This window comes from Sitophilus oryzae, unplaced genomic scaffold (assembly GCF_002938485.1).
Source record: "Sitophilus oryzae breed Bouriz unplaced genomic scaffold, Soryzae_2.0 scaffold_577_pilon_pilon, whole genome shotgun sequence".
Taxonomy (NCBI): domain Eukaryota; kingdom Metazoa; phylum Arthropoda; class Insecta; order Coleoptera; family Curculionidae; genus Sitophilus; species Sitophilus oryzae.
Genome location: NW_022147170.1, coordinates 546,753 through 673,780, shown reverse-complemented (window position 1 = coordinate 673,780; position 127,028 = coordinate 546,753). Strand labels below are relative to the sequence as shown.

The following is a 127,028-nucleotide window of genomic DNA, read 5'->3' as shown; positions in this document are numbered from 1 at the left end:
AGGGTGTTTCAAAAAGAATGTGCCATCTTTCTTTGGGAGATTCCTGTCGGAAAAATAAGATTTTTAAATATAGGTCCGATTTTGCTTTGTTTGGAGTCTACAGGGGGTTAAAGTCTTTTTTTTTTTCGATTTACTTATTATAATTCTCTTCAAAGGGTTTTTAGCGACTCGAATGTAATTCTGAAGGTAAAAGTTATTATAAGTGCTGCATATGGGTTTTCACGGGAATATTTTTCTTAAAAAAACATGTGCGCCACTGACTTCTTTCTCTTGTTAAGCCAGTTCTACACGATGCGTTCAACGTTGGTTCCAACTAGGGTTCAGAATCGGGAATTGGTTGGTTGATATGTTTGCTGTAATTTTTAAGCTACCTATGTGTTTTCTTTTTCTTTTCGTTTGTGTTCTTGTGTTCATTATTTGTGTTCATGTTTACTTTCTTATGACTTAATAATTTGATATTATTTTCACTTGAAACTCAATTTTTTATCGGTTTTACTTTTGAGAACCATCCCTTGCTTGCTAATTGACAAACAACACAATCATTGAACAAAATATTTTAGTACGGTTCCGGAAACTCTAACTAATACTATCAAATATTAGGATCCAGATCTTTTTGGCCATCATAAAACCGCGCCTCGGTTTCAATAATTAAAAATTATATTTTTGTTACGTGAGAAAGTTCTTTGATACTTTCTAGCAGTCGAAATCAAACTCTTCTAAATAAGTAATGCTATTTCTTATTATTCTTGCTTCTTTTCTCTTCTGAAGTTCCTATAATATTTATTATGTTATTTTTTAATACATATTTGCATTTTTAATTCAATTTTTTAGGTCTTTTGTCTCAAATTCAGTTAAGTTGGTTTATGCTGTTTGATGTAAAATTTAAGTTACCTATACTTTTTGCTTTACTTGTGCTTGCTATACTTTTTGTGCTTTACATGTTACTTAATAATTTTTTAATAATTTCATTAATTTTAATTTTTATTTAATAATTTGATGTTATTTTCATTAAATCTCTCAATTTTGAGCCGAAGGCTCCAACCCTGAACTGTAATCTTTGTTGGTTCCAACGTTGTAACCAATTTTTTTTACAATTCGCACAGGTTTCGACAATATTTCAATTGAAAAGTGTGTCTCCTACACGATGTGGCAAATATTCATGTGTCCAACGTTGGAATGTGTTTGCCTCATCGTTTGGGACCGGATTTAGCAAAATTGTGTAGACAGTTTAATGCAGTTAAATAACATTTTCGTACTTTTATGCTTAGGCGTAAAAGTGTTTTATTCATATGCCTAAGCGTTAAAATGACTTTTGTATATTGCCAATCAATGTTGTCAAATTTATCATTTCAGTCAAATAACTATCTACTCAATATATTTATTTTTTGTCAATACATAGTGATACATGTATTGACTAATTCCATTCTAAATATCTTGACAACGGTTGCTCGAAATTATTTTTACCAAGAGAGATTTTTTACGTAAAAAATACGAAAATGTATATTTTTTCACTCAGTAGTTCTATACAGGTACGGACAAAAAGTTATTACTCTTCAAAACAATTCAAACATATAGTAGGCGGCTCCCCCTATAAATAATAATCATGACATCAATTTTCATCCAAATATTGACGTTACTTCGCAAATTAATAGGAAGATATATCTCTAAATAAAAATGAAACTTCTACACCCTGTGTCTCGAAATCTAAGTATTTTAGGACACATTTAAAACATACATAAGAACTTTTTTACGTATTTTTATCTGCAGAATGTGATGTCGAAGTTTCCGAAATACAGTTCGGACCACCCTTTATATTTAAATGTAGATTTTATTGCCTTAAATAAAGATCTTTAATTTAAAAAAATTAAAGTCCTATTTTTTTAACATTTATCACAATAATTATACATTTATACTTTAAATTAGAATCACCCTGTAGTATAAATTATAATTTTAATTTTTATTTCTATTTTTTGTTCATTTGCGCTCTAAACATTAATAATTTAAATACAGTGGTAGATGTTTTGCTAGCATCTTCTCATATGTCGTCAATAAATTATAAAATGGCGACCAACCCCTCCTCCACCTCCATCACCTCCACCCTCCACTGATGCAGAATCGGCCATCTACCTCTACTATGCTAAAATTTAAAAAGTGGCTTCTATGCTTAATTTAATCACTAGATACCATGCCAGAAGTAAATATCAGTCATAAAAAAGGGTCCTCCTAAAAAAACTTGCGGGATTTCATATCTCGACCAGACTAATAATATACAAACCTAATTAGTATCTCTGTTTGTATGTTTTTCCATTTCTATATTATTGTTTTTCCATTTCTATGTGATTTCATGTTTTTCCATTTCTATGTGATTGTGCAGTTTTAAATCTAATTATTACTTGCCCCCCCCCCTCTCTAAATGGTCTTTTTAAACAAAATGTTGGCAGCCAGGGGCGCAGCTAGACATTTTTTTTTGAGGTTCAAGTTAACGTCTCCTTTCTGCTGCGGTGTCCCAATATTCCGTGGACATAGAACTACACGTATTTTTGGAATCAAAATAAGTTAATTGGACACAATATACCTCTATACAAAGTGCTTCGCTTGTCCGCTAGAAAGCATCAAACTTTAAAAAATAAACTCATTTTTTCAGATATTTTAAGAGCCGTTATTCCGACTCGAATGAGATTTTAGGTGTCTATGTTTTGCTAAGTGCTTTAACATTTTACTTTCACTAAAATCAAGAAAAAGTACGGGAAGAGTGAAAACTACCCCATCCCTACATAAATTTTAGTATAAATATTTTCAACTTCACCGACGGCAGATTTTCTTTTCCTAAAATGCTCCCTCTACTATTTACAACATTTTTGTCTGTTGTTGAAAAACGCTACATCGCATAGTTTTGTGTATGTAAAAATTTTTTGGAGATATCCGATCTCATCCGGCCTTGAACCGGCGTGAATGAGCAGTGTGTATCAATAGATTTTACACTTTTCCCTTTTGGACAACAGCACGATGCAAAGTTTCGAACCGGTCACCCGTCCATCCACTAGCATCGCCTTACGTCGCTTAACTTCGGTGTTCTAATGGGAACCGGTGTTTCGTCGTAGCTGGGCCGTTGCCAGTAGCTAGACATATACTTTTAAGGGGGCTGAAGTCTTTTGGGGGGGCTTAAGTCACTATAAGATAAGATTCATGTGAGGTTAAAACCAATTTTATACGACACGCACTGGTCATCTGGGGGGGCTAAGCCCCCCCTGACCACCCCATAGTTGCGCCTCTGTTGGCAGCCTTGTGGTTTATTCAATATCAAAATGACATTATACAGGTTTCAAGCCTTGAAAAAATATTTTTTTTCCTCAAAAAGTATGCACGGTAGCGTTTTTTACAATAGGCAAAAAATGTATATACTAGAGGAACCATTTTAAGAAAACAAAATCGGCCGTCGGTAGAGTTGGAAAATATTTATACTAAAATTTATGTAGGGGTGGGGGTAGTTTTCTCGTACTTTTTCTTTATTTCTCTGAAAGTTAATTGTTAGAGCACTTAGCAAAACATAGATACCCAAAATATTATTTAAATCGGAATAGCGGTTCTTAAAATATCTGAAAAATTGTGTTTATTTTTTTAAAGTTTGATGCCTTCTAGCGGATAAACGAAGCACTTTTGTATAGAGGTATATTGTGTCCAATGAACTTGTTTTGATTCCAAAAATACGTAGCAGTTCTATGTCCACAGAATATTGGGACACCCTGAATATTTCATATTTTAAATTAAATTGGCATTTAAATTATTTTCAATCATGTATGATTGACAATATATGCATGCATAAAAATTAATTGTTTCATTGTGTGATAATATTTCCAGTAATTTATAATATATTTATAATAAAATGCTTCTGTGTGCGGCGAAAACTATGGAAAATCATAGTTTTACTGTTAAACGCTGGTTTTACAGTATAAATTATGATAACTAGTCGCGAAGATCACGTCTTATTATCTTTATGTTTGTGAGAATAGACTTCAAAGTAATTTATATTAGGTTTGTTCCAACATAGCAGAGTTAGTTTTTGGTACGGTTAAGCTTATGCGCAGTAGAGAAAATGCGTTTCATCAACGAGAGACTCGTTTATAGTCTATTTCATAAAGCTTGATAGCATAGCGAGAAGAGCTGATGGGGTTCAAATCAAAGGATTTGTAGCTTGAAATAACACAACGTTTAAGATAAAAGATGTGCGAGAACTTATGAATATGTCGATAACACAAATCTCTGCCGGAAATTGGACAAATGCCATAAACCACGTCATAAAAGAGGAGCAAGAAATGTGGGATCTTGACAATCTCTTGGGGGAGATATTAGAATATCTGCTTATTTCACTTGGAAGTTTTGACGACTCTGACTTCACTGAGGATGATTTATAATTACATATTTTGTATTTTAATTATTGTAAATACTTAACATTGTTAACAATGTTGTAACCTATTACATACATTTAACAATAAAAACTTTAGATTTCTTCACTAATATGTACGATAATTGAGTGTACTCGTATAATCTATAATGATACTGAAAATTCCAGTAACATGTAAATAGATATTTGTATTGCCATTATCATATTATTTTACGTTGTGTAACAAAATATTATATACTTTTAACAAGCTCCTGTATTAAATTTTAAAACCCTAACGCCCCACACTGGTGCTGTCAGGACCTTCTCAGATAGCTCTTTTAATAATCGATATCTTTATGTCCAAGCCAATGTTCTAATAGATGATATATACACCTATGGAGAGAGTACAAAAATATAAATATCTAGGCAGTTTGTTGACCGAAAACTTGGATCAATCAGTAGAAATAAAAGCTCGAATAGAAATAGCCAGAGCATCCTTTGTAAAACTCAAAAAGTGTCTCTACAGTGGAGACATCAACTTAAAGCTTAGATTAAGAATGCTAAGGGGTTACATATTGGCAACTCTACTCTGTGGTTCAGAGGCCTGGACACTTAAAAAGGCCGAAATGGAGAAGCTTGAGGCATTCGAAAGATGGTGTTATCGGCGTATGCTGAGAATTGCATAGACTGACAAGGTTACAAATGTAGAACTGCGACGCAGAATTCGGAAGGACGAAGAGGTGATTAACACCCTTAAGAAGAGAAAACTTGAGTACTTTGGACACATAATGAGAGGAACTAAATATGCCCTGCTGCAGAACATAATAGAAGGAAAGATAAAGGGCAGAAGGAGCCAAGGAAGAAGAAGAACATCATGGCTCAAGAATTTGAGAGATTGGTTTGGAATGACTTCAAACCAGTTATTCAGAGCAGCTGTTAACAAAATCAGAATTGCCATGATGATTTCCAACCTCCATTAGGAGATGGAACCCGAAGAAGAATGATCTTTATTGCCTATACTTGGGACATGAAATACGTATAAGCCGCGATAACCAAACTTGCGAGCTTAACAGACGAATAGGACTGACTTGGGCCGCCTATGGACGATTGAAATACATTTTCAAAGGGGCACTGCCGATATGTTTGAAGAGGAAAGTATTCAATCAATGCGTACTACCAGTTCTAACGTATGGTGCGGAGACGCTAACATTAACCAAGAAAACTGTAAGTAAAATCAGAATAACGCAAAGAGCAATGGAAAGATCAATGTTGTGGCAATCTCTGAGAGATAAAGTACAGAATATCGAACAAAGTTCGAGACAGAACAAAAGTCATGCATATCACCGAGAAAATAACTACTTTGAAATGGAATTGGGCAGGTACATTGCAAGGCTAAACGATCACCGATGGACTAAGAAAATGATAGAATGGAGACCAAGACACGATGCATTCAGGAGCCGAGGCCGTCCTCCAACCAGATGGCATGACGAATTAAGGCATATACACAGTAACTGGATGCAAATGGCTCAGGATAGGGAGTTATGGTAGCAAACGAGGGAGGCATACGTCCAGCAGTAGACTTTAGTGGCTGGTTGATGATGATGATGATCTTTATTGCTCTATTGTTATACGACAATTTTTATTGTCCTATTTTTAACGTACCGCATGTGTTCATCTACAAACGTTTTAAAGCTGACTGAATTTCATTGCAAATATACCCTTAAAATGAAATTGGTCTCATTTTTTAGTATGTCACACTGTACAGGAGAAAACGGCTTTTGCATTTTTAATGAGATTATTGTTCTATCAGGCTTTTAGAAATATAGTATAAATATTTAGGATTATTTTACCATAGATGCCATAAATTAGTATATTTTTTAATACAATTTTGATAAATTATGAATGATTTTAATAATAACAGCCCCGTGATATTAAAAGAAATTCTTGGGGTATTAATATCCTATGGGAAAGAAATCACATTTTTATCGTATTTGTTAATGATTATTTGCTTTTACATATAATGAACTTTGCCATTGAGATTATTTAGTTTGTTGTTTGTTAAGAATAAATTAATTCGATAAAGAATTGTTGACCACACATAATTCTTTAAGAAACAAAATGTACAATAATAAACTCGTATATGTACTCATGTTGCTTTATTTTAACTATGTATCATTACTAAGAACTTTCTTTTTATGGTGGATTCATTTTTAGGGTTCCGTACCTAAAAAAAAAAACGGAACGTTTATGGTGCGTCCAGACCTATCGAGACGAGAGTGAGACGAGCGCGAGACATTCCAAATTTGATAAGTGCGGACGGGTCTCGCGAGAGCCTCGCTGCTATCCGTCCTCTGTCGGTTTTGCGACGGCCGATCAAAGAAAGCTCGCGGAACAGTCTGGACGTGTTTTTGGTTGGCTCGCTCGACTGCGAGATATTAGCTCTGATTTATGAATTTCGACTATTTAAAATTAAATAATCTCAAATTTTTTAAACGGTACACCGGATGTATTATCATTTTTTCTGATAGAATTTACAAATTTTGGTCACTGATAAATTTTACCGTACCGAAAGCTAAGATTTCTTTAAACAGATTGAATTATTACAATATCTATTAATTTTAGATGTAGGTATATAATCATATGCAAAATAAGTTACCGATATATTACGATGTCTTAAGCGGGACTTAAGCTGAACATCAATAAGACTAAAATCATGTGCACTCCCCCGGAAGATCACAACAATGCTATAAAAATCGGAGATGAACTGTTGGAATATGTAGCGGAATTCAATTACCTCGGCAGTTTGATTTCGGAAAAGGCCAATATCGACTCTGAAATTCAGCACAGAATTAGCAGCGCCTCAAGAGCATTCTGGAAATTAAAAGACAGGGTTTTCTACAATCATGACTTGAGCACAAAAACGAAACTTGCGGTGTACCGAGCGAAAATAATTCCCACCATGTTATATGGAAGCGAAACCTGGGTGCCGTACCGCCGACACATGAACGCATTAAACAAGTTGCAACAGAGACATCTTAAGATAAGACAACTCTTAAGAATAAAATGGTTCCATCATGTCTCAAACGTATCGGTCCTTGAAAAAGCTAACTGCGAGAGTATTGAAGTCATGATTACAAAGTCCCGCTTAAGATGGGCTGGTCACGTTTGCAGAATGCAAGAAAACCGCATACCTAAATCTCTGCTTTACGGTGAGCTTGTAGACGGTAAGAGGAGGCCGGGTGGACAACTCAAAAGGTTCAAGGATATTTTCCACGAACTTAAAGGGAATTAACAAGCAGAATGAGTGGGAAGAGGCAGCTCACAATAGAACGGAATGGAGAAGAATTGTAAAGTCAGTTAAGAGCGACAACCAAAAAGTAAAGAGGCAACAAGGCAATGAGATTTTTGAATGTCTGGAGTGCGGTAGACAGATAACATCACGTATTGGGCTTTTCAGTCCCAGAAAAGCTCATGAAAGAAAACGCCTTGCGTGACCATCTTCTGATGCGTGTCAAATACTCGTCAGCGAGTAATGGCGGTAATTAAATCATTAAAAAAAATCATGGCATACATGCATGCCGATTGGTGGAATGTTTTATTTATTTATTTTAAAAGCCGTATACAAAAGGGCAGAGAAAAAGATTGTGGCTAAATCAGCGACAGACAGTTATCAAAAGCGCGATATTACTCTAGCGCTTTCAGGGAACGCTCGCCGCCTCATCCATTTATGTATACATAAATCATGTATACGATTATATTATATACATATATTTTTTATTATTTTAAAAACAGATACCATACATTTACTATTTTGCCTCGCTATTTCTATCTGACTCATCGTACTGCAGATACTCGCTCTCCCAAACGAGTCTTCCTCTGAGTCGATATCTGCACCGCAGACATTTTGTACACTTACATGCGGCGAGTTTCTTGAAAACTCTTATGCAGGATGAGTCTTAAATAAGTGCAAATACTTTTAGGGGTGACATATTTCGATCCCAGGAATTATTTTTGCAAAAAAAGATGTTGAAAATCGTACATTTAAAAAAAAATCTGTTAATTATAGAAAACATTTTAGAACTGCATGTTCACCGAAAATTTACCCACGGTATAATTATTTCTTAACCTACCATGCTTATGGCTTTACTCTATATTTACGACACTAAAAGAATGGATGCCTATCAGCAAAGACAGAAAAAAACAGATGGCTCATAAAATTATTTAAAAAAAAATTCTTTTTAAATTTTCAACCTTGTGTAACTCGGTTATTTTGGACTTATTTGGATAACGGTAAAGAGAAAATATGATTCTTTTATCGAGATCTACCAGCTCTGAAAATATTTGCAGACTCACTCATAATATAGTCACCCCACTCACACATATATTCAAGACTCACTCTGTAGAGAGTAATATCGCACTTTTCATAACTGTCTACCACTGATTGAGCCAAGATTTTTTGTCTGTCCTTTTGCTTACGACTTTTTGAATAAATAAACATGACATTCCACCAATCAATATGCATGTATGCGATGATTTTTTGACAAAATTTTATGCCTCTTTCGTGTTACCTGCCGGCATTTTAGCCACGAGAAAAATGTCAGCCAGCAATATTCCACGATTCTTAATAATAAATAAAAGCTATTTGGCGTGTACCTTATAATATTTTAGTGTCAAAATTTCACCCTTTCGATTGGCCGCCCCCGCTTTAAGCCCCGGAATCATTCTAGCAGACATGAGTATTTCATAATGACTACACAAAAGGATACTTCACAAGAAAATTTAGCCATGTAACGATTATAAGGTTTTTTTTGTGTAGCCAGCTCTAACGTCTACTAATGATGTGGCAAAATTTTATATCCTCAAACTAAGTCAAAATATTCTGAATAAATTAAATCATTACACATGGCATATATAACTGGATAAATAAAACAATTCTCAAAAAACATTGTATCTAGTCTAAATAAAGTAACATTTATACATGCGAAAAACAAAGTTATCATAGACAACTTTAGTCTAAATATCAGCATAATCTAAAAACAAAAATGTGTTATTATTCCTGAATTTTTGATGAAATTGCATATTAAAACCTTTTTTAATTTCGAGCCACATAAAAAAAACAGCACACAAATTTGGTGTTTACGCAAATTAAGTAATTTATCTTTGTTGCATAATTAAAAATGTATATTATCAAATTATGTTCCATTTCTTTTTATGAGAATTGCAAAGATAGTGTCATTATTCATAGAATCATTAAATAAAATAAATAATTTATATTTATATCTATACTAATATATAAAATCCTTTAGTGATTGACATACTGATTAATCACGATCCTGCTTAAAGCATTCAACCTAAGAAGCTCAATTTTGGCATACAGGTTGATTCTAGGGTGTAGAGGTTCGAAAAGAAGGGATTTTTCGAAATTCCAGTTCGGAGAGGGTGAAACCACCCCTCAAATATTACAATATTTTTTATTTAAAAAACGGTAAAGTTTCCGAGAAAACGCTTAAACACGTATATTTTATTTTGTTTTTTTACATATTTTAAGATTTTTTAAAAATGTATACAGGGTGTTTTGAAAAATCTGGTCATTGATTAATCACGATCCTGCTTAAAGCGCTTGACGTAAAAAGCTGATTTTTGGAAAACAGATTGACTTTAGGGTGTAGAGGTTCGATAAGAAGGGATTTTTCGAAACTCGAATTCTAAGAGGGTGAAACTATCCCTCAAATATTAAAATATTTTTATTTAAAAACCGGTGAGTTTTTCGGAGAAACTCTTAAACATCTATATTTTATTTTGTTGTTTTACATATTTTAGATTTTTTAAAAATTTATACAGGGTGTTTCATAAAATATGACCATTGAGTAACCACGATTCTGTTTAAACTGCTTGACGTTTAAAGCTGATTTTTGTGAAACGGATTGACTGTGGGGTGTAGAGGTTCGATAAGGAGGGGTTTCTCGAATCTTAAATTCCAAGAGGTTGAAAACGCCCCTCAAATATTACAATATTTGTTACTTAAAAAACGGTTAGTCTTTCGGGAAACGCTTGGACAAGCATTTTTTTTAGATATTTATAAATTTTTAAAAAAATCATAGGGTGTTCCAAAAAGTTGGGTAATTTCTTAACCACGATTCTGCTTAAACTGCTTGAAGTAAAAAGCTTATTTTTGGCAAACGGATTTTTCGAAAGTCAAATTCCAACGAGATGAAACTACCCCTCAAATATTACCAAGTTATATAATAATATCGCCATATTGTTTTTTCTCATACTGACATAAATGTGAGAAAATTTTATCCAGTTTGTATGTTAATGGAAATTCTTGCTTTGCTTTATCATCGCCATTACAAATAATTAATTCGTTGCGAACGAAGCCGCTGGTACACGCTAGTTCAGTATAAAGTCGTTTTAAATTGTATAAATAACTAGATTGTTATTTAACCATTAACTACTGACTACTTTCTATAACATGCATTTATGCTGACCTGGAGTCTCGCAGACTCCCTTATACAAAATGTATTTTAAGCAAAAAAATGTTTCTGTGGATTTTATATTTTTTAATGTAAAGTAACAATTCGTTTTTACTTTTTGAGGCATTGTTATACAGAGTGCCCCGATATTCCGTGGACATAGAACTACTACGTATTTTTGGAATCAAAAGTTCATTAGACACAATTTACCTCTATACAAAATGCTTTGTTTGTCCGTTAGCGGGCATGAAACTTTAAAAAAGGAACACATTTTTAGCCGACCATACCGATAGGTATGGTAGGCTATTAAGATCGGCAAAATTTTTTTTTTTTAATATCAATCAAAATGAGTTATTTGGGTCATAAATAACCTAAATACAAAATATGTTTGTGGTGTCTGTCTGTCCGTCTGTCCATCTGTCTCTCCGTCTGTCTGTCCGTCTGTAACACGATAACTGAAAAATCGCTAAACCGATTTTAACCAAATTTGGCACAAAAATACTGTGGCATCCGAGAATCGGGCCATTAGTTTTTGGTGGGGGTGGGGGTTGGTAAAGAGGTATGGGAGGGATTAAAAATTTTGAAAATCGTAACTCCAAAATTACAGTAGCTAGCAAAACGCGGTTTTCAATTTAAGATTAGGAATAATATTTGCAACAAAATTTGTAATAATAAATAAATAATAAACATCAAAATCAGTCAAAGTCGCAGTTTTTGAGATAAAAAAAAATATCAAGTGGGCGGCTATACGTGCCTCCCGGCGCAAATTTTTTCAATGACGGGAAGGGATATACTTTCCGAAACGTTAAGCATTTTCTTGTCCGTTAGGCGACTAAAAATACCGCCGACGCTCTCCGGGAAGCCATCAAAGAATCACTTCCACCGATAACTTCAGTCTCAATTTTGGAAGCTGAACAAGGCTGGACACAATTAAGGGATGCGATTCATAAAACTAGCGAAGTAGTACTGGGAAAGTCCAACAAAAAAAACAATCAGACTGGTTTAACGAAAATCAACCTCATATTCAGGCCTTGTTGGAACAAAAGCATAGAGCACATCAAGCAGTCACTGCAAATCCACACAATCCAAGGCTGGTGGACAACTTTAAAGCAGCCAACAACACGCTTCGAAGAAATCTGCGCCAATTAAAGGATGATTGGTGGACAAAAAAAGCTAATCAGATTCAAGAGTACGCCACGCATCACGATTATTGTAAATTCTTCGAGGCTGTAAAAGAAGTATACGGCCCAGCCAAGGAAGTAAGCTGCCCAATCATGGCACAAAATGGCGAACTGCTAAAAGAGGAAGAGCAAATTAGAAACCGCTGGAAAGAGCATTACAGCTAAATCATATCCTTAACCAAGAAAACAACCCCAATATGGAAGAACTAAACGCAATACCTCAGTATAACTGCCTCGATGTATATACCCCAATAACAGAACAGGAAATAATGGCATCCATAAAACAACTTAAAAACAACAAATCAGCTGGCTGTGACGCGATCCCGGCGGAAATCTACATGTGTGCAAGTAAAGAACTTATTGGTGATCTTAAGGCTCTCTTCGATGTCATATGGGAAAGCGGAGAGGTACATCAGGACTTCTGCAACGCGAATATAGTGTTTATATTTAAGAACAAAGGAAGTGCATCAGACTGCGGAAATTACCGGGGAATTTCACTATTGGATATCGGAGGAAAAATTCTTGCAAAAATTATGTCAAATCGCCTGCACCCACATATAGAAAAAATCCTTCCAGAATCGCAAACGGGTTTTCGCACCAACCGTGGCACCGTATTTTCCATCCGCCAACTACAAGAAAAAGTAAAAGAGCAGCAGTCTAAACTTTATGTTGCATTCATCGATCTAACGAAAGCCTTCGACACTGTGAACAGAGATGCATTTTGGGCAATTATGAAAAAGTTCGGTGTACCCAACCAAATTCTTACAGTGTGTAAAAGCCTCCATAATAACAACCAGTCAAGAGTGTCACATCATGGATCACTGAGCGATCCCTTCCTGACAAATACAGGTGTTAGGCAGGGATGTGTCTTAGCGCCTCTCCTATTCAACATATTCATGGCAGCGCTCTCCATTATAGTGGACAGCAAACTGCAGGAGAGAGGATTGGGCATTAGATACAGATATGACGGCAGTCTGTTCAACATAAAAAGACTCAGGGCAAAAACCCGTACAAAATTCATCACAGAACTCCAATACGCTGATGACTGCGCTCTAGTTGCAAGCACGGTACAACAATTACAAGAAATGTTAAACACATATACCTGGGCATACGAGGCTTTGGGCCTTAAGCTAAACATCGACAAAACTAAAATCATGTGCACTCCCCCGGAAGATCACAACAATGCTATAAAAATCGTAGAAGAACTATTGGAATATGTGCCGGAAATCAATTACCTTGGCAGTTTGATTTCGGAAAAGGCCAATATCGACTGTGAAATTCAGCACAGGATTAGCAGCGCCTCAAGAGCATTCTAGAAATTAAAAGACAGGGTTTTCTACAATCACGACTTGAGTACAAAAACGAAACTTGCAGTGCAATTATAATCCCCACCATGTTATATGGGAGCGAAACTTGGTGGCCGTACCGCCGACACATGAACGCATTAAACAAGTTGCAACAGAGACACCTTAGACAACTCTTAAGAATCCGCTGGTTCCATCATGTCTCAAACGTATCGGTCCTTGAAAAAGCTAACTGCGAGAGTATTGAAGTCATGGTCACAAAATCCCGCTTAAGATGGGCTGGTCACGTATGCAGAATGCAAGAAAACCGCATACCAAAATATCGGCTTTACGGTGAGCTTGTAGACGGTAAGAGGAGGCCGGGTGGAAAACTGAAAAGGTACAAGGACATTTTCCACGAAAACGTTAAGGGGATTAACATGCAGAATGAGTGGGAAAAAGCTGCTCACAATAGAACTCAATGGAGAAGAGTTGTAAACTCAGATAACAGCGACAACCAAAAAGTGAAGAGGCAACCAAACAATGATATTTTTGAATGTCCGGAGTGCGGTAGGCAGATAACATCACGTATCGGGCTTTTCAGTCACAGAAAAGCTCATGAAAGAAAACGCCTTGCGTGACCATCTTCTTTATGTGTGTCGAATACTCGTCAGCGAGTAACGGCTGTATGTATGTATGTATGTATATATGCATTAAACAAGTTGCAACAGAGACACCTTAGACAACTCTTAAGAATCCGGTGGTTCCATCATGTCTCAAATGTATCGGTCCTTGAAAAAGCTAACTGCGAGAGTATTGAAGTCATGGTTACAAAATCCCGCTTAAGATGGGCTGGCCACGTATGCAGAATGCAACAAAACCGCATACCAAAATCTCTGCTTTACGGTGAGCTTGTAGACGGTAAGAGGAGGCCGGGTGGACAACTCAAAAGGTACAAGGACATTTTTCACGAAAACTTAAAGGGGATTAACATGCAGAATCATTGGGAAGAAGCAGTTCACAATAGAACTCAATGGAGAAGAATTGTAAACTCAGTTAACAGCGACAACCAAAAAGTAAAGAGGCAACAAAGCAATGAGATTTTTGAATGTCCGGAGAGCGGTAGGCAAATAATATCACTTATCGGGCTTTTCAGTCACAGAAAAGCTCATGAAAGAAAACGCCTTGCGTGACCATCTTTTGATGCGTATCGAATACTCGTCAGCGAGTAATGGCAGTATGTAGGTATGTATGTATGTCAGTTAGGTAAGTTTGTTTAATAGTAAATCACTGCTGACAAATTGGATGTAGTTAATCCAACGGAGATCAACCAAAACCAACCATAACAAAAAATTAATATTTTATTTTGTAAATTTTATTAAAGTTGCGAAATATCCATAGGGTTTTTATGAAGAGATGAATCCGCCACAGAGGTTATTTACAGAGGTTACATTATTTACAAGTAATCTATTAGGAAATTTGTATTTGTGTGACACAGATAGGCAAAATGATGCCCGAAAGTGATAATAACACGATCTATTTTCACATTGGCACACTTGCACACTTAAAAAAGTTACAAATAAAGCAGAAGCAAGATAAATGAGACTAAGGTGAAGACGAGTGACCAAAGTCACTACTGATTACATTACTGCCTTTCTTTAAAACCTTCGAAATTTTAAAATTAATACCTAAAGCAAACATTATATATTATGTAGTTGTAAATAAAAAAAATGTATTATATTTTTAAAAAGCGTTTATCGACATAATGAACAATCGTTTGTGTCATAAAATATACTCAGATACTGGACATTCTTAATGATAAATAGAAGAATATGTTCTTTGACCTAAAGAAAGTAAACAGTATTAAACTGGTAAATAGATTTAATGGACTTATTTATTAGAAATGTATAAGCGCTCATCACCTTGACTAGTAACAATAAGGATCGGAAAAGTTTCAAATTCAAAGAATGACCAAGCCTTATGCGTTTCATTTAATTTAAATAAACAATTTAAAATTAAATAAATTTAATGAACTAATTAAATAAGTTTATTTGTAGATATTCTTTATAAATATTTGGAAACCATTGAATAAAAAAAATAATGGTCAGGTATTCACAACAGGAATTGACATCACATCCAAAATCCAAGCAGGCATTACAGAAAGAGAGATATATCCTCTATTATAGATCCGGGATAGCACCGGTGTCAGGGGTGCAACTTTGTTCAAGTTAGCAACCGATCGTTTAGAAGCGATGTCGAAATCAGATCGATACTATGTTCATTGCAAAACTATTGTCGCTCAAATGCTGCGAAATATGATATCACTATCACACTGTTGCACACGTGTGCGACACGGTCTAGGCTATGTCTAGGCAGTCGCCTCGCCACAAAGCGAGAAATCAGAATATCGCTACGAATCGATGTTGCTACTGAACATAGTGCCTCAAACTACAAATTACTTTACTATCGCTTTGAAACATGAACAAAGTTGCACCCCAGTTAAAGAGGTCCAGAAAATGGAGACGGATCCTCCAGTGTCCATCTCAAGGGTCAATTATCCTCGACTGTGAAGGGCTTGGAGGGCTAATCCCCAACCGTGGAAGGGTGTATACTAGGGTTTCCGGAACTGGAGCTTTTTTTCGGAACCGGGAATTTCGGTACCGCGCCTCTTAGAAACCGGGATTTCCCGGTTTTTTTGGTACTTTCGGTACTGACTAATTTTTGTTCAATGGTAGTGCAGTTCACCAATCAGAATTATTTTGAATCATTTATTTTGTAACACCCTGTACAATCGAATCAAATTTTGAATCATAACCAATCCGAATATTCTCTGTATAGGGTGGTGACAATTTCGATGCTCAACATTGCCATCTCAGAAGCTGCCAGAGATACGAGGTTAAATGGGACAAAAGTTGCGTAATTAGAAGTCTGACAAACACCTATGCAGAAATCACCGGTATCTTGTTAGTTTCAGATTTATGCCAAAAAAATGAAAATAATACGACGTTTATTTTAAATGACAATATCTTCAGAACTATTGTATGTATTGCAATGTAAATTGGTAGTTTTATATGTTTATTCTTGGCCAATTAAATGCGGTTTTCAGAAAATTTCTAAGCCTTCTAGATTTCGCATAACAACAGTCAAGTTTTTGTTTTTTTTATGGCCCCTATTTTGAATTTTTATCATATTAGATAGAACAAAAAATAATCTATACGGTGGTATCTATTTTTATTCATTATTGTAAATTCACAAAAAAAATTGATTTTTTAAAAATTCGCTCAAAATATGAAGTCTGCCTTGGAAATCCAATTGACACTTTATATGACAGCAAGTTAATTTTTGTTTACTCTATTAAGTGTCAAATCTGGATACAAAAAATTATAGTAGATTGTGTTAAGTGTATTAACAGTCAACAATATAAATAATAATATACCAAATACCCTGTGAATGCGATAAATTTTACATTGGTGAAACATCTAGACCCTTAAATGTTAAAATTAAAGAATATAAAGATTATTTAAGAAAGGGAGATTTTCACAAATCTAAGATTTGTCAGCATTCATGGGACACAGGGCACAGAATAAATTTTAATAACGCCAAAATTATAATGAAAGAAGCGATAGCCTCTAAAAGAAAAATAAAAGAGGCTTTTTTAATTCAATCTAATAAAAATAAATGTATTGCTCATGCATCTGTAGATGTTAGTAATGTATGGCAATCGCTTCTTTGATTTTAAAGAACATAACATATATAAGCATAACATACGTAAAATTTAAAAATAATCATACAGAAAGTTTGGGCTTTTTGGTTTTACCTTATTAAGTAATTGTTATCAGGTAGTAATTGTTAATTTTGAAGTTTAACTTAATATAATGTCATTTTAACAGAACGTCAACGATTTCTTATAGACGTATCTGTTTTAAAAAGTAAAGTGTTCTCGAATAGTTCAATTTATTAGTATTTTAATAAAACACGCTTTTAGATGTATCAAAAAACTTTTAATAGAGTAACTTTAACTCTACATATATGTTTCGGCTTGTTAGGCCTTTTTCAAGAATTTTTTAAGAACTGTTCACAGTTAAAGTTACTCTTATTAAAAGTTTTTTGATACATCTAAAAGCGTGTTTTATTAAAATACTAATATTTCAACGATGTTTCACAAGGAACCAACCACAGCTTCAGTATAGTTCAATTTAAATATTTTAAATAGTTTTTTTCTTGATTCTTTATATTTTTTTTGCTTCCGACGACGGAAAGAGAAATCTTTCCGAAACGTTAAGCATTTTTTTCTTTGTTAGGCAAATTTTTATTACTGTAAACACAACTTCTAACAAGCAGCGTCCGTTTAGGTTTAACGCCAGAAGTATTTACAAAAAATAACTATTTTATTTTGTAGATTTTTCTTGCAGTGCAGTGGCGAAATACCTATAAAGGATTTTTTTGGATAGTCAACAATATGTTCACAAGTGAGGATGAACACGAGATATGTATGATATTTACTTAAAAAATAATAGAAATTCCGATATGGCATGCGCAAGTTATAGAATATTGTATCCTGAAAGGACACAGCCTCATCGTACTATTTTGTCAATGATTTCAAGACATTTTGCAGTTGCTGGGAGCTTTAAAAACAAGAGGGCAGTATTTTAAAAGGCTCAGATTGAAATTAGTCCGGAAACTTTTAGCCGTAAAATAAGTCGCGAGTGTTGTATAAGTGATTCTTATGTAGGGAAAATTATAAAAAAACACAAATATCACAACTTTATCAAACCAAACCAAACCAAACCAAACCAAACCAAATCTAAAAGGATAAAAATTCAAAATGGCGGCCATAACAAAACAAAAACTTCATTGTTGTTGTGCGAAATCTAGAAGGCTGAGAAATTTTCTGAAAACGGCATTTATTGTAGGGAAAATTATAAAAAAATATTACTATATATAATAATTACTATTATGTAGGGAAAATTATAAAAAAACACAAATATCACAACTTTATCAAACCAAACCAAACCAAACCAAATCTAAAAGAATAAAAATTCAAAATGGCGGCCATAACAAAACAAAAACTTCACTGTTGTTGTGCGAAATCTAGAAGGCTGAGAAATTTTCTGAAAACGGCATTTAATTGGCCGAGGTCAAAAATAAAAAAACTACCAACTTACGTTGCAATAGATACAATAATTCTGAAGATATTGTCATTTAAAATAAACGTTTTTTTTTTCATTTTTTTGGCATAAATCCGAAACTAATCAGGATACCGGGGTTTTCTTGATAGGTGTTTGTCAAACTTTTAATTGCGCAATTTTTTCCCATTTAACCGAATTCGTATCTCTTGTAGTTTCTGAGATGGCAATGTTGAGCATCGAAATTGTCACCACCCTGTATAACTCATATTTTCTTAATACTTCTACAAATTTCATCACTAAGAAATTACAGATAAAAATATAGGCATTTTGAAATATTCTGTATATTTAAAAAATATTATAATATTATTAATTAATATTATTTTTATGTGAAAAATTAATTTAACTGAACTTATAACACTAGACATATTTTTTATATAAATTGGTTGTACTTGTTACTAGAGTATTTTAATTACAAAATATATTTTTTGCAACGTTTCAAAACATAGCACAATTAATATGAGGACTTGCAGCTTACAAAAAATATATTAATTGTTTAGTTTTAATATTCAACTTAGTTGGGGTGAAACATTTTTTTTTTATTTTTAGCATAATGAGTAGAATAAGTAATTTTGTCTTTTGGTCTACTGTAATAGTATTATTGGTAAGTAATGCAATAAAAATCTATAACTAATTTTGTGTTTTTTAATTTTTTGAATCAATGCAAAAAAAAATTATTATGTTTTTATTAGACAGGGGTCCAAAACACCTCCATATAAAGATGTCTGTTTGAAATTTTTACTCCATATTGAAAATGTCAAAGATTAAAGTTGAATAAAACTACATTCATTTAATATAAAGTACGGGCTGCCCCCTTAAAATAGTGGAGAAAAATTAAACATCTTGTTTTTACTCACTCTGTACAATACCTATACCGGGTGCGTCTCAAAAGTGACTCACCCCTGTAATTTTTTTATTTTTTCAGTTAAAAAAACGAGATTTGGTATGGTAGTATATGACATAAATTAGGACTGATTGACGGGTATATAATTGTTTTCGTTCACTTCCTGTTTCACTGGAAATGACTACAACTTTTGATTTTTAAATGGCATTCTCGGTATTTTTTTACTTTATTAACTTATTATTAATTAATATATAATAATATTAACTTTACTTATAAAATGTTTTTTCCAAATATGTTAATGAGCCACCCTCGTTCCATTTGAAAATATTGAGATAACTGGCCAGGACAAGACATTAAAAACATTAGACGATCAAGTCTATTTTTCCAAGGCTCCTTGATTAAGAATTGGTGTTTTTAACATAGCCATGGCACTCTAGTTTGAATTTTAAAATACCATTTTATATTAAGTGAGAATGTTAAAAATTGACATATTCAGAATGTCATTTTCTATCGAATAAAATAAAAAAATACCGAGAGTGTCATTTAAAAATCAATAGTTGTAGTCATTTTCGGTAAAACTTTGAAATTGAAATTTAAAATACGATTTTTTGAAGCGAAAATGACAAAAGTTGACATAATTAGTCGATAGAAAATGACATTCTGAATAGATTGATTTATTTCTATCGAATAAAGTATAAATATACCAAGAGTGCCATTTAAAAATCAAAAGTTGTAGTGATTTCCGGTGAAACAGGAAGTGACCGAAAACAATTGAATACGTCAGTCAATACTAATTTAAGTCATATACTAACACACCAAGTCTCGTTTTTTTATATGAAAAAATAAAAAAGTTATAGGGGTGGGCCACTTTTGAGGCGCACCCGGTATACTATGGAATATAGCGAATAAGTATAGTTTTGAAAAGAAACAGTTATAATATACCACAACGTACAAAAAGAGAAAATTGGCATTTTTTAACTTTAAAATCTACAGATTTAAGCAAATATAGTTTAGTTATCTTTTAATAAACTTTTTTACTTTTTAATATTTCGTTAGTTTTAATTTTTTTAATTCATAATGATATAAATTCTGTATTATATTCATATTTCCAAGAGTTTACATGTTTCTGTCTAAATTACATGGTTAGTTTCCATTGTACAAGTTGGTAAATAAACTAAAGCAATAAATATTATCTAAATTCCACTATATTAAGATGACCTCAGAAATCATTATCTGATAATGGACTGAAATATCTGTTGTCAAAATAATATCCTCCATTGCACGTTTACCAAACAAACAGATGCATTAGATAAATGCCAATTTTGTTTAATCTCGTTGCATTTTTTATACACCTAAACTGCACGGTATAGTATACCGGGTGTTTTTCAAAAGTGGCTCATCTCTATAACTTTTTTATTTTTTAGATAAAAAAAAACGAGATTGGTATGTTAGTAAAGGACATAAAATCAGGATTGATTGACATTTTCAATTACTTTCGGTCACTTCTTGTTTCACTGGAAATTACTACTATTTGTGATTTTTAAATGGGACAGGTATTTTTTTACTTTATTTTATAAAGAATGACGTATCACATGTCAATTTTGACATTTAAAAAAAAATCGATAGTGATAGATATTAAATATAACGATAATTTCACTCGAAATGCCAAGTAAAAATTGATTTTTGCCATTTGAAAAAATGTTTGGTTTGGATGATTAAAAATACAATTTGGTTATCTTTTAAGCGGCCAGGAAAAGACACGAAAAACATTAAACGATCAAGTCTATTTTTTAAAGGCTCCTTAATTAAAAATAAGTAGTTCTAATGCAGCATGGCACTTTAGATTGAAAATTAAAATACTATTTATTTTAAATGAAAATATCAAAAGTTGACATGTGATATGTCGTTCTATTCAGAATGTAATTTTCTATCAAATAAAGTAAAAAATACTGAGGGTATCATTTCAAAATCAAAAATTATAGTTATTTCCGGTAAAACAGGAAGTGACCAAAAATACTTGAATACGTCAATCAATTCCGACTTATATTCTACACTAACACACTAAATTTCTTTTTTTATCTGAAAATATAAAAAAATATAGGGGTGAGCCACGTTTAAAAATCATCCGGTATAGGGTGCCCTAAAAAAGGGTACAAAAAAAGTTCGGTTTCAAATTTTCTATTTCAGATAGTAGCACATATTTTAAAGATAATAATAGTATATAAAATATTTTTAAAATACTTTTATAAATTTACTGGGTGATTCAAATATATTTTTCCTCTAAAACTGTAGTTTTTGCAATGAAAAAATATATGTATTTTATTCAGGAGATTGTGAATATATTCACTAGGTATAGTATAATATGGCATTATGATAATTTTGGAATGGAAATTGAGTGGCAAATCCACTGGGCTAAAAATTATATAGTATTCCGTTTAAAAATGTACAACTTTAGTGTGAAAATATGTTTGAATCAGTCTGAATATTATCAGATTAATATTCAGGCTCTATTTTATAATATACAGGGTGGTCCGAACTGTATTCCGGAAACTTCGGCAGCATATATTTTACTGATAAAAATAAATAAAAAAGTTCATATAAATGTATGTCCTAAAATGCTTAGTTTCGGAGATACAGGGTGTAGAAGTTTCATTTTTATTTCGATTTTTTCCAAATATAGTAAAAAAAAAGTAACGTCAATATTTGGATGAAGATTGGTGTCTGGAAGTTTTTTGACATGAGAAATTTGATTTTGATATCAACATGACTCCTATTTGTAGGGGGCGCCACCTACATGTGTTTCAACTATTTTGAAGAGTAATAACTTTTTGTCCGTACCTGTATAAAACTACCGAGTAAAAAAATATAGATTTTCGTGATTTTCTACGTAAAAAATGTCTCTTGGTAAAAAACCCCAACGAGCAACCGTTCACAAGATATTTACAATGGAAATAGTCACTACATGTCATTATTGACTAAAAATAAACATGTTGAGTAGATAGTTATTTGACTGAAATGAGAAGTTTGGGAACTTTTTATTTTTTTCTTCGAAAAATTTTTCTTTCTCTAAATTTTTCTTCGAAAAAATGATGATAAAACAGTTTCTGTTGAACTTTTGGCATAAAAACATTTCAAATTTATAATTTTAGTCTAATAACTATTTAGGGTGGCTGCAACGACGTCCCTTAATCTTGCTGTTAAAAAATAACAGCTAGTTTTTACATTTAAAAACCAATTGTTATGTTTTAACAGCAGGATTACGGGAGGTCGTTGCAGCCACCCTTAGTCGACATGTTTAATTTATTATGTCAATTATGACAGGTATTGCTAATTTCTATTCCAAATATCTCGAGAACTCCTAACGATTTTCACCAAGAGACCTTTTTTACGTGAAAAAGTCGTAAATGTATATTTTTTAACTACCTAGTTTTATACAGGTGCGGACGAAAAGTTATTACTTTTCAAACCAGTTAAAAATGCGTAGGTGGCCTCTCTACAAGTATGAGCCATATTGACATCGAAATCAAATTTCTCATGTCAAAAAACTCCCAGACACCAATTTTCATCCAAATATAGATGTTACTTCAGAAATTATTTGGAAAAAATACACCCGTATCTCCGAAACTAAGCATTTTAGGACATACATTTAGAAGAACTTTTTTACTTATTTATATCTGCTTATTTTTATCTGCAGAATATATTGGCAAAGTTTCCGGAATACAGTTCGGACCACCCTGTATATCAGCCTAATATTTTCAACGTGCGTTACCATTACCCCCACATTATGTAAAAAATGAAAATTACAAACCAAAATCCTAATATAGAACTTTTTCGGAAGCCTGGGTCACCTTGTATCATATAAAATTAAAAAAAATACAAGACCGCAAGATCGGAAGAGTTTTGTATGCTTGGTCTTACGGATATCTTTTACTGGTCGGTCTTGTTCTTGTTGTTCAAATACAAAAAGAGAAAATTGGCATTTTTTTAACTTTAAAATCTACCAATTTCAGGAAAAATAGTTTAGATATGGTTTAATAAACCATTTTCTTTTTTAATATTTTGTTATAGTTTCAATTTTTTTTAATTCATAATAATATCAATTCTATATTATTTTTTTTGTTTGTGGTCAAGACCTACACTAAAACAAGTTTTTTGTTCAACACTGTTCCTCGTGCTAATAAACCACCCTGTATATTAACCTATTTTTTTCATCAATTTTTAGTCGTTGTCATTCGTATCGTGTGACATTGCCACCAACTCCATAACCAGAAAATCCAATAGTCTCCCAAAAAGCAATCCAGTAGCAATCATAGATTCTCTAAGAAGACAGATCGAATACAAAGAGAAGGAACTACAAAGAGCAGAAAAAGCGAATAAGAATTTCGAGAAAATGATGGAACTGGTTAATATTCTTGGACAAGTCGACACATTTTTGACCGATCGTACACGAGCTATCATTAAGAAATTGGCCGTTTTGACAGAAGATGGAAACGATATTATCGTTGCTAAAACAACTAATAAAATATAAGAATAAGTAGTGTTAATTTTTTTATAAATAAACTTTTGTAAATATTGGAACTATTTTTTGTTACTTTGAAATAATTCATAATATACCGGGCCCTATAACTTTTTTATTTTTTCAGATAAAACAACGAGATTTGGTACGTTAGAATATGACATAAATTGGGATTGATTGTCATATTCAATTGTTTTCTATCACTTCCGGTTTCGTCGGAAAAACAGTTCAAAATTTGAATAGGATTTCCTATCTTTCTAACGATGATGCACTACCCGGTATATTAAACTTTAAAATACATAAACAATATTAAAGTGTTCATTTTCTTCGTGCCAGTTGGTGTATTTAACAAAAATTAAATAAAACTATTTTAATCTAACATAATTTATTTAAATAGAAAATAATAAAGACATTCTGTTCATTTTCATCCATCCTATATCCTTTATGCATCGTCTCCATAATTGTTATATTCCCACAGTCTATTATGAACGTTGTCGTCAAGATTTCTATCAGTCTTTATATCTGTAGAAAACGGTCTTCCACTTGTAGCAGCTGCAGTATAAGGTTGGTCAACATCGATAATAGCATCTATTTGGGAATCTCTGATAACTAATTGGCCATTTGGAGATGATCCTGCTACATAGTCTTCAGCAGTTTGCACTCCTGCATCCCATGCTCTTGCAAGGCTAGTCTAAAAACATGGGTTCCAAACTCCATATCAATTAAATAAAAACGTTTTTTTAACAGTTTACAGTCTTTTGTCTTTCAGTGTGAGAGTCAAATTTGAAACACCCGTTAATGATTGAACAAATTAAATACCTTGTTTGATCCTAAGTACACTTCATCTCCAGTTATCACGCTGTCAATAACCAGAAAACCATATGATCTATCAGGCGGAGTACTAGGTGCAAATATAATAGCAGTATTTTTTCCTCGTTTGCCAACAACTTTTACAGTGCACATGTTGAACACTGCAGATGCTGCCCCGAATATGAAATCAGTGTCGCCTTCAATGTAGCACATGTGGACGTGTACTCTTTCTTCTGTTTTATTGTTGGCTCCGACGAAAAGAGTGTCTTGGCCGCCTAAAAAGTTGCTACTCATTAGATGGACCTACAAAAAGAGTGTTCTTTAAAAAATAGCCAATTTGGCTACTAAAAATTATTCTCTAGATTAGATTTTATGAGGTATCATGCCTCCAGAAGGAGATAATTTAAAAATATATATAAATATATATATATATATATATATATATATATATATATATATATATATATATATATATATATATATATATATATATATATATATATATATATATATATATATATATATATATATATATATATATATATATATATATATATATATATATATATATATATATATATATATATATATTTATATCACTGATGTCACTAAAATACCTAGTTTTTCGTACAAGAAACTTTCATACCCCTTTCTACTCCCATAAACCTGGATTTCCTAAAATTACTTTGTTTAACAAAGTAATTTTATGAATGTAACCATTTCCAATTATGGTGTAGCCTCGATCACATATTTAGATACAAGCTTATTAATGCGGGCCCAAGTTATCCCTGCTAATTTCCTAATATCTCAGGTTTCATCTTCTAGGTGTCTTAATTCCTCGTGGATACCATGCTGTAATTTTTGTGGTCCATCTGTTGTCCGTCCTTTTTGCCAGGTGTCCTGTCCATTGCCACTTGATGGATTTGATTCTGTGGATAACGTCTATTACCTATGTTTTTTTTGTCCACTCTATTCTTTTATGATCTTTTTTGGTTATTCCCAGCATATTTCGTTCCATGGTGCGTTGTGCGATCTGCATTTTACTTATAATGTCCGTTTTAAGTATCCAGAGTTTCGCATGCATAGGTCATTATTGGAAGTCAAGGTTCGGAAGTAGTTAATTAAGACGTAATTTACCTGACTAACTACGTGTAGTTTTTCTTCAAAAACTATGTCTTTTCCCGTTCGTTAACTACATGAAAACTACGCTAATAAACTACCTATTGATATTATGAATAATTTTACTTTATATGAAGAGTCTAAATAATATGATGTAAATGGTTATATTTAAAGCCATATTTCTTCTGTTTTCTTAAATACATTGTGTTTTCTAAAGCTTTAACTTATTATAACCTCACCTCATACCTTTGACATTTGAAAGTTACATACATATGTTACATAAACTACACCCTCTACATAAACTACATTAACTACATGTAATGTAGTTTATGTAATTTTTAAAAGTAACATGTAGTTTTCCGAACCCTGCTGGAAGTACACATTGGTCGAATGTTTTCTTCTTTAGATAGAGTGGCATTCTAGATCTGAATATGATTGTGTTTCTTCCATAAGTACTCAATTCTAATTTAATTCTTCTGTTGCTTTCAAGTAGTAGAGATCCCGAGCTGTGTATTAGTTGTCCCAAATATATATATATATATATATATATATATATATATATATATATATATATATATATATATATATATATATATATATATATATATATATATATATATATATATATATATATATATATATATATATATATATATATATATATATATATAATATATATATATATATATATTCTTCTACTATTTCCAGTGTTGTGTTATTTATTAGAATGTATTTTCTGTCTTCTAGTTCGTTATACATTACTTTAGTTTTTGCTAAGTTTATTTTGAGACCTACTTTATTGCTGGCTGTATTTATTGGCAATTAAGATTATGTCATCAGCGAATATTAGATGGTTAAGATATTCCCCATCTACATTTAATTCTTTACTGGTCCAGTCCAGTTGACAGAAGACTTCTTCTAGTGTTGCTATAAATATCTTTGAGGATATCGCGTCTCCTTATCGCTATTTGGGAACTCTGGGGTTGTTTTATATATCATTACTCTTGCTTTGGCTTGGTTTGGGTATGATAGAAAAAAACAGCGTCCAGTTGGCTTGGAAATGAATATCGACGAAATTTTCCATATAACTTCACATATAAAATGACAGCGATCCTCATTTCATAGCCATCGCTGACCCCGTTTTTTTTTTTATTATATTGCATATATTGTCGATATAACCAAGTGTTGTAACGGTTAATATTTTCAACACTGTAATAAACAATGAACGTCATTATACTCACTTTATCTGCATCAATTTTAACAGCAACTGCTTGAGCATCGGTAGCACCGTTCTCAACAGTTATCCTCATCAGCTGAAATTGATCGCTACGTACTACAAATACCGCAGAGCAATTTGTACCAATGTATCCATTTTTGTGACCGCATTCACGGTATATATCCCAAGCTGGATCGCCCTCCTGGTAACGTGCACCTTCTGGATTAACCAAGTTCATGTAATCTAATATATGTGTATTAGCACTGATATTTTGAATGATATGTACGTCACTGGCAGAATCTCCACCGTAGATTGTTAAGGGGACATCGCCAGCTATATAAACAGTTTCTCTAAAAAAATTATAATAAAAGTATGGAATACAGTATGATCGAAAAAATTCGTTCTCCAGAATTTTGGCAAGGTCAATTTCTAGACATAATTTATTAAAAATTTAAACTAATTATAGAAAAATTAAAAAAATAGAACCTATCCAGACACAGAAATCTATTTCTACAAAATTATTTTTTCTTGAAATTTAAACTACAATTTGAAAATCATTTTTACTCAATATAAAAATAAATTAAAACCTTCTTGAGGCTCACTGGCAGTAAGCGCCATTAAAAAATAAAAAAGTACGGGCTAAGTAATGATATATAGGTCAAGCCCTATATATCACTCGACAAAAGTGTAATCGATTATCATTCCACAGCCGTTTTTGACGTCGTTTTTTCGATTGTATGGTATTAGACGACGATCAACACATTATACCATGGTCTAGTAAAAGGTGCGAGTATTTTTAGCCAATCATTGCACACGAATGTTACCATTCATTCTAAAGAAGATCAGTGTGTACTACCAGTTATGACCTCTGCACCTAGATACTTTTTTCTGTCTAGATACATCTAGAATACTAAAACCGACGGCCATAAGAAAACTGGAGGACACACAACGCTCGATGGAATGAAATAAAATTGCTGGGCATAACAAAATAGATCATAAGAATAGAATGGATACGACAAAAGGCCCAAGTAATAGATATCATTCACGGAATCATATCCCTCAACTGGCAATGTGCAGAAGAACACTTGTTAAAAAGGACGGGCACAGATGGACTACAAAAATAACAGCATGGTACCCAGGAGGAATTAAGAGGTCTAGAAGAAGACCAAACCTAAGATGGGACCATGATATTAGGATATTAGAAGGGATACACTATCCCCTATCCCCAACATTATTTAAAATTTATATTGCCAAGGTCTTACATCTATGGAAAAGAAAATGTAACGGAATGGGTATAGAACTAAATGACATATGCTTATACACCTTGCATTGCAGACGACCAGGCAATGCAGACGACCAGGCCATAATTGCAAACGACAAAGATGACATGGAATATATGGTGTGGAAAATAATTGAAGAATATGCTAAATGGGAGTCTCGCAGTAAATACAGAAAAAACGAAATACCTTCCATTTGGAGCCAATACAGAAAATCTTATTTTGGACAATAATATGGAAATTAGGGTATGTGAAGATTACAGATACCTGGGTTCGATATTTACAGGACGATAGAGAAATAAACAACAGAGCAATACAGGCACGAACAGTTATCAGATGCATAAATGGCATTCTATGAAGCACTGAAATTACAAAGAACAGGAAATATAATATATACGAGACACTAGTTAAAAGCATATTACACTATGGATGTGAAACATGGCGACTCACTGAAAGGAATAAAATAAAAATTAGAGACAACAGAAATGGACGACATTAGAAGAGCAATGAGAATTTCACGGAGGGATAAAATCAGAAATGAAGACATTAGACAACAGATGGGAATAGAGGGAACAATAGTAAATGATATAGAACAAAAACACTTAATATGGTACGGCCACGTTCAGAGAATGCACAATGAAAGAATTCCAAAACAAGTAATTCATTGGATACCTGGTAAACGAAAGAGAGGACGTCCCAAGAAACCATGGATGGAAGGAATAAGAAGGTCGATGAGCGAGAAAAATCTGACCGAAGATCAATGGGAAAATCGCACAGGGTGGAAGTTAGGCATCGGACAACGTCGTAGGACGTTCTGACCCGAATTTATAATATATAGAAGGGATAACTTGGACCCGCATAGACAACAATAGGCCCAATTACAAGGAGATTATCTAAATATATAAGGGAGCAAAATAAAATATCCACCACAACATACCAAAACAATTTACTTTAGCACTAGAAGCACATTTTGCTGTCATCAGGGAGACTACACCATGACTGGAAATAACTATTATGAAATTACGACTATTTCTTTTATATGTTTTGATATAGGTCAATCATTGAATAAAAACGTATATCACACTACTAAAACTGAGGCTACAAAAAGGAAAAGTACTAAAAATACTACAATTTTAATGTTTTACTCACGTATAAACTCCAGCTTCAATTTTAATATATTTTCGCGTGGACGAATTTCCAGCTTTGATAGCAGCATTAACACTTTCCTGTATAGATTCTCCAGCTTTTACGATATAGTCTGGTTCATCTGGAATAATTATTTCTTCTGGTTCCCAATCTCCAAAATAGTTTTCTTCCTGATATTTCGATGCCTCATCATCAGACAAAATCGGTCGTGTCTCAGTGCCTGGGTAGTTTTGGTGAGAAGATATGGCCAGATGTAAAGTCACCACTAAAGCTACTAATGTTAAATGGTAGTTTGAAATACTAAAAATGAAAATTTTAATTTAAAAACTTTAACAATAAAAAGTATATTAATATGGTATAAAACTTGCTGAATTATATAAAAAAATGTTAATTAATTTTAATGGATTAATTTGAATCATACAACAAATGTATGTATGCAATCTAAGTATACATACCTTCCCATTTTTACAAAATAAATAAGAGTTATGGAACAGGTAGGTACATTTATAATATTAATATTGGTTATATTCCTGTTTATACCTATTAGGTTCAAATGTTATACTGAATAGTTACGGAGTTATCAATAATATGTTCCTTATTAAAAACACTTACCTTATATCTAAAATCAGACATTTTTTAGTTTTGAAATGATAACGTATTAAAAACACTACTAAGGAATATTTTGATAACAACTAGCAATTTAAGAATAACATCTGATTAAATTATTTGAATGTATTTTGATAAATGAGCAATGAATAGATAAAAATTAAATATATCATACAGGTAAAATAATGAAACTGCTGCCTAACCACCCCTTATTCAAAAGCAGCTGGCCATCTTCGAATGATTTTGTTTGTATATTTTCATTCAAAATATCTGGCATTTAATTATGAATAGGCTGTAGCCTAACAATATAAAAAGCCATAAAACGATGGATGGCCAACAAATCTCTAGAATGAATCTCTAGAAAATCTCTAGAAATTCATCAGAGGCGAAAAAGTTTATTGTAGAACATTTGCCAAAATTCATGGCAGACCTGAGAAGCAAATAAAGACAGACAGACAAAGGTGTAGTGAGTCTACTGACAGGGCATTGTAAGGTTAATCTAAAGCTAATGGGATTGACGCGGGTCCTGTCAATCAGAAGGAGAAACGACAGAACACAATTTTATGATGCGACAGCCTGACAAATGTGCGGTTCTTTGTACTAGGCAGTGATAGACCAGTGAAGAAAAGCTATATGGAGGGTTCAGTCTTCAAGTTTATAGCCTCTTTTGAAAAGGATAGGACTGGAGATGTAACCTAAGGATCAGAAGAGGACCACACGACCACACGCGAAAAATCGAATATCATATTAATTCAACTAGAGCCAGAAACAATTAACAAAAATCTGAAATTTCAATTTTGCCGCCATGTTTCCGCAAATGAGAAAGATAAGTTCAACTACTTAACGGATGATCAATGGTATCATTGACACGCAACTTTTAATCCTAGTTTGAGACCCTGTATCACTAACCGAATTCTAGATCATAATGGTAAGAGTGTTAAATAGCAAATATTTTAACGTTTGAGGTAGTACACAAGGTGGTCCGAATTGTATTCGGGAAGCTTCAGCAGCATATTCTGTAAATAAAAATCAGTAAAAAAGTTCTTATAAATTTATGTTGGAAAATGCTTCGTTTCGGAAATACAGGGTGTAGAAGTTTTACTTTTATTTAACTTTTTTCTAAATAATTTCTGAACTATACTCGATATTTCGATAAAACTTGGTGTTTGGGTGTTTTTTCATATGAGAAATTTGGTTTCGATGTGTCAATATAGACTCCTATTTGTAGGGGGCGCGGGCGTTACCTACAGATGTTTTAACTGTTTTGAGAGTAATAAATTTTCGTCTCTACCTCTATAAAAATACTGAGTGAAATACTATACATTTTCGTAATCTTTTACGTAAAAAAGATCTCTTTGTAAAAATCGCTACGGGCAACCATTCCAAAGAAATTTAAAATGGAAATAGTCAATACATGTTTGACAAAAAATAAACATGTTAAGTAGATACCGTATGATCGAAAAAAAAACGGCGTCCAGTTGGCTGGGAAATGACGATCGATGATATTTCCCATATAAATTTACATATAAAATGACAGCGATCTTCATTTCATAGCCATATTTGACGCCGTTTTTTCTCGATCATACGGTATTTATTTGACTGAAATGATAAATTTGGGAACTTTGTATTTTTTTAAATTAATCATAAATTTTTCTTCGAAAAAATATGATAAACAGTTTCTGTTGAACTTTAGGCAAAAACATTTCAAATTTATTATTTCAGTCTAATAGGTAACTATTTAGTCAACATGTTTAATTTATGTCAATGATCAATGATCACAGGCATTAACTATTTCGATTCCAAATATCTCGAGAACTAGCTATTTCTACCAAAGACCTTTTTTACGTAAAAAAACATCGTAAATGTATATTTTTTTACCAAGTAGTTTTACACAGGTACGGATGAAAAGATATTACTCTTGAATAAGTGAAAACATATGTAGGTTACGCTCTTTACAAGTAGGAGTTATACTGACATCAAAATCAAATTCACGAAATCAAAGAACTCCAAACGCGAATTTTCATCCAAATATTGACGACATTTCATAAATTATTTGGAAAAAATCGAAATCAAAATGAAACTTCTACATCCTATAACTCAAAAAGTAACCATTTTAGGACATGTATTTATACGAACTTTTTTACTTATTTTTGTCTGTAGAATATACTGCCATGTAAGTTTCCCGAATACAGTTCGGACTACCCTGTATATTCCATGTGTATACAGGGTTGCTCACCACATACGACACAGAGTATTGTAGCTAAATGATTAGATTTTTGCAAATTGTAAGTTTTGGGTTTGTCGAAGGACTATTAAAGGCACAATTTAAAAATATTTTTACAAGATACAGAGTGTCTTAAATAAATATAAAATATCAAAGTTGTATTTTTTTAAATAGAACACCCTGTATATTTTATGAGAATCAGATGCCTAATTTAATTGTCTATCAAATTGTATTAAACCATTTTTTACCTATCTCTTTTAAGTTTTTTTAGAAAATACATTTTCTTTTAATTTAGACCTCAATTATCAATATACCCATGGAATATTGACATTTTAGATTACTTTTAAAGATGTAACAAATTTTTTAAGAGTACATATGCTAATATTGTCTATATAGTTCGTTTATTTCATTAAAAAATAAAAAAAATTGTTTAAATATTTGGTAATGAGGACTAATTAATATGATTCCAGTATTCAAACTACATTAATTGACTGTTTGCGTTGATTAATAATAATTGCTCCAAATACTAAAAAACTGAATTTTGTATGTGTTTAGACAGTGTGGTAAAAAGTAACACCTTAAAAATTTTATTTCATTTGTTGATGAATGTTTATTTATATTGACGTTCATTTTCATAACTTATTATTATATTGATTTCTGATTCAAATCAACATTTATTTAGAATAATTTATTGACTAACACAATTAAGTATGTAATTAATTAATATTTGTGCGGAAATTATGATGATATATTTAATTAATGATATACCTACTCTTTTATAATGATTTATATAGATTTTTTCGTATACAAATGGCCTAGTAATATTATCGTTTTTAGCACCTATACATTTTGTACATTTGTTGCTTTGAAAACAATCTAAAATGTCAATATTCCATGAGTATATTGATAAATGAGGTCTAAATTATAAGGAAATGCATTTCCTACGAAAATTTGAAGGGATAGGTAAAAAATAGCATGATACAATTTGATAGACAATTAAATTGTGCATCTGATTTTCCTAAAATATACAGGGTGTTCCATTTAAATTAAACAAGTTATTGCCGTTAAAAGCAAGCATTTATTGAAAATAAATTTTAGACACTCTGTATCAGGTAGTATTATTTTTATTATTGCAACACGATAACTGATCAATAATTAAACTTCAGTAGATATTTGGTATTAAAAACTTTGATACCCTTGGAGCAATGAAGTCTTAAAATTTTTACCGCAATTTCACAAAATTTAATATATTTCAAAAACGGTAAGGTTTAAGTGTGACAAACTTGAATCAAATTTATCTTTATTTTAATCGTAGAAACTAAAAATGTAATAATATACAGGGTGTTCTATTTAAAAAAATACAACTTTGATATTTTTTATTTATTTGGGACACTCTGTATCTTGTAAAAGCATTTTTAAATTGCAGCTCGAATTGTCCTTCAACGTACCCAAAACTTACAATTTGTAAAAATCTAATCGTTTAGCTAAAATACTCCGTGTCGTATGTGGTGAACAATTTCTGGGTGGGAATACCATCGATAACAAGATGAAATGCTTTAAAAAAAAGTGTATTATTAAATATTTTATGTTTATTTTCCATTATGGCAAGTATTCATAACAAAAAACTCTTTGGCATAGTTATTCAAGCATTATCTCCATAATTTTTATATTCCCAGAATCTGTTGTGCGTGTTGTCATCCAGATCTCTATCTTCCTTAAGATCAGTTGAGAATAGTCTGCCGCTGGTAGAAGTTGGAGCATAGGGTTGTTCTACGTTGGTGATAGCATCAATTTGAGAAGCCTTTATTACTAGTTGACCATTTGGGGAAACACCTGGAACGTAGTCGTCGGATTTTTCGATGCCAGAATCCCATGCCCTTCCAAGATAAACCTTGAAAGAAAAAAAGAGAAATATGAGTGAATCTACTCTATTTTTTATGTACAGAGTGGTCAAAATTGATCTGTTGTAATAGAGAAAACCTACTTTCTAGACTTAAAAATGTTTTAACAGAATTGCATTATTCCGCAAAATTAATGTTATGGAGAATTTTCGAAATAGGCGAAAATTTAAAAAGACCCTGTATCTCGGTTCAAAATGAATGGTATAGACAAGCAGTTTATGCTATTAAGGACCGTTTATACTCTCAGATAATTTGCGCAAACACATTTTTTAGTTTACACATTCAGTTAGTTTGTGCTATTTGTCTGGCGGATTTTATTTAACTAGTTAATTCATAGATTTCATTTAGACTAGATTTCATTTCACTAGTCCGAAAAAGTAGCAAAATAAGCGTTCGGTATTTAACGTTTTATGTAAAACTGACTAGGTATTTTTACACAAATAAAGAAGGAAATTAAAGATAAAGGATTATACTATATCCGCATTGCAGCACATTTTTAGACAACTTCTTTATTTTTTAAGATTTTGATAGTCAAACATCAACAAAATATTCCTTATGTTTGGACTAAATTTTCTCGAAAATAAAGATATAATTTAAAATTCCGTTACAGTGCGAAAATAGATTGAAGTTTTGTGATTACAGTGATATATAATTTATATGGTTTTGTAACAAATTGCTCTCTATTTTATCGCAAATGATGCTCTGCAAGCCTTAATCGAAGCACGTGTGTTTAGAATTTTGGATGTGGCTTAACACGACAAGATCGGGCTAAGCCTAGGCAGATTTCTGAAATATAATATATATTTCCTTTCGCCACATACCCGGTTTAGCCGACCCCTGAGAGCGACCCGAACAGTACAGCGTTAATAGAGTCTTAAATAACTTAAAAAGACACATAGCGTAACCTCATTTAAAAGTTTCGCATTTGTTTTCGCCTTGGTACTTAAACTATATAAATATGTTTAAAATCTGTAGCTATTGTATAAACAGATATAATACCGTATGATCGAAAAAAAACGGCGTCCAGTTGGCTGGGAAATGACGATCGATGACATTTTCCCATATAAATTTACATATAAAATGACAGCGATCTTCATTTCATAGCCATCGCTGACGCCGTTTTTATTCGATCATGCGGTATTAAAGTATCTTTAAAAACTCACCTAACAATTAAATACAGATTCGATAATGAAATTTTGACGTTAAATGTTAACCAAAAGACTATCAAAACCCGTGGTAACGATCAGTTAAAAATCAAGACGAAACAGATTTTACTGAAGCCAAATTTTTCAACTGCACAAACTAACGATTTCTGTTTATACTTTACGATTTATTGGTACAGTTTGGTTTGCGCAAATTGTATGAGAGTCTAAACGGCCCTTTAATGTCTCATATATCAAGCCCATGACAACTACACAGCTTTGCTCTATCAAGCCAGGAAATAGGTTTTCTCTGTTAAAATAAACCAATTTCGACCACCATGTATATCCATTAGTGATGGGTTGTTATTTAACTATCTGTTATTTTATAACAATTATTTATAAATAACATAACGCAACCGTTACTACTTCTAAAAAATAACAGATATAAAATAACAACACGTAGAAATCGGCCGCTCGTGAAACGAAAAACGAAGTCGGTGCTCTGCACCGCTACGAAATTCTATGCTGCTCGAAGCAATTCCAAAAACAACTGGTATGGATGGAAAACATGTTATTTCGTCAACCATCGATACAGGCGGCGAGACAACGGACAACGGAGTGGGGAATGCGCTACGGCGAACGTAGCTGCTTCCTGCTTCGGTCGATGTCGTCGATGGTCGTATTGGGTTTTCTCTTTCAACAGCTTAAAAATAATAGGATATAAAAGAAGCAGGTTTTTTGAAACAGTTGCGGTGGTGCAACTTTGTTCATGTTTCAAAGCGATAGCAAAGTAATTTGTAGCTTGATGCACTATGTTCAGTAGCAACATCGATTCGTAGCGATATTCTGATTTCTCGCTTTGTGGCGAGGCGACAGTCTAGACACGTGTGCAAGAGTGTGATAGTGATACCATATTTCGCAGCATTTGAGCGACAATAGTTTTGCAATGAACATAGTATCGATGTGGCTTCGACATCGCTTCTAAACGATCGGTTGCTAACTTGAAGAAAGTTGCACCCCGGGCATAACGCCTGGCGGTCGAGATAACAGGAGTGGGAAAGGAACGCTGCTGCATCGGTCGATTGTCGATGGAGGCTCGCAACGGGTTGGAGAAGCAGTCATTTTAGATACGTTGTTTTTCAACCTGTTACGAGCATAACAGGGCGGCGGTCGAGATAATCGGAGTGGGAAAGGAACGCTGCTGCATCGGTCGATTGTCGATGGAGGTTCGAAACAGGTTGGAGAATAACGCATCAGTTGTTTTAGATACATTGTTTTTCAACCTGTTACGAGCATAACGGGCGGAGGTCCAGATATTATGGCGCTGTATGTTTCAGTACTTACTTATTAAGTTTCAATATTTAGGTATTTATTTATTCTGAGTGGCGAAATTTTGGCTTTTTTATATCGCAATTTGTAAACAGCGGTTATTTGTAAACAACCACCGTTTTTAGAGAGGTATTTTAGATAACAATCGATATTTAGAAATGTTTTGACACCCTGGAAATACTACCACCGAGCACGTCATTGTTGCAACTTGCAACTGCGTTAATACGCCTGGCGGTGACCGCCTCATACTCTTTCAGATATTTAGCAGTAAAATAAAGAAACTTGTTATTTTTAAGCTGTTATTTTAAGCTGTTTTTTATAAATAACTTTGTTTCAACTGTTATCTAAAAATAACAGTTTTGCCCATCACTAATATCTGTGATTATGCATATTTTAAAGCTCACCTTGTTTGATCCCAGATAACTCGCATCACCTGTAAGAGTACTATTGTATACCAAAAATCCAAAAGTTTGCGTAGCTGGAGTACTAGGAGCAAATATAACAGGGTGTTCGATATTTTCATTGCCAATTACTTTCACGGTTGAAAGATGTATTTCGGCAGCACCCTGTCCAACAATGATATCTGTTTGACCTTCGACGTAGGAGCCATGAATATGAATCCTTTGCTCTGGATGGGCGCCCAAATACAGAGTGTTTTGTGCAGCCAAGTACCGGTTAAACATTAAATTAATCTGAAAATAATATAAATATATTCTATAGTTATTTTTAAAAAGTTTAAATTTAATGGAAGAAGGAAGTAAAGGAGATAATGCTAAAATAAAATAATGCTCGTTATCTCCAGTCTTTTAAAAAAGCCAATAATCCAATCGTTACTGACTTGCTCTTCTTTCTCTGTTTAGTATATTATCTTATTGTATCGTATTATCTTATTGTACTGAGCGACAAATGTCACTAAATCACAAATGCCAAATTTTGCAAAAAATCCTTACATTCTAATTTCATGACATTGTCTTCAGCACTAAACTCTCTAGGTATTTTCTACAGTTATTCTGTACTTTGCTATAAATATCGTAATCTTAAACCCAACAGGGTGTTCAAAATTCTATGCCAAACTTCCTCAAATATAAAATAATTTATCTTTGTATTTTTAAATGGAACATCCTGTATATTACTTCTTTGTTAGATGGAGAATTAAAAATTTAACATTTTTTGTACTTAAAGTATTTTAGATTGCAAAATAAAACACTAAAGCAGCACAATACACCAAAACACTTTTACTTTTACACTGGACGCGCGTTTCGCTAACCATGTTAGCATCATCAGCAGATGATTATAAACTTTTTGAAACAGTTTATAATCATCTGCTGATGATGCTAACATGGTTAGCGAAACGTGCGTCCGGCGTAAAAGTGTTTTGGTGTATTGTGGTGATTTAGTGTTTTATTTTGCTGTGTAATATCAAAGGTTCCAACCTTCAACTGTAATAGTATTTTAGATTATTTAGCGGTTTCGCCAATATTCGTGTTTTTATTACATATGGCTCTTTCAGCTGCAAAATACAAGACAAAAATCATTAAGTGACTGCCAAGAAATTATTGTTAAAAATCTCATAATATTACAAATATCCTAGAAACCGTTAAAATTTTTGAAATAGTTCTAATACAAAAAAAAATCATTTTTTAATTCTCCATCTAACAATAATATATAGGGTGTTCCATTTAAAAAAACGAAAAAAGCTATTTTATATTTTAGAAAGTTTGACATATAATTTTGAGCACCCTGTATGGTTTAAGATTTTGATATTTATAGTAAACTTAAATACAGGCCAACTATAGTAAATACCGAGAGGCAAACCGCTGGTGGTATTTATTGTACAAGCACTTGACAATACTGGTAGTTTTTTGGTACTAATTTGGTATTTTTGGTACTAATTTGGTATTATTTGGTAATAAACTGGTTTTATTTGGTATTAAACAGGTATTTTGTTGGACATCTGGCAACGCTGGATCAGACGCATGTGCGACGACGCGCGAGGGCCGGGAAGCTGATTGCATAATTTCTAGCTCATTTGCATCTAAAGCTAATACTGAAAAATATCTATATTTCTAGCCCCAACTAAATCTAAAGCTAATACTGAAAAATATCTGGAATCTAAAGGTGCTTTGACAAAATCGTTTAGTTCTGGAAGTCTTTCAGAAGATACCACTCTACATATTTTGGAAACTGATTATACCCAAGAAAATAATATAGTTTCTAAAATACCTAAGCAATGGTTAAAGTCAAAAATTGGTGATGAACTCTGGAGCACTCTAAACTGCAATAGTCTCTTTAAAAACATTATTTTTAGCACATCAATTTTACTTCCAAATTCTACTGCAAACTTCGAGGCAAACTCGATTTCGGGATCGACTTTAATATGCAAAATAACCTGCTTTTGTAAAAAGCAAGTAACTTTACAAATAAAATATCATCCTTCTACAAAAACCACAAAAACAAGAGTTACAAAGGCACGCTGGGTTAGCTCAAATTTTCTAAACACACTTGATAAGCATTTTGATATAACAAATAAATTATTTATACCAAAAATTAGTAATAATCGCAGTGTTAAATCCGAGGTTAAATCAGAGGTAAGCAATAATTCTTCAAATACCTCTGAGGCACAACCAAAAATAACTTCATTTCTAAAAAAGCCTTCTACCGAGCCTTCTACGGAAAATCCCGATGAAATTACAGAGGCATGCAAACCCTCATGTAGCAAAATTGTACCCCCTAATCTAATATGTGAAGCTCCCTGTAATCAAAGAAATCCTAATGTAAATATACTAGACTGCGTAATTATCCCCCCAACTAAACGAGCCTCGGAACTAACCTTATCAGCCACCACTTTAGCCATACCATCCACAAGCAATAATAATTATCTCCCCGATGTTATCCCTTTACTACCATTATCAGCTGCCGTTTCAACCTTACCGTCAACAAGCAATAATTCAATTTAGAAGTCTACAAAATACAGCCGCTTGCAAAGGAATAAAAGAAAAATTGAAAAGTTTCAGTATAATCAACCTCTTATAACCAACTTTATTTCGATATTAGAGAAAATAAATTCTACTCTTAAGGAAAATGGAGAAATATCGAAAGCTCTTAAGGAAACGATGATGGTTTGTCTAAATGAACCCGAAAATGAACCTGATGAGAATAAGCCAGAATCGAGCCTAGAATCAATGCCAGCAAACAAATTTTTAAACATGTTGCTTAAGACAGACTTTGGTACTAATTTGGTATTATTGGTTCTAAATTGGTATTTTTTTGGAAATAATTTGGTATTTTTGGTACTTTTTTCCCAAAATTGGTATTTATTGTACACCATTTTTGGCAACGGTTTGCCCCTCGGTAAATACCTAGTATAGTTTATTATTATCAGGACATTTCTTGTATTTTTAATATTTTTTTAAGAAAGGTGGATATATTTTATTTATTTATAAATATCTCTGAAATTATTAAAACATATTTAATAATATCTTAGGAGTATGTAAAGGTGATCAGAAAAGTAGTCAATTCAAAAAATCATCCCGATCCACTCACACTTTTTTAAGCCACCGAATGGATATACACTAAACACCCAATTGTACCATCTCTACGGATGATAGGGTCTCACAGTAAGTAGCATCAAACATCAAAACGACAATTTTGCTAAATGTAGTTCAACAAGCGGTCAAAACCAACCAACAACCAAATACTACAAGTAGTAATTCTTAAGGAAAAATTTATTTTAGATAAATAATTAGTGGATTAATTACATTAGACAAACATTTTATATTAATATAGTTAGTAAAATCACATCACTGACAAATAACTTGACTTGATTAGAAAATTGCTCTTAAATTTCCGTTCATGATATTCATGTCCTGTTAGTAAAGATCCCGTGTCACTTTTTTTAACAAACTGTTATTTGGAAAACGTAGGAGTCATATTATTTAGAATTTTATAAATAAACACCAAATTAGCTTCTCAGATTAACTGATTGATGTTGACAAAGCCAAAGTCACGACATAAAAAAGTGCAGATAGTGAAAACGAGATTCGGTATGTTAGCATATGACATAAATTAGGATTGATTGACTTATTAAATGGGTCACTTACTGTTTTACTCGAAAATACTACAACTTTTGATTTTTAAATGGCACCCTCGGTATTTTTCATATGTTCCATAGAAAATGACACTCTGAATAAAATTATATATATATAGTATTTTTAATACCTATTTAGAGGTACCAGCCGTTTTAGTAACTTAACGTATGCGGCTTCTTGAACCATCTGAACCCGCATGAAAAACTGGAACTTTTAGTGCTTTGGACGCTTTTTGAATTGCCTTAAATTGAGATCCTAAATCGTTTTGAAAATAATTTACTACATTAAGTATAAGTATTTTGGATTCATCAGAATATCGCATTTTTATTATTTTTATATCTTATTTTACATTATGACATTAACATGAAATCAAAATTTGACGTAACTTTAAAAACGTGACATCTAACAAATTAGTTATCGACGTTCCTTTTTGTTGGTAATTTTTTGTTTCAACTGATTTATTAATAATAAATAAGGATGGTGTTATTCTAAATGGGTATTAAAAATACTATACATAACATGTCAACTTTTGCCATTTTCGCTTAAAAAAATTGTATTTAAATTTCAATCAAGATTGCCATAGCTGTGAGTTAAAAACAATAATCTTTAATCGAGGAAATTTTTCCAAGAGGACAAATATATTTGATCGTCTTATGTTTTTCATGCATTGTCCTGGCTGGTTGATCCTCACTATACCTTCCGTATCAGCTACCTTCCGTTTACATGAAATATTATATCATGTAAATGAATAGTACAATGAACACTATCCGTTCCGTTTCCCTTCCGTTCCATATCCTTTCCTTCCATACATTTTTTTGGCGGACCGACTGAAGCGTATCGGAAACAGCGTTGTCAAGTTCTTACATTTTTGTACCAGCTCTGTTAACATTTTGCTGATATTTATTTATTCTTTCTCCTCTTAATTAAATCTATTACCTTTTTTAAAAGATACAGATTTTTAAAATAAAACTTTCGTAATTATATATATTGTACAATAAAAAGTATGGAACTGATACGGAACGGAAGCTTACGTATAGCGTCAATACAATAAAAAATACTGAACGGATATGGAATGGATATGGAATGGAAACGGAAGGTATAATTAGAATCAACCTTAATAGATGAGACTCGGCCCAAATCGTATTTTTAATCGTATCTCAATTTTTTCAAATGGAACGTGGGTGTCTCATTAGCATATTTGGAAAAAGCATTTTTACGAATAATTTGATATCACACACTTGGTATTTCGAGTCAAATGTTATAATTTCAAATAAACCATATGCGAAAATGTCAAAAGTTGACATACGATATGTCATTCTATTCAAAGTGTCATCCGTGTCATCTTCCATCAGTTTTAATCAGGGGCGGGAAAGTGAAATAGCAAAAGCGGTTCCACCGTTTTCACGAAAATCTCAAATAAAATAGTTCCAGCCCTAGCCAATAGGTGATAGGTGCAATTAATTTTTAGATTAAGAAGTTGCTACTAGTTATTGCCAGATGGCGTTAAATCAGACTTTTTTTGTAGTTTCCATAGTTTCCAACGGTCATTGTCATATGTCGTTGTCATAGCGCCAATCATAATATTATCAAATAAATGATTATCAAAATGTTTTTCAAACTATAATTTGTTATATGTGTTTTAATTAGACAATTCCTTTTGTTTGTGGCCCTAAAAATATAATGTAAGTCTTTTATTTTTGCCATCATTTTAGTACCTATTTATATTTACTCCATTTACAAAACTTTGGGCGTATTACGTTGGTCTTGTTTTATTATAATAAACGATGTTTAAATATTTGACTTATAAATAAAATCTTTAAATAATAAATAATATTTAACATGTTTGGCTTTAATTTTATTTAATAATTGTATAAATTATACTGTCAAATCTTATTTTTTACACATCACAACGATACTTGTTATTAGTATTGTTGAATTTGTGTAAAAAATAAGATTTAATAATCAAATTTAATTATATATATTTTAGAGTAAAATTCAATAAATAAGCTCATTTAAAAAGCCCGCGCTACGATCCATTTAAAACAAGCCCAACTCAATAGATGGCGCCACTTCTGTAGGACCATTTTTCAGTATGGCAGAGTCCATTCTTTTTCTAGCTAGGTATATTCTTTGGTTTTAATATAAAAGACAGAAAAGAAAACAATCCTAGATTGCGCCAATATCAATTAAAAATTAACAAATTTGAATTCTAAGCAGATTTTACCTTGTCAGCATCAACTTGAACAGCGATACCTTGAACATCGACAGCGGTATTTTGGACCGTAACCAATGTCATCATAAATTCATCATTCTCGATCCAGAGCACCGTAGCGCAGCTTCCCAAGTTTCCAGATTTGGTTGCGCATCCATTGTAAATGTCCCAGGCTGAATCGCCTTCTTGATAACGTTCGCCATTTGGATTGACCAAATTCACGTATCCTTCTGCTTGGATGCTGGCGCTTATGTTTTGGACAATGATCACGTCTTCAGCGGAGTTTCCTCCTCCGTAGATTGTCAGAGGGACATCGCCTTTAATGTACACAAATTCTCTGAAAAAAAAGTATACAGTGTGAAACAGTGTTCGAGAACAATTCTATATTAAGTATTACACTTCACAATATTAGATACTTAATGAAAGCGTCATAATAAATAAATGTAAAGATAATATGAATAGAGATGATGGTCCAAGTTCCTTTCAGTTCTCTATTATTGCTCTAGTCTCGACAATTAATTGTTACGTTCGATTGGTTTTGACTCGTTTCGCTAAGTTTATCACGCTTGGTCAGTATCAACCGAGCGCCTATATGTTTACGTAGGATATAGCGATAGTTTGATCAATTGTAGACTACTTTGGTTAGTAATAATCTGCTGGTAATGCTAATGCTGTTAGCGAAACGCGCGTCCGGTGTTTACTAAAAGTAAAATGTTTTTGATGTATTGTGGTAAATTAGTGTTATATTTTGCTCCATTTTAAAGTATTCTATATGAGATTTTTACTGTAATCCTTTTTATAAAATATGCAAGCAATATAGAGTTTATTTTAGAAATAGTTTATGTCTATTAAATGGAAAATATGCGGCTCTTTATACTAGGCTAATTTGGGGTTCAGTCTCCAAATTACTAGACTTTTGAGAATGGATGTGACTGCATAACGTAACCAAGAGGTGATTTTTAAATGAAACCCTCGTTCTTTTTTTACTTTATTCTATAGAAAATGACACTCTGAATAGAATGACATATCATATGTCAACATTAGACATTTTCGCAAAACGGTTTATTTGAAATTGTAACATGCGATTCATTACGGCAAACTGAAAATACCAAGTGTGTGGTACCAAATTATCCGTAAAAAATGCTCTAATGAGCCACCCTTGTTCCATTTGAAAAAATGAGATATGAGATATGATTAAAAAAAGGTTTTGGGCATCTCTTAACCGGCCAGGACAAGATACGACAAACATTAGACGATTAAATCTATTTTTCCAAGACTCCTTGATAAAAAAATCGTGTTGTTAACACAGCCATGACACTCTAGATTGAAATTTAAAATACGATTTTTTGAAGCGAAAATGACAAAAGTTGACATAATTAGTCGATAGAAAATGACATTCTGAATAGATTGATTTATTTCTATCGAATAAAGTATAAATATACCAAGAGTGCCATTTAAAAATCAAAAGTTGTAGTGATTTCCGGTGAAACAGGAAGTGACCAAAAACAAGTGAATACGTTAATCAATACAAATTTATTTCATATACTAACATACCAAGTATCGTTTTTTTATCTGAAAAAATTAAAAAGGTATAGGGGTGAGCCACTTTGAGACGCACCCGGTATAACTAATTCATAATGTGTTTTAAAATTATTTACTTTTTCTCATTCATTAATTAAAAGTAGTAGCGATTTTAGTTTTTTGATAGTAATCAACATTAAAGAGTATTGTGAGTTATCTTGACTTATCTATTTCAGACATCACCGTCAAGTATAAATATTATACGTTTCAAGTACAAACAAAACACAATAAGTAGTTTGCTTCAAGTACTAGGGGAAGGTCTTGATTAATATTGTATTGTATGTTCAGCTTTTTCTCTAAGCAAATTCCTCTATTTTATTAGTAATGAATAGACCGTATAATCGAAAAAAATGGCTTCGAGAACGGCTGGGGAATAACAGTCGATGATAATTTTGGCGAGGTCAATCTCTAGACGTCATTTACTGAAAATTGACTTAAAACTCGTTAAAAATTAACACTAATTATAGAAGGATTAAAAATGAATAGAACGTTTTCAGAAACACGATTTTTTTTAGAGATTTTAAACTAGACATTAACACAGTAAAGATTTACAGCGATTTTATTATTAAATAAGACTTACTCGTAAGTTCCAGGTTCGATTTTGATAAACTTCCTGTCCACACCACCATCCAGGAAAGCTTGATTAACCACTTTCTGTATAGACTCTCCAACTTTTACTGTATAATCTGGAACATCGGGAACAACGATGAGCTGTGGACCCCAGTCACCAAAAACCGTCTCCTGGGTATACCTGGATGCTTCAGAATCGGACAGAACTGGTCTTGTTTCAGTACCAGGGTACTCTTGGTGATCTGCCCCGGTCCATTTCAGACTCACAGCAATTAGTGCAAAAACTACAAAAATATTGGCGTTCCTGTAACAAATAATAATTACTATTTTATAATTTTAATAGTTGCTGAATAATAATTATTGTGCTAATTATCTGTACATAAATTACTTTATTTGTACTTAATAATTTTATCAAAAAATGGGTTGTTAGAATAACAATTAATACAGCAAGATTGTGTGCTATTAATGGTATTTTGTCATTAAAACATATATACAGGTTGTTAATTTGTTTATTACTCGCGGCAAGAGCTTTATTGTTGAAATGTGGCAACCACGGCTCGCTCGTCGATAGACGACGCGACGTGTCGGCAGAAAACCCTATAAGTGCATGCGTTCTCAATAGGTAGTATTGCCATACTGTTCCTCTAGAAGTAACTGTCTAGTTAACAACCTGTATAGTAAACAGTAGTATCACAGATAACATATAATTATGTGTTATTTGTGGTAGTATTCGAGGTGTGGATTTATAACATTTTTATTTATATGATCGTAAAACCTACTTTGTATTAATCATTTTATGTGTTTTTAATAAGTCGTAAACAATTTTTTTTTATGTTTGCTTCATCCACGTTACCGTAGATGGAGCTAAGAAGGCTTAGGTAGGGTATATATAAATAAAAAAATACGAGTAGCGGAAAAGGGACCAAAAAAACCCTACATATATGCTTATTCTCTGCATTAAGTTCATCAGACCGAAGGGAACAGCCATTCGACGACCGGTTTCGGAGATTTTTCTCTATCGCCAGGCCGACTTTGCTGTAACCCTCGATCTGACCAACGAAAAGCAGAGAATAGCATTTGAGTACAAAACGTACTACTATGGCGAGAGTGCTAGACGCTTTACGCCATCTAGCGGCAGCTGTGACAATCACAGATCGTACCGCCAAAATTAAAACCAGCGGCCTACTGGACAAACATGCTTGCTTCATCCAATATTACAGCAAAGTCGGCCTGACGATGGACAAAAATCTCCGAAACCGGTCGTCGAATGGCTGTTCCCTTCGGTCTGATGAACTTAATGCAGAGAATAAGCATATATGTAGGGTTTTTTGGCCCCTTTTTCCGCTACTCATATTTTGTTTAATTTTTTTTATGTGCTCACTCAATTAATTTGCTGTTATAAAAATTTTGTAGAAAAGTGATCGAAATGTTTTCCGATTTCGTGATACATTTCAGGCATAGTATAGAGGGTGTTTAAAAGTTAAGCGAACGAATGACTTGTATAATGCTTCATTTCAACTCTCTGGACAAAACTTATGTTTTTAGAATAAGTGAGTATTTTTTAATCCGTCTATGTATCTTTTGGATACTATTGGGAACTGGTAGGAATATTGTCAGTACTGACATAAAACTTGAATTTGTTGCAGAATGCTTTGGAATATCCACGCAACGCAACTGTTCTAGTCTTATATTCGTCGAGTCACTTAAAAGTCAAATGAATTAAATTATTTTAAAAAAGCTGATAAAATAGGGTCAACAAGTACTAAAAATCTTATTTTGTAGGAAATTATGTAGAAATCTACTATATATATATATATATAGGCTACAGGAGAGTTGAGACCAAAAAAGTCACCAGTCTAAACAATTACAAGCTTAGTCCGGAAAAAAATCCGGAATTATTGTTGTAAAATCTCATTTTCCAGACTGAAATTAAGTATGTTATATGTAAAGGTGGGTCTTATAATATATAATAATAGCTCCCGTATAGCGTTTAACGCCTTGGGAGTGAGCCGTTCGGTATACAAGGAAGGTAATGTGGCTAGCACTACGCTTCAGCCGCCTATTATTACCTCAGGATTATGAATCCCAAGTATTTATTTAAGGCTGAGTCGACCTAGGTACCCAAACTATTTTTATTTTAATAAAAATAGTCGGCTGATGTAATGCCGGGTGTAGGATTCGAACCCACTACCTTGAGATTGGTAGACGAGAGCCTGTACCTCTATGCCACCGGGCACCTCGGGTCTTATAATACAGTATGATATAAAGCATATTATTTGTGACATAGTACATATATGATAGTATTGACATGTGACATAATTATATAAACTACATTAGGAAATAAAATAAGGCCATAAGGAATGTTTCACTCACCTTCCCATATTTTCAACTTAACAAAAACGACTATGATTTTTTTTCATATCGTATAGTTATATAGTTACTACAATCTATCTTATCTGCATCCTTCAATTAATTGGAACCGCTTGAACAGCTTTATAATTAGTTTTTTAGTATATTTTGTCTATAAGAACGTATGTTGCACAATACACCTCAACAACATAGATATTTCTATTAAAAATTAAAACGCAACAATATTTCCAATTTTTTTCAATCTCTCGTTTTGATTGAAACATTACATACTTGTATTATTATTACTTAAGTGTTGTTATCCAGACATGATCTAATAAATTACAAGTTTTTTTAACTTTATTAGTTATTTATGAGTGTTATCAAAAAACAATGACTATGCTAAAAGTTGAATATAAATAATATAAATATTCATATTACTTTGAAGTAGATTAGATTATATTTTTGAGGTAGCAAGTAACCTGTTCCACTGCGACCAGACCTACACTATATTGTGGATCTCTTCTGATCCTTAGGTTACATTTCCCAGTCATATCCTTTTCAAAAAATCTAGCAACTTTGAAATTAATCCCTTCATGTCACTCTTTGTCAATGACCTATCATTGCCTAGTATAAAGAACTGCACATTTTCCAGGCTGTCGCCCCGATATAAAATGTGTTTTGTCGTTTCTTCTCCAGATTGACAAGATCTGCACATTGCTTCGCCCGTCACTTCCATCAGCTTAGGATGCCCTGTTATAGTCTAAGAGCTAGTTTTCGAAAGTATTTTAAGAAAGCTGGCTCTTTGACATACCTTTTACTATATGCTCTCTGGACAGTGGCGTAACTATCGATGTGCCGTGTGTGCGAAGCACACGGGCTCGGGCCCTCGGGGGGACCGGGCCGCATTTCCATATCTATCACATACTATCGCGAATCAAGTAGAATCGGGCAGTCCCGAACTAAGTTCTTATCTATCACATGTCTTCTTAACTACTTAACTAGCACACGCTATCGCGAAAATAACTTATTACTTTACACTTTCTTGTTCTTGTGCAATTTTGTAGCTGTGTTTTCCATTTTATTTTGCAAAATAAAAATAACTGGAAATATGTGATTTTTCATTAGAGCATTAAATTTGACAAAAAGGAAATTTGCTGTATTGTCACTGGATTTCTGTACCATCGAATAGAAATAGAACTAAGCTAGTTGTAGCATCAAAAAGAGCATGAAAAATGATACTGGCCAACTAGTTAACTCAAAATCACAAAAACTCTAGTTACCTAATGGTTGTATTAAGGGGACGATAAGGCAGCTGAGTTACGATAGGTGCCCGAAACTGCCACTTTTTTAAAATCACTCTGTAGCTCAGAAGAGGGCCGATAGTCAAGCAGCACTTAACGCGATCAACTCAGTAACTATCAATTCGAAGTTTCAAAGAATGCCTAGAGAAGCTCAACAAATTAGGCAAAGAAAATAAAGTCCTCCTACTCTGGGTGCCTGCTCACCAAGGGATAGAAGGCAATGAAAAAGCAAATGATCTAGCTAGAAAAGGAGCGAACACACCACTAACTGAACCAGAATAGTTCTGTTTTCCAAACGGAAACCAATTGAAAGCGGAACTGAAGAATCTGGAAGACTCCATCCGTAACTTTGAATGGGTGTCCTCCAACGGTCTAAGACACTCGAAAAAGTTCCTTAGAACTTATGACCGAGAAAAATCAAAGGTTTTCCTTGATTTAAGTAAAAACAATCTTCGGATTGTCACGGGGTTTCTAATAGGACACTGTCTCCTCAACGAACATCTCAGTAGGCTGAAACTGAGAAACAACGGCGAATGCAGATTTTGTGGGGAAAATGGGGAAACACCATAACACCTTATCACTGAGTGCGCCGAGACGACGACCATTCGTGCCATGAACCTTGGTACGTCTGATGTCGAGGATGGAGAGCTGGCCTCTGTGGAGCCGTCTCAGATACTGGCTTTTCTTAAAGCCCTGAGACTGTATGATGAGTTATAACTCGTTATAACTCAAGAAAGGGAAACACACAATAGATCTATAAGGTCGCGGTGATTAATTCCCCTCCTAAACATTCTACATTCTACATTCAGAAGAGGGCCATGACAAATCCTATTAGGGCATCTCTCATTTTGTCAAAAAGTAGCCGACTATTGTGAAAACCTATTCATAGGGGTGAACCTATTCATGATGTTCCACATAACTACCTATTCATGATGTTCCACATTCATCAACAAAACATGAAAATGGGATACCCTGTAGGTACAAGGTCGTACATTCGTAAAAAAAATCTTATCTTATTATCGCACCCTGCATACGAAGGGCATAAATAAATTGCTATAGCACTTAAATTCAATTTGTTCTTGGTTCAAATAATATCGCGATTACCTGTGCTGGTTATGACGGCAATTCCCAATACTTTTTTTTAAGATGTTCATGTTCCTATTTACATTGTTTATTTTAATTTAGTTAGTTTTGTTGTTGTTTTTTGTTTGGTTTTTATTTATTTTTTTATTTATTTGATATTTTATGTTTTGGGTTACATATTATGTGTTGCAGTAATAAATAATACTATATAAAAATTAATTTGATAATGGTATTTCTAACCTATAATATGAGTGTATATTATTCAGATTAGTATATAAGTATTGAAATATGTAGGTGTAATAGGGGGCCCGGTAAAATTTTTGCACACAGGCCCGTGAGTCTGTTGTTACGCCACTGTCTCTGGAACAGCATGCGGCCCATCTGGCTGTCGATACCCGTTGCGTTCACTACTGCGCATCGGGAGAAGATTCTATATTTCTTTAATTATTAGTCCGTTGAATTCTAGTATTGAATATAAGTCGAACAAGTCTCTATATTATAGCGCAGCGCGTAGAGGTTCTACCCTGACCCGGTCTCGACTCCTCGCTTGATAGGCGGAACCTCTACGCGCTGCGCTATGGAGACTTTATATTCAATACTAGAATTTAAAGAACTAATAAAAATATAGCATCTTCTTTCAATGCACAGTAGGGAACGCAACGTTTGCCGGCTTTTGCCGGTAGCCAGACGGGCGGCATGCTGTTCCAGAGAGCATAGTAAACGATATATTAAAGAGCCAGCTTTCTTAAAATACTTGTTTTCCCGACGTTGCTAGCTCTCGTACTATCAGTAATCCAAGTACATTTTTGATTGTCGTTTTGTCTTTGCTTGTCATGTCTACTGTGAATTTTAACGAATGTTTTTGATTGACTATGAACTTTTCCGCCTGTCACCGCCCGGTGAATTTCTCAGCCGTAGAAAATGTCTGGGAATATGAATGTCGTTGATGAAGCTCGTTTGATCACTTCATCTGCTTTCGTTACCCTAGTATCCAGATAGGTACCCATACTACTTTGAAGTATCAACTGACTATTAGATAAGTAAATTAGTAAACATCGATCATTGTAATTCTTGAACCCTATTTGACCAAAAATCATGAAATGAAAAGAAGTGTGTTTGTAATGATTAGGAATATATATATAAAGAGAATTTGAAACAACTTTTGTTGCGCGTTATCAATGACACCATGCGTCGTCTTATGGAGTTTCCTGGTGGTCATATTATGATGTGCAACGAAAATTATTTAGCATTAAATTCGGGGATAAAAATTTATATGATCTTCATCTTCTAGTTGGACCTATTGTTGGCTATGCGGCTATGCTGGCACAAGTTATCCCTGCTAATTTCCTAATATCATGGTCCCATCCAAAAATTTATATACAGTGTCGCTTTTATGTATGGAAACGGTCGATTATTAGATAAAATATACAAGGTCGATTATTCGGTAAAATATACCGCAAAAAGTTAAATACAAAAATTATATAGCGTTTTCAAATGTCTATTGGCGAGTAATAAATTTATGTAGGTATACAGGGCCGCTCATAAAGTCGTGGCACATCAAAGTTTCATTTTTTTAAATAGAACCCCTTGTGTATTATTGGATATTTCAATTATTCTTTCAATTCTAAGCAAAAATCGAAGTACACATATTGTAGGTACCTCAAACCAACTGTTTCCGAGTTATTGACTTTTGAACATATCACTTAAACAATTTGATTTAATTAATATCGATATGTTCAGTTTCATTTAATGATGTAATTCTGCCGAAAGTGTGATACTGTTTTAATGGGTTTTTAAATGCTTATTAGCTACTAGTAAATTTAAGTATACAGGGTCGGTCATAAAGTTGTGGCACATCAAAGTTTCATTTTTTTTAATAGAACCCACTGTATATTATGCATTTGTCCATGTATGTTCTATTTGTAATTTTAATGGCTTAATTTTATTTAATTTTATGATTTGTATTGTATATTTTTTATTATTTGTATGTTTTTTTTGTGCTTTTGTTTGTTTTGTAAATGCTTTGTCGATGAAGCTATTTTGGCTTTTTACTCGCACAATAAAGCTTTATTTGTTGTTGTTGTTGTTGTTGCATATTTCAATTCTTCCTTCTATTTTAAGCAATAAACGTAATACACAATATACATAAATTGAAGAATTAAAATGTTAAACTTTAATTTTGTAATTTCCAGACTTGATATAATCTCATTTTATAAATCTATAAATGCTAACTTGAGAACTAATGTCAGATATTATTAGGTATCACAGTTTTGGCAGAATGGTATCGTTAAATGAAACTGAACATATCAAAATTAATTAAATCAAATTGTTTAAGTGATATTTTCAAAAGTCAATAACTCGGAAACGGTTGGTCGGAAGTACATTGTGTGTATTTCGATTTTTGCTTGGAATTGAAGAAATCATTGAAATATGCTATAATATACAGAGGATTATATTTAAAAAAAATAAAACTTTGATGTGCCACGACTTTATGACCGACCCTGTATACATGAATACATGAATTTCTGAACTCTTTTGAAACAGGCATATTAAGAACATTACCAGAAAAGCCACAAAGTCTCTCATGAGATGGATATAGAAGACTGGCCGGAAATAGATGGGGCTGTTCCCCTAATATTTTGCGCTGGATGTATACCATGATAGTAAGACCCATGATTATTTATGGAGCAGTTGCCTGGTCACAAAACTAGAGCAACGGACGGCAAGGCTAAACCTGTGCAAAGTCCAGAGACTAGCATGCGTTTGCATCACAGGAGCCATGAGAACCTGTCCAACTGCAGCAATGGAGGTCATTCTAGATCTAACACCACTGCACATTGTCATTGGTAGATATGCCAGTGCGACAATGATTAGAATGGTCACTAACGGAATCAGTACTGGAAGAATTGTCAGATCAGGGGCTTGGAACACCCTCAAAAAGGAAATACAACTCCTGCAACTCCCAGTGGATGACATGCCAAGAATGTACAACTTTGAGAGAAACATCTCAATGTAGTATTAGCAATAAAAAGGATTGGAAGAGAGAAACGTCTGCCCAGCAGTTAAAAGACAATACCATGACTTGGTATACTGATGCTTCCAGAACCAATGCGGAAACAGGGATCGGAGTATTTGAGCCGAGAATTAAATACTCCGAACCAATGGGCACCTACCTTAGCATCCTACAGGCAGAAATCTACGCTATCGAAAGATGCGTACAACTTATCTCAGATAGGAACTATCGGAAACAAGAAATAGCCATCTTATCTGATAGTCGTTAAAAGCGTTTAAAGCGATCAATTCAGTATCAATCAATTCGAAATTGGTCAAAGAATGCATAGAGAAGCTGAATAAATTAGGCAAAGAAAACAAAGTCCTCCTACTCTGGGTGCCTGTTCACCAAGAGATAGAAGGCAATGAAAAAGCAAATGATCTAGCTAGAAAAGGAGCGAACACTCCACTAACTGGACCAGAACCGTTCTGCTTTCCAAGTGGTAACCAACTCAAGACGGAACTCAAGAACTTGGAAGACTCCATCCGCAACCTGGAATGGGAATCTTGCAACGGTCTAAGACACTCGAAGAAGTTTCTGAGGGCTTACGATCAAGAAAAATCAAAGATCTTCCTGGATTTAAGTAAGAACAATCTTCGGATTGTCACGGGGTTTTTAACAGGACACTGTCTCCTCAATGACCACATCAGTAGATTGAAACTAAGAAGAAACGGCGAATGCAGATTCTGTGGGGAAAATGGGGAAACACCAGTACACCTCATCACTAAGTGCGCCGACGTATATACGACAACCATTCGTGCTATGAACTTTGGTACTACTGATATTGGAGATGGACCCCATAATGGACCCTCTATAAAACCGTCCCAGATACTGGCTTTTGTCAAAGCCCTGGGACTGTATGATAAGTTATAACTCAAGAAAGGGGGACACAATAGATCTGTAAGGTCGCAGTGATTAACCCCCCTCCCACTCATTCTAAATTCTAAAATTCTAATACATGAATTTATTACTCACTAATAGATATTTAAAAATCAACTTTTGTATTTAACTTTTTGCGGTACCTCCTATATTTTACCTAATAATCGACCGTTTTCATACATAACAGCGACCCTGTATATTCTATATTATATTCATCTATAAGTATCCATTTTTGTAAAAAAAATGATAGCTGTAATTGTGTATATTCTGTAAAAGTAATATTATCCGAGATACCTACCTATAAGCAAAAAAGTGGAAAATCTGACTTAACAATTCACATCTAAAATAATAGTTTAAGACCAATTTAAAAATATAAGGATTTTTTCCACCGATTGACCATTTAACTAATAGACTGGTTATTAACTAATTTGGTATGTTAACTAATTTGACTGGGTGATACTTAGTAATATATATTTATTTCCACAATTATTAATAAAACTAATAAACCGCTATTAATCATCCAAATTTTCATTCCGTGCTAGAAAAATAATTTTCTATTTTTCACCATAAATAACCTCAATGTGTAATTAATATCTATAATACTAGAATTAACTAATTATTTTATAAGTTGTTTATTTTGATATAATTGGAATAACATTGAAACATATATATTAAGAACAATATTGCAGTATTACCGTTTTGTAAAAATGCACTTCTTAATAGTGAGTGTTGGATTATTGACACTTTGCAGAGCCTGCTGTAAGCTTAATCAGATTTTATATAAAAACTAAATAATATGATTCTATTTTCTCTATTTTAGGTGGTGCAGCATTTGCTTACTGCAAATACACTGATCCAAATTTTGACAGTTGTTTCAAAGATTCTTTTCAGAAAGCAATCAAACTTCTAGAGAACGGTAAATAAAATTATTTATACAGAATTAATTGGCAAATACTACGAAAGCGTAGAGCTGCCATCGCAACAATGAAATATAATTTTAGCAAAATTTACACTTTTTCTGTATGTTTTAAATTTACACTTTTTCTGTAAATTTACACATTTTCTGTAAATTTACACTTTTTCTGTAAATTTACAGATTTTCTGTAAATTTACACTTTTTCTGTAAATTTACACTTTTTCTGTAAATTTACACTTTTTCTGTAAATTGCATGCGAAATTTACTACCCAGCAGAATGACGTCTCGGCATCGACCTGCTCGTTACTCACGTTACAAGTGAGCATTGTTCTCCGCTGATTAAGTTGCTATTGTGCCTAAGTAGTACAGATATTCATCAGAGATTATGGACGAATACATTAAAACCTACTTTCATATCGGATTAAGTCATAAAGAAATTTTGACATGTCTGCTAGAGGATGGTTATGTTAAGTTTACATCATTTGCAGACGACAGTTTACGTCATCCCAGAGGTGGAGGCCATCAGATCCTCTTGCAAACAGTAATGCATCGGAAAGGGTGAAAATACTTTCCGGGTCGATTAAAAGCATATTAGAAAACATATTAAACAAAAAAATGCCATACTATTATATCATACACATTCGAAATTTAATACATAATCCCTAAAATAAAGATCACCCGATTTTCTGTACTATATGTTAGACGCAGGTTCAGTATAGACGATGAGGAATAATTCTTCAAGTATTTTTGAAGAGAGTGTGGTTTCAGAACAAAATATATCTTTGAATATACTGGGATATTGCTTAATCTTTTCATATAGTCCGCATGTCTTCAATCCTTCAATTAATTGCCGCAGTGGTTCCCTAATTCTGTCTTTACTAGTAAAGACTTTTGTGAATAAACTGGCGTAGAACAGAATTCGATGGGAACTACTTGTAGAATAACGCACCACTGTTGCCACTAACGCATAAATTAACAGAAAAAGTGTAAATTTATAGAAAATCTGTAAATTTACAGGAAAAGTGTAAATTTACAGAAAATCTGTAAATTTACAGAAAATCAGTAAATTTACAGAAAAAGTGTAAATTTTGCTAAAAATATTTTTCAATGTTGCGATGGCAGCTCTACGCTTTCGTAAAATACAGTGGCGGTGAAAGTATTTTATTCTTATGAACAAATCATATTAAAGTTTTGTGACGAAACACCGTTTACCTATATCTTAAAATATACGAGGGTTGTCTTTTATATTTTGCATGTAGAGTAAATATAGTAGGAGCCTGTCAACATATATCCAATGTCAAAATTAACTGTCTCCTTTAATTAACTTAAAGCGAAAGTTTTAGATCGCTTCGTTTAATGCTATACCTAAATTAAATTTTTGAAGTTGACGGTCAGTCGAAAAATGGAATTAAGCGGGGAAATTTTTTGTGCAATAATTTTTTGCAATGTTCGAAGACAGTTGTTTTAACAAGAAATCCTTGCCGAGTTGGTTTGTGTTTTCGGCTCTCAGTCGAAAATTTCTTGTTGGTAAGAAAACGCCCACCAACAACGGCAGTCACCCAGAGTTGGAACTCTGTAACTAAATAGCGATCGGTAGCGATGAAGAATACTGACCTTGCCCGTACAAACGAAACGGCAAGCGACAGTATTCTTCATCGCTACTGATCGCTATTTCGTTACAGAGTTCCACCCCAGGAAAACGTCGATGCTGTACCTAAGCTCATCCAAGAAGATCGCCATGTCACATATCGTGAAACTTAAACATCATTGTGCATTTTAAAGACCTCAATAAAATTACATGTATAATTTATCTGTGAAAAATTAGTTTCTTGTTGTATGCCGCATCTGTTGACGGAAGCACAGAAAGCAATTAGAGTCAATTCGTGTCAAAAACTCTACACCGGTTAACGCAAGAAACTCAAGAAATATATACAGTATTGTCAGTGGTGCTAAATCCTGGATTCACCTTATGAATTCGAAAATAAACGCCAATCGGCTGTTTGGACGTGCCGAGATGAACCAAAACCGAAGAAAGTTTTGAAGATACCAACAAGCGAGTGGAAAAATGCTTTCAGAACAGGTCTAACGAATACAAAAATGCATTTCTCTTTGTGGAGAATACTTCGAAAAACGTATGCAAAATATAAAAGACAACCCGCGTATTGTCATCTTTTCTGGTGTATACTTTTCTATGTTTCAATAAAAACTTTCTCTATAGTGGATTAATAAATTATTTAAATGTAGAATCTCGGTTTTTTAGATCCCTTAGTGTTTGACTATATTAAATAACTCATAAAACTCGTATACAGGTTGTTAACTGAACAGTTACTTATAGGGGAACAGAATGGCAACACTGCCTATTGAGAAAGCATGCACTTATAGGGTTTTCTGCCGATACGTCCCGTCGCGTAGTCTATCGACGACCGGGCCGAGGTTGCCATATTTCAACCATAAAGCTCTTGCCGCGAGTAATGAACAAATTAACAACCTGTATATTATATCGAAATATTGAGTTTAAAAACAAATGAGTTTTATTCAATATAGTTAAACACTAAAGGATCGAAACAACCTAGATTCTGCATTTAAAACACTATTCTATATTTTTATCATAAAATTAATCTGCAAAATCACTGCTTACACCCTTATTTTAAAAATTGGCGCCGGGAGGCACGTATAGCCGCCCATACTAAAATATGTTAATAAAAAGTTGGTAGGCAGTTCTTTTTGTTTCAAAGTAAAGAATTTTTTCCAATTTTGGTCCGCGGTTATTTCCCCGTCACCTGGTGTCGCGTCCGATGGGAGTTTGGAGTTCTCCACACGGATTTTCTAAAAAACGGACTACGGAAACACGGAATATCTCAAAAACTGCGACTTTGACTGATTTTGATGTTATTACAAATTTTGTTGCAAATATTATTCCTAATCTTAAATTGAAAACCGTGTTTCGCTAGCTACTGTAATTTTGGAGTTACTATTTTTTTAAATGTTTAACCCCCTCCCATACCCCCTTACCAACCCCCCACCCCCACCAAAAACTAATGGCCAGCTTCTCGGGTGCCACAGTATTTTTGTGCCAAATTTGGTTAAAATCAGTTTAGCTGTTTTTGAGTTATCGTATTACAGACGGACAGACGGACAGACAGACAGACAGACAGACACCATGAAAATTATTTGTATTTAGGTGATTTATGACCCAAATAATTCATTTTGAGTGAAATTAAAAAAAAACTCTTTTTTGCCGATCTTAATAGCCTACCATACCTGTTGGTATGGTCGGCTACAAATGCTAAATGAAAGTTTTTATAAATAAACAGACAGTTGTTTTTATATATAAATTTTAGTTTTTATAAATAATATTTAACTTCTGTAAGTTAATAGGGAACCATTTTTAGATATTCCTGAATATGGATTAGCCAATTTGAAGGTCTACAAAATACCAGCTCTTTCAATACAAGCTGGTTCCGGTTCTGTACATTTAATACAAAATTACAAAAACGTAGAATTGCTTGGATTGTCCGATGCCACAGTGATCAGCGCGCAGTAAGTATCTTTCAAGAAAATTGAAGATTACAGAAGTTTTATAAGATTATTATAATACCGTATGATCGAAAAAAAATGGCGTCAAAGACGGCTGGGGAATGACAATCGATGATAATGTTGGTGAGGTCAATCTCTAGACGTGATTTATTAAAAATTGGCACAAAACTTAATACTAATTATGAAGAGTCGAATTTTAAATTACGCCATATAAAAATAAACTACAACCTTCTTAAGGCTAACTGACAGTCAACGCCATTAAAAAATAAAGAAGGGTGCGATAAATGACGTCTAGGGCTTGACCTCGCCAAAATTATCATCAATTGTCATTTTCCAACCGTCTTTGAGGCCGTTTATTTCCGATCTTATAGTATTATACCTGTACGTAGTATTATACCTATATATGTAGGTAAAATAATAAATGGTGAATGTAACTGATCGTCATTAATTTGTAATAAGAGCTTGATATGGTACAATAGTATTTTTTAATTAAACGTTCTCCAATCCAGTGTGTGTAGATATCCATGTAAAACCTCTGACGAAGGGTAGCGGACTCAAAAAACTCACAATCTTTTAAGATGTTTATTTCAAAATTTAATTTGATTTAAAAAGTTCTTGAAAGGATTTCCCATCCTTTTCTGAGAGTTGTTTTTTAGTTACGCCTCTTGTTGAACTTAAGTTGAATATTATTGCCCTTTCTGATTGTAATTTAGTTGTTTCAATTTCCAACTAAGCTCACCATAAGATGTCTGTGATTAAGTAATTGTGATAAAAAATAATGCTTAACTCTGTTAAAAATTTTTAACCTTTTGAATTTGTTTGCGATTGTATTTTATAACCTGACCTCTGCATGACTGTATTGAATTGTTTAACTTTTCTGATTGCAATTTGATTATTTTATTCTTCTGGGCCTGAAGAGGGGAATTAAATGAATCCCGAAACATGTCGCAACAATTTTAAATAAAATTAAATTTTGGAATAAATATCTTAAAAGATTGTGAGTCTTTTGAGTCCTCTACCCCTCGTCAGAGGTTTTACATCGTATTTTTTAATGTCCAAGAGAATGATGCAGTGTTGATTATTTTACTACAACCTCCATTGCCTTTATTTAATTTTACTTAAACAATATTCAGTGACGATCCTTGATGACATAAATTTTATTTACCTAAAAGTTTTTAAAAAAATATTTAAAACTTTATCTCATGGAGCAAACACCATGTGCAGTAACCAAGCATCACTTAATGCCGAATTAAATTATATTAAAACGGATTTGCTTCAGAACTGGTACTTTGAGAAGTGCCTAGACAAAATTATATCAAATGTACCAGTCAGAATGCTCTTTGTTTCTCTTTACTATTTTATATGTAAAAAAAAACATCAAAAAGGTCAGATGAATTGGCAAACAATGTAAGTTTAGAAATGTTTCAAAATCTGGAACAGGTTCTAAGAAGCGTCTTAACAAAAAGGAAACCGAGGGCGTACTAACAACAGAAACACGTACCAGGTATCTTGTGAATGCGATGAGTCGTATACTGGACAAACAAAATGTCCTCTAAATGTATTACTTAATGAATAACATGTACAAAAATGTGAAACAATGAAGTCAGGTATTGCACACCATCTGTCCACAAGGATCCTCATTAGAATAAAAAGCGTAAATTTAACGAAGCCGTTTTTATATCAAAGAACAATAACATCTTTAGCAATCCAAGTATGGAAATGTTCACAATTTGGCAACCTCTTATTAGACGTACCAATACTGGCATTTTCAGCGGATAACCTCACGCTTAACTGCACCTAACTGTGTCGTGACTAGTGATGAGAAAACCCGATTAATTTCAATAATCGGGTACTCGAGTTTCAAGCGTTTGCAATAACCGAGTGATTGCTCGAGCGAAAAAACTCGTATTTAAAAATACGGTTTTTCACCCGTCGCTTGTTATAAGTACTCGTTAACGCCAAGCGCCAAGCAGTAAGTTGCGTGCGCAGTGATGAATGGCAAGTAGCAAGCGGCGAGCAATTCGCTTGATCGCTTGATGCTTGATTTAGTTTATTTCAAGGCATTTTCGATGTATATATATACGGCGTCGTATAAATTTTCTACCTGCAATGAATGTAGAAAATTCGCTCGGCTTTTTATCGAGTATGTCACGTTAAAATCGGATTTCAATTTATTTCATTCTAGGATCGCTTACGTTCGACGCTTGGTACTCGTCGCTTGCATCGCTCGTTCATAATCGAGCGATGTCGGTTATTTCAATAATCGAGTACTCGAGCGAATTTTCGCTAGTGTTATCCCATCACTAGTCATGACTTCCTCAAGAAGCTCAGTAGTGTTAAAATTTAAACTGGTTTGCACATGAAAACGATCAGTAGTATCATATGATACGGCGTCAGAGATGACTATGAAATGAAGATCGCTGTCGTTTTTGTAAATTTATATGGGAAATGTCATTGATCGTCATTTTTAAGCCAACTAGACGCCGTTTTTTTTTTAAATCATACGGTACAACTGACCGAAAAGGTATTTTTAATATCAACATGATACAATAAATTTTACGTTCTATTTAGTTTTGACAAGGACAAGAAAATTTTATCATTCAGTATACTGATTCCAAATTTGATACAAAGAGCGGAATATGAAGTGAATGGAAAGCTTATGGCATTACCTGTGGTTGGCCATGGACCATCTGAACTACAACTAGGTAATGAGAACATATACAGGGTGGTCTGAATTGTAGTCGGGAAATTAGCTAACATACTGCAGATAAAAATAAATAAATGTCTGGGATATAACATGACATAAAAATGTATATGCATTGAAAAAAAAGTAGATGCATTGTCTGTCTTTCTTTATATAATTTTAATGATTGATGTTGGTGTTTTAGTAGCACCCTTGATTATAATATATAAACAAGGGTAGCACCTTCCATAATGAAGATTTTATTTTTATTTCAGAAAATGTAGAAATGACTACTGAAGTAGGCCTGGAAGAAGAGAACAGAGAAGGCTTAATGTACTACAAAATAACATCGTACAAACTGGATTTAAAAACTTCCCATTTACGAAGCCGATTCGATAATCTGTTCGATGGCAACAAATTGTTAGGCGACAACATCAACAGGGTGTTGAACGACGAATGGCAAATTATTTTCAATGATGTGAAATCTTCAACCGAAGCTGCTTACTCGACAGTACTCAAGGATTATGTACAGACGTTTTTTAATCACGTACCTGCCAAAGATCTGTTCTAGCATTTTCTTTCTGATTCTTTAGTGTCTTACTACGAAATCTACTAGTATCTTTTTGATGACTATGTATGTTTAGTAGAGTAGAAGTGATATTAAAATATTTCAGTTTAAATAAAACAATTTGACAATTTTTAAGCAGACTTAAGTAGAGTACAGTACGTCTGTCCATTCTGTAGCAACGGGGTATCCGTGAGAGGGGAAACGATATTTCTCTCGATGTTTTTCGTAAAACATTAGACGACGCGTCCCATCAATAAAAATTCGACAAATTTGCAAGTAGCCAATAAAATGAGTGGGCGGAGCGATTTGCGGTGACGTACTCGTCAAGTCGACGTATAAAATATATTGCTGTTTATTTAAATATTTTTGTCCGCATTCCTTTCATAGACATAGATCCAGCAGATGTACTGTACTGTATGTCCCCGGTTTGTTTTCCAAAAGGAAAACTTTTTTATTATGGATATTTTGAGAGAAATTAATTATTAATAAAAATATTAATAATTTAATTAAATAGACACAGACCCAGCAGACGTACTGTACGTTGTCGATCCCTTCTGTAGCTATCTGCGTCGATCATTCTGTAGGGTATTCGTAAGAAGGGAAACGAAATTTGCAGTTAGCAAGCAATTCGGTGTGCTATAAATATTTTAAATATCATTACTTATATAAAATTTCAAAAATACCAAATTAGTTTTATTTTTTCTTTCGTTTTCCACGTAATACTCTTTATAAAATTAAGAAATTAAGAAGAAAAACGATAAAAAATTAATAAAATCGCGCATCTATTTCACTGATATCGACTGCAATGTTCTTCAAGCTCAGTCTACTACCGTTCTCGTAAAAAAATTAGGCGATGCATACTGTTAATCAAAATCCTCACCTTTGGAAGTCTAATGTAATGTGTTTTGTAGTAAATTGATAATACTCCAATATTTTGTCTGCATTCTTGAAATTCTTTTCATAGACACAGATCCAGTATAGACGTAATGTACGTGTACTGGATCTGTGTAAGAATGCAAATGCAATAATGGAGTATGATCAATATACTACAAAACATATTTAAATAAACAGCAATATATTTTATAGATCGCTACCTACAGGCGGCAGAGAGTCCACAATGTCACTGTCATGTTGCAAAACCCACCTGATTCAATTAAAAAAATCATAATGACACATACTAATAATAGACTCTGAAACCTACAAAAATAGTCCCAAACTGTAGCAAAAGTCATCTATCTATACTAATATATAAAATCCTTAAGTGACTGACATACTGATTAATCACGATCCTGCTCAAACCACTCAACGTAAGAAGCTCAATTTTGGCATACAGGCTGATTCTAGGGTGTAGACGTTCGATAAGAAGGGATTTTTCGAAATTCCAGTTCCAAGAGGGTGAAACCACCCCTCAAATATTACAATATTTTTTATTTAAAAAACGGTCAACTTTCCGAAAAAACGCTTAAACACGTATATTTTATTTTGTTTTTTTACATATTTTAAGATTTTTTAAAAATGTATACAGGGTGTTTCGAAAAATCTGGTCATTGATAAATCACGATCCTAGTTAAAGCGCTTGACGTAAAAAGCTGATTTTTGGAAAACAGATTGACTTTAGTGTGTAGAGGTTCGGTAAGAAGGGATTTTTCGAAACTCGAATTCTAAGGGGGTGAAACCACCCCTCAAATATTAAAATATTTTTTATTTAAAAACCGGTGAGTTTTTCGGAAAAACTCTTAAACACGTATATTTTATTTTGTTGTTTTACATATTTTAAGATTTTTTATAAATTTATACAGGGTGTTTCATAAAATATGACCATTGAGTAATCACGATTCTGCTTAAAATGCTTGAGGTTTAAAGCTGATTTTTGGTAAACGGATTGACTGTGGGGTGTAGAGATTCGATAAGGAGGGGTTTCTCGAATCTCAAATTCCAAGAGGGTGAAAACGCCCCTCAAATATTACAATATTTCTTATTTAGGAAACGGTTAGTCTTTCGGGAAAACGCTTGGACAAGCATAATTTATTTGGTTTTTTACATATTCTGAAATTTTTTAAAAAATCTTACAGAATGTTCCAAAAAGTTGGGTAATTTCTTAACCACGATTTTGCTTAAACTGTTTGACGTAAAAAACTTATTTTTGGCAAACGGATTTTTCGAAAGTCAAATTCCAACGAGATGAAACTACCCCTCAAATATTACCAAGTTATATAATAATATCGCCATATTGTTTTTTCTCATGCTGACATAAATGTGAGAAAATTTTATCCAGTTTATATGTTAATGGAAATTCTTGCTTTACTATATTATCACCATTACAAATGATTAATTCGACGCGACCGAAGTCGCTGGTACACGCTAGTTCATGTATAAAGTTCACTACGAATTACGTTACTGCGGCAAAATCTTAATCCACTTATATTTGCTTTTTATTGTCATTTTTGTTGCAAATCCCACATTTTTCATAGACTTTTTACACAAGTATTATAGTACTACTAATGTCTTATCTATTTTAAATCCTTACCTAATTTTAATAAAATAGTATATCTAATAAATCAAGTTATGATGCAAATATCTTCTTGTAGCAAAACCTGCAATATGCATCATACTGCATCTGAATTATTTTTACCCCAGTCAAATTATTTAAAAAAAAAGCCGATCGGTGGAAAAAAAATCCCACAGGTTTCAAAATAGTTTTAAACGATTCCTTTAGACTTGGGCTGATATGTGTCAAAAATCCCCGAAGATAGACGAAGAGCTCGAGGAGTGGGGAGGAGTTAAATGTCAATTTTTTCACTTTTTTGCTTATATCTCGGAAACTATGACATCTGCCAAAAAGCGTTCTATATATAAAAAATAAAGCTGACAACATTCTCTATAAAAACGATTCTATACATTTTTGTTTCCAAGTATTATGTTTCTGAATTAATTTTTATGTCGGAAATAAGAAATACCTTCATAAAATTCTTCAATTCAAAAGTCTTAAATAATCTTAAATAATAATGTATCTTTAATAACGTAGATTTATTGTAATTTAAATTTCATAATGTATTATACAATATTGTACAAAACTAAAAAATAATTTGAAAGACCTACTAAATTAAAAAAGTAAGCGATACATGCATTATTATAAACTAGTTGAAGCCTGGCGCATCCGCCACGACTAGGGAATGCAATCCCGCACCAAAATCTCAATCCCGCAATCCCGCGGATCCGCAAAATTGCGGGATTGTAAACAATAAATGTTCTTCTTTTCTCTCTTTGATTTTGGGATGCGGTTTGGACCAGGTTTTAGACGCATCTATTGTGATTAAGATGCTATGTGGTTTTCGAAAATATATTTAGCGAATTCTCGTATACATCGGGTGTTTTATAACAGTGTACAAATTTGGTCAAGATTTTTTTACCGAAAATTTACAATTTTTGAAAAATCGAAATTTTAACTATGTACAATTACAAAACAATTTGGTGTTTTTTTTTAATTTTTGTTTTAAGATAAATACGAGTTTTTTTTTTCGAAAAATATGCATTTATAGCCCTAAATAATACATTTGGTCCTAAATGGTACAAAAGGCATTGTACATTTTGCATAGGCCCAGAATATACTGATATAGCGTGTATCTTCTAGCTGTACAAAAATTTGGACCGATGTATACAGGGTGTTCAAAAAATATATTTAATATTAAATAAACTTAAATTTTATTATAATTTATCTACTTATTTTATTAAATAAAATATTATTCTGATGTTGAAGATTTTTTTCAACTTGTGTTAGTTATCTGGTTTTAGATACACTCTATATTAATAATTTTTTGGCATATGCAGTATGTACAAAGCTTTTTGTACCATTTAGGACCATCGTATGACTAAAAATGCATATTTTTCGAAAAAACATCGTATTTTCCTTAAAACAAAAAAAAATAAAAACCCGATCAAATTGTTTTTTGCTAATTTCAATACAGATTAGTCGTACTTGGTAAAAAATTCGATTTTTTAAAAATTGTAAATTTGCGGTAAAAAAGATTCTTGACCAAATTTTCACACTCTTATAAAACACCCTGTATACGAGAATTCGCAAAATATATTTTTTTAATTAAATTCAATTCGAGCTCGAAAACCACATAGTATCTTAATCACAATAGATGCATCTAAAACCTGGTCCAAACCGCATCCCAAAATCTTTTTTAGTTCAAGAGATATTCAACTTTAAATTTACCTACCCTAAAATTTTGCTTGTCCCGATAATTATGTCCGGCAGTTTATTTGACGAAATTGTCCACAAGTACTAGTTAAACGCTTTTCTTCACTTACGCTCGCTAGAAAGAAATCTAACAACTAACCTGTTTCACTTATTTTTAATGGCCAAGCCGTAAGGGGAATCCCCTGGTGTCGATCCCGCAGATCCCGCACGGTAAATCACGCAAATTCGATCCCGCGGAATCACAGAGGGATCCCGCATTTGTGGGATCCAGCATTTGCGGGATTGCATTCCCTAGCCACGACATCAGGAAAAAAAACTTTTTTTTTAATTAAATGAAAAACAAAAAATCCGGCGACGATAGTTTTTAGAATAGACAATTAGCAATCTTTTAGTAAAAAAAGCAACTTTCTAGAGCAATTCGTTACTTCAGTAGAGACGACACAGATAAACATTATCATTTTATATATGTAGATGGTAAATTAAAATCACTTTTTTTATTGAATACAAATTACTTGTCTAAAACGGATAATGTTGAATAGAATAGATAACTATGTATAAAGTATGGGAACTCATGTAATGTTTGTGGATATCATTATTGTATTCAATTATAGTAGGTTGAGAAGATTCAGAAATCACACTTTCATGTGCGCTTTTAAGACTCTTTGAAATTCTGCGAGGGAAGACTGATACTATATTGGCAAAATGGATTGGGTTGTGCAGATACGTAAATATTACACTTACGTTAACTGTACCTACAGGAAGAAATGATGTAGAATATCATCGCAATATACAACTCCAGGGAACCAGACCTCAAATGCTAATGCCCCAAATGCTTCGTGCTACTTTAACATTAGAAAAATCTACTGCAGGCGGGGATAGAAATATTCAACTCTGAGCAAACATCGACCATAAACCATAATTCTTGGCGTATACTTTCTAGAAAATTTGTAGCTGAGCTACATACTGTGGTATACTTTTTTATCGTAAAGCAGGCAAGCATTAATCTTTAATTTGTAGTTATTGTTAAGTCCTGTGTGCACTAGTGCTCTCCAACAGAAGACAAACGGTCACGATGCAATGAAGACTTGAAAGATAACTTAAGGACCCCTTAATATTACCATTATTAATATGAAAGGTTAAATTTAGACTTTAATAATTGGATTTTAAGCGAAAATACAATATGAGAAATAGTGGTAATTTTGTCAACCCTGTAGCTCTTAAAAGGCTAGATCTATGAAAAAAATGCATTCAACCAATTTTGTAGAAAATTTTCTGAGCTTCAATTTTCTATACAGGGTATTTTTTCGTACGTGTCAAATTTTCTGAGATATAAGCTAAAAAGAGTCTTAAAAGTGACGTTTAACTCCTCCCCTCTCCTCGAGCTCATCGTCTATCTATGGGAACTTTTGACACATATCAGCCCAAGTCTAGAGAAATAATTTAAAACCATTTTCAAAACTGTGGAATTTTTTTCCACCGATTTCTCTAATTTGACTGGGCTCTAGAAAAACTAGAAACAAAACAATGATTCTACACATATACAAAACAATGATGGTCACTTTTTTTTTTATAAAATAACGCTTGAAACATTTGCTAAAACAGTTTTTGCATATTATCTCGAAACAACTTTTTGGGGAATTGACTTCAGTATATTGGGGGGTGTTTTGCAACTTGACGCCTTAAATATATTTTTATAAAAAAAATTCCATTTACGTTTACATTATTGATTAAATTATTTATCCATATTAAACTCTCCCGCTGCACCTCCGCCACTGTTTAAATTTTAACTAAAATATGAATTTTAACTAAATTCATGAATGAATCATTTTACACAGACGACACGGAAGAGGTGTATTTTATAATTTTCCTTTTATTATAAAAATGTAACTACGTAGAAATGTTCACATAAATTAAATATAAATAATTACTTGTTATAATTATACAACAATTAGAATACCAGTGGCAACTCGTGCATAATTTAGAAAGTTAAAATTTTAATGTTTCTCTTTTAACGTATAAAATATACTATATTTTCGTTAATTCTAATTTGCGGGTAACAATGAGATTTTTTTAATTATAACAAGTTTTTTTTTGACAAATTGAACCGTTTAAATTTATATACCTAATAAAAATGCATTTAATGAAAAAATTAAATTTCTGTATCTAAATAAACTGGCACTGCTCAAGGATCTGATTTGTTATTATAAATATTTAATGATGGCACTCGAGGACTTTGCTTATTCATTCAACTGATTTCCTCAAATAATTAAATAATGATTGCGGTTTATAATATAATATTTTTAACAATTCTGTGCTACTCTGGTAAATATTTATGTTATATAAGTTTTATTAAAGTATTCTGGCTCTATTATTATTATTTATTGTAGATGGAGCGAAAATTAATTTTTGTAAGTCTACAAAACCGGATTTTAACAATTGTTTGAAAAAATCAGCGGAAGAAGTTTTAGTTTTATTAAAAGAAGGTAAGATTCCAATTTAGTAGTATTTAAGTACAGAAGAACTTCAATAGTTCGGACACATATTGGGACAGCCACCGTCGAATTAAGAAAGTATCCGGATTACCTACTGGAGGAATATTTTTATAATGTTATTCTTTCATTTTACAAACATTTAAACGCTTTTTTATTTAAACCAAAACGCAAAACGCTTTAGAAACCATATTAAAACTTCTTTTTGTTCTTATAAATTGTGCTAATTGTACCTACATATACCCATATGCACCCATAAATAACTCACTTGCTACTTACTACAATATCTATATTAAATAACTCCGCATCTTAATACAAATTAAATACTTACATAAAAATGTCAACAAACGTGAAATTAATATTTAATTTGAATTGAATTGATTGATTTGAATAAATTGATAAAAAAAATGAATCTATTGTTATCTGTATAAGCAGACAGTAGTATCGACTGACTAGTGAGAAAGAAAATCTAGGAACTAGTGGGGTTGCAGTAGGAAGGGTTTAAAATAGAATTAATACACTTTGTTAACTGTCAAGCTTTCGGAATTTATTCATTCCTTCCTCAGGACATCAACGTGGTACAAGAGACCTTCATAAAAAACTACATTAACAAAAAAAAATGGCTTGTGGGATGCATTGAAAACTCCACCGTGAAGCATCGCTGACCAGTCAACCACAAATAAGAGGGCTCGAATTGAATTTTTAGCAATTGAATTTTTAATCGAACATCTCTCAATAATTATTTCAACGTTTTAAATAAAAATCAGGCGGCTTAACCGCCCCAAGAGAGCCCTCTTATTTGTGGTTGTGAAACAAGCCAATTTTTTGTTTTTTATGAAGGTCTCTTGTACCACGTTGATGTCCTGAGGAAAAAATGAATAAATTCCGAAAGCTTGAAAATTAACAAAGTGTATTAATTCTATTTTAAACCCTTCCGACTGCAAACCCACCAGTTCCTAGATTTTTGATATCTGTATACATATTTATCTATTTTTCTGCCTCAACAGTATTCTCTTTTGCTCCTTTCTAAAACAAAATATCTTGCGCAAAATACCATCGTTTTCTTCTACCTAGTTAAGCTTGATTTTCATGCATCCGCTATACGTTGATACGATGGTCCGACGGTGCTCTGATTGGTCATAGCATAAATATTTTACTTCAGCCTGTCAGCCCGTCAACGGACCCGTTCATACGATAACGGACGTTTTGACACTTCTTTGACAAATTTAATCTAACCTTAATAAAAATATAAGTAAAAATGCAAAATCAATATGGAAACGAAAATATAAAATGACACCAACGTATATCCGATAAACGGAGGCATGAAAATGCAAAGTCTTTAAATTTTACCAATAAAATTAATATCGTATCAACGTAGCGTCGGACAACGGATGCATGAAAATCTGTGATGAAAATCAAGCTTAAAAACCGTTGACCAAAGAATATACCTAGCTAGAAAAAGAATGGACTCTGCCATACTGAAAAATGGTCCTACAGAAGTAGCGCCATCTATTGAGTAGGGCTTGTTTTAAATGGATCGAAGCGCGGGCTTTTTAAATGAGCGTATTTATTGAATTTTTCTCTAAAATAATTAAATTTGATTATTATATCTTATTTTTTACACAAATTCAACAATACTAGTAACAAGTATCGTTGTGATGTGTAAAAAAATAAGATTTAACAGTATAATTTATACAATTATTAAATAAAATTAAAGCCAAACGTGTAAATATTATTTATTATTTAAAGTTTTTATTTATAAGTCAAATATTGAAACATCGTTTATTATAATAAAACAAGACCAACGTAATACACCCAAAGTTTTGTAAATGGAGTAAATATAAATAGGTACTTAAATGATGGCAAAAATAAAAGACTTACATTATATTTAGGGCCACAAACTAAAGGAATTGTCTAATTAAAATACATATAACAAATTATAGTTTAAAAAACGTTTTGATAATCCTATATGGATAATCATTTCATAATATTATGATTGGAGCTATGACAACGACAATATTTTTTGAGAATTTGACAATAGTATGACAATGGCCGTTGGAAACTATGGAAACTACAAAAAAAATTCTGATTTAACGCCATCTGGCAATAACTAGTAGCAACTTCTTAACCTAAAAATTAATTGCACTACCATCTAGCGTCTGAGGCTGGAACTATTTTATTTGAAATTTCCGTGGAAACGGTGGAACCGCTTTTGCTATTTCACTTTCCCGCCCCTGGAATTGTCTCATTAAAACACATATAACAAATTATAGTTTGAAAAACGTTTTGATAATCATTTGATAATACTATGACAACGACATTTTTTGAGAATTTGACAACAGTATGACAATGGCCGTTGGAAACTATGGAAACTACAAAAAAATTCTAATTTAACGCCATCTGGCAATAACAAGTATCAACTTCTTAACCTAAAATTTAATTGCACTACCACCTACCGCCTGAGGCTGGAACTATTTTATCTGAAATTTCCGTGGAAACGGTGGAACCGCTTTTGCTATTTCACTTTCCCGCCCCTGCCGTTGACGTTCTGTTAAAATGCATTATATCCCCCCCCCCCCAAGTTAAACTTCAAAATTAACAATTACTATACCTGATAACAATTACTAAATAAGGTAAAACCAAAAAGCCCCAAAATTCTCTATGATTATTTTTTATTTTTACGTATGTTATGTTTATTTATGTTATGTTCTTTAAAATCAAAGCACCGATTGTCATACATTACTAACATCTACAGATGCATGAGCAATAAATTTATTTTTATTAGATTGTATTAAAAAGCCTCTTTTATTTTTCTTTTAGAGGCTATCGCTTCTTTCATTATAATTTTGGCGTTATTAAAATTTATTCTGATATGTCTCATGAATGCTGAGAAATCTTAGATTTGTGAAAATCTCCCGTTCTAAAATAATCTTTATGTTCTTTAATTCGAACATTTAAGGGTCTAGATGTTTCACCAATGTAAAATGTATCGCATTCACATGGTATTTTATATATTACATTTTTTGTTTGTTGTTCTGGGTATTCATTGGTTTAGTATGTGATAAAATGGATATGGGTATTTTGTGTTTTGGAAGATGTTCGTATGTTATATGGTTTTCCTATCCTTCTTATTTTTTCCGAAACGCCTCATATTTTGTATAGATTGTGTATTGTTGTCATTGTGTCTATGATTTTTAGCCGACCAATAAGTATGGTAGGCTATTAAGATCGGCAATTTTTTTTATTTCACTCAAAATGAGTTATTTGGGTGATAAATGACCTAAATACAAAATATTTTCATTGTGTCTGTCTGTCTTTCTGTCGGTCTGTAACACGATAACTCAAAAACTGCTAAACCGATTTTAACCAAATTTGGCACAAAATATACTGTGGCATCCGAGAATATGGCCATTAGTTTTTGATGGGGGTGGGGGGTTGGTAAGGGGGTATGGGAGAGGGTTAAAAATTTTAAGAAATCGTAACCCCAAAATTACAGTACCTAGCTAGCGAAACGCGGTTTTCAATTTAAGATTAGGAATAATATTTGCAACAAAATTGGTAATAACATCAAAATCAGTCAAAGTCACAGTTTTTGAGATAAAAAAAATTGAAAACATTCCTTTAGTTTGAAACTAAAAGAACTGCCTACCAACTTTTTATTAACATATTTTAGTATGGGCGGCTGTGCGTGCCTCCCGGCGCCATTTTTTTTTTCTTTTTTATTAATTTAAAAATTTATAGTAATTTAAAATTACTGATAGTATTTTTTTTGTTTGCAGGTATTCCTGAGTATGATTTGCCAAATTTAACAGTATTTAAAGCTCCAAAAATAACAGTCCAAGCTGGAATTGGAGCTGTTGAATTGATACAACACTACGAAAATGTCGAAATATATGGTTTGTCAGAAGCAATTGTTAAAGATGTGTAGTAAGTTAATTTATATAATGATAAATTAATATGGAGTAATACTAAATAAAAAAAACTATTTGACAGAAAAAAGGACTACCATTATTAAAATCTAATGATTTTTTTCTGTTATAATATCTACTAAAATTTAAAATAAATATATTTTAATAGATGAGTTTTTAACATTAAAAAATTAATTATTTGATATAAATAATATTCACTATTATTTTAATAAAAATATTATTTATGATTATTAAGTTCTATTAAATGTACATTTTCTAAATTATAATTCTATTAAAAGGTGGACTTTTTTATTAAATTATTAATTAATAATCGTATTAAATAAAGAAAAAAAGAATAAGCAAATGCAATTGCATATTATAGAACTATATAAAAAATAATACTAATTTGAATAAAATGAGTCAGCAGTCAGCATCGAGCAAAGTGTATTATTTTGCTTCTGTCTAGAATTATAATCATTTTTATTAAGTACATATATGTCATTAATAGATATACAGGGTCTTAAATAACAATCTTTTTAGGGTTGGTAGATGTCGATAAAAGAAACATATTTTCTTTTTACCGTTTTTCAAAGAAGTCAAAAATAACCAAGTTATTCTGTACACATTTTATTTGAGGTTGCTCCAAAAAACCATGTCCTAAAAAAGCGTCAGTTTTCCAGTGCCGGGCAGTGGCACAGCAGGTGCTCTATGGTTTCTTCTTTTTCTCCGCAGTGGCGACACCTACAATTATGAGTACTAGGTTCTTTTTGTGCTCTAGTAGTTGTTTTGTTTTTTTGCTATCTACCACCAGGGTTACCACCTTTTGTATTTAAAAAATCGAGACAACACTAGTGCAACTTTTTTCTTAAATGTAAAATTTTTGCCTTTTTGCGTTAACTTAAAAAACCATACGAAACTTATAAATAATTATGTAAAAATAAAAAGTTAAAAGTTGAAAACAAAGTTAGTAAACAATCAATTAAATCTAAAACAACTAGAACAAAACCTAAATAAAATCAAAAGTTTCCGCTGCATAATCTGTGTAATTGGCTTTATTAGTTTATAATTATTTTTAAATGAACATTTTTTGGCAAAATTAAACGCTAATTCACCACAATACACCAAAACACTTTAAAATATAACATACTTAGTGTACACAAGCATAAAAAGGCCTTAACCCCTACAAGTGCGCTAATTTCCATTAAACTCTTTACTTTTAACACTGGACGGGCGATTCGTTAACCAGCTTAGCATCATCAGCAGATGATGAAAACTCATGGTTAGCTTCAAATTTATGATTAGCGATACGAGCGTCCAGTGTTAAAAGCATAGTGTTTTGGGTGTATTGCGGTGAATTAGTGTTTTATTTTGCTGTTGTAATACAAAAGGTTCCATCCCCCAACTCTAATGAATATTTTTTATTTGTTTTGTTGCTGTAATAATAAGAGGCTTGCCATTTTTAATAAAATCCAAAAATTCTTATATGCGATACTTATATTAAAAGTAAATGACATTTGAAGTTCCGTTTTCATGAGCTTAACTAACCATCTATTTCTAGCGTCTGTCTACTTCAACATCATACGTGAAAATATAAAATTAACAGCCTTAAACAATGAAGGCATATAATTTATAATTTACTCTAATTTTAAAAATACTTTATTTTTTTTCAATAATTTTTATATCCTTTTTGGCAAATTTCCTTTTAAGTTTTTACTATCGAATATTCATTAGAGTATCAATATCTACTTCTTTTAATTCTAATATTTTTAAGATTTTAATTAATTCGTGGAAAAGAACTGTTTTTAAATAATAGAAATTAATAAATATGTATTTTTAATAATAAATTTTACAATTTTATTGTTCAATAAAAACGTGGCTATTAAACAAATAAAAATCGGGACATTAAGGCTTTGCGTGGGGACGCGGGACTTTTGGATCAAAATCGGGACTGTCCCGACAAAATTGGGACGGGTGGCAACCCTGTCTACCACTGGCAACAATCTTCGAGCTGTAGCGCAGCTCTCACTGTGTTGACACGTCCCTTGCTACTTGGCCTTGGTAGTTCCTTCACTGCAACTTCAGTTCAGTTTTTACAGTAAATCTCTGGACTTATATTTTATCTTTTAAAAATGAAGCTAGGTGCCCGGTGGCATTTAAGCAAAATGTACCATTATATAGTCCATAATGTGATTTTCCCTGCTCTCATTGGTTGAGACTAAACGCTGGTGCGTTTTGCCAACCGTGACTAAAACTTGGTACGTTCTGCCATATTCTTTCCAGCATCATGCAAATGTTTTAAGAACAATGCAGATAACACTAACATGTTATAAACGTCATTATTAAAATCTTTGATTTTTAGGAATGACCACAGAATTATCCTATTTAATATTTGATCGTCTTTTTAGGACCAGCGTGAAATGTTAAGAAAACGCCTATTTCATAAAAATATTATTCTGACACTTCTGAAAAATTGTTTGTTTGATTTCCGTGTGTCGTGGCGTCTTTGTAACACAGACAGGTATATGTAGGAAGGCAGTGTACATAATTTAAAATTATTTTGAAATGTACAAAGTGAGTCAGAACTAAGATCCATACCAAAGTTATATTTTTTCTTATGGAACACCAGGTATTTTATTTCATTTTTGGATTTTTGAACATGAAATAAGGCATTTATTATAAGGGTTTAATATGTTTAAATGCTTTGGTTTTTGAGATATTTAAAGATATTTAAATATGCATGCTATGATAAAAAAGTTTGTCGACAACTGTACATTACTTTTCAGAGTCCAATATTTCCTGTCCAATACGGAAAATACGGAAAGAACAAAGTAAAAGTTCGCCGTACAATCCAGGTAACTGAATTTAGTCGCGAAAATTCTGAAATCCATGCGTCGCAATCTTCTGCTGTTTTTAGTTCAGCATAAATAATGCTACCTTAAACCAACATGTACCTGCGTTTGGAATGCCTCACGCTAACGTGGCAAAATGTACCGCATTTTAGTCATGTTTGGCAAAACGCACCAGCGTTTAGTCTCGACCAATGAGAGCAGGGAAAATCACATTATGGACTAAATAATGGTACATTTTGCTTAAATGCTGCCCGGTGGCATAGAGGTACAGGCTGTCGTCTACCAATATCAAGGTAGTGGGTTCGAATCCCACACCCGACATTTCAGCCGACTATTTTTATTAAAATAAAAATAGTTTGGGTACCTAGGTCGACTCAACCTTAAATGAGTACTTGGGATTTACAATCCTGAGGTGTTAGTGTAGTGCTAGCCACATCAGCTTCCTTGTATACCAAATGGCTCTAGTATGGCAAGTACTCTGTACCTTGCTACTCCCAAGGCGTCAAACGCTATATACGGGAGCTATTATTATTATTATTATATAAATGAAGCTGAATAATGTACTGTATTTTATATTTATATGTACATTTACATTCACTTTAACTACAGTATTCAATTTATGGTTTGTAATTTCCAAAACATGTAAATGAAATAATAAACTTAGCTATATTCAATATTATTGACACACCCTGTATAATGTAAATAAAAATTCTACTTTTATTATTTATTTAATGAGTTGAAAACACTATTACGTTTCAGTTTTGATAAAGATAAGAAGATATTTGGATTGACTGTAACAATACCGAAGTTTACCTTGAAAGCTGATTACTCCGTGGATGGAAAACTCTTAGCTCTTCCAGTTGTTGGGTCTGGACCATCTTTATTAGAGTTTTGTAAGTAAAACAAAGAATAAAACTTTAGCTGATCAATTTATCCGGTGTTGTTTTTTTAATAAGGAATTCTCTAACACTGTCAGTATTCACGTTACACTGTCAGATAACTGCAGCAACCTCAGCTAAAAATCAAGACAAAACAGATTTTACTCCAGCCAAATTTTTGAAATAAAAAACTAACGATTTCTGTTAACATTTTACGATATTTTGGTACAATTTAGCTTGCACATGCCAATTTGCGCAGATTATCTGAGAGTCTAAATCCGCTTACTTAATCCCGTTTTACCTGCCATGAAAAAATGACCGGTAAAACTTTATGTGTGGGTAGGGCTTTATATGTGGACGGAACCTTAACTGACTGATTTACCTTTTAGATAATTTGGAGATGAAGAATGTCCTGTATCTGGAAGAGTACACCAGAGACGGAACGATTTATTACAAAATCAAAACTTACGATTTGGACTTGTCTACTTCAAAAATGAACTCTCGATTTGATAACATGTTTAATGGAAATAAACTGTTGGGTGACAATATCAACAAACTATTGAACGACGAATGGGAAATTATTTTTAAAGATACGAAAGCTTCAACTGAGAAAGCGTACAAGGAGGCTATACAACCGTATATCCAAAAATTTTTGGACAAAGTACCAGCAGCAGAGTTATTTTAACTCGTTAAGGTATCTTTGTAAATTTAAATTTCATTAAACATATTAGGAAATTGTATTTTAACATCAATAAATAGCTTTTTTATTATATTTTAATATTTTTTTATTAGTGTGTATACAGGGTGTCCCAGGCTGAGCCTGCATTAGAAGTTTCTAGAGAACTACGGTATTGAGGATGTTTTTTGTACATCATTATTACACAATCTATCGATTAAAAATATTTTCAATATGGCTGTTATAAATAAAAACGGATACCACCATTTTTATTACATACTTTAATTATCTGTAAAATTTTATGAATTTTGATATCCAACACATAATATTAGTACCCGTTTTTGAGGTTTGGTTTGGCTGTGGCCGTTTTGAGATTTAACATTTTTTGGAGGAAAAAACTGCCTCTCAAAAAAATTTAAATAGCCTAAACGTCAAACTTAGTGATTACCAAAGCCACTGGGAGAAGACATGTGGCTATCTATTTCAAAAATTAAATTGTTTCAATGTCATATAATATTGGCCGTAGCTGTCATGGAATTGAGAGATTAAAAATTATCACAATTCATTTTTTTTCAAATAGAAACACACTTATTTTATTTCACTAGTGCAATTTTTTAATTGAATATATTGAAAACACGAATACATGTTCCTATACCTAAATTAAATCGTTTTTAAGTTATTTAAGATTTAGTTTTAAAGCGTATTTTTTTCTTGATTTTATCTAGCTTCCTTTGACATTAAGGGTAAGGGTCAAACCATCAGACAACTTATTTCCTTCTGTCAAAAAAACTAATTATTTGAATTTCGTATATTATAAATACTGCTGTTAAAACTTTATAAAGTGAACTAATAAAAATACATCTCGTATTTTAGTGATATAAAAGTCGTAGGCTACTGGTTAAAAACCAGAAAAATATTAATAATAACTGAAAAACGATTTTTATCTTTGTATAGGAACATGTATAATCAAAAAATAACGAATTAAAAAGTCTTATTCCATTAATGGAATAAAAAAAGTTGATTTCTCTTTGAAAAAAAAATGATTTATGATAGAGGATATATCTCTCTTTCTCTATTGCCTCCTTAGATTTGAGGTCAATTCCTATTATGAGGCCCTCCTCCCTCGAGTTGATGACTCGGCAACTCGATGTCCGTACATTGGAGTTCTGGTAAAGAGTGTGATACACCGCAAGGGTTAGTCGATCCACTTCTACAACAGAGCCCCGCTTGTATAAGTATGAGAGATGAGAATATAATGGATTGCCCCCTGGTGCCACAACTTTGAGACCAGTAGAGGCTAGTCTAGCAACGCATCCCTTTGACCTGATCCGTCCATCGTAGAATTTAGGTTTTTGATTAGGTTGTCTTCTCTGATACATGACCACAGACAGCAGAGGGTCCCTGGTATGACGGACAGGGTAGTCCCATACGGCATCGTTGTACGTCTTGGTGCAATTCCCTGGCCACGACGCTACAGCCAGGGACAAGACAGTGAGATGCTCTTTATGGTGCGTTTAGACTTGAGCACGCACGAACTGAGCGTGCGCGCACGGCATTCGTTCGCGCTCTCGGCTCCTTTCAAATTAAAAACTTATATTTCGACGAACAGACTTGTGTTTGCGAAAATAATGGACAACCAAGAAATAGTCGAGGCTGCAGTCATTGTTATGCACAGCTTAATTATTAAAAAGAAGAAAAATCGAAAACATCGTCGCTGGTGGCAAACCCAAATTTTTAGAAATCAATATAATTTACTGCAACAACTTAGTGTCTGAGGAGGGCTATGATTAGTTCAAAAACTTTACAAGAATGACCAGGCCCGACTTTGAATTTTTACAAAATTTAATAACACCAAAAATTACGAACAAAAGTTACAAATTTTAGAATAGCAATTTCATTAATATCGACATATTTAATATTAATTTTATTTACAAGGTTTTGCCATGCGTTATATTTTTTTTGATTTTTTAATAATACAAAGAATGTTTAACATCCCATAATATAGGCAACTTTTCATATTTTTCAATTAATAATAACGAAGATTCATTGACCCCCCCTTAATTTTAATAAAGAAAACGAAAAAAAAAATCACACACGCAAAACAAATTGCCGGTGCAAATTGAGCGTTCGCGCAGTCATAAAATCCCTTTGAGCACTGACCAAAAACCGACACCAGACGGCTCACGTTCGCGGCTGCTCGCGCACAGACAGATTCAGAGCTCGCGCACAACCATTTACCCTTGAGCATTCGCGGAGGATCAGTGCGTGCGTGCTCAAATCTAAACGCACCATTAGACTCAGCTAAACTGCCAGACGGGATTCCCCCTAGCACTTGAATACGAGCTTCGTCACCAAGGACAAGGTCTTGCGTCTCCTAGAGGGCGAGTTTATCGACTGTTAGATTTTTTCTTAAAAATTTTAATTTATTTTTAATATTTATTTCTTATGACATTTATCCCACACTATATTATATAAAATATAATTGCATGACATGTTAGAAGAGCTACCTTAACATGATATTAAATCCACTAAAAAAAAAATAAAAAGTATAAAAATTGCTAATCATATTTTAAAATTAGCCTATATGAAAATAACAGAAAAGCGCAAATTGCAAATGTATTACAGGCGACCACAAAATGAAAATAAAAATGCAAATAATTCAAATGTCATTAAAACCAACTACATAATTGATATTTTTTATTAATCTAAAAATAGTAAATTTTATGACAACACTTGGAGAAATAATTGACAACCATATAATAAATTTAATATACAGATATAGCATGGAATGTAAATAAGACGTTTTTAGTACGATATTTTGATGTAACCAGTGGAAGATACAGAGTTTTAGAAACATTACAACATATTCAGATACACGGAAACCATGTCAATAAACTAGCTTTTTTAAATCAAAATCAGTTAGAAATCATGTCAGATATATAAATTGAACTGGCAATTCCAGCTGCCAAGAAGTACGACAGGGAGTGGTCTCAAAATAAACTTAGCAAAAACTAAAGTAATGTACAACGAACTAGTAGACAGAAAAGACATTCTAATAATGACACAACACTGAAAATAGTAGAAGAATATATATATTTGGGACAACTAATACACAGCTCGGGATCTCTACTACCAGAAATGAACAGAAGAATTAATATTAGTTAGCATGGAATACTTATGAGAGAAACCCAATCATATTCAAATCTAGAATGCCACTTTATCTAAAGGAGAAAACATTCGACCAATATGTATTACCTGTCATGACCTATGTATACGAAATCTGGACTCTTAAAGATTGATTCTCACTATACATTCCATATCAGCTCCCTTCAGTTTCCCTTCCGTTTACATAAAATATTATAATATAATATTTCTATTCATTTACATGATATTATTATGTAAATGAATAGGACAATGCACACTATCCGGTCCTTTTCCCTTCCGTTCCATATCCTCTCCTTTCATACATTTTTTGACGGCACTTTTACCAGCTCTGTTACAAATTTGGCTGATATTTATTTATTCTTTCGCCTTTAAATTAAATCTATTGCCTTTTTCAAAAGATACCAATTTTTAAAATTAAACTTTCGTATTGATATAAATTGTACAATAAAAAGTATGGAACTGATACGGAACGGAAGCTTACGTATAGGTATAGTGAGAATCAACCTTTATTCATTTTATACAATTTATATCATTACGAGAGTTCTATTTTAAAAATTTGTAGCTTTTGAAAAAGGTAATAGATATAATTAAAAGGTGAAAGAATAAATAAATATTAGCAAAATGTTAACAGAGCTGGTACAAATATAAGAATTTGACAACGCTCTTTCCGATACGATTCAGTCCGTCCATCAAAAAAATGTATAGAAGGAAAGGATATGGAACGGAAGGGAAACGGAACGGATAGTGTGCATTGTCTTATTCATTTACGTAATATAATATTTTATGTAAACCGAAGGGAGCTGATATGGAAGGTATAGTGAGAATCAACCTTAAAAAGTAAGGAACTGATACGGAATGGAAGCTTACGTATAGCGTCAATACAATAAAAAATACGGAACGAATATGGAATGGATATGGAATGGAAACGGAAGGTATAGTGAGAATCAACCTTTTAACGGAAACTGCAAGTCGCACAACGCTTAATGCAACGAAATATGCTGGAAATAACCAAGAAAGACCGTAAAAGAATAGAGTGGATACGATAAAAGACCCAGGTAATAGATGTCATCCACAGAATCAAATCTCTACTGTGGTTATGGGCAGGACACCTGGCAACGAGGACGGACAACAGATCGACCACAAAAATTACAGCATGGTATACCCCCGAGGAATTAAGAGACCTAGAAGAAGACCAAACCTGAGATTGGACCATGATATTAGGATATTAGCAGGGATAACTTGGGCCCGTATAGCCAACTATAGACAACAATGGGCCCAACTACAAAGACAGTATCTAAATAATATGACATAAATATAAAAATATAGTTGAAAATGATTGAATAAGCTGAGAATGATGATGCTGATGATGACATAGATTGAATAAAATTTATCATTTAAAATATTACCAAAAAAGTACCAAAATAAACAAAAAAGTAAATAATTTTAACTTAATATCCAAACTCGTATTTTATGTCAAAACATGACAAAAAATATTTCTTGTCTTTTTTTGCATTGCTACCGGGTACACTTTTAAAAGAATATAAAATACAAAATGTTGATATATAGTATACAGTAAAATTGATCAATAAATTAGATTAGTTTACGTATACACCTGTTCACTCGGACAATCGTTGATGTTTAATTATATTTTATAGCTCTACAATTAAAAAAATCAGTAAAATCAGTAGCAACTCGTTCTTAGTTTAAAATGATAAAACAAAAATATTTTAGCATGGCATTTAATTATTATTAGCAAATATTTTTAGCATAACTGAACAGAAGTTTGAAGTTATATTTTTTATCCCCAACAAGAACGTTTGGCGCAAATTATATTAATTTATATTTTATTAGAATTTACCTTTAATATAGTCAGTGGTAATGAGCAGGACACCTGGCAAGGAGAACAGACAATAGATGAGCCAAAGAATTTACAGCATGGTACCCAAGGGGAATTAAGAGTTCTAGAGGAAGACCAAACTTGAGATGGGACCATAATATTAGGAAGGCAAAAGATGGGGTAACCATCAAGGAAATAGGTTTCATTAAGAAAGCTGATGGCACTTATACAGAAACTATAGAGGAAAGTCTTAAAGAATTAATAAAAGTTCAATTTCCGGTCTCGCTAATTCTGAGGGACTCTATTAGGCAAACCAACCTAGACCCAAGGCTGGCCAGGCCAAGGCCTGTGGATTGGAAAATTGCCACAGAAGTTACCAGACCAAGTAGAATTAGATGGGCAATAAATAAATTCCAGCCGTATAAATCTCCGGGTACAGATGGTATATATCCCATACTATTACAGATGGGAATAGAGGAATTAATACCTCATATATGTAAGATTCTCAAAGCTAGCCTGGCATGAGGAGTCATACCAGAAAGATGGCAAAAGGTTAAGGTCATATATCTTCCTAAGGTAGGCAAGGTATCGGACTTTACACCAAAGTCATACAGGGTCATATAGACCGATAAGCCTATCCTCCTTCCTATTGAAAACGCTAGAGAGGCTCTTGGATAGGTTTTTAAGGGACGAAGTGCTAAGGGATAGTCCCCTAAGCAATCGTCAATATGCATACCAACCAGATAAATCCACGGATGCTGCATTAGATGATTTAAATAGGCTTATTTCAAAGTCGATAGAGGACAAAGAAATAGCAATGGCCGCTTTTTTAGATATTTAGGGAGCATTCAATAATGCTACTACCGACTCATTAGTAAATGCAATGAGTAGAAGAGGTACACCTGCAGTGGTATGTAGATGGATAAGGGCCGCCTTAGAAAACAGGATAGTGACTTCCACTCTGGGGCAAGCTACTATCAAAGCAGTAGCGGGTGGAGGTTGTCCACAGGGAGGAGAGTTATCTCCTCTACTTTGGGCAACCTTGGTAGATAGCAAGTTCCTCAACGAACTGTCCACACAAGGTTTTTATTGCCTAGGATATGCAGACGACATCGTAATTGTGGTCAGGGGCAAGTTTGCTGGTATGATATCAGAAAGAATGCAGACAGCCCTAAACAAAGTTGACAAGTGGTGCAAACAAGAGTGACTGACAGTCAATGCTCAGAAAACACAAATTGTCAATTTTACAAAAAAGATAGCACCAAAAGGCCTAAAACCACCAGTGCTAGGAGAAACGGAGATTTCATTTGCCAAAGAAACAAAGTATCTTGGGATATTTTTTGATCAAAGGCTTACATGGAATACTCACATAGCGAAAGCAACACAGAGGGCTGCCATCTCTTTAGGTAGGTGCAGAAGGATGTGTGGAAAAAACTGGGGACTTAACCCTAAAATGACTCTATGGCTATACACAAGGGTAGTAAGACCCATGATAACCTACGGGTCGGTGGCGTGGTGGACAAAGACATCGCAAGTGGGTGCGGTAAGGCTGTTAAGTTCCACACAAAGGCTTGCGTGTCTGTGTGTAACTGGGGCCATAAAAACCACTCCTACAAATGCGATGGAAGTCTTGTTGAACTTACCACCACTACATATTTTCATACAAGGCGAAGCCAGATCTGTCATGCACAGGTTAATTCACGGTCAGCAGCACATAAGCCAAACGCATAGTGCTGCAAACCAGAAGCTAATCGAAGAGCTAAAAGCAGACAAAGTATTGGGATTACCAATTGATGCAACAGCTACTAGGTATAGCTTCAACAACAAATTTAATATAACCATACCAGGAAGGGAAGACTGGAGTAAAGGTGTACCCATTCAAGCTGAGGCAACCTGGTATACAGACGGCTCAAAAACGTCAGAAGGCGTAGGAGCTGGAATAGTAGGGCCGAAACAAGGGAGATCCTTCCACGTAAGCCTATCCAAGGATGTCACAATTTTCCAGGCAGAAATAACGGCAATCCACTATTGTGTAGAAGAAATAATAAGACAACAAAGAACAAATCGTTCTGTGGCCATCTTCACAGACAGCCAAGCGGCGCTAAAGGCACTCAGCTCCGCGGAGGTCAATTCTAGACTAGTGTGGGACTGTGTGCGTGCTCTGAATACTTTGGGCGAACGTAGCACTTAGTTTAGGACGTTAGGACAGGCGGAAAGGTTCATTGTAGAACATTCGCCAAAATTCACGGTAGACTAAGATAAGCAAGGACAGAAAGACAGTCAAAGCTGTAGTAGGTCTACTAACAGGGCATTGTAAGCTAAATAGGCATCTAAAGCTGATGGGATTGACAGACGAAGCTATGTGTAGGTTCTGCCAATCTGAAGAAGAAACGTCAGAACACATTTTATGTCGGTGTGACAGCCTGGCAAATGTGCGGTTCCCGGTAATAGGCAATGATAGGCCATTGCCAAGGAGCTACATGGAGGGTTCAGTCTCCAAGTTGCTAAACTTTGTGAAAAGGATAGGACTGGAGAATGTAATCTAAGGATCAGAAGAGGACCACAATAGATCTGAGAAGGTCACAGTGGATCAGGCCGAAAGCCACCTCTCTAAGAATCTAATCTAATCTAGGAAAATAGCAGGGATAACTTGGGCCCGCATAGCCAACAATGGGTCCAACTACAAAAAGTGTATCTAAATACGTGAGGGAGGCTACACCATAATTGGAAATGGTTGAATAAGCTGAGAATGATAATGATGATGATATAATTTTAGGAAGCTTGCCCCTAAAAAGTTCTCTTTGAGAACGCCAATGATTTGAATACCCAATTAAAAATTGTACATTTAATTATTAAGCTATGATTGCTTAATGGGCATCATTTTTAATATTTAGTGATACTGCGCTAAATATTACACCGTTACAATATACTACACCGAGACTTCGTTCACATAACTATATTTTCGCAAACAATAAAATAATGATAGCAGCTTTAAACATAGTGATACTTCTAACGCTTCTCTGCTATTGCGGTAAATATGTATTTACGAAAATAGTATATTTTGTAAATATTTTTGAAACTTGTAGATGGAATAGAATTGACATTCTGTAAGTCCACTGAAAAGGATTTTAAAAACTGTTTGAAGAAGTCAGCGCAGGAAATTATACTGTTATCGAAAAACGGTAAGTAAAGCAGTTATTTGGTTTAAGTAGTGTATTTCATAGATAAATTAAACAAGTTTATATTGGAAAGCGCCCATAAGGACAATGTAAACACTATTTGGCGCTATTCTTGCAACGGTCGCGACCCAAAGCTTTTGATAATTTCGGATCGGTTCAGCTTTTTCCTGAATTATGTCGCAAATATTATTTATTCAAATTTATTATTATTTTCTTTTAATTTTATAAATAAAATACAGTGTGTTGCATACAAGAAACTTTATTTTATATAAGGACATGTATGTGAAATACCTATGAAACATTGGAAATCGACGCGACGTTAAGCCACGATCCACGATGGTTTTTGCAGTTCACAGTTCAAGCAGCTTTTTAAGTTTTTAATGCCACTTTTTCACAATTATCACTGGTTTGAGTAAATAAAATTTAATTTAAACTCACAAGATAGCAATAATTACCTTGAGAATGGACGCTTTAAATACTTTTCGTTATTTTTTCAATAAAGGCGGTTTAAATTTTGAAAGATTTTATAATTTTTGAAGATCCCGACTTTGACAAGAGAAAATTATACTATAATTTTATAATATTAATATTATATATTATATTATACTGCCAGGGATACTATAGAGATAAGGATAGTTCGATTCCTATCTTCCTGCACTGTCAGTTTTTTTACGTCATCTACTGACCGAGTTGACCGGCTGTATCTCAGAAACTACTTATCGTATAACTTTGGGAAAAAATTCTAATAAGTAAATCGACCAAGAGAAATCGCTGGAAATTATTTCAAGTTCGAAAAATGTCCGCTAGGGGGCGTTTCGCTGATAGCCAATCAGAAAAACAGGATTTTTCTCAAAAATATGCAGATGAACAGGTATTTTTAATATTACTATTGTAATCATCAAGAAATTTGTAATTTTTTTGATATAGAGTATTTTGCTCTATCTCATAAAATAAAGTGGTGGGGGAAGGTTAAACTAGCTTTTATTAAAATAAGGATAACTCTGGTTTGGATTAACCGATTTAAACAAACTAGATCTCGTTTAAAAGAGCTTTTCTTCCTTAATGATCTCCAGTGTAAATTTTGTTTCCATCATTTTTTTTGTGGTAGCTAGAGGGCGCTGTTTGACATCATAACAGATATTGCGCTTTTGCATAAAAAAATTAAATAGGAGGCTATATTTCTCTTTACACAGTTAGATAGAGCACAAAATTTCCAAATTATCAGCGCAAACCGCAATTTTCTATCTTGTTTCTAACCGGAGATATTAAGAGAACAAATTATGTTAGGCTGCCGCCCAGGATTATATAGTCTAAAAAGTATAGTAGTAGGCTAGGAAACAAAAAGAGGTAAATTAGTTATGTCAAAATATCAAAACGTAGTATACGTAGGTAGTTCTCAGATCAATCAATAATTTTTTATTAAAATTTCTAGGAATTTTGTGCTGACATATTGCTTTTAACAGAAAACGTAATAATAAATTTCGTATGGCCGAAAACTAGGGGTGTATTTCATGTAACGTCATTTAGCAATTAATCCAAGTTCCTCCTTGATTTCACTTGTTTTCGTTTTTTTTTCCTGTGGTTTGTGTTATTTATAACTGTATTATAAAGTTTATGTCGTTTGGGTCACTTTTTATACAGCTCCGAAGGTGCGAATGTTAACAATATGCACTACTGGTCCAAATCTACCCTGGATGCAAGTAGTTCAGTACTAAGACCGTTGGCAGGAATTCTAGGATGGCGAATGATTATCTGAATGAAATGAACTATCCATAATGTCTAAGAGATGAATTGCCAATTTTGTTAGGGGATCCGTCATGATGAAAATGCATTTGTTGCAGTTTCATCAGCATGAATGCAGTTGGTGTAGATAATGCAGTTTGGTGCAGTTGTGTCGCATATTTTGCTATGAATGTGTGGGGCTTCTTGGATACCACTTACTTTAGTAGATAGAGACGCTGGAGCGATATATATCCATGGCTAGTTAGGTCATCGGATTCAATATGCCTGGGTTTTAATTTATGGGGTCGAATCAAGAACGAACATGGATAAATAACAATTAAATGGTATTAAAATGAAATGAAAATATCGGTTTTGATATTGTGACGTAACCAATTTTCCTCTATTTATTTCCTTAGCTTACTACTATAATTTTTAAACTATATAATCCTAAGCGGCAGCCTAACATAATTTGTTCTCTTAATATCTCCGGTTCGAGACAAGATAGAAATTTGCGGTTTGTGCTGATCTTTTGGAAATTTTGTGCTCTATTTAACTGTGTAAAGAGAAAGAAGAGTTTAACCTTCCCCCACCACTTTATTTTATGAGAGAGAAAAACAGTCTATATCAAAAAAAATACAAATTTCTCGATGATTACAATAGTAATATTTAAAATACCTGTTCACCTGCACATTTTTGAGAAAAACCCTCTCTTGGTCGATTTACTTATAAGAATTTTTTTTCCAAAGCTATACGATAAGTAGTTTCTGAGATACAGCCGGCGTCCATTCTTAGTTGGCCACCCGGTACAACGCAACGGTCACAAACGGTCACGATCCAAAACAATTTCGTGACCTAAAATTTTGACGGGCTTTCCAATCTAAATTTATTTCCTTTATCTATGGTGTATTTGGCCAAGGGTATTTGGCAGGGTTTATTGTTTATGTGATGTCATTATGTCACTGTCATCGAAAGGTCATATTATGATTCTTTATTAACGTTATTGCAAAAACCTATTTTTACGCGTATAAAACTCTTCCTTACACGTAAAAAGACTATTTTTTTTGCGTAAAAAACTATTTGTTACGGATAAAAAACTATTCTTTACGTGTAAAATACTATTTTTTACGCGTAAATAAATATTTTTTTAATTTATTACTTTTTCAACATTTCAAACTACATTTTTTCAAATATGTCCTTCAAATCTTTCAATTTGATAGCTGTTAGTAAGAAGTTTCACTTCAAATATGCGTACATAGTGTACACACAATTTTTTTTAATTGCTTTCAGATATTCCTGAATTTGATTTGCCAAGTCTGGCTGTCTATAAAACTCCGAGCGTAACAATTCAGGCTGGCATTGGAGCTGTAGATTTAGTACAACATTATAAAAATGTAGAAATATATGGTGTGACCGATGCTGTAGTAAATGATGCGTAGTAAGTTAACGTAAAGATTAAAAACCAGAATTAATTAGATTATATTAGATTTTTGAGGTTTCTATCGGCTTGTCCCACTGCTGCCTTTTCAGATTATTTATTGTTGTCCTCTTCTGATCTCTAGGTTAATTCTCCAGTTCCAGTCCTGTCCTTTACAAAAAGTCTATCAACTTGGATAGTGAACCCCTTATTAGGGTGCAATCAAAAAAATAATTTTTAACACCCTGTATAAACATAGATAAATTTTCAGTTTGCGTAAAATATAGTAATGGGATAACTCGAGCAAAAATTCGATCGAGTACTCGATTATTGAAATGAGCGACATCGCTCGATAACGAACCAGCGATGCAAGTGACGAGTACCAAGCGACGAACGCAAGCGATCGTAGAATGAAATAAATTGAAATCCGATTTTAATGTGACATACTCGATAAAAAGCCGAGCGAATTTTCTACATACATTGCAGGTAGCAAATTTATACGACGCCGTATTATACAGGGTGGTCCGAACTGTATTCCGGAAACTTCAGCAGCATACTTTGCAGATAAAAATAAGTAAAAAAGTTCGTATAAATGTATGTCCTAAGATGCTTAGTTTCAGAGATACAGGGTGTAGAAATTTCATTTTTATTTCAATTTTTTCTAAATAATTTCTGAAGTAACGTCATTATTTGGATGAAAATTGGGGTCTGGGAGTTTTTTGACATGAGAAATTTGGATTTTGATGCCAATATGACTCCTACTAGTAGAGGGCGCCACCTACATGTGTTTTAACTGTTTTGAAGCGTAATAACTTTTTGTCCGTACCTGTATAAAACTATCGAGCGAAAGAATATACATCTCTGTGACTTTTTACGTAAAAAATATCTCTTTGTAACAATCGCTACGAGCAACCGTTCTTAAGATATTTAAAATGGAAATGGTCAATACATGTCATTATTGACGAAAAATAAACACTTTGAGTAGATAGTTATTTCACTGAAATAATAAATTTGGGAAATTTTTATTTTTTTAAATTAATCATAAATTTTTCTACAAAAAATGATGGTAAAACCGTTTCTTTTAAACTTTTGGCACAGAAACATTTCAAATTTATGATTTAAGTCTAATAACTATTTAGTCAACATGTTTAATTTATGTCAATGATGACAGGTATTGATAATTACAATTCCAAATATCTCGAGAACCATTACTCGTAGCGATTTTTACCAAGAGACCTTTTTCACCTAAAAAACGTTGTAAATGTATATTTTTTTACTTAGTAGTTTTACACAGGTACGGACGAAAAGTTATTACTCTTCAAATCGGTTAAAAATATGTAGGTGACGCCCTCTACTAGTAGGAGTCATATTGACATCAAAATCAAATTTCTCATGTCAAAAAACTCCCAAACACCAATTTTCATCCATATGTTGAGGTTACTTCAGAAATTATTTGGAAAAAATCGAAATAAAAATGAAACTTCTACACCCTGTATCTCTGAAACTAAGCATCTTAGGACATACATTTATACTAACTTTTTTACTTATTTTTATCTGCAGAATATGCTGCCGGAGTTTCCGGAATACAGTTCGGACCACCCTGTATATTTATCCGTTGCGTATCTGAGGGACAAAATTTTACGACCTACATCGATAATGCTTTGAAATAAACTAAATCAAGCGATCAAGCGAATCGCTCGCTGCTTGCTACTTGCCATTCTTCACAGAAAGAATATGTGGCCTGCGCACGCAACTTACTGCTTGACGCTTGGCGTTAACTAGTACTTACAACAAGCGACAGGTGAAAAACCGTATTTTTAAATACGAGTGATATTTCACTCGAGCGATCACTCGGTTATTGCAATCGCTTGAAACTCGAGTAGGTACTCGATTATTGAAATTAATCGGTTTTTCCCATCACTAGTAAAATATACCATTTTACGTTTTAGTTTTGACAAAGATAAGAAAATATTTGGTTTGACCCTAACAATACCAAAATACACTCAAAAAGCTGACTATACAATAGAAGGAAAATTGCTCTCCGTACCTGTTGTAGGATCTGGACCATCCATACTAGAATTTGGTAAGCGAATAATAATGATCTCAATTAATCACATTCGTATTTTGATAGCTAGCAAAGTAGCAAACAATGGATATAGTACACGCAAATAAACAAGAGTGGATATAGTACCGTGTTTTTTTCTAGATAACCTTCAAATGAAAAATGTCCTTCATTTAGAAGAGTACCCCAGAGACGGCAAAACTTATTACAAGGTCAAATCCTATGACTTGGATCTGTCCACTACAAAACTTTACAGCCATTTTGATAACATGTTTAACGGAAATAAGCTGTTGGGTGATAATATCAATAAGTTATTGAACGACGAATGGGAAGTGGTTTTTCAGGATACCAAATCAGCAATTGAGAATGCAGTTAAAGCCATTATACAGCCTTACATACAGCACTTCTTCGATAAGGTACCAGCAGACGAACTATTTTAGGATTTTGAAGGATCTATGTGAATTTTATTTTACTTACGAGTACGTAAAATTATACTTTTTATGTTGTTTGTTTTTGTAATAAAGAAATTGAATAATTGAGACTACTATTTTATCTCTAATAATGCGATCCAGCATTTTTTTGTTCTACCATAAACACAGAAAAATAAACTACTAATTCTCCACAATACATCAAAACACTTTGTCAGAGCAGCAAGCTCACAGAAAACTTAATTCTTTTTTGATTTAAATCATTTTAATGACTTATTAAGTAATTTGATTTTAAATCATTTTTCGAAAGCTGACTTAAAACTTAAAATTTAAGTCTGTTTGAAAATGATTTGGGATTTAAATCTTTATTACGAAATAGAAAACGATTTAAGTCTTTTTAGAAAATACTTAATTCATTAAAAAGATTTAAATCTTTTTATAAAAGACTTAAGTCATTAAAAATATTTCAGTCTTTTTATAAGACTTAAGTCAGATTTTTATATATTTTTATGATAATAATCCCCGAATTATGTTGCCTGAAAGACGAACAAAAGAAATTTATCTCGAATATATCGAAGAGTACCTTAAAATACTCCAGTCCTTAGCTAATACCATCGATATATTACATAGTGATCAAAACACATCACCACTCTAATTTTAAATTTTTTAATAGATATGTATTCGATGACATCTATCTGTATCTAATTGGTTAAATTTTATAAAAAAAACATATTTTTGTGTTTGTAGTTGTTCTGATTATTAACCGTATTATTTTATGTGGTTTTAGTCTCATCTGTATCTACAACAAATTAATAATATGATACTTCGCCTTACGAAGCTCGATTACTCGATTACTCGCCTAATTGGTAATTTAAGAAAATTAATATTAATATTTAAAAAAGGGTCTTCTTCTTCGGGTCCCATCTCCTAATGGAGGTTGGAAATCATCATGGCAATTCTAACTTTGTTAACAGCTGCTCTAAATAACTGATTTGAAGTCATTCCAAACCATTCTCTCAAATTCTTGAGCCATGATGTTCTTCTTCTTCCTTGGCTCCTTCTGCCCTTTATCTTTCTTTCTATTATGTTCTGCAGCAGGGCATATTTAGGTCCTCTCATTATGTGTCCAAAGTACTCAAGTTTTCTCTTTTTAAGGGTGTTATCATCACCTGTTCGTCCTTCTGAATTCTGCGTCGCAGTTCTACATTTACAACCTTGTCAGTCCATGCAATCCTCAGCATACGCCGATAACACCATCTTTTGAATGCCTCAATCTGAGATGATGGAAGAAGGATGGTGGAGAGCTGGCCTCTATGGAGCCGTCTCAGATACTGGCTTTTGTTAAAGCCTTGAGACTGTATGATGAGTTATAACTCGTTATAGCTCAAGAAAGGGGAACACACAATAGATCTTTAAGGTCGGGGTGACTAACTCCCCTCCTAAACATTCTACATTCTACATTCATGCCTCAAGCTTCTCCATTTCGACTTTTTAAGTATTGAAGCCTCTGAACCATAGAGTAGAGTTACAAATACGTAACCCCTTAGCATTCTGAATTCATCCCCTTCATTCTTTTATTTCTGCTGATTGATCCAAGTTTTCGGTCAACCAACTGCCTAGATATTTATATTTTTGTACTCTCTCCATAGGTGTATCATGGAGATATAGTTATATTAGAACATTGGCTTGGACATCTTCTCTCTTAGTGATTATCATAAATTTAGTTTTCTTAGGATTCACTTTCAGGCCATAAACTCTACACGTGTTGTTTAGTCTTTGTAGAAGTAATTGCAGACCCTCCACGTTGTCTGCTATAAGGACGGTATCGTCCGCGAACCGCATATTATTTAAGACCTGCCCACACAATGGATCTGTAAACACAATGGATCTGTAAACACAATGGATCTGTAAACACAATGGATCTGTAAGGTCGAAGTGATTAACCCCCCTCCCACTCATTCTAAATTCTAAGACCTGCCCATTAATAGTGATGCCCTTTTTTCTACTAGTCAAGGCCTCCCGAAAAATTGATTCGCTATATAAATTAAAAAATAGCGGAGAAAAGATACATCCTTGACGAACGCCGCTCAGAATCTTTACTTCATCAGAAAGTTGGTCGTCCACTATAACCTTCGCTGTTTGCCCCCAATAAAGATTTGCTATTATCCTGATATCTCGGCTATCGATATTCATGCCTTTAAGTATTTCAATTAGTCTATGATGTTGAACTTTATCGACAGCCTTGTCAAAATCTATAAAACAAACACACAGGTCCTGATTCATATCAATACACCTCTGTGCTAACACATTTATGCTAAACAGAGCCTAACTCGTACCCATGCCTCTTCTAAACCCTACTTGGTTGTCACTGATTTCTGAGTCCATCTTAGCAAAAATTCTATTATAAATAATTCTCAAAAACACTTTCAGTGTGTGACTCATCAGGGCAATTGTTCGATGGTCGGAACATTCTTTGGCATTGGGTTTCTTGGGCAACGGTACAAAACTAGACATTAACCTAATTAATTATTAATTTGGTATAATGCCCGTAGTGTATATAACATTAAAAAGATTAACCAAAATTTCAATGGCTTCATTATCTATGAGTTTGAGAAGCTCGAATGGAAGTTCATCAGGACCATTCGCTTTGCCACTCTTGAAAAAAGGGTACTTAAATTGAATTCTGGTTGTCTTGACTTCAGAGTAATTATATTGATTTTTAAGTCATTTTACTGATACTTAACTTGAAGATCATCATGATTTAAGTAAAAAATACAGACTTAAGTCACGACATGACAAAACGACTTAGATAACGTTATATTGATGATTACAGATGAGGGTTGGAACCTTTGGTGTTACACAGCAAAATAAAACACTAAATCACCACAATACACCAAAACACTTTTACTTTTACACTGGACGCGCGTTTCGCTAACCATGTTAGCATCATCAGTAAACTGTATCAGTTTATAATCATCTGCTGATGATGCTAACATGGTTAGCGAAACGCGCGTCCAGTGTAAAAGTAAAAGTGTTTTGGTGTATTGTGCTAATTTAGTGTTTTATTTTGCGTTATATTGATTTATAAAAGTGTCTACAGTAAGTCTTTACACAAATGACTTGACTTGAAATTAAAAGTCAAAGACTTAAGGTTTAAATACTTTGAACCCTTTTGTTGAATTTGAATTAAGACTTAAATCATTTTGATTTTAGAAATGACTTAAGATTTAAGTCTTTTTAAAACTGACTTGTTCTGTTGAGTTCCAACCCCACCTGTAACCATAAACATAAATACCGTATGATCGAAAAAAACGGTGCCCAATTGGCTGGGAGATGACGCTCGATGACATTTCCAATATAAATTTACATATAAAATGAGAGCGATCTTCATTTCATAGCCATAGTCGACCGCGACGCCGTTTTTTCGATCATATTGCATAATATTACAGTTGAGATTTGGAACCTTTGGTGTTACAGCGGCAAAATAAAACACTAATTCACCACAATACAGGGTGTCCCAGAAATAAGTGTAAGTAGCGAGGCAAGTAGTTTAACTGGTAGCACTGGTAGTATAGTTCAACCCCAGAAACACGCCTATAAGGCTTTTTTCGCAAAAAAAAATTGAAAATTCGAAATTTTTTGAAAATTCTTTTGGAATTTTTTTTAGTTTTTAGTTAAAAAGACATACTTTCTTGATAATATTGCAACATAGATATTAGATTAAATTTACAAGAAAGAAAATCCAGAAAAGATCTAGTGGCTCTCAAAATTTTAGCAAAAAATCATTTTTTATTTTTCAAAGTAAAATAACTCCGTTATTTTGGACTTATTTGAAAAACGGTAAGGAGTAAATATGTTTTTTTTTATCGAGATCTACCACCCCTTAAAATGCTTGCATTTATTTCTGGGACACCCTGTATATTATACACCAAAATATAGTACAGGATGAGTCAACGATAGGGTAAAGTCCATTTGCTCATTTGTTTCGAGGTTTACAAAAAAATGTTAAATATAAGTTATAGGGAAGGTTATTAAATTATTATACAGTATACAGCGTGCTTCAAAAAAGTGTGGAGGATATAACATATGTTTTTTTTAAATGTAACACCCTATTTTTATTCTATTTTTAGATTCTGTGTAAAATTTTATAATTTTTTTATATATAATGTTATATACCCAAAATTATAATATTTGAATTAGTTTAAACAAATTGTTACGATTTTTGTCGGTTCCGTATGGATAGAAAGTCACAATTTATTTAAACACAATTTATTTACATTAAGTAACAAACAATAAGGATTAAAAGACTTAAAGAACTATATACAAAGTATTTATAACTATTTATCTAGAAAGAATTTATTTTTGACTTTAGCGCGACAACTGTACTCGTCTATTTATTGTCGCGACCTAGCTGGGGGGTTGCTTGCTAGGGTCGCTATACCAAGTTCTCTCTCTCTTAATCAAAACAACCATTAGATAAAATATGCATTTATTTAAACATATAACTACATACATAAGGAATCAACAAAGGTAATACATAAGGTAACAAATTTGGGAAATGCCAAGACTCAATGTATGGTACACTGAAAGAAGGTACTTACAGGAACATGGTTCAACTGGTTCTGACTGGCCAACTAACTGACTAATGACGCCAATCACTGACCGGCCAACTCACTAAACGTTGGACTGCATTGGGCTAATCAACTAACTAACTCCTCCCTGTCTTCAGCATACCATTTTATATTTGTCCGCTCGTTCCAATTAACGGCGAGTGCGTGCTCTAAAATTTCCTTTGTATATTTCCAGTACCGATGTTTAGTACGAGCTTGCCTTGAAACATCACGCTACATCGACCTGATTTTAATTGTTTTAATTAACAATGTTTACTATAAGAACATGTCTAGGTCAACGTATACGTGAACGATTCCCTTGGAACTACATCAAATTGGTTTACTGGAATTATATTTTACATTATTTTTCCCAATTTGATGTAAACCTAAGTTGGCTGACCCCAGCCGCCGGCTTTTATACCCACAGCTAAAGATTTCTCGAATAATCCGTAGATCGTTAGGTACATAGAGAAGGTTTCGACCGTTCTCGTATGTACTACTCCGTTCCAGTGGAACGCGATTCTTCTCGAAGTTCGAATGAATCATTACCGTGTCTATTCTTTAATGCGATGTTAAGGTCATCTGGGGGCGGGACATATAGTTAGGTTAGGTCGAGTCCACACGGGTCCCCAACAAAATGTTAGATTTTAGTGTCAGAATAAATTGTGAGTGATGTTATTGTTTCTGAAGTTGGAGTACTAACATAACTTTACAGACATGAAGAAAAAGATATAAGGTACGCGGTGGCCTAGAGGTACAGTTCTCGTCTACCAATCCAAAGGTTGTGGGTTCGAATCCTACAGCCGGCATTTCATCAGCCGACTACTTTTCATTAAAATAAAAATAGTTTGAGTACTTAGGGACTCAGCCTTAAAAATGAGTACTTGGGATTCACAATCCTGAGGTAATAATAAGCGGTTGAAGCGTAGTGCTAGCCACATTACCTTTCTTGTATACCGAACGGTTCCAGCATGGCAAGCTGTACCTTGTTACTCCAAAGGCGTTAAACGCTATATACGGGAGCTATTATTATTATAAGAAAAAAAACTCTTCAATTTTTATTAAGTATGTCATAACATATTTTTAATAGTTTGCGATTTGCTCCAATTTTTACACATGTTTTTAATACAATTACGCTATAACATCATAGTTACCATGACGAAAAAATAATAATTATCAAATTTTTATCAAAAACACCATGTAACTCCGAAATGGTAACGGATATTAACGTGCGGCTATCTCCTATAGAAAAGGGCGTTTCACTTTAAAAATGTCCAATTTGACTCACCCTGTACATAAGATAATTTTGGATCCCAATTGTAAATTAGCAAGTATATTGTCGCGACCTGGCTGGGGGTTGTTTGCTAGGGTCGCTATACCAGGTTCTCTCTCTTAATCAAAACAACCATTGGATAAAATATGCATTTATTTAATATAAAGTTCACAGTGTATAACAATTTTTGGGAATGCCAAGACTTAACGGTTTACTTAAAGAAGTACTTACAGGAACATCTTCACTCTGCGCTGTCTTCTACTAACGGACTGATAACGCGAATTACTGACCGTAATAATGCGACTCACATCGACGGACTAACTCCTCTAACTCTCTTCAGCATACATTTTTATATTTTCTATCCCTCGTGGTCATCGCCGGTTACGTCGTTGTCAATCTGTTTTCATCTAATTACATTCACCCGGCTATGACCGAACTTTGGTAGCCTGCGTTTGATTATCGACCCGAGATTGTTGTATTTTAATTGTTTAATTATCAATGTTATTTAAAAACATATCTGGGTCGATGTCATGCAGGTAACCGATCTCTTGGGCCTATATCAAATTGTTTTTTCCCAATTTGATCTAAACCCAAGTTGACATCTATTTAAGTCTTGACAATATCACTTTAAGTTAAATCATATTATAATTATCAAACATGTTTACAAATCTAATTATAATTAATTACTAATTTTATAAATTCTTCCGAGAAATAAATATCATTGACAGGTACTTCATCATTTTCAATTGTTATAATAAATTTATTATTGCTCGTTATACATAATAATTAGCGCGATAATTACTTAAATAATTAGTCATAACAAGGCAAAAATATTTTCCGATGAAAATATAGGTTAACATTAAGAAATAAAAAATATCTTATTAAATACTATTAAAATAAGGAAAAATATTTTTCAAAAACTATTACAATTAGGTAAATAATATTATTAGTGGAAATCAGTAGGAAATGTTTCATCAATTTGGTTAATCATTTCACTTAGTATTTTCAAGTAATGTGGTTTGTACAGTTTACTCTTGGTTATTTAATAGTTCTACAATACTGCGGTAAATAAATACATCCAGCTTGTAAAATTAATATCATATTTTAAAAAGAATTTTTAAATATTATAGATGGGGAGAGATTTACCTTTTGTAAAAGTAACAACAAAGACTTTGACAACTGTTTAAAGAGATCTATGCAAGAAGCTATTAAATTACTAAAAGACGGTGAGTATATATAACTTTTTTTATAAGTAACCAAATATGGAATACCATTTAGTTTTTGTGTTATATAAAAAAGTATTGTAAATCAAATATATTTATTCTTAGTTATTATCAGTCATACAGTTGCACATAACTTAATAAAGCCGGGACCCCATTAGGTCACACGCCACGCCACACCACCCCACGTCTTTAAGATCTGTGCGTATGGTTTTCGAATGTAATACCACAAGATGTTTCGGGATTACCGAATAATACTTTTACCTGATACGAAATGCGTTACCCGGCAACGCTACGACTCCGAAGAAGGAGTAGTGTTGCCGGTATCGCACTGAATGTCAGGTAAAAGTATTAGATAATCCCGAAACAATTCTAGTTGTATTCAAAAGATTATACAACGAAATAAAGTGCATATGTATATCCTTCTTATCTTAAACATAATTATTATAATTTGCTATTTTGTAATAAGAATTGACAGGGTATTTTGTGGAACTGACAGGAATGACTTCTGAATTAATCTCCTCCTTCGGAGTCGTAGCATTGCCGGTATCGCATTGAATGTCAGGCAAAAGTATTAGGTAATCCCGAAACAATTCTAGACGTATTCAAAAGATTATACAACAAAATAAAGTACATATGTATATCCTTCTTATATTAAACATTTTTATTATAATTTGCCATTTTGTAATAAGAATTGACGGGATATTTTGTGGAACAGGAATGACTTCTGAATTAATATTTCAAAAAATGACAATTACAATATGGCCACCAAGCGATAATCACTTATTAATCACATCCTTCCGATCCTTCTATATAGGAACAAGCTCCTTGTGAAGGGTACACAAACGCATTTCAAATACATCTGAAAGTCAACCTTAAAGGTCGTTTAAGGTCTCACAACAAGGTTCTTTCTGGAATCACTCAAGGAGGTTTGAAAGCCACATATGTCAAGGTCAAGCGAACTGCGCATGTGGAGGAGCCCAATCGGCTAATATCTCCTACTTATTACAGACAGATACATTTATTACAGACAGACGGACAGACAGACAGACAGACACCATGAAAATATTTTGTATTTAGATCATTTATGACCCGAATAACTCATTTTTAGTGAAATTAAAAAAACGTCTCACAACGTTTCTTTGTTTCTTTATTATAATATATTACAGACAGATACATTTATTACAGACAGACGGACAGACAGACAGACAGACACCATGAAAATATTTTGTATATAGATCATTTATGACTCGAATAACTCATTTTTAGTGAAATTAAAAAAAAAATTTTGCCGATCTTAATAGCCTGCCATACCTAGTGGTATGGTCGGCTAAAAATGATTATCATAATTTTTAAAGCCATATGTTAAAAAACAGTTCGTTTCTTGTTTCAGATATTCCCGAGTATAATTTAACAAACCTTAAAGTAGTTAGACCTTCAAAGGTTACAATACAAGCTGGAGTAGGAGCTGTCCAATTAATCCAAAATTACAAAAATGTAGAAATTACCGGTTATTTAGATGCAGTAGTTAAGGAGGCTCAGTGAGTTTTAATCGATAATAACTGAGAAAACATTGCATTTACTAGTAGGGTCAAGTGGTGTAAAAATGAAACCACGCCCTATTTAGGTAAATATAAGACATTCAAATGAAACAAGTGAAAACGTATATTCAGTCAGTTTTTTTGTTAGAAACAATTAACAATTAAACAATTGTCATTGATCATTCCTATAATTTGTCTATCTTTCTGTAATGAATCTTGGAAAAACTGAAATTACAAATCCGTTGTCTCGTTTTAAAGTTTACTACTAAACTTTTGTTGGGTAACATCAGTATCAAGGAGTAAGCGTTCGACACCTTAAGTTTTGTTAGTATGAGAAGCTAGTTTTTGGAGGGGTCAATTTGTTACATACACGGGTTTTATAATGAGATAAAGGTAGGTATAAATATGAGAAAAATAAAAAAAGGGAAAATGGAAAAAGACTGCAAAGTTAGTTAGCAGCAGTCATGGAATTGTAATACAACAATGTCATATAATAATGACCGCATCAGCTGTCATGGAATTGAGCAATTAAAAACATATCATAAATCATTTTTTTTCCAATGGAAACTGACTTTTTTATTTCACTAGTGAAAAGGTGTTCGTTACTTTTCGCCTATAAATGTTCCTATACCTAAAATAAATTGTTTTTAAGTCATTTAAGATTTATCTTTAAAGCGTAGGTATATTTTTCTTTGTTTTAACCAGTAGGCTATGACTTTAAACTTCAAGTGATGTAAAACAATAGATCTGGCCATGTCATATTATGACAGTTTGTTCAAAAAGCTGTATGTTATCAAGGATACTGTAGAGATAAGGATAGTTCGATTTCTATCTTCCTGCACTGTCAGTTCTTTTACATCATAGGGACCGAGTTGAAGTTAGCGCTAAAGATTTTAGACAGTGACAGATATTATTTGCTTTTGACGGACGAGCGCACAGTGCGGTGGAAGATAAATTTAGTGCAACCGTTTGGTTAGAAATAAGCAAAAAAATGTGTACTGATAAGAATAAATAGTAGACATTCCAATTGATATAAAAATACAAGAATATTCTTTGTATTTCGATACATTTTCATCAACCAAATTTGGTCGTTTTCTGCTCACCAAGGAGCAAGGCAGAGATCATACGAAAACAAAATATTTACAAGTGCTTATACATTTTATTCCAAAGCCAAATTATGTTGAAGAAGTAGTACGTATATTATTTGATAAAATCCTTCGTGCCTTTGTTCTGCAGATATCAAACTTTCACTTTTTTTCAAATATCGATATATTGAATGATAAGATTTCCAAGATCTTTCCAAGACCTTTCCTTTTTTGAGTTACCAGTAGTTACCAACACAGGTAGTCACAGTCACAGGAAGTTCAAGCTTACCAGGTGAATGCCCAAAAGTTTTATTTCAATCGGATAGTATAAAAACAAATCAAAGACTCATTAAAGGGTTAATAATTGAAGAGCATTCAAAAGAAGAATTGGGTTTTGCAAGTACTATGAGCTTTAGGGCTAGTGGGAGTAAGGATGCTGCTGTAATTGTTGAAACCTTAACTCCATCGAGTTTCATCCGGCACTGAGTTAATGAAAAATTAATAGCTGCCCATACAAGGAAAGGGCTGGCCTTCGGACTTGGTCTTGAGGCCGGGGCTTTTACCCAAATTACCATAGCGGAAATATATCCGCGGACTTTACCTTTCACGCAAACCTATAGTTTTTTGGGTTAAAGGCCCGGACCCAAGGCCAAGGCCGAAGGCAGGGCCTTTCCATGTATGGGCAGTTCATGAATGACACCAATGTTCGGCAATTTTCCTTAAGACAAAAACATCCAAATAATATTCTAGTTAAATAAAGCATGACGATATGCTAAAGTCTTTTTTTACTTTCTGATAATTTATAATAAATCTAAATGATTATTACTAGTTGTAATAAAAGTTTAAAAAATTGTCTTAGATATTTACCTACTATATATGAATTTACATTTACCAAGTGTTAAAATTAAAATATTTATCTTACTTATTATTTTCAAAATAAAATAAAATTTTTTAAAAATAAAATATACAGGGTGTCACAAGATTACAAAGTAATTAAACTGCTAAAGAGTTTTTTGTAAGTATTTCACCTGATATCATAATTTTATGTATTTGGCAATAGTTTACAGTACGGTTTTTGTGTGTCATGTACGAATAATATCATAGTTTTATTATCTTGTATTTATTTATTTATTAATAAATAAATAAATTTAACCATATGGTTGCCATATATTAGACCATTTGCTACGTTCTTAGATTTTAAGTCCCAAACATCGCTCCTGAAGCGGCCCGTACATTATCAAACAAATTGCGCAACACAGGCTGTTGCGCAACGAGTCGCCAATGTATGGTAACGTTTGATGCGTTGCGCAATGGTTTGATAAGTTTCAAGAATGTTATTTGAATTCTTCTGTGCAACATGCGTTTGCACAGCGCGTTTTGTAGTATATGTGTGTGTTGCCCTTCGTTGTGCAATATTTTAGTTCTTTCATCCAAATTCTTTGTTTTCTTTTTCGTTTTTTGGTATCATTGACATCATCTAGGGTATATACGATAATAATTGACGCAATGGAAATTGAGGACATGATTGTTTCTCAAACAATGCACAACTTTTAATAAAAAGTTTGATCAAAATTTACTAAGTGCATGGGTACGGCAGTTGTGCAACGGAACGTTGCGCATCGCTTTGTTGCGCAACTTGTTTGATAGTGTATGGACCGCTGAATCAGTTGTGCAACACAACGTTGAGCAATTAGTTTGATAATGTATGGGCCACTTGAGATTTTGTCCCGCTAGAATAACCATCCGCCGCACTGTGGAGCGCTGGTCCCTGCGTGACGTAAGCATCCACGGCCACTACAACAGCGGCGATTTGGCGCTATCGAACAATCCTTTAGAATATATACAGTCCTTGGTATGTTGTCGATCATCATTTCCTGGCCAACTTTGCGCTGTTTTTTTTTTCAATCATAGGGGATATTATTAATATCAACTATTAGATATCACTAAAGAGCGAAAATACGAGATATATTTTTATAAATACACTTTTTAAACTCTTAAGGGGGCAGGCAGTATTTATAATATAGAAAATTCAAATAATTCGTTTTCTGACAGATGGAAATAAATTTTCTGACAGTTTGCCACTTAATGTCAAAAAAAGCTAGATAAAATCAAGAAAAATATACGTTTTCAAACTAAATCTTAAATAACTTAAAAACGATTTATTTTTGGTATAGAAACATGTATAGGCAAAAAGTAACGAATTGGAATACCTTTTCACTAGTGAAATAAGAAAGTGGGTTTCCATTTGAAAAATATTATTGTCAGAATTTTTTAATCGCTCAATTCCAGGACAGCTACCGCCATTATTATATGACATTTAAACAATTTAGTTTTTGAAATAGATAACCACATGTTAAAAAACAGTGGCTGAATGGCTGCGGTAATCACTAATTTGACTTGGGTTATAAAAATTTTTTTGCCAGGTAGTTTTTTTCGTACAAAAATTTTAAATATTTTTTTTCTCAAAAACGGTTAATGTTAGATATAGAGTGTTTAACATCAATATTCATAGAATTTTAGAGAGAATCTAAGTACCTATGTAATAAAAAATGGGGGCACCCATTTAAAATAAGAAAGTTTCTGTCAACTTCCAGTATTTCTGGAAGTGCCGCCATACTGAAAATACTTTTAATCTGATATACCCTGTATATCCTTAATTATTGTTAATAATTAAGCTTTTAATATAGATAAATCATCTTGTAATTACTGAGATTTTAAAAAGTCTCATTTTTACACCATTCGACTCTAATCTTTTAAAAGTACGAAATATAGATATTAGTGTTTACAAATATTATTATACACTAAAAAATTAATGTTTTAGTTTTGATACAAATCAAGAAATATTTAATTTTACCGTAACAATACCCCAGTATATTCAAAAGGCAGACTACTGGCTAGATGGGAACGTATTGGCCATGCCTGTTGTAGGATCTGGGCCTTCGGTATTGCAACTTGGTAAGTAAACAAATATGGTAACATGGAAATCATTTATTTTATGGATACTAGTTTTGGAAATACATCGTAATACTTAGACCAAAGAACTAGAAACACGATACGGGGTGAGTCTTAAATATGTGCAAATATTTTTAGGGGTACTATATTTCGACCCCAGAAGCACGATTATGATGTTTCGAAAATTTGGATTTTCTTTTTAATTTTGGATTTTTTTTTAGTTTTTAATTAAAAAACATATCTTTATAATATGGTAACAAAGGTATTAGATTAAATTTACAAAGAAGAAACCCCAGAAAAGATCCTGTGGTTCTCAAAATTTAAGCAAAAAATCATTTTTTTGGAAATTTTCAAGGGGAAATATCTCGATTATTTTGGACTTATTTGAAAAATGGTAAATAGAAAATATGTTTCCTTTATCGACATCTACCAGCTATGAAAATATTTGCACTCATTTAAGACTCACCCTTTATAATCCTTAATTAAAAATGATTAAGGTACCGAAACAAAAATTGCATAGAGAGGTAGAAAAAAAACAGTGGATAACTTTTAGACACTAATGTTTTTCTAATGTCTTTTTCGGTTTGGGTACAGTTTTAAACTAAGCGGTTTAAAACTTTGGCGTAAAGTTAACTATAGATAGCAGTTAATTTTCACATTTGTTAATTTTGACAGGCGCCTACTATTTTTATATAGACTATAAAATACAACACTCGTATCTGTAACAGCGCATCGTTATTAGATACTAAAAGAACTTCAGACTTCCATTGTCTTTATTTATTTTAACGTTTCGTTAGAATGTATCACTGTATCAGTTATCCCGAGATCAAATTTGGCAAAACACTATTTCCAAGTATTTTATTTCAGATAATCTGGAGATGAAACATATCCTCCAGCTGGAAAAGTATACAAAGAGCGACAAAACTTATTACAAAATTAAATCATATGATTTGCACATGTCTATCACAAAGGCACACTTGAGGTTTGACAACATGTTTGGTAATAAGATGTTAAGTGACAATTTGAACACTGTATTAAATGAAAATTGGGAAACACTGTTCAACGATACAAAATCTTCAATTGAGGAAGCTGTTATTGCTGTTCTAAAACCTTATATACAAACTTTCTTTAACGAAGTTCCAACAGAGGAGCTGTTTTAGGAATTGTTGAATGTGATTTACATGCTAATAAATAATTTATTTTTAAATATACTTACATTTTCATACGGTTTTCAACAAAAAGCAAAACCAAGACCAAGACTAACTTTATATCTTAGATCTATAAGACCAAGACCGAACAGCGCAACACCTCCTTGATTTAAGTAAGAACAATCTTCAGATTGTCACGGGGTTTTTAACAGGGCATTGTATTCTCAATAAAATCAGAAGGCTGAAGCTAAGAAACAACGGTAAAGGCAGATTCTGTGAGAAAAATGGGGAAACACCAGAACACCTCATCCTCATCACTGAGTGCGCCAAGACGGCAACAATTCGTGCCATAAACTTTGGTAGGGGAGACCTCGTAGTCAGTTCGTTTGATTGCCTTTTCTTGGTGGAGCCTTTGGTAAGGGTCGGAGAATTTCGGGCGAGAAAGGTATAATATATTGTCACCATAGTTGAATTATCACGTAATATGGATGCTACAGGCACTAAAGTAGATGTAAGATCTGTGAACGAAACTACCGATTCAGTGATTGAGGGCAGTTTTGAAGTATCAGGTATTATCTTAGAGTTATTACTAGGGATTTCGGCAATATTGGACACGTCCTCAAATTCAAAGAAAATTTCATTCAGTTTACTAGTAGTAATAACAGTTTTTTTACAGTAATAGTCACACCTTCTCCTATGAAGATGAAAAATCAGTCTTTTCTGGATATCCAACTGATGGAGGAGCCTGGTTTCAGATATTGGCTTTTGTCTGTCTTGGTCTTAGTCTCTCATTTGCCCATCATTATTTTTGCAATGTAGAAATTGTGTTAGATAATAATAAATCTTCAGAAAAGTCCTATAGTAATTCGCCACTTGCACTGGAAGAAAATCTACAAAAGGTCAACGATTTTTATAGACGTATCTGTTGAAAAAAAACTAAAGTGTTCTTGAATAGTAGAATTTATATATTTTAAATAGTTCTTTTCTTTGTTATTTGTGTTTTTTTGCTTCCGACGATGGGCAAATATATACTTCCCGAAACGTTAAGCATTTTTTTTGTCCCTTAGGCAAATATATTTTATTAGTAAACCACCGCTGACAAGTTGGTCTTCGTTGAATTAACACAGCAGCGTTTACAAAAAATAACTAAACTCACCGGCAAAAAAAACCGGCCACTAAAAACTAGTCCCAATTTCAAAGTTGGATTTCTCGCGAACCACTCATTAGATTTTGATGATTTTTTTTTAAATTGTAAATTAATACCTTCTTAATGGATGCTACGTCTGAAATTTTTATTCCGAATTTATTTTGAGCATATACAGGGCACAACAATAAGACGAAGTTTTTTGCCCGAACTTTGTAACACCCTGTGGGGTGCAGCAGCGGTAGTAGCCATTGCTAAATTAAATCACATTGTAGCCTCATCTTTTATGAGCATTTTGCTTTTTTTAATCAGCACTTTATCTCTTTTTGTATTGAAGATATGCTGTTTTAAAACGAACGTTTCGGAAAAATTCAGAATCCATCTCGGAAAAGGCGGAAAGTTTTATGTGTAAATAATCAAGGCAACATAGGCGAAAAGGGATTTATGAGTATTTGCAATATGAAAAAAACGGTTGTCAAATTAAAGAATGCCATTATCTGTAACGGCTGTTGCTCATATTATGGCTTTAATTGAGGCCGAAGACGTTATGTCTCCGATACCCTGGGTATATTTCGAACAACAGTCCAGGATGCCTGGAATCGGTATATGGAAACGGGAAATTTCACTAGGCGAGTGAACACTAGATATTAGTCCCTTAAAATTTCTTTACCTTTATTTTAATTTTCATGTTTTAGTTAGTTTACGTCTACGTTCTAATGTTTGATTTGATTTTAAAGCTTTTTTCGAAGCGTTTGTTTTAAAGCAGCGTATCTCCAATACAAACAGAGATAATGTCGTAATTAAAAAATCAAAATACTCACAAAAGATGAGGCTACAATGTGGTTTGATTTAGCAATAGCTACTACAGCTGCTGCACCCTACAGGGTGTTACAAAATTTGGGCAAAAAACTTCGTCTTATTGTTGTGCCCTATATATGCTCATAATAAATTCGGAATAAAAATTTCTGACGTAGCATCCGTTAAGAAGGAATTAATTTAACATTTAAAAAAAAATCATCAAAACCTAATGAGTGGTTCACGAGAAATCCAACTTTGAAATTGGGACTAGTTTTTAGTGGCCGGTTTTTTTTGCCGGTGAGTGTATTTTGTTTCGTATATTTCTCGACAGTGCAAGTGATGAAATGCCCATAGGACTTTTTTGAAGAGATGAATCCGCCACATACATAGGTATAGATTTTTTTTAATAATAATTCTGTTACAGAAGTAGGATATTTGATGAAAATACTTATTTATTTATAAAATTAATGATACAACAACTAACAAGAACAGTGACATCAGGCTACCCTTCACAACATTACTGCCACTTCCGTCATTTCCAGTATTATTCCTTAATGGATCCCAATCTCTACTAAAATCTCTTCCGTATATACCAAAAGCTAAAAGTCTGCTTTGTGGTTTATTTAACTCTAACCGTTTTATAATCTGAGAGTCCCTAGTTTCATAATCCCAGGTATAATGAGATACGGGCAGCGGATGAATGGAACTCAGCAATGTCGTTGGAAATTGAATTTTGTTTTCTGACGATGAAAAATTACCAGTTATATTGATAGAATTGATTGTTAGTGGCCAAATTACGTTAGAGTAATTACTAAACCTGAAAAAAGAATAAGATAATAATTTCTAAAAATTAAAGTAAATAAACTAAATGTTAATATCTCCTTTTTGCTGTTAAGACTAATCTGGATAACGCTCGATAGACCAAAATATGCTGGGAATAAAAACAAAAAGTCCGTAAAGAAATAGAGTTGATACGACAAAAGATACAGGTAATATATGTCATCCACAAAATCAAATCCCTCAAGTAGTAATGGGCAGGACACCTGGCACGAAAGGCCGATAACAGATGGACTACAAAAGTTACAGAATGGTACCCACGAGGAATTAAAGAGTCTATTACCCTGTACTGTTCGGGTCGCTCTCAGGGGTCGGGTAAAGCGGGTGTGTGGCCGAATGAAATATATATTATATGTCAGAAATCTGAGACTGAGCCCGATCCTATCATGTTAAGCCATACCCAAAATTCCATACACATGTGCTTTGATTAAGGTTTCATTAAGGTTTGCAGAGCTTTAGCATTTGCGATAAAATAGCGAGCAATTTGTTCCAAAACCATATAAATTATATATAACTGTAATCAGAAAACATCAATTTATTTCTGTATTGTAACGGAATTTTAAATTATGCCTTTATTTTCAAGAAAAGTTAGTCAAAACATAAGGAATCATTTTTGGGGCAAAAGTTGTCCCCCTCACAAACAAAATTGACGTGTTTTTGAATTTTCTGAAAAAAAAAATTACCCTGGCTGTTATGCGTTGCGGAACGTTTTCGTTAGGCCACCCTGTATATTTATGCTCTGCGCGCGCAACTTACTGCTTGGCGTTACGAGTACAACAAGCGACGGGCGAAAATCCTATTTTTAAATACGAGCGATATTTCGCTCGAGCGATCGCTCGGTTATTGAAATCGCTTGAAACTCGAGTACTCGATTATTGAAATTAATCGGTATTTCCCATAGACTTAAAATAATATATTATAATATATATTTTTTATTTTAAGTCAATGGTTTTTCCCATCACTAGTAAAATGCCCATAGGACTTTTTTGGACATTTTTTAATATTAATTCTATTACAGAAGTAGGCTATTTGATGAATATACTTGTTTATTTATAAAATTAATGATACAACAACTAACAAGAACAGTGAAATCAGGCTACCCTTCACAACATTACTGCCACTTCCGTCATTTCCGGTGTTATTCCTTAATGGATCCCAATCTCTGCTGAAGTCCCTTCCGTATATTCCAAACGCTAAAAGTCTGCTTTGTGGTTTATTTAACTCTAACCGTTTTATAATCTGAGAGTCCCTAGTTTCATAATCCCAGGTATAATGAGATACGGGCAGCGGATAAATGGAACTCAGCAATGTCGTTGGAAATTGAATTTTGTTTTCTGACGATGAAAAATTACCAGTTATATTGATGGAATTGATTGTTAATGGCCAAATTACGTTAGAATAATTACTAAACCTGAAAAAAGAATAAGATAATAATTTCTAAAAATTAAAGTAAATAAATTAAATGTTAACATCTCCTTTTTGCTGTTAAGACTAATCTGGATAACGCTCGATAGAACAAAATATGCTGGGAATAACAACAAAAAGTCCGTAAAGAAATAGAGTTGATACGACAAAAGATACAGGTAATATATGTCATCCACAAAATCAAATCCCTCAAGTAGTAATGGGCAGGACACCTGGAACGAAAGACCGTTAACAGATGGACTACAAAAGTTACAGAATGGTACCCACGAGGAATTAAGGAGTCTATTACGCTGTACTGTTCGGGTCGCTCTCAGGGGTCGGGTAAAGCGGGTGTGTGGCCGAAGGAAATATATATTATATGTCAGAAATCTGAGACTGAGCCCGATCCTATCATGTTAAGCCATACCCAAAATTCCATACACATGTGCTTTGATTAAGGTTTCATTAAGGTTTGCAGAGCTTCAGCATTTGCGATAAAATAGCGAGCAATTTGTTACAAAACCATATAAATTATATATCACTGTAATCAGAAAACATCAATCTATTTCCGCATAGTAACGGAATTTTAAATTATGCCTTTATTTTCAAGTAAAGTTAGTCAAAATATAAGGAATATTTTGTTGATGTTTGACCATCCAAATCTTAAAAATACAGAAGTTGTCTAAAAATATGCTACAATACGGATATAGTATAATCATTTATCATTAATTTCCTTCTTCATTTGTTTAAAAACACCTAGCCAGTTTTATACAGGGTCCGGCAATAGTGCGTCGAGCATCTGTAGCTCCTAGAATAGAAAACTTGGGAATTTTGTTTAAGTGCAAACCTAAAGTACAGTACGTCTACTGGATTTGTGTCTATGAAAGGAATGCGGACAAAAAATATTTAAATAAACAGCAATTTATTTTATACGTCAACTTAACGAGTACGTCACCGCAAATCGCTCTGCCCACTCATTTTATTGGCTACTTGCAAATTTGTTGAATTTTTATTGATGGTAGGCGTCGTCTATTTTTTTACGAAAAACATCGAGAGCATATCGTTTCCCCTCTCACGGATACCCCGTAGCTACAGAACGAACAGACGTACTGTGTACCAGGATGTATTTCCGGAAAATATTTTAACTTCTATAGGGTGGCTCAAAAAAGTGTTAGTGAATCTGGATGATTTTTTTTAAATTGAACACCCTGCATATTACTGCATTTTTGGCTTCCTTTCAGATCACATTACATAATTCTAAGATATGAGTAAATCAATTTAGATAGTTATAAAAATATATATTTTTCAACCCTTCTTAAAAAAAATATTAAAAATACTTACTTATACTTACGTGTACTTACTTTGCTATAAATATGGTAATCGTAAATTATACAGGATGTTCAATATTCTACACCAAACTTTCAAAAATATAAAATAACTTTTCTTCGATTTTTTAAATGGAACACCCTGTATATTATTTTTTTATTAGATGGAGAATTAAAAAATGAACATTTTTTGTATTTAAAGTATTTCAAAATTTTTAATAGTTTTCCGGATACACGCAGTACTATTTCATATGGCGCTTTCAATGGTAAAATACGAGAGAAAAATCGTTGGGTGACTGATAAAAATTTACTACTGAAAATGCCATATGAAATGCACAACCGGGAATATCTTCGAAACCGTTAAAAATTTTGAAATACTCTAAATACAAAAAATGTTCATTTTTTAATTATCCATCTATTGAAGAAATAATATACAGGGTGTTCCATTTAAAAAAAACGAAGAGAAAATTATTTTATATTTTAGAATGTTTGGCGTAGAATTTTGAACATCATGTATGATATACGATTTTCATATTTATAGCAAGTAAGTGCAGACCATCTAAAGTAAATATCTAATATAGTTTTGATTTCAGGACAGTTCTTGGTATTATTAATAATTTTTTTAAGAAAAGCTGAAAAATATATAAATTTTATATATTTATTAATATCTCTGAAATTATCGAAATATATTTACTCTTGTCTTGGGATTATGTAAAGTGACATAAAAGGAAGCTAAAAATGCAATAATATACAGGGTGTTCCATTTAAAAAAAATAATCCTGATCCACTCACACTTTTTTGAGCCACCCTATAGAAGTTAAAATATTTTCCTGAAATACATCCTCGTGCATACTTTAGGTTTGCACTTAAACAAAATTCCCAGGTTTTTTATTCTAGGAGCTAGAGATGCCGGACGCACTATTTCCGGACCCTGTATAGAACGTTAAATGCCGAACGCTTATTTTGGTACTTTTTCGGACTATAGTAAAATAGACTCTTAAGAGACCTAGAAAAAGATCTAACTATGGGACCATGATACTAGGAAATTACCAGGAATAAGTTGGACCCGCATATCCACCAATAGACAACAATGAACCCAATTACAAAGAGATTATCTAAATATGTAAACTATAACTGGAAATAAGCTGCAGATAATGATAATGATGTACCTATAATAATTATTATTTATCATTAATTATTCCTTGATACCTATATTTACCTTCGTCCACAAGAAGAAACTGTTTCATTTAAGCAAGCTACCACGCCACATTGTTCAATTCCTCCATAGTAAAATCCAGAGAAAGTTCTAACTCCGCTGAAAGCTACTAATAAATAAGTATAACTGTCATAATCATTATTATTTTCTATCTTCTCGTTCACTGTAACTGATACATTAAAATTACAGCACAGAACATTTATTTCATCTCCATGGCAAACCGTTTCCGTAACGCTATTTTCGTTAGTGTTTAATACTTTAAAATTATGTTCTAAAACGAAGAGTAATCTATACATTAAAATGGCCTTAAATATAAAACCTAAGAATTTGATTTACCTGCAATCGTTGGGTCTACTAACATAAAAAAATCATCCAAGGTTTTGGCAATATTGTCAACGTCAGTATCGTTAGTACCTTCAACAAGAGATATATTAGTAGATATGGCATCTTTTGAAACTTGATGTGAAAGTATTTTGGTACTGGAGTTGCTTAGAATGACTTGTTCCAAAGGACCATTTTTTCCTACAAATTGAATAATTTAATGGTAATTAATGATATATGCCTAAATAAAAAATATCCCAGATAAGACCACAGCCCTTCACTAACCATCTTGATATAGATACCGACTCAATATCTGGTTATTATTAAAGGCAATAGCACAATAGAACGTAATAGAGAATTGTAAACTCAGTTAACAACGATAACCAAAAAGTAAAGGGGCAACAAACTAATGAGGTTCTTGAATGTCCAGATTGCGGAAGAGAGGTAACATCACCTATGTATAGGGCTTTTCAGACACAGAAAAGCTCATGAAAGAAAACGCCTTGCTTAACCATCTTCTGATGCGTGTCAATTACTCATCAGCAAGTAAGCAAGTAAGTATTATTAAAGGGTATACCTTGTGTGAGTATACCTTGTGTGAGTGTATACTCACACAATACCATAAAGGGTAAGTGGTTTTAGAAAAAAATACATATCAAAGATTCTTTCTGCCTGTGCTCTAATATTTGGATGGCTTATGGTACCTTATGGTAAGTGATTTTATATGGCTAGACGGAATGTGATTAATGATTGTTGTGTATTTTTCTCTCTAGAGAATGTTGTCTTACATTTAGCATGATTGATGTACTTCCTTTTAAAAAAACTGCTACATAATGTGCTTTGTTATTTTTAATGATGTTGCCTAAACAGTACCTCTCTATAGTTGCTCAATTGGGACCAGTACGATTTAGGAGAGTAGCAGATATAATAGAGAAATTGTACAGGAAAGCTGTAAGTATAGCAAATGCTTATGCATTTTGGTGGTGTAGAGAAAACCTTTGGTCTACAGACCAAAATGTCTACACGATGGTGATTTGAGGTACAACTGAACTACAAATTGAACTATAGTAGAGTCGCCAAAGAAGAGAAATATTATGATTTGAAAAATGAGTTTATTAAGATGATAGCTTGATGATGATATTTATTACAAGTCAAAACCTGATGTGATTTTCTTAAACCACTCTATTAATTATGGTAGTAATGAATATGTATGTAGATATGTTTTAGATATATTTCAGATGGTAAGTACATGCACCGAATAATAATATAACGGTTTAATAACGGTTTTATTATTCAGTGTTAATGGTTTTTATAACGGTTTTATTATTCGGTGGTACATGGTAAGTAGGATACAGATAGCATAGGGGTACGACTTTGACAACCGGTTTCCTGAATCGTACCATTTGCAAGGCTTTTAAAAAACTGATATATTTCTGTTTAAATAATGTTAATAAAAGTATGAAATTTTTTTATAAGGTATTAAAGAGATCAAACAAAATATTCGTCATAGTCACAACCATTCAATCAGAAAAAATTAAAAAAAATTTTAACTTTTTTGCAAAGCAATATGGTTTAAGAACTTGCCTCTATATTTCTATATATCTTTTCTTTATTTGTTTTCTTTATAATTTTTGTTTCTATGTCCCTTCCATTTCTGGCCACAATTTCTGGTTTTAAATTATTTGCTATAGTAAAGATTATTTTTTAAAGTATCTAAATTTAAGATGACTCTCCACACTATGGATCAAATGTCCTCCAACGTTGGTTCCAATATTTGCCATAGTAATATGTGCTTTCCAGTGCGTTTTGCTTACCGTATGCTATAAGCTATATACTGCACGGATAAATTAGGTGTATTCGCCTTATTTTACATAGAAGTCATAGAATAGGTAATTTTTTTTAATACCTACCTAAAAATATCCCAGATCCACCAGCTCCCCTACTAGGATTACTAGATCCAGAAGCCAAAAGCACCACATCGAGCTCCTGTGCCCACATCTGTTCAGTTTGCAACGCTAAATATATTTATAAAAAAAATATAATATACATATAGGTATTCAATGAAATGAACTAATACCTGTTAAAAAGGGTAACTCTGATATCCAATTCAAAGGAAATATGATATTTTCAACCTGATGTTGACGTGTTAGATTGAACGCTGGCGTAGTAAACTGAATGTCAAAGCATGTCATGAGTCCAAATGAGGAGTTTCGAATTTTGAAGATTGAAATATCCGGATAAGCAGGTTTGCTCTTGCCATATTCTCCAAATAGGTTAAATTTTCGATACCTAAGAAAGATAGAAATAAATTATGTATTGCAAAACACATTTCTGCGCAAAAATTGAGTTACAAATAAGTACACACAGAAAATAAATAAGTACAAGGTGATTCAAACTTCCCGTCCTTGGCTTATAACAGGAAAAGGAAAACTGCAAATACAAATTTCGAAGATAGGATTTGAAAGGCTGTGTGTAAGGTATATTTTTTCGTATTTAAACATTTTTGAACTTTTTTGAAAATGGTGAAAATGACGTCAAAAAAATATTTTTTTCACAAAGTCGTCATTTTTTTCATATTCTGAAAGAACATGTTTTTTTAAACAACTTTCATTAAAAAAGTTTTTCGCTATCTTTATTTGGTTACAAGCTATGGGACTCTAAATTTAAATTTTTTTAATAAATCTCAACTCACCCCGTGATAAGAATTAAGTCGGCCAGGTACAGTTGTACAGATATAGGAATAGACTTGGGGATAGCACCGGTCGCCGTGTTATTTTATATTTCTCACGTCTTTAGCTATACTTGTTAAGTTGTAACAAATGATCGTTTTAAGTTGATTAAACCAAATAATATTTTGTCATTAGTATCTTTTTTTGGTAAATTAACATTATTAACAATTAATGCAAAGTTATTGTTTAAAACAAAAAACGACATAATGTAATAAAATAAAAAAATTGAAAATAACATATTAATATTGCAATGAATTTGGCTGAAGGGGTAAGTTGAGATTTATTTAAAAATTTCATCTTTAGAGTCTCATAGCTTGTGAAGAAATAAAGATAAAGAAAAACTTTTTTAATGAAAGTTGTTTAAAAAATATGTCCTTTCAGAATATGAAAAAAAAAATGATGACTTTGTGAAAAAAATATTTTTTTTGACGTCATTTCCACCATTTTGAAAAAAGTTGAAAAATGTTTAAATACGAAAAAATATACCTTACACACTGCCATTCGCATCCTGTCTTCGAAACTTGCATCTGCAGTTTTCCTTTTCCTGTTATAAGCCAAGGGCGGGAAGTTTGAATCACCCTGTACGTTACGTAAATAGTACTGGATATGTTAAGCAATGTCTTTTTAGCTGCTTGAATATTTTTATAGTCTAGGAGGCAGTGAATTTTTTTTGTATTTATTTTCCCAGTGGGAAAATATACAGGGTGTTTCAAAAAACATGTGCCATCTCTCGTGGGGAGATTCCTCACGTAAAAATAAAATTTATTTTTCATATCAACATAGGTCCGATTCTGCTTTGTTTCGTAGCTACAGCGTGTTAAAGTCTTAAAATTTTTTCGATTTATTGTAATTTTCTACCAAGTCCTTTTAGAGTTTTGAATGAAATTTTGAGGGTAAAAGTTACTATAAATGCGACATATTTTAATGCTAAAAAAGTGTCGATATATTCACCAGGGACGTGGATATGGGTTATCACTTGAATATTTTTCTAAAAAAAAACATGTACGCCACTGTATTCTTTCTCTTGTTATCGAAATAGTGTAAGCAGTTTAATGCCGATTAAAATTGTCCCTTGATATTTTGTCGATTTCGGCCTCCTTGATGAGATAAACGCTATTTTATTAATTTGTTTTGATGAAAGCCTTAAAAGCAACAATTTAAAAATTTTAATATTATTAACTTGCGAAAGTTCTAAATAAGTATTCATTGATTCCTCATCAAAAAATATGAAAAAAAGTTCCTATAAACATGGGTATGGAGATGCATAGTTTTAGAATTACAGGATGTTAAAACTTTTTAAAATTAGGTAGGTTTTTTGTAATATCTTAAATTCTTAAATACCTGTATTTTTTTATTTGAAATTTCTGTAGGTTGGGCTAATAGTAATAATAATTAATAGTAATAATATTTAATAATAAATTAGTTAAAATATATAATTTATTAATTTTTTAAATTATTAAATGATTAATAAAATTTCGTTTATCTCATCAAGGAGACCGAATTCCACAAAATATTAAGAGGTAACTTTTAATTGGCATTAAACGGCCTACACAATTTTGATACAAAAAGAAAAAAGTCACAGGCGCATATGTTTTTGTTTGAAAAATATTCCAGTGATAACCCATATGCACGTCCCTGATGAATTTATGGACACTTTTTTAGTATTAAAATATGTAGCACTTATAGCATAGTATAAGGACTTATAGTAACTTTTACCAAAGCTTTTACCCTCCAAATTTCATTCGAACCACCAGTGGCGGACTAAGAGGGGGCGGAAGGAGCGGTCCGCCCCGGGCCCCGTTTTGTAGGGGGCCTCCAAATCTCAATAAGTAATTTTTTATTCAACTGGCAAACAAGACCAATATGTGTTCAGTAGTTATGAAGCAATTTGTAGGTGGAGTATTCAAAATAATTAATATATGTATGTAAAATAATTATCAATTATCAGGCCCCAGTAATTCTCAATGGCATTTTCTATTTAGGAAATTAAATCAAGGGGTAATTTTCTTTGTTTGAAATATCGAATAATTTTTATTATTTTTTATGATTTTAAAGATTACAATAATTATGAATATAAACTTGAATTTATTTATTTTAGCTTTTAAGTTATATTTCAATGGTTTCATTATTTATTTTTACTAAATAAACATTTTAAATTACAACCAGTGCACAGCATAACTTGTATTCTAGCTTTCTAACCGATGCGCGATGGTGAGTACTGCCGTCTTTAGTATAACGAGGGCCACGAGTCTGAGACAGCGAAGGGGCCCCTCGAATCTGATATTTTGTAGCGGTGTTTCCCTGGAACGGTCGCGAAAGTAACGCGGCTAATTTGTGGAACCGGTATTTCCATCACTTTGTCATCATAAGTTGCCATTAAATACATGCGAACATTCGCTTGGGGATTTCAATAATTTAATCCCTTTAATTTATTACAGTTGGGGTTGGAACATTTGGTGTTACAACAGCAAAATAAAACACTAATTCACCACAATACACCAAAACACTTTATTTTTGCACTATAATACGCCCATTTCGCTAACCATGTTAATATCATGAGCAGATGATTATAAATATTAGAGTTTTGTGAATTATTATTTAATTATTTAATTTTGCCACCTCTACTTTAGTCGACTATTTAGTTTTATTACATCAAATTGCATTCGTTTATCGATTTAAAAGTATTATTATAAGCTTTAAAAAATTGATGTAATCGTTTTTGAGCTTTTGAGTTAACACGAATAATTTGAATTTCTTATATTATAAATACTGCTGCTTTAAAAGTTTAAAAAGTGTATTTATAAAAATATATCTCGTATTTTCGATCTTTAGAGATATCTAATAGTTGATATTATTAATAATATACCATATGATCGAAAAAAAAACAGCTCAAAGTTGGCTTGGAAATAATGATGGAGAATATACTGATTTTTGAAAAAAATTCTACAATATGACATGGTCAGATCTCAGATCTATTGTTTTATATTACTTGACGTTTAAAGTCATAGGCCTACTGGTTAAAATCAAGAAAAATATATGCTTTAAATATATATGTTTTTAACTAAATCTTAAATAACTTAAGAACGATTTATTTTCGGTATAGGAATATGTATAGTCAAAAAGTAACTAATAAAAAAAGTGGATTTCCATTTGAAAAAAATGATTTATGATAATTTTTTAATCGCTCAATTCCATGACCGCTGCGGCCATTATTATATGACATTCGGCCACAATAATGCTTTATTCAGATACAATTTAATTTTTGAAATAGATAGCCACATGTCTTCTCTTTACGGCACAGTGGCTGTGGTAATGACTAAATTTGACATTTAGGCTATACTGGCTATACACATACTTTTGATAAGAAGTTTTTTTTGTCCAAAAATTATAAATATTTTTTTCTCAAAAACAGTTAACGTTAGGTATAGAGTGTTTAATATTAAAATTCATAAAATTTTACAGAGAATTTAAGTATGTAAAAAATGAGGGCACCCGTTTAAAATAAGAAAGTTGCTGTCAACTTCCGGTACCCGGAATTGCCGCCATATTGAAAATGTTTTTAATCGATAGATCTCGTTGTGAAACAATGATGTGCAAAAAATCTCCGATCTAGATATTGTAGTTCTCTAGAAACTTCTAATGCACGCTCAGACTGGGACACCCTGTATAAATACTTGAATTTTGTCAACCATTATACGTATGTTATTTCATCTTTACAAAATTTGCATTAGAAGTATATCATTATCTAAACAGACCGGGGGCCACATTTAGCTTCGCCGCCCCGGGTCCCCGACAGGCTTAGTCCGCCACTGCGACCACTAAAAGTACATGGAAGGAAATTATAATACATCGAAAAATTATTAAGACTTTAACATCCTGTAGCTACGAAGCAAAGTAGAATCGGACCTATGTTCATATGAAAAATATGTCTTATTTTTATGTGAAGAATTTCCTCACGAGAGATGGCACATGTTTTTTGAAACACTCTTTATAAAAGTATGTTCAGATGGTGACATTAAATGACAATTTGTGAGTATGGCTAAAATTTTCTGATGGGTCGCTAGATAAGAAACTAAAAACTTCCACTTATTTTTCCAGTCATAAATATTTGCCATTTCTTAAAGTGAATCATTTTATTAATGAAAATAACAGTCTGGCACATCCCAAGCGGAAGAAAGTCAGCCTGTGTGAAAATTTGCGGATGCATAAACTTGACAGATTCTTGAAATCCGTACCTAACTCTTATTTTCCCATTCTTGAAAATTAACGTATCATTTGATACTATCATAAACTATAGTCAAAAGCAAGCCTGACTGATTTACAAAATTGGCAAATGAGTCTGGCCGTATTTTTATTAATATTTTTACACATAGAGCAAAAACTAAATACAAATAAATGTTACCTAGCTAACAGGCTACCGTTGGTACCAAACACAACGTTGGTATTATAAAATATGTGATCAGTTTCATCGCAGTTCGTGCTAGTGTCACATTTATCTTTTTCTGTTAAATTGATAACAATTGTAACGTTGTATTTTATTGCTGCACAGGAAAACTCTTCTAGAAATTTCGAATAGCTGTCTTCACTATAATTGCATAAAACTACGTCGTATAAAGGTGGTAGTGTGGCTGCTGTAGTGGCATAACTGTTAAGGTACGTTAGTGTAGATTCTGGAAAAATAATTAGATCCATATCCTAAAAATTTACAGAATTTTAGAGATTTATTTTTAATTTTATTTTTAAATATTGACAAGTGTTTACTATGGTCCTGGCTGTAGTGTCGTGGCCAGTGGACTTCGAGTTGGCGAGTTACCAACTAGGGGGAGGAGGGCCATGGTCAGGTCCTTACAATAGGAATTGACCTCGAATCCGAGGAGGCAATAGAAAAAGAGAGATATACCATATGTTATAGATTTGGGACAACACCAGTATACGGTATCAGGTCTAAAGAGAGACCAAGTTAAATGCAGAAAATGGAGACAGATCCTCCTGCCTCCATCTCGAGGGTACCTGAGCCGGAGACAAGCGCCTTGACTGTGAAGGTGATAGATGTCCACTCCTCGGAAGATGAACAGTTATTGTCAGAGGAGGATGGGAAATATGCTGTCTCCCCTACAACAACAAGATCCCCATGTATGATGAGTTATAGACTGCATGATGAATTAATTATAACTGAAGAAAAAGGATCACAATAGATCGTGGTGATTAACCCCCCTTCCACTCATTCTATATTCTACAAGTGTGATACACCATTGTTTTAGGAAGGCAAAAATCTTTTAAAAGAGGAAATAAAAAATCCACGTCCGTATTTAAAAAAAATGAAGTAGATAATCTGTTGATAATGATTGCTAAGAAACAAAAAGTCAGATTAAAAATCTAATAACATGAACTTGTAGAGCAGGAAAAGTAGCATTAGGAATGTGAAATTTGAATTTTCATATCTTAAAATAGAACCAGGAAAATATAAAAAAGAAATCGTAAAAAATATCCTAAGATGTAATAGGATTTTTTTGGAGTAGAAGCTCTCCCATTTCATTTGTTATTATACATAATACTAAATACTTATTTTTAGTACAACATTTTATATGCATAAGTATAGGACACCGTGTAGTATGAAATATGCGCATATTTTAAGCACACATATCAAAGAACAAAGAAATATTCCTTTATTCTGTTTCATACAATCAGATTTTATAATAATCTAATATTGGAGCAAAAATATTAAACAAAAAATGAAATAGAATCTCCCCCATCTCATTTACTAATACACATAACACTAAATATTGACTTTTAGTACATTATATTTGCATAAACGCAGGTATACCATATCAAGCAACATAAAAACATTAATTGTTTTCTTAAAATAATTAAAACGTATTTTTAATTTCTATAATAATTGCTGTTTTGAATGCAGGTCCAACGTAGTGGGCTTTGCAAACGCGTCACCTTAGCAACTGTCACTAAAGTTTAACAAAAAAAGTTAAATAATATTTTTCTCCGCGCTCAACAAAAAGATATGTACACAACACGTGATTTCTTAATAATTTCTTTTAATTTAGTGTTAGTTTCTCTGAATTTACTAGAATATTAAAGGGTTGTATAATATAGTAAATATAGTGAAAAGTGTAATTGACTTTTAAATTAGTGGTAATGGTGTTTTCAGAGCTGTTTGATTAAGGTAGGATAGTTTTTATTTTTTAATACCTAATTAAAAAAAATCGTAAACAACTACATCGTTTTTGTATTCCTGTATTTGACATTATGTTAATAACTTTGAAATGTACCCATGTGGGACTTAATTAGGATAAAGTTAAGAATCAGATAACCAAAAATTGGCATTTATAGGATAATTTAGAGTACCTATAAAAAATATTCTCTTTGAGTCTGTGCTTGTCTTTGAATACAAAAACCTTATTTTATTAAAAGCGTTCATTGAATAGTTAAGTATTATAATACAGGGTGTCCCAATTATTATATTCCGTGTACAGAATCTCTCAAATTCACAACTTCTCGGAAATTAGAGGAGATCAGTTAAATGGAGGCAAGAAAAAGCAAACCTTAAAATTTTGCAAAAAAAATTCCAAATACTTCCGAAGATTTTTGAAAAAAAAACGGGATATTTTTGCGATTTAATTTCTATTTTTTTATAACTCTATTTGAATTGATATGACAAATAAATTTCACATTCTCATGAACTTCTTTTGTTCTAAAAGATGGTCTTATCAGATTTTAAACCGACGTTTTGTCTTTGAGCTGCTATCATCATTATTTTTTTTAAATATGCCTATATATATGATTTTTTATTAAGAATTTTAGGTCCCGAAACCTATGATGTATGGCACTTATTTGAAAAATTCATATTAATGACATATTCCATAAAAAGTAAAACTCATTTGTTAGAGAAAGAAAGAGAATAGATTTTTGGTTAGACCTTATTCCAAATATACAGGGTGCTACAAATTCGAGGTACGAGCATTGGCATCTCGGAAACCGTAATAGATACGAAGATGGTTAAATTGGGGCAAAGTTGCTCCTTGGCAAGTTCACCAAGATGCCATAAAAAAAGTTTTAAAAATTTCGAGGATTGCTGAGTTTTTTGGAAAAAACGGATTTTTTTGAAAATCAATTTTATTTTTTCCTGTCGTTAATTTTTAGAGAATCAAAAAACTAATTGCACATTCTCATAACCACTTTATTAGGGTATTTTTAGATTTTCAAATTAGCTTATAATTTGTGAGATACAGAGGCCAACTTAATTTTTTTAAATACCTGCATTTTATATTTGAAGTTTTGAAAGACTTCGGTCTCCGGAGTACAATGATATGCCATACTTGATACTTTTTTTTGTTTTGGATACCTTAACAATAAAAAAAACTATTTAATTGTTATTTAAAATAATTTCAGCTTTTTTAATTTATTTAATCTGATTATATTCAGCACAACAATATTGATCAGCGTTAATTAACATTGAATAAGGAAAATCACGTCTTGCAAGATTCAAATAATTAATATCCAGGTCAGCAATTTAAAGATATCAATTATTTTTAACTTTTTTTTATTGTTAATTTGAAATCCCAGTGTACGATCTAATAATATGCGTAATATTAATCTTAGTTATTATAAATTTCTACAAACTAGTTTGTAATGCTCTGCATGTTCGAAAGGGTTACCACCATATTACTCCATAATGCACAAATTTATTTTTCGTTCAATCTTTTTTATAGCTCTTTGAACAGATCTTCTTATACTTCCGAATGCATTTTGTACTCTTTAATTGTTTTTATTACTCGTTAATTGTTTTTGTACTCTTAATGTTGAAATGTATTGATTTCAAATGTCCAAAATTATTTTTATTGGTTTTCTTTATTCAATGTAATTAGCGCTGATCAATATTGTTGTGCTGAATATAATCAGATTATATAAATTAAAAAAACAGAGTAGGATTTGAAATTATTTTAAATAACAATTAAATATTTTTTTTTATTGTTTTACCAAAAACAAAAAAAAAGTATCAAGTGTGGCATATCATTGTACTCAGGAGACCGAGGTCTTTTAAAATCTGAAATAAAAAATGCAGGTCCATATTTAAAAAAAAATAATTTGGCCTCTGCATCTCACAAATTATTAGCTAATTTGAAAATCTAAAAATACCATCAGATAGCCCTAATAAAGTGGCTATGAGAATGTGCAATTAGTTTTTTGATTTTCTAAAAAATAACGACAGGAAAAAATAAAATTGATTTTCAAAAAAATCCGTTTTTTCCAAAAAACTCAATGCTTGAAATTTCCAAAACTTTTTTGATGGCATCTTCGTGACATTCTAAAGCGCAACTTTGCCCCAATTTAATCATGTTCGTATCTATTACGGTTACCGAGATACCAATGCTCGTACCGCGAATCTGTAGCACCCTGTATACATAGTCAACAGGGTTGTTTACGCTATTTATACTTCATCTTTGAAAAATATTTACCTTGTTTTCTGTCGCTTTAGCAATAATATCAACATAGTTTCTTGTGTTAAATTCTAATCTTTCTTCAGGAGATAAAGAATAGTTTAGATTGGGTCCATACTCGACTACAGTAACAGTATATGTTGAATCCTGAAAGTCAAAACCTTGTCAAACATCTTTGAATTTAAAATTCTAATATGCAATCTATAATAAAAAACATATATTTTTTCTGCGCCAAGAAGATTTATAACACTTATTAATTTTTAAAAATTATATTATGATCCTAGATCCTATAACTTCAAAATTAATAACATCATTAAAATGCCAGTATTTACTTACCTGCGCAAATATAAATTGAATATTACAGAAAACGTTAAAAATAAAAATACATGTTATGCTAAATTTCGTGGAATACATTATTACACTACCTTAATCTAAGAATGTAATTAACTTTTCGAGTAATGCTAGACTCAATAAATAATTATGTTTATCTTTAAATACTTCTGTAGTAGATTTATCTGTCTGTAATTTGATACATCACCATCAATAACAATAATAAAAATTTACAATTCTTATCTTTAAAAATCTTGTCGCTAAGGAATATCCTTAGGAATTTCGTATGAAAATAGGAACTATCAAAATAAAACATCTACAGTTTATCAAAATAGGATCATATTTGGTAATTCTAGCGCATTGACGCAAACAACAGAGTGACAACATGTTCAGCATAAAGGAAAAGTCAAGTACGCTGGACAATCTCGTAAACATACAGGAAGGATAGTGTAGTAAAAACATATATACCGGGTGGTGCAAATTCAAATTTTGAACTGGTCAAATATTGGCTGACCCGTTGATTTCCTATGTTTCCAGCGACGATACAGACCACCCGGTAACCCCTACCAACTTCTACCTTGCAAAATAAAATACTAAATCACCACAGTACACCAAAACACTTTTACTTTTACACTGGACGCGCGTTTCGCTAACCATGTTAGCATAATCAGCAGATGATTATAAACTAATGAATGAATAAAGAATGAAGAGGTGTAAAATTCTTAGGACTTGTAGATAACTCGTTAAAATGGGACTTGCTCATCAAAGCTTTATCAAAGAAACTAAGCGCTGCTTGTTTTGCGCTAAAACCAGTTTCTAAGGAACTTAACTTATCAACCTCTAGAATAGTCTATTATGCCCTTTTTGAGTCGCACGTTCCTTATGCCCTTCCATTCTGGGGTACTTGCTGCGCGATAAAATTTGATCGTATTATTTCAAACTTCAAAAGAGAGCCGTTCGATATTTATTGGGCCTGAAGCCTGAACAGTAGAACTCACTGCCAGAATTTCTTTAAAGATTTCAAAATACTGACTCTTCCTTCTTTATTCATTTTTGAATCAGTTTGCTTATAATCCGCAAGCACATATATTTGCTATTTCCGAAAGGCCACCTTCCAACTATCCACTTGGGAATGGGGAGCATGATCTTTATCCGCCAACCCCGAGCTCAGAACTGGTTAAAGAAGCTCAATACTGTACAGGGTGAGTCAAATTCGACGTTTTTAAATGGAAACACCCTTTCTATAGGAGATAGGCGAAAACTAATATCGGTGTCTGGAGCTCAATTTTCATCAAAAACATGATGGTGAAAACCGTACATCAATGTCTGTTACCGTTTCGCAGTTACGGGGTGTTTTTAAAAAATGTGCATTTTTAACAAATCGCTGTAACTTTTTTGATATGGAAAATTTTGTATTTCTATGAAAACATTTCCAAAGCACCTTTTTACGTAGAATTTAATGGTTTAAGTATAATTTTTTTAAAATTAATAATTTAAGAGTTATCAACAGAAAAATTTATTTTTTATTTGGGACACCCCCTATATATTTAATTAACTGAAAAGAATTTAAAATTACCTTTCGAAAAATATAGCACACTTGATATTTTGTTATAATCCCCTTCGAAATACAGAATTTTTAAAAGTTCGCCACTTTTAACTGGTAGGCTTTGGACCCCATATTGATGATATGCCCTTAATGGAGCTCGAAAGCATATTTTTCCAGCAAGGCGACGCACCGCCTCTGAACGCTGAAGTTATCAGCAAATTTTTGCAGCCAATTTCAAGAATAATTGAAGAGCTAACCAAGATCCCAGCCGTTAGCCGTCGACGCCGCCTGACTTAGTGCCCATGGATCTAATCCTATGGATATACCTATTTGCGGGAGAAGAATTAGAAATACTTAGCAGTTATGAGAGTCTGTCCATAATAGAAGACTGTCGATAAGTCAAACACCTCTGTAGCAAAATCTCATGTCTTGGTTTGCTATTTATTTTTATTGTTATTAAATATAGTTTAAATGTGTTGATGTTGGTTAAAATTATTTTAAAATGTTATAAATTGTTATAAATTGTTATAGAATTCTGCGTCTCTCATAGCAAATATTATTTTCGTTTTAATTGATGCTCACAGCTAGATTTTTTTTGCATTACAGCCGGTGCCGTTCAAATCCTACTGATTTAAAGCGGGCGAATTTTTATATATTCTATATCTCGAAGTGGAATCGAGTAAAATATCAGGTGTGTTATATTTTTGGAAAGGTAATTTTAAATTCTTTTCAATAAATTAAAAATATACAGGGTGTCCCATATAAAAAATCAAATTTTCTGTTGATAATTCTTAAATTATTAATTTTAAAAAAATTATACTTAAACCATTAAATTGTACGTAAAAAGGTGCTTTGGAAATGTTTTCATAAAAATAAAACAGTTTCCATAGCAAAAAAGTTACAGCGATTTGTTAGAAATACATATTTTTGAAAAACGCCCCGCAACTCCGAAACGGTAACAGATATCGATATGTGGTTTTTACCATCATGTTTTTGAGAAAAATTGAGCTCCAGACACCGATATTAGTTTTTGTCTATCTCCTATAGAAAAGGGTGTTTCCATTTAAAAGTGTCGAATTTGACCCACCCTGTACAATGCCAAAAAAATGTACAATCATCTGCCTTTGGATATCAAGTCGCTTTCATTCTTTACCCCATTTCGCAAAGCTCTGAAATCGTACTTACTGGAAAGAGCCCTATATGCGGTAAACGACTTTTTTGTTGATCTTGAACAATTTTGAATTTTAAAATTTTGATCATCTTAAGGTGGGTATACACATGCGAGCCGAGCGGTTCGCGAACCGCTCGTTACCAAATTGCTTTTGTACGAACCTTCAACGATCCAAGGGAAAAGCGCGAACGCCGCAAACCAACCGAAAACATGCAGTCATTTTTGCGATACGCGTTTAATTATGTCTTCGCGAGAAGAGAATTATGTTCTGTTTGGTTTGGTTTGGTTTGGCACTAAAACACAGGTTTTAGTTTGACACCTATTTCCCTCCAAGCGCCCTCCTTTAATTTTTTTTATAATGTTCTTTATGTTTTGGATCCCATAATAAAGCTTTTTTTCGATAGAGATCAATTAAATCTAAAATGATTACCTCGAACCACTCCATATTTAAATAAACCTCTCTACCTCTTCCAACCAGTAAACAAAAACTAAAAATTGAAAACAGTGCGTCTGGATTGTCTAAAGGTTCGATGCAAACAACGAACAACACACGAGCCCGTGCACCGAGAGCCACGAATCCCTTTGTGTTGGTCAAAAAAACCGACATGAGGCGGATCGCCGAGAACGGTTTGCGAGCCGTTCGTTCGTTGCTCAAAACAACGTACACATTTGCGAATTATAGGTTCTCGGCTCGCATGTGTATACCCACCTTTACACACTGGTTAAAAATCTAGTATTATTTATTATTTTATAACTCTTAAATGATTATATCCATTTACAGTTTTCCTATTGTAAAATTTTATTGAATTCTGTAATGTCTATGTATGTTCTATTTGTAATTTTAATGACGTAATTTTTTTTGAATTCTATAATTTGTATTGTATGATATTTTATTTTATTATTTGTATATTTTTTGTGCTTTTGTTTGTTTTTTAAATGTTTTGTCGATGAAGCTATTTTGACATTAAATTTTGACATTACTATTTTGACAATAAAGCGTTATTTATTATTTATTATTATTATTAATTTGATATATTAGTATATGACATAAAATAAGACATAAAATTAGCAGTTACTTGAGGAAGGAATCATCCTATATCTGACGAATTGTATTATCGTTTAGGTCTAATACTTTGTAAAAATAACATTCGCCTTTAAACCGTAATCACCAGCAATTAATTAATTTAAATATAATGCGTTTACTTAGTGCTTAAATATTAATAATACCGAAAGTATTTGTGGTTTCGCAATATCACGTGTTTCTCAAGCTTATTTTTATGTAATTTTTATACATAATTTTAATCTATAAGCCTATATAATCTATAAACCTATTAATATCTATATGCTTAATAACATAAGTGGGGAGGGGGTCTCGGAAGTAATTAAAAATAATGACAGCACCAAATATATTTTGTATTTTAGTATAGTAAGTTTTCAAGAAGGAAAGTATATAGTAAATAAAAGCAAAAATATACGAAAAAGTTTACAATTATTTAATTATATAAGTGAATTTTATAATTGATTAGTTTACTACAAGTAACGTGTATTATACCGGGTGCGTCTCAAAAGGGGCTCACCTCTATAACTTCCTTAATTTTTCAGTTAAAAAAACTAGATTTGACATATTAGTATATGACATAAATTAGGATTGAATGACGTAT

General features: G+C 32.8%; 7 protein-coding genes across 9 annotated transcripts; 4 read left to right on the top strand and 3 right to left on the bottom strand.

The window, feature by feature from the left end:
- Positions 1–19,003: 19,003 nt before the first annotated feature.
- LOC115887553 lies at positions 19,004–24,202 on the top strand. 2 transcript variants are annotated; one of them, XR_004051109.1, is made up of 3 exons: positions 19,004–19,108; positions 23,571–23,882; positions 23,992–24,202. XR_004051109.1 is itself a non-coding variant. In XM_030907013.1 (2 exons), exons 1-2 carry the CDS (start codon positions 19,058–19,060, stop codon positions 23,874–23,876), a joined length of 357 nt encoding a protein of 118 aa, XP_030762873.1. In that variant the 5' UTR covers positions 19,010–19,057; the 3' UTR covers positions 23,877–23,926. The 2 variants fall into 2 exon arrangements, 1 of the variants encoding a protein (XP_030762873.1); XM_030907013.1 differs by lacking the exon at positions 23,992–24,202 and having other exon boundaries at positions 19,010–19,108; positions 23,571–23,926.
- Positions 24,203–24,237: 35 nt separating this feature from the next.
- Positions 24,238–30,065, bottom strand: LOC115887552 (pectinesterase B-like). Its single transcript, XM_030907012.1, has 5 exons — positions 29,888–30,065; positions 29,436–29,732; positions 27,035–27,359; positions 24,684–24,977; positions 24,238–24,555 (listed from the first exon to the last, which is right to left on the bottom strand). The coding sequence occupies exons 1-5, from the start codon at positions 29,893–29,895 to the stop codon at positions 24,307–24,309; spliced, it is 1,173 nt and encodes a 390-aa protein (XP_030762872.1). The 5' UTR covers positions 29,896–30,065; the 3' UTR covers positions 24,238–24,306.
- A 3,766-nt stretch (positions 30,066–33,831) lies between these two features.
- On the bottom strand, positions 33,832–47,555 carry LOC115887551 (pectinesterase B-like). Its single transcript, XM_030907011.1, has 5 exons — positions 47,459–47,555; positions 45,096–45,389; positions 42,947–43,271; positions 37,039–37,326; positions 33,832–34,153 (listed from the first exon to the last, which is right to left on the bottom strand). The coding sequence occupies exons 1-5, from the start codon at positions 47,464–47,466 to the stop codon at positions 33,905–33,907; spliced, it is 1,164 nt and encodes a 387-aa protein (XP_030762871.1). The 5' UTR covers positions 47,467–47,555; the 3' UTR covers positions 33,832–33,904.
- Positions 47,556–54,433: 6,878 nt separating this feature from the next.
- Positions 54,434–76,553, top strand: LOC115887566. Its single transcript, XM_030907023.1, has 11 exons — positions 54,434–54,508; positions 54,570–54,665; positions 58,058–58,205; positions 60,774–60,907; positions 61,161–61,455; positions 61,530–61,539; positions 67,928–67,979; positions 68,045–68,140; positions 71,926–72,073; positions 75,663–75,796; positions 76,171–76,553. Exons 1-11 carry the CDS (start codon positions 54,457–54,459, stop codon positions 76,464–76,466), a joined length of 1,461 nt encoding a protein of 486 aa, XP_030762883.1. The 5' UTR covers positions 54,434–54,456; the 3' UTR covers positions 76,467–76,553.
- Positions 76,554–84,353: 7,800 nt separating this feature from the next.
- LOC115887554 (circadian clock-controlled protein-like) lies at positions 84,354–90,377 on the top strand. Its single transcript, XM_030907014.1, has 5 exons — positions 84,354–84,490; positions 84,546–84,641; positions 87,648–87,795; positions 89,724–89,857; positions 89,981–90,377. The coding sequence occupies exons 1-5, from the start codon at positions 84,439–84,441 to the stop codon at positions 90,274–90,276; spliced, it is 726 nt and encodes a 241-aa protein (XP_030762874.1). The 5' UTR covers positions 84,354–84,438; the 3' UTR covers positions 90,277–90,377.
- A 6,702-nt stretch (positions 90,378–97,079) lies between these two features.
- On the top strand, positions 97,080–104,363 carry LOC115887561. Its single transcript, XM_030907019.1, has 5 exons — positions 97,080–97,211; positions 97,278–97,373; positions 98,761–98,908; positions 102,815–102,948; positions 103,813–104,363. Exons 1-5 carry the CDS (start codon positions 97,160–97,162, stop codon positions 104,103–104,105), a joined length of 723 nt encoding a protein of 240 aa, XP_030762879.1. The 5' UTR covers positions 97,080–97,159; the 3' UTR covers positions 104,106–104,363.
- Positions 104,364–106,469: 2,106 nt separating this feature from the next.
- On the bottom strand, positions 106,470–122,968 carry LOC115887571 (vanin-like protein 3). 2 transcript variants are annotated; one of them, XM_030907030.1, is made up of 8 exons: positions 122,657–122,968; positions 122,339–122,467; positions 118,270–118,562; positions 113,216–113,427; positions 113,049–113,153; positions 111,154–111,339; positions 110,821–111,088; positions 106,470–106,852 (listed from the first exon to the last, which is right to left on the bottom strand). In XM_030907030.1, exons 1-8 carry the CDS (start codon positions 122,732–122,734, stop codon positions 106,492–106,494), a joined length of 1,632 nt encoding a protein of 543 aa, XP_030762890.1. In that variant the 5' UTR covers positions 122,735–122,968; the 3' UTR covers positions 106,470–106,491. The 2 variants fall into 2 exon arrangements, with proteins under 2 accessions (XP_030762890.1, XP_030762889.1); XM_030907029.1 differs by lacking the exon at positions 106,470–106,852 and adding an exon at positions 107,901–108,283 and having other exon boundaries at positions 122,657–122,963.
- Positions 122,969–127,028: the final 4,060 nt, after the last annotated feature.

What these genes read in the sequence shown, in the direction of transcription:
- LOC115887553 (XM_030907013.1), top strand. Translation starts at nt 19,058, where the DNA reads ATGAGTAGAATAAGTAATTTTGTCTTTTGGTCTACTGTAATAGTATTA. An exon ending in CTACTGTAATAGTATTATTG is followed by an intron (nt 19,109 to 23,570) that starts GTAAGTAATGCA and finishes ATCAATTTTTAG; the next exon opens with TCGTTGTCATTCGTATCGTG.
- LOC115887552 (XM_030907012.1), bottom strand. An exon ending in ATTGAAGCTGGAGTTTATAC is followed by an intron (nt 27,360 to 29,435) that starts GTGAGTAAAACA and finishes TAATTTTTTTAG; the next exon opens with AGAAACTGTTTATATAGCTG. An exon ending in TTAAAATTGATGCAGATAAA is followed by an intron (nt 24,978 to 27,034) that starts GTGAGTATAATG and finishes CTCTTTTTGTAG; the next exon opens with GTCCATCTAATGAGTAGCAA.
- LOC115887551 (XM_030907011.1), bottom strand. An exon ending in TTCAAGTTGATGCTGACAAG is followed by an intron (nt 37,327 to 42,946) that starts GTAAAATCTGCT and finishes TATTATTTTCAG; the next exon opens with ATTAATTTAATGTTTAACCG. An exon ending in GTTATCTGGGATCAAACAAG is followed by an intron (nt 34,154 to 37,038) that starts GTGAGCTTTAAA and finishes TTTTCTTTCAAG; the next exon opens with GTTTATCTTGGAAGGGCATG.
- LOC115887566 (XM_030907023.1), top strand. Translation starts at nt 54,457, where the DNA reads ATGCACTTCTTAATAGTGAGTGTTGGATTATTGACACTTTGCAGAGCC. An exon ending in GACACTTTGCAGAGCCTGCT is followed by an intron (nt 54,509 to 54,569) that starts GTAAGCTTAATC and finishes TCTCTATTTTAG; the next exon opens with GTGGTGCAGCATTTGCTTAC. An exon ending in GCCACAGTGATCAGCGCGCA is followed by an intron (nt 58,206 to 60,773) that starts GTAAGTATCTTT and finishes CGTTCTATTTAG; the next exon opens with TTTTGACAAGGACAAGAAAA.
- LOC115887554 (XM_030907014.1), top strand. Translation starts at nt 84,439, where the DNA reads ATGATAGCAGCTTTAAACATAGTGATACTTCTAACGCTTCTCTGCTAT. An exon ending in AACGCTTCTCTGCTATTGCG is followed by an intron (nt 84,491 to 84,545) that starts GTAAATATGTAT and finishes TGAAACTTGTAG; the next exon opens with ATGGAATAGAATTGACATTC. An exon ending in GCTGTAGTAAATGATGCGTA is followed by an intron (nt 87,796 to 89,723) that starts GTAAGTTAACGT and finishes TTTACGTTTTAG; the next exon opens with TTTTGACAAAGATAAGAAAA.
- LOC115887561 (XM_030907019.1), top strand. Translation starts at nt 97,160, where the DNA reads ATGTGGTTTGTACAGTTTACTCTTGGTTATTTAATAGTTCTACAATAC. An exon ending in GCAGTAGTTAAGGAGGCTCA is followed by an intron (nt 98,909 to 102,814) that starts GTGAGTTTTAAT and finishes TTAATGTTTTAG; the next exon opens with TTTTGATACAAATCAAGAAA. An exon ending in GCCTTCGGTATTGCAACTTG is followed by an intron (nt 102,949 to 103,812) that starts GTAAGTAAACAA and finishes ATTTTATTTCAG; the next exon opens with ATAATCTGGAGATGAAACAT.
- LOC115887571 (XM_030907030.1), bottom strand. Translation starts at nt 122,734, where the DNA reads ATGTATTCCACGAAATTTAGCATAACATGTATTTTTATTTTTAACGTT. An exon ending in TGGATCTGGGATATTTTTAG is followed by an intron (nt 111,340 to 113,048) that starts GTAGGTATTAAA and finishes TTCAATTTGTAG; the next exon opens with GAAAAAATGGTCCTTTGGAA. An exon ending in AGTAGACCCAACGATTGCAG is followed by an intron (nt 111,089 to 111,153) that starts GTAAATCAAATT and finishes TCTTCGTTTTAG; the next exon opens with AACATAATTTTAAAGTATTA.